Consider the following 130,353-nt stretch of genomic DNA (forward strand, 5'->3'; position numbering starts at 1 on the left):
TATCGGTATATCATGCGACTACCAGGATGGTAGAAGGCGAACTAGATGGGCCTTAGTCATTTTTCATCTAGCAATTCCTATATTCTAGTCTGTGCGTGTTGAAGCATCATATCATCATGCTGTTGTCATTTGAAATTATTTGTGTTGACGATTAGTGTTTTATTTGATATCGTGACTCAATGTAACTTGTTCATATGCAACTGAACAGAAATGATTATTAATTGGATGTTAAGCACATATCTGTTCTTTAATGAGTACACAGAGAACACTTGGAATTATCAGAGATAGCACAAAAGCCACAGTTTGTTGCACAAAGCTCTATCCGTATAGAAAAAGAAAACCTGAATTAGGCCTGATAAGTCAAAGAAGTCATCTGCTGCTGTTGCCTGATATTGTTGCTGGGAGTTATTTCATCTTTCCTATGAAGACAGAGAACTTGACATCAGAACCATTGAATCGCAACAAAATGGCACTACACCTCACAAGAGCAGGACAGCCCTAGTAGTTGTGGCTTCCATGTTCCCTAGACACTAGTTTCTTGCTTATTTACAGAGCATGTCTGACCTCCACGGTCACTAGGTCACAATGCCTGCCATTTCTTCCTGTAGCAATACCTTAAAGGGGAGAGTGCATAAGCTGAAAAAACACATACCTTGGAGTATTTCAACACCAGCCTCAATGTCATAATTGGAATTGCCTTGATCTCACAAGCTGAGGAAAACTTTAATGTTTGTGAAGCTGTCATCATCCAGCAATGTGGAAAGTGAATCAAGTAGTTATTAAACACTAACTGCATCTAATGTGTAATTAGATTTGGTTTAAGTTTATATATTGAAAATAAAAACGACAATTTTCTTTTTATAAAGGAGTTATTTAATGTCATTAATTAACAAAGACTGTTTAGTATTAATATCATAATGTATTTCCCTTGTACCCTGCCTTTTACAGTAGACATAACAATAACCTATGGTTACTATGTAAATGTGGACTGGATTATGTAACAGATGGTTATTTTACAATATATTAATAACATAAGAAATTACAAAAGGGAAAAAAAGACATGAAAGCCAAAAGGACTCTTCTTCCAACAGAACATGTACAATTTTTATTGTCATAGATTCATCCCCCATTTACTTCATTTCCTGAAGAAGTTGAATAATGATTGGTAAGGCTCCCAAAATGAAAAAAAAAACTCTTGACTACCAAAGGTAAGTGGTAAAAAACTCTAGGATGTCAGTATAACATCACAATCTACATTAGTCAGTCCTGATTTGTGACATTCTGTAGATGACATTTTCAAATTCTTATAGTTATAACAGTGTCTATAAAGTATTTGGTTTTGTTTGAAGATTTAAAATTCTTCTGTATGCTCTTTTTAGGGTACAGTTAACGTGTTCATCGTAAATTCCTGTTTGTGTTATATTAAAGGAGTAAACATACTTATTACAAAAATAGCACATAGCGGAGGTTAAATCCCCAAATGTCTAAAGGCACCATAAACTTCATATGTCCTCAATATCAGCTATATGTCCAGCAAAATCTCAAAGACTTTAATCAGTATAATATCAACTATTTTTGATGGGAATCTACTTTAAATATCTATATGTGTGTGTTGGATGAGGGGGTCATTTCTTCTAATCCTTAGTGTTTTTGTCTCTATGACCCAGCCTGGCAGATTATTCCAAAAATTCACCATTCTTCGAGTAAAGTTCTTTGTTTTAAATTTGATTTTCACCAATTTAATTTTATGTTCTTTAGTGCTACTCTCATGGGTTAATTTAATATTTGGTATTTATCTTATGCATACTATTTAATATTTCAGTGGGGTTCCCTCTTAACTGGCTTCTTTCCACATTGAGCTTCTGTAGTCTTTTATTGTATCTTATTCCGTTTACAGTTTGGATCAGTTTAGTTACTCTTCTCTGCATCATATCTAATGCCTATATATATTTTTGTCATATGGTAACCAGAATCAAACACAGTAGAGTCTAGTATGCTCTGCTCAATGCCACCACTTTGAATATCTGAAACGAATATTTTCTAGAGGTATTCACCAAGAGGATAATAGTAACTTGCTATCCAGTTTGAGGATTTTGATGTCAGTGTGGCTGAGGTACTTGATCAGTGAAAGGGTCTGCTCAATGCCACCACTTTGAGTTATGTTGCTATACGAGCGCTCTCTTTCTTATTTCTTAACCAACGTCTATCCCATCCAACATTCTACCTGGAATCTTGTGGCTTTTAGTTTAATTAAAAGTCTTTCATGTAGAATTTTATCAAAAGCTTTCTGGAAGTCTAAATAAACTATATCATACCGTGCATTTTATCTGTAGTGTCTTCAAAGAAGTTATCTAACCCAGGAGATGTGTTAATTTCAAGACCCTTTCACTCGTCAAGTACCTCAGTCACACTGACATCAAAATCCTCAAACTGGATAGCAAGTTACTATTATCCTCTTGGTGAATACCTCTAGAAAATATTCATTTCAGATATTAATAATTCATCTATTTTCAAATTCAACACCATGTTCATCTTTTTGAACTCTAACTTCTCTAACCTTTTATCTTCCTGAAGATTGTTTCAGGATTATGTTTAACATCCTGAACTCTTGGACCTTTTTTATACTTGTATCTTTCTTAACCTGTTTTAGCAATTTCCTATACTTTTTGTAGAGTTATCCCCCAACATTTTCTTTGATATCTTGGTATAACTTGTTTTTTTTTAATCTTCGGGGGGCGGCTACCTAGTATATATTTATTTTTTGTGGATATACTTTTATATTGGGTTGTTTGGTCATTCGTACCTTTAGCCCTGCAATCAGTTTGCATTCTAAAAGTCTTAATGATGTTACATTCCCAACGTTTTTCTCAAATGAGAACAAATTAGTCTATTCCCCCTAACTTTACTGCTTATAACAAGCATCCAATATTAGTGCATGTAACTGTGATTTGTAAATCACAATACGATTGATATTACATGCCATTCAATTAATTGACTGTTGTATTAATGGCTCACTCAGATTGAATAATAATTTAAAAGCTGTCAGGGTTTAAGACCTGAACTCACCCGTTCATCACCACAGGTTTCATCAGCTCTTCTTCACTGAAGACATTTGACAGACCAACATGGCCGAGATCAATGGCTCAGAGACCTCATCTGGAAGAACTCACAAAATGTCTATCATGCAAGCTCTACCATGGACTGAGCCCTGCTGAATGATTTACCGACTGAGTGCCTCGTCACTAATGAACTGTTATTTGATCTTTCCTCCTTCCTCCTAACATCAGCCACTTAACATCATCAGCATAGTTGCTTTGGCTCATAGTATCACAGTATTTTGAAAGGGATATGATTCTTAGCCATGGTTGTAGAATATTGCAGTAACTTGCACTGAATATAAGATAAAACTCAAATAAAAGTGTACTCGTACCATTCCAGTTTGATCTGTGTATTTAAAATTATGACATAAAAGCTTTTGCTTCGGCATTTTCAATGCAAAACTACTCTGGCTAGTAGTGGATTTCGATAAATTGTGTCCCCGCCAGCTGTGATTTTCCCAACATGCGCTCCCAGCAATTGTGATGCCGTGCCAGGCCTCCAAAGTAGATTAGAAGTTAGAGAGTTTTGCTTTATAACAGAATTGACTTAGATCACAATAAATTAATTTAATTTAAGAGCTTGACACTAAACCTAAATCACAATTTATTATTCCTTTGTTACTAGTTGATCCATAGCTGGGTACAGAAGAGTAAAGTGCTTCTGACTGTAAGAATGCAATGAAATCATTTTTTAAGCAAAGATATTTTTTGAAAACTGGCTGTGACATATTTCACTGGGAAAACCTTACATTGTTCTCCAAAAGAAGAGCAGGTTTGCACGTAAATTTGATAAATAATGGATTGTGAAATGATCCGACTCAGCCAGTGTTCATGGGCTCTGGGTTGGCTTAGACCCTCCTCAGACTTGGTCTAACTCCCAAAGCAACTCATGAGTTCGGGAGCTCACTGGTCACTAAATCTAATGGACTTCAGTTCCAAATTACAACTGCTTAAAACATGACAATTCCCCTTAGCCGTTTTTAGCATTTTTTTCACTGGCACAATGCTCATGTATGTGCACTGATTGTTTTTTAAACTTCAATTTTCTTTTCAATTCCGACATAAGTAAGAAAAATATTATTACATGGAAGATGCAAGCCTACTATGGTGGGGTTGTACACATGGAGAACCAATAAAGTAGGCTGGATATGATTGCACAATCATGCAAGCCGTCATACACAAAAATGTGAACGCCCATTCCATGCACACAAAATGTGAGCCCCCAAAAATGAGATCCCTGTAAATGCAAAAGGTGAGATCCCAAAAATGAGATCCCTGCATATATAAAATGTGAGGCCCCAAAAGCAGGACCCCATACACAAAAAATAAGACATCCCCTATACACAAAAATGTGAGACCCCCATTGAAAAATTATGGACTAGTTACTTTTAAGTTAGATTTAGCTGGAGGTCGCTTTAATTTATAATCATTTGAGTCCTTTAAACGGAAACTATCAGCTTCCAACTCAGATGTGGCAGAATAAAATTTGAACATATTGCTGACACAGTAATCAAAGAACATCGAGATTCTTTCTTGGATCACTTCCAGGTTATGTCATTGGGCAAGGAAAAAACCTGGTGAAACAGCAATTACATTTTTGGTTTTGCATTGAGTTTTCTGATTTAAATCCCCCCCCCCCACAAGAAAATCATAAATTATACAGGTGTTGCAAATAAACCTTTTCAGAATATGGCCCATGCTGGGGAAATCCCCACAGATTGTACATGTAGAGACACATTACATGAGTTATAAGAGATGCTCATTATATCTTTTAATATTATTATTCAGGTTCCTTTATCTCGCTTGAAAGTGGGGAATGCACTGTTTATTCAATTTGTGTGCATTTTTAGAAGTGGTTCTGTAACATGGCACAACCCTTAGAAGCAAAGCGTTGACAGCCTGGTAGTGACGCAGTTTAGTTCACTAATGGATTGTGGCATAGAGTGGTAGGCCATCGGTTGTACCTTAAAATATTTCATAAGTTGATCTCAGCTAGAGTATCCAAAGGAGATACAGTACTAAGGTTTTGGAGATCGACAAGAGGATATTCTGGGGTCCACGAGGTTCTTTCAATTTGGGCCAGGCATACAGCACACAGCAAGTAGGGTTTCAAAATTATAATATTCTACATTTTTCTATACTTGTTGACTTACTGTTGGGAGATATGGGGAAAAAAGTTAAAATGTAGAATGCTGACTCCAGTATCCTAAAGAGGCAGCACACAAATGTAGACAGATGGCTCAATTCTCTGTCTAATCAGCATTCTGAAAAGGCAGATTCCACCTGCATTCTGTGAACCTTGAAAGTGTCCATGTATGGTACTTGTACTAAAACTTAATAAAAGAATATCTGGTGACCTAGGGAAAAGGAAGATAAGAGAAACTTGCTTACTTTAGTTTGTAGGATGGTAGATAACAGGATGACTGAAGGCTGAGTCAGCTTCACTCATATCAAAGGACCATTGTATCATGTACACTGTAGCTCGGAAATGTATAGTTACATGTGAACCAGGAATGATTAGGTCATGCTGCTAGGCTGGACATGCCATATAAGGGCATTTTGATAAACGTGTAAGAAACTAAGATATTTAAAGCAGTATATTGTGACAAAAATTTGGATTATACCCGGGAAGACTGAGCTCAAGAATTGTAACTCAAAAGACATTGTTTCCCGGGGCAAGCTTGCTTGGTTGTAAGTTCTTAATTTTATTTGAATATTAACGCTTTAAATAAATGAACTTTGCTTGTTTTACCGTCATTGATTGAACTCGCATAACTCGTTAAACATTATTAGCACATTAATTCTGTTTCTGTACATTAATGAAAATGGTTTGGGTAGCTGGCACCCTCTTTTGGAAGGACAGGGATCCCTGGAAAAGTGTCACTATTTGCTCAGACATCCCAGGAATATGTCAATATTTGGACAGGGTCCCGAGGAATGATTCAATTTTTGATCTGGGTCCCTAATAATGTGCCAATTTTTGCATGGGATCCCCCAAGTTGAAAAGTTTGAAAACCACTCTTTTATGGGGATATCATTGTCAGTGTGATTCAATTGGTAGTTCTCTTGTCTCTGGGTTAGTAGATTGCTGTTTTGAGCACCATTCCAGTGTTTGAGCTCATGATCCAGGCTAATACAGAGGGGTGACGATCCTAGGCAGCGGAGGCACTCAGGTCAAGGCCTCCCTGTACATGGACGACGTCACCGTCTTTTGCTCGGATCAGCTGTCGATCCGCAGATTGATGAGCATCTGCGACCAGTTCGAACTGGCCTCAGGGGCCAGAGTAAATCGTATCAAGAGCGAGGCCATGTTCTTTGGGAAATGGACCGACCGATCCTTTGTCCCCTTCACTGTCAGGTCGGATTACCTGAAGGTGCTGGGGATCTGGTTCGGGGGGGCCGGGGCGTGCACCAAAAACTGGGAGGAGCGTATTGCCAAGGTCAAGCAGAAACTGGGACTGTGGGATCGACGATCCCTCTCGATCGTGGGCAAAAACGATCGAGAGGTGCGAGGTGCTCTCGGTGTTGCTATACGTGGCGCAGGTCTGGCCCATACCTCGCTCCTGCGCCGCGATAGTCACCCCAGCCGTTTTCCACTTTGTCTGGAGATCAAAAATGGACCGTGTCCGCAGGGACACGATGTACAAATCTCCAGAGAAAGGGGGGAAAGACGTGCCCAACGTGGCCCTCATCTTTGATTCAGTGGTTAAAGTAGATATTAAAGATCTTTTTATGGTACTAGTTGAAGCAGAAGAGAGCGTTCGCCCGGTGTTCTGGCCAACATTCCTCTCTCCATCATTATCAACAAAAAAACAAATTAACTGATTACTCATCTAATTGCTGGTGCTAGCAAGTTTGCCTTCATAATATTCTAGAAACAGAAGTGGAAGCAGGATCTATTATAGATAGTTAGTTGAAAAAGAAAAGTTTGAGAGGGAATAGGGAATGGGTTTGGGAATATGATTAAATTCATAACCTCTTTCAGAGAGCAACACAGGTGCGATGGGCCAAGAGGTCTCCTTCTATGCTGAGAGCTGTGGATACTTAGTCGTTGAGTATACTCAAGATTGAGATTGATAGATTTTTGGACACTAAGGGAATCAAGGGATATGGAGATAGGGCAGGAAAGTGGAGTTGAGGTAGAAGATCAGCCATGATCTTATTGAATGGCAGAGCAAGCTCGAGGGGCCATATGGCCTACTCCTGCTCTTATTATGTTCTTATGTAAAGTTTGATGATTCTATTGTTCTAAATGCTTTGATACATTTCAGCATCGCAATATAAATGCAAGTATTAATTAATTGAAAATAATTCTACTGCAGTAAGCTATTTTGCAGATATTCCTAAAATTCATTTTTGAATTGTGAAACTTACCTTTGTCAACCCTTTCTCAAGTTAGCCCCACACTATCCTCTTCAGGCAGGGGGTGGAATAGTTCAGCATGCAGAAATCTTTACATACACTATAAATGTTACTCCTTGTGAGGAGGAGGTATAGTTGAGAAGTGCTGAAAGTGACCTCTCCCTGGCCTCTCTCCATCTTGCAACCAAACAGTTAGATCAGTTAATATTGCACCCTGGCATTCTATGGACGTACCAAAGTGCTTTGCAACCAATTAAGTACTTTTGAACTGTAGTCATTGCTGTAATGTAAGGAAACGCAGCAACTAATTTTCGCACAGCAAGGTCACACAAAAAGCAATGAGGAGATTTATGAGGATGTTGCCAGGGCCGAAGAATTTTAGCAATGAGAAAAGATTGGATAGGCTGGGGCTGTTCTCTCTGGAACAAAGGAGGCTGAGGGGAGATTTAATTGAGGTGTATAAAATTATGACAGGACTAGATAGAGTGGATAGGGAGGACCTATTTCCCTTAGCAGAGGGGTCAGTGACCAGGGGGCATAGATTTAAAGTAATTGGTAGAAGGATTAGAGGGGAGCTGAGGAGAATCTTTTTCACCCAGAGGGTGGTAGGGGTTTGGAACTCACTGTCTGAAAGGGTGGTAGAGGCAGAAACCCTCAACCCTCATTTAAAAAGTACTTATAGAATCATTGAATCATAGAAAGGTTACAGCACAGAAGGGAGCCATTCAGCCCATTGAGTCCGCGCCAGCTGTATGCAAGAGCAATCCAGCTAGTCCCACTCCCCCACTCTATCCCCGTAGCACTGCAAATGTTTTACTTTCAAGTACTTATCCAGTTCCCTTTTGAAGGCCATGATTGAATCTGCCTCCACCACCCCCTCGGGCAGTGCATGCCAGATCCTAACCACTCGCTGTGTAAAAATGTTTTTCCTCATGTCACCTTTGGTTCTTTTGCCAATCTCCTTAAATCTATGTCCTCTGGTTCTTGACCCTTCCGCCAAGGGGAACAGTTTCTCTTTATCTACTCTGTCTAGACCCTTCATGATTTTGAATACCTCCATCAAATCTCCTCGCAACCTTCTCTGTTCCAAGGAGAACAACCCCAGCTTCTCCAGTCTATCCACGTAACTGAAGTTGGATGTGCACTTGAAGTGCCACAACCTACAAGGCTACGGACCAAGTACTGGAAAGTGGGATTAAGCTGGATAACTCTTTTTCGGCCGGCACGGACATGATGGGCCGAATGGCCTCCTTCTGTGCCGTAATCTTCTATGATTCTGTGACAAATAGAGTACTGTAATTTAAAAAAATGTTTTCACTTAACTTTTACAATTTTTCTGTCTTACCAGTTCCAATCAAAATTTAGCGCCTAACCCAAACTTCTGTACTAGCCTGTAATCATTATCACAAAAACAATGAATGTTATTCCTCTGTTAGAAGCATGCTTGAGCAATGCAGGAACGGGGCTGTTAATGCTTTTCCCCCCACTCCGAACAACTTGTCTGAGTCTGGAAGTGACAAGCTCGCCCCCTGGTGGAAGATGAAGCAAATAAAAACTGGGTTTGGACTCAGGTTTCCAAGCCAAGAGCTCCATGTCCTGGTGTTACAATTGCCAAGTGACCCAGGAGTCATTGGGACTATTAGTATACCATACGGATTACCTTCAAAGATGGTGCCTTTATAATGCAAAGTATTTTGAAATGGCTGGGGCAGCTCAACAAAGTGAGATATGAGACCTGAAAATATTTAGTTTTTCAATGTTCGTTTCATTTGCAAACATTGTTGCAAGATAATTTTATCAAATGACTACTGTGTCATACTTCAAAACTTTATCTGTGCCAAAAATGCAATAAACTAGTTATTCCCATTTCAAATCTGCATTAAAAAAGGTAACTGGTAGTATACATTCATGCATTTACAAGCATTGGTGCATTATTTGCATAATTACTATAATTTGGTTACAAATCATGATAGTTATGCATCATTAGCACTAGTATTAGTATGCACAAAACATTTTCAGTATATATTGTATTTGAAAATTGTGTCTTTCAGACATACAGCGACTCCCATTACTTAAAAATAAATGTATGCTTGTACTACTTCAAAACAATTTAATGACCAATTGTCATACTAAGGCAGCATTCTTGTCTTGATAAATGCTTTACTAAAGCATTACCTGAACTATGGCTCTCAATTCTTAATGAAATGACTTACTAAATTCACACCACAAGTGGTTTCTAGAGAAATATGTCCCTGGTAGTTGCATCTTATAATGTAAGTAGATATTTCAATTACTGAAAGAGCTTGCATTTGTATATCATTTTTCATGTCCTTAGGATGTCCCAAAGCACTTTACAGCCAATGAATTATTTTTTAGTCACTGCACAGCACTAGGTCCCACAAACAGCAATGAGATGAATAAGCAGCTAATCGATTTTGGTAATGTTTATTGAGGGATAAGTGTTGGCCAGACACCAGGAGAACGACCCTACTTTTAGAGTAGTTCAATGGGATCTTTTATGTCCATCTGAGCAGGTAGATAGGGCCTTGGTTTAATGTCCTATCCAAAAGGCAGCCCTTCTGATAAACCAATACTTCCTCAGTACTGCACTGAAGTGTCAGCCTACATTAAGTACTCAAATTCAGGAGTAGAACTTGAACTCACAACCGTCTGGTTTAGAGGCAAGAGTGCTAGCACTGAGCCAAGGCTGACACTTACTAACAGCTAACGTTACTGTAGTTAATACCCAAAGCTACATTTAGCAGTTAAAATATACAGGTCTTTTCATTAGTTATTATAATGCTGTTACTGAAAACACAGGATTTTAATTCCTTTTCAAAATGAATATGCTAGGTCAAGACATAGATATTGTATTTTCTTTTCCATTTTTCCAGTTATTAATAGTAGCAAAACAAGTGTGGTATGAAGGTAAGATGGCAATCTCAGTTTGCTGCTGTAGTGAAGTGCCAAGTAGATGTTAGGTGTTTTCACTTAGCGAGGGAAGGAAAATTGAAGGGAAAGCAATGTATTGGCTTTGGAGGCGTCCTGGGATCTGGTCCTCTTGGGTAGGGACAGTGCTCAACACGAGAAGACCAAATAATTGTTGCTGTTATCAATCCTAATGTTCTGATGTAGACATTAACCATGACTTTGTGGCCTGACCTGAAATATATCAGTTATAAGAAGCATGTAAGAAGAGTGGTGAAATAAAGGCTTTTTTCCTGTTATTTTTGAAATGACAAGCTTCTAATCTTCAACTCCAAGATCTAGGAAAGTGCTGAACAGAGGCTAGTTCAGAGTGGCATTAGCAGATCTCTATTGCTTCATGGAGAACAAGGAGGAAAAAAATATATAAAGGGGAGGGGAGAAAATCATATGTAAAGGAAGAAGCCTATAATCATTTTATTTTGGGAATGAATTTCACAATTATCCCTCTCCCTTATGTATTATATTCATTCTGATTTACCAAGTTTACTAGCCTTTCTCCTACTGTGTTGTTGAGCTTGAGTCAACAGAAGGCCAATGGTCTGGTGTGTCATATTATCAGCAGCTGAGCTGCAAAACTCTCCAAACCTTCTTATGGTATGACGCAAGTGTTTGAATCCTGGATTCAAGGTACTTTTGTGATCTCAATATAAAGTCTGTTTGAAAACAGAGCATCCATGGTCTTTCTCAGAGAGTTTGGAGAGTAAATTCTGGGATAGCCGTTGGAGTTTCAAATCCAAATGTAGTTTCATAATCACGAACATAATAAGCCAATCCTAAAAACGTCAGCAAGATGTGCCTCTACACAGTGTCACCATTGTGGGAATCCAATGAAAATTCATCAAGAAAAAAAACTTTAATTTGGCAGTTTAGAACAGATCTGGGATTATTACTGTAGAAGTGAAATAATTTTGAGGTTTCCTGAGAAACACATTTCTATATTGGTCCACAAGTGGAGAAAGATGTCTCAACGTACTTTACAACAGGAAAAACAATGGATGTTGAGTGGGAGGGAAGAAAGGAAAATAGAAATGTTGGGGTGGAGGGAACCGAAGGCACGGTCAAAGAGAAGAGCTTTGAGGAGACTTTTGAAAGCAGGTAGGAAGTTGGCAAGGCAAAGGAATTTAAGAGGGGAGTTCCAGAGGGCAGGCATAGTGGCTGAAAGAGCAGCCACCAATGGTGGAGTGGAGGGAATGGGAACAAGTAGCAAACCAGTGTCAGAGGGGCAAAGGGTGCTTGTAGGACACACAGCTTGAAATCACTTAGCTAGGGCAGGGCGAGACTATTGAGGGAATTAAAAGGGAGGACAATTCGCTGGGGTGCTAGTAAAGCTTAGAAAGGACAGAGATGATGAGAGGTCAGGACTGGTGTGGATGAAGATGCAGGCTACGGCATTCTGAATGGCTAGAAAAGGGAGATAGTCAGAGAAAAGACGACTAAGCAATTAATTATTTCAACATATTTATAAAAGCTCCTTCTCATGGGACTATTTTTGACAGCCGTATAGTGTACCATGTAACCAGGCACTCCAACTGTTTGTCTTTTCCATTCAGATTTCATTAAAAAGGTAATTAAAACTCCACTAAGCTTAGAAAAACACTATACCAACCTTGAAATACTTAAATGTAAACAGATGAAACTGTTATTTAAAAAAATCATGTAGGCAAATTAAAAATAATCCTTTCTTGAGCCATTCAAACATACAACCTCCAATCCTCAACACTACAAATCTGCATTAAAATATTTACATGCAAAACAAGAACAGCTGAAACATATAGGAAAGGGCACAGAATGAAATGCCACTGATGCTCTGTAATTAGATATCACCAATAGTGCCACCAGCAGCAACAACTTGACCTTTACTTTCCTCAATCTATTATTAACAGTCCCAGGCTTACATACATATATACAACACTTTGGCATGACAGGTGTCACTGAACAGTACCAAATTAAATGGGGAGATGTCACAATGCACTCTGAAGCACAAGTTAACAATATTTTATTGAATGATAGAAAAAAAGCAAAAAGCAGACACAAATCTTAGAGGTATCAAAAAAGTAAAACTAAATGCAGACAAGGCAATGGACCCAGTTACAATGTATAAAATGTAAGGACAACACAGGGCCAAGACAAATGCAGGTAATAAAACATTCTACTTCAGGAACATCAGAAAAGTATTTTATTGTAAACAAAGTCTTCAAGTATGATTATTTTAAAATATAATTAAAATTGATTAAATGTTGGAACTGCAATTATGATAATGATATAACAGGATGCAGTGGGGTCGATGTTCCTTGGAAATTCCACCACAAATGGCAGTAATTGAAGGAAAATGGAGCAGCAAACAGTTTTGCTGAACCTACTCCCCAAGAAGAGCACACCAAAATTTTTCTCTGGGGAACTCGGCAGTCAGTGAGGCCGCCTATCCTCAGCCTGTCCGATGCAAATAAATGGGAACAGGTGGGCGTGGCTTGCTTGATCTCATTATTTTCCTTGATTACCTCCTCCAGGAAATAACACCACTATAAAGATGGCATTGTGAAGTTAAGTCTGGTGTTCAGTCAGTAGAGTGCTATTTTAGTGGTGCCATTAACCCATTTAAAATAATTGAGTTAAACCCTTTGTTAAAATAGCAGAACTCAAGTCAGAACGCTGCTTGGTTGTTATTCTATCAAATTTTTCCCTCTATAATAAAAGTAACCCAAATTAAATTGAAAGAGGGAAAAAAAACTGATCAGTAGCAGTTTCATATCTGTCTTGCCATCAAACTTAAAGAAGAATGCATTTTAAATTATGCCGGCACTGATATTACTCAACCTGTGCTGTGGACTATTTCACAACTTGGGGGGCAAGGGGCATGCTTGACCATCCCCTTGGAGTCTACATCAGTTGGTTTTGAGCCAACTGTTAAGTGTTTAAAAGCTCAGGATGATTCCTTTTTCATATTTCCAAACTCCTCCTGGCACTCCTTCCTGATTGCCCTAAGATCAGTAAGAATCATTATATCATTCATTAAGCTATTGCATTGGTTGATAGGGACAAATGCTGCTCGTGTTCACCTTAGATAGCACTGATGACTGAAGAGTTCAATCCTTCCTGCTTTTGTTTAGATCCTTCATAATTGTCCTCTTCTTTCCCAAGTTGGTCTTCTATGAGGACACTGCTGTATCCTAGGATACTTCTCCCACAAGTCACCTGGCAGAACTAGATTTTTTTCCCCCCAGTAATAACACTATTATGAAGTGCCAAGGAAGCATCATTATTCATGTTAGGGGACCTGAAATCTGTAGCTTGTAGAAAGTAGCATCATTTACATCTTGGTGGTTTCTTCCAATGATTAGAATTGGCATTTAACATTGATGTGCTAATAGTCATCATCAATGGTCCTTAGTTTTTTCTACCCTGAAAAGACTGTTGGCATTTAATAATTAACAGGATATAATGTTACATACAGGCATTTGGCAAAATCAATTAGTTTCACTTTGGCAAGTTCAACATTTAGTTACATTGAGAAAAGTACAAATCTTTCATATTTCCTTTTATTTATTATTCAACATACAAATATATACCAATAGAAATATTGTTTCAGAAATGTTAAATTTTTGTGCTAAACCACAAAGGTGAGTTTTGAATAATTGTTTTTCATCTCCAACTGCTTAGAACAACATTCATGGAATTACAGGTTTATGAAACAGACTTGGAAATAAACTTTTCCTTCTCCTCCAAATCCATCCATCCAAGATGATTCATGTTTATTCCCTTAACCTTCCACTGCATAAACCTTTCTAGGATCACTTGGGCATCCATTGACTTAAAAGATAATATAATGAATTCTTCCTTATTTACTCATCTTCCAAATACAAGGAATAGACTATCATGCAAATGGGAAAAAGCCATGGCATGATGTCCCTTTAAGCAAACTTGCAAGCCAGTTTCCCAAACCCATATGGTATAAAACGCCTCACCCAAGACCCTCAACTCAGTTCTTTTTTTCACATCAGCAAAGGACCATAATGTTGCCACACTAGGAAAAAGTTGTTAAAAACTCACCACCACGGCACTTAGAAAATCATAATACAATTAAGCAGAATCAACACTGAAAGGGAAATTGTTTTTGACAAATCTATTAAGAGTTTTTTGAGGATGTAACTAGGAGGGAAGAGAGGGGGAAAACCAGTGGATGTAGTATATTTAGATGATCAAAAGGCATTCGATAAGGTGCCACACAAGAGGTTGTTATACAAGATTAGGGCTCATGGAATTGGGGGTAATATATTAGCATGGATAGAGGATTGGTTAACGGACAGAAAACAGAGAGTAGGAATAAAGGGATCATTTTTGGGTTGGTACAAAGATCATCTGTTTACAATGACATAGATAAGGGGACAGAGTGTAATGTATCCAAGTTTGCTGTCGATACAAAGCTACGTGGGAAAGTAAGCTGTGAGGATTCAAAGATGCTGCAAAGGGATATAGACAGGTTAAGTGAGTAGGTGAGAAGGTGGTAGATGGAGTATAATGTGGGGAAATGTGAAATTACCCACTTTGGTAAGAAAAATAGAAAAGCAGAATATTTTTTAAAAGGTGAGAGACTAAGAAATGTTGGTATTCAGAGGGGTTTTGGTGTCCTTGTACACAAATCACAAAAAGTTAACATGCAGCTCTAGCAAGCAATTAGGAAGGCAAATGGTATGTTAGCCTTTATTGCAAGGGGATTGGAGTAAAGTAAGGAGGTCTTGCTGCAATTATATAGGGCTTTGGTGAGACCACATCAGGAGTACTATGTACAATTTTGGTCTCCTTACATAAGGAAGGATATACTTGCCTTAGATACGGTGCAATGAAGGTTCACTAGATTCTAATCACTAGACTGATTCCTGAGATGAGAGGGTTCCCCAATGAGGAGAGATTGAGTAGAATGGGCTTTGGAATTCTCTAGTCCACAGGGCTGTGGATGCTCAGTTGTTGAGCATATTCAAGACTAAGATCGATATATTTTTGGACACTAAGGGAACCAAGGGATATGGGGATCGGGCGGGAAAGTGGAGTTGAGGTAGATGATCAGCCATGATCTTACTGAATGGCAGAGCGGCCATATGACTTACTCCTGCTCCTATTTCTCATGTTCACCCAGGGTTTGATTATGGTCAATGGCTTTTCTGTATACCTAAAAATTCCCCCCATCCCTAAAATGTTTTGCTAACTGCTTGACCATTAATGTGTTTCCTTTGTTGTTTATGTGGAAAACCATATTCCAGACTAGAAATTAAAGCTTTCAATCAAGACCTGTCAATTACTTTCACTGCTCCAGTGGATGCCTTCCCTAGTTAATTTTGTCAGTAAATACAGTTGACGCTCCAGGAGGGCTGGGATGTCTGAGGACAGTGTGGCACTTCAAGATCAATCTTAGCTCAGCCTAGTGTTTTTGGAGAATTTTTCTTGCCAGTATGTCAGGTAATTGTTTTCTTGAAGCAAATATGCCTGCTTACTAATGTGTAGAAAATTTCTGACGTCCCTACTATTCATGTTGGAGTAAACTTTTCACTTTTACACCTTTGCATCGAATTGTGTATCCAACAACTTGTATTTATATAGCACCTTCAATGCAGTAAAAAAATTCTCAAGGTGCTTCACAAGAATGTAATCAAGACAAAATTTGATACCGAGCCAAAGGCGACAATATGACAGGTGACCAACAGCTTGGTCACAGAGGAAGGTTTTAAGGAGCATCTTAACACAGAGCTGAAGAAACAGCCGGCACTTTATAATAATACATTTGGAAATTCTTGTACTGAGTTTGATACAAATTAAATTGCATTTTCTTAGCTCTTCAGCTGTATGACAACAATTGAAAGAGATGTAACTCTTCCAAAATGACCTATTAATATCTGTGAACATTAGAGATAGCTGGTTTTTGTACCCATGTACTGGAGTGTTGACAAATTTATTAAACACCCAAGCGGCTATTTTCTTTCTCTTAAAATAACATGCTGCAAGGGGCAATATGCTGGTGAATTTGCAAAATTCCACTGTTACGTTATGATAATAATGACTGGGTGTCTGGTCAGTAGCATCAGTATTCCTTGTTTTAGCAGTATGTTTCATAAAAAAAATACAGCAAGACAAAACTTGTGAAAGTTGCTTTATTTTGACCAAATTAACATTTTTCCCCAAATACATTTCAATTTTCTTTAACCCAAAACTTACAACAATCTTCAAATACATTGTCATATTAGTGACTATTTCACTACACAGTTTTGAAACAAATGTATAAATAACTTGAAGTCACAAAGAAAACAATTTTCAAAAGATCTGGCCTTCAAAAGTCACTGAAAGATGAATCACAGATTGAGTCTGCGCAATGCAGCTCTTCATGCAAATACATACTTAGTGAAATTCAGGACATCAGCGACGTTCCCTAACAAACTCATCCAACTCAACATATCTCAACTTCCTCTCTCGCTAATAAAGCCATTCAATAGCAGTATCCTCTAATCTTACAAAAATAGACATTAACTATATATTAAAGGAAAGTCAACACTACTAAAGCTTTCATCCAAAGTACCTTGACAACTCATCATCAAAAGTATGACATTCTAACTTTCTTACTACGAAGACAAATATTGGGCAGTACCTATTGTATAAAAAGTGCAATGTTTAAAGGCTATGATTGCTGTGAATTTCCATAATAAAACATGTACGTCACTGACTTTATACAAATGAGTTTCCATTTCTCAGTTATGCAGACATCTGCAACACCCATGGTTCAAATTCACTTACATAGCAGCTGTTCTTAGATAAGTTTGTAATCAACTCCTGAAGTAGAAAACAGATACGCTATCCATTTATGCTTTGTATTTATGAAATTATCTAGGTACACAATCCATCTTGCTTTACTTTCAAAAATATAATCTTCAATTGTGAAAACTGATTGATATCAGAATCCTTCTGGAAACTTTGAAGAATTTCTGATTAAAGCTCACCTGCTGAAATATAAACGTTCTATTTGTCGGTAGTTTTCTATCTACAACTATTAAAAAAACATATTTTAGGACATAGAACCACATGAGTCATGCCTAATTTAAGAAAATATGTCCCCCTCCCCACACGGACAGTTCCCTATCTTTTGCCTCGCTTGTTTCCAGCTGGAGGTTTCTTCAGTTGCAGAAGCTGTCCCCCTAGATTACTGCCAAAGCCTGATGTTGAAGGATTGGACACACCAAAGGTCAGGCCAGCAGACGCTGTGATCCCAGGATTATTGAAGTTAAATCCAGATGTAGTTGAGCTGCCAAAGCCTTGCACAGGAAAATAAAAATAAAAACTACTCATGATGTGTTAGACAGACTGACATACATTCAAGTAAATATTAATAGGATAGGTATGGTAAATTTCACGTATCCATTCTCAGTTTTGCCAAACTGCAGCATTAAAGTACCAAAAATGAGATCACAGCACTGAATAGGCTTTTGTCTTGCGATTACAAAATGGTGTTTTTAAAAAAAAAATTACAAGTATGTTGTAAAAAGCACACACATATATTGTCTTTCAGTGTTCTATGGATCTGATTTCATCATTTCAAAGTTTCGAATACGTAAGATAATGATCCGAAGGCAAGTTAAATAGATACTGTATATGTCAACATGATAAACACTGCTCAACGTAAGAATTTGAATGACCAACATGATAGATTTCTTTTTGAACTGCAACTTAATTACAGTTCATAAACCAATTTAGTTTTGAAACCACCAATACTAAATAGCTTCTGTAACTTTCAACAGTTCTGACTAGTCCAGTTTTAAACACAACCATTTGAAACAAATATTCAGTGCAAGATCTAGACTTGCCTACTTCCATCATTTCTGCTTTTGCATTACTGTTCATTCTAAATACTAAGATATTACACAGCAACTCTAATCATTTACTTATCACTTAAAGGCCCTGAAATTATATGGTGAAATACTAGCAGAGAAACACTTAATGCTTTCATCCAAAATTCTTCTCTGCTATTTTTGTGTCAGTGTTAACCCGCTCAAAATAAATGGGTTAAAACTTCTGTTAAAACAGCAAGGAGAGGAATCTCCACTAGTAAAATACTTTGGTCTGAAATTGTAACAGATGCAACAGCCTAAAACTTCAGGCAAACTGTGCATGCACTAATGATCAATCCTTAATTCTTGATGTAATTGTTAATTACATCAACAATTAATCTCAACTGCACCAGAATATTCACAAATGTAATTACAGAGACTTTGGTACAAAAGTAGCATTCTACAATGTTATCTACTAGTGTCTATGATAAAAGGGCTGAGTAGATGATAAAGCTTAGGAGGCAGCTTGTATTATTGTGGATGGAAGTTAACCACCAAAAGAAAAACCATTATACATCATTGCAGGAAAAGGAATGCTATAAGAAAAGCCATCTTATTAGAAAATCCAAATTAACTGTATGCACAAGAATTATGGTTTCCTTAATGAAAATGGTTGAATAATTGTAGTAAAAATAGGAAAGTAGAACTAAAACTTGCAAATAATCAATGTGATATTTGTAAAAATGGCCTACACATACTTAGCAACTGTTACTAATTAGGCATGATACTCGGGTTGAAAAATGTGACCTATCTGGGTGTGTATCATTCTTACAAAATAAACACAGCTCCATATGTTTAAATGGATTTGTAATTTCCATCACGCATGCTGATCATATAGGTTTCCTCAATGCGGACAGTGATATGCACAGGTGACCAAAAAACAAAAATGCAAAAACTTATACTAAAGGCCCTATTTTTAAAAAAAAAACCATATTAAGAATTGTGGTTAAGCTCTGCTGATGGCTCAATGAGCTTATCCAGTGAACAGCTAAGCCACACAGACCTGTTCTCTTCCGCAGATGCTGACTAAACTGCTGCGTCTTTCCAGCATTTTCGGTTTTGTTTCTTTTTTTTTTGCTTTTTATTCAGACCAGGAAGGTGCCAGCTTGGTTAGCTGGATTGTGCTGAGTCAGTTGATCTTAGCTAAGGGGGTGGCAGATGTGCTACAATTGGCCTGAGCATCCATAGATTAGGGAGGTGAAAATCAGCCAAGTTTCCTCTCCAGTTCCAGTGATCCCTGTTGAAACTGCACATATGTGGATCTCAGGCAAGGACAGTTGACGTTCACTGACTGGGCTCACACATAAATAGAAGTCATTTGGGTGAAAATAGCACCCAAAGCCCATGGAACTGTATACCAGGAATGAATTAATGCCTTCAGAAAGGGCAGGGGAGAGTAAATTTGTGAAAAAAGGACTTAAAAATGATTAAGCTTGCCTCCTTTGGTTTTTGTCTATTTGTAGAAAGTGATGTCATCAGCACCCACTGGAGTAGTGGTTCAAAAGTCACTCGGCTCAACTGTGCAAATGATATGAATTAACATATAGAGTTGATGATGAACCACCATTAGGTTAATGGGTGTATCTCCATGAATGTGAATTCAGATTCCTGGCACTGTTGGTCTTAGAACTTGTTCACACCAGTACCTTCAATAATGTCATCAACATTTGCTGTTTAAACCAAAAGTCAACCAAAACCAGAAAAAAATTCAATGTCAATCATAATTTCTTGAATCTCAAAAAGGGCCCTGATGTTAAGACTGTTTTAAATATATTAATCTATTGATTTTTGGAGTATAACCTTATGAAACCATGCTTAATTTTATCACAGTGTACAAGTTGCATAGAAACGTGTTTTCCATGGAAAGTGCTTGGTCCTAACAATGAAGAAAATATGTAAAATTGTCATGGTATGGAGGCACAAAAAGTACTGTTTTAAGATAAATTCTGTTCATTGAAAGATGGTCCATAAACCTCTGAAGTACTATAGTAAACTGTCCAGTTTAACATAACAAAAGTGTTCTGCATATCATGAGAACATTTTCCAGAACCAGAAATGGATTAAGCTGTACAATTAGTAACTTTTAACTGAAGAAGAATGGACTAAACAACTTTCAGAAAGGTGCCAATGTGTTTCTAGGGACTATAATCCAGAATGAATATACTGTATGAAAAAGCAGAGCCTGGAAATTCATGAGTGATGTTTTATGGGCGCTTAATATGCTTGTACAAAATTCCCCTCTCTACAATTTTAATGGAGATGTTTATTTGAAATGGTTTAACAACTCTGGAGAGAGGAATTAACTCCAGTAAAGGAGACAGAGGAATCAACTCTGGTAAAATAGGAGCCACAGAAATTTGGTACAAATACGATAAGCATTCATATAACATTGTTCACAATAATTTTCAGACATGAGTCTTCTGCCTCACTTCCTTCTCCACCACACACCCTGCCTCTCACCATTAGCTCTTAGTATGCTGCAGATGACTTTACTTATCCTGGCTTGCTTTTGCTTCACGTGTTGTCAATGAGTTTGGTTGTCTGTTGGCAACTACTACTTGTTTTCACATATAAAAGCAGATTTGATCTGTTCTGTGACACGTCATTGTCATGCATCAATATTTTGGCTTTTGATCGGCTAAAAGCTGCTATATATGCAGATTTCAAGCCAATCAAAGTCAAATTTTTGAAAGTTACTCTCACTCTTAAATGGAAGGAAACAAATCAGGATAAAACAGGTGATATGTAAAAAAAATTTAAAGAGCAGAATTTAAGATTTATTAGCAGTATAGGATATAGGAACATAGGATCAGGAGTAGGCCTTTTAGCTCCTCGAGCCTGTTCCGCCATTCAATGAGATCACGGCTGATCTGTGACCTAACTCCATGTATCCGCCGTAGCCCCATATCCCTCAATACCTTTGGTTAACAAAAATCTATCAATCTCAATTAATAATCGAGCTAGCATCAACTGCCACTTGCGGAAGAGAGTTCCAAACTTCTACCACCCTTTGCATGTAGACGTGTTTCCTAACTTCACTCCTGGAAGTCCAGGCTCTAATTTTTAGGCTACATCCCCTAGTCCTATACTCCCCAACCAGCGGAAATAGTTTCTCTCTATCTACCCCATCAGTTCCCCTTAATATCTTGAAAACTTCAATCAAATCACCCCTTAATCTTCTAAATTCCAGGGAATACAACCCTAGTTTGTGTAATCTCTCTTCGTAATTTAACCCTTGGAGTCCAGGTACCATTCTACTAAATCTATGCTGCACTCCCTCCAAGGCCAATATATCCTTCCTAAGTTGCGGTACTCAGAACTGTACAAAGTACTCCAGGTGTGGTCTAAACAGGGTTTTGTATAACAATAGCATAACTTCTACCCCCTAGTATTCTAGTCCTCTAGATATAAAGGCCAGCATTCCATTAACCTTTTTGATTATTTTCTGTACCCATCCATGTCAAGTTAATGATCTGTGTACATGGACTCCTTAGTCTCTTTGGACCTCCACTTTTTCGAGCTTTTCACCATTTAGAAAGTACTCTGATCTATCCTTTTTAGATCCAAAGTGGATGACCTCAAACTTGCCTACATTGAAATCCATTTGTCACGGTTTTGCCCATTCACTTAATCTATTACTCTCTCTCTCTTATTTTATGCTTCCATCTACACTGCTTACAATGCTGCCTATCTTTGTGCTATGTGCAAACTTGGACATGTGGCTCTCTATCCTGTCATCTAAGTTGTTAACAAATACAGTGAATAGTTGAGGTCCCAGCACAGATCCCTGTGGGACGTCACTAGTCACATCCTGCCAATTTGGGTACCTGCCCATTATCCCTACTCTCTGTCTCCAGCTGCTCAGCCAATTTCCTAACCAGGTCAATAATTTGTCCTCAATTCCATGAGCTTCAAATTTAGCTAACAATCTCTTATGAGGGACTTTATCGAATGCCTCTGGAAGTCCATATAAACAACATCCATAGCCATTCCCCTGTCCACTACTTTAGTCACCTCTTCAAAAGATTTAATCAGGTTCGTCAGGCATGACCTACCTTTTACAAATCCATGCAGGCTGACTCTGATCAGCTGAAAATTTTCAAGGTGTTCAGTCACTCTATCCTTAATTATAGACTCTAGTAATTTCCCAACAGATGTTAGGCTAACTGGTCTATAATTTCCTGATTTCCCTCTCGACCTTTCCTAAATAGCGGAGTGACATGCAATTTTCCAATCTAAAGGAATGGTTCCTGAATCGAGAGAACTTTGGAAGATTATACTTAGGGCATCTGCAATGTGCTCACCTACTTCCTTTAAAACCCTGGGATGGAAACCATCTGGTCTCTTAGTGCCATTATTTTCTTCATTACAGTTAATTTGCTTATGTTAATTATGGTGAGTCCCTGATTCAAAATTAGTTTCCTTGGGACGTCCGGCATGCTATCCTCTTCCTCGATTGTAAATACTGATGCAAAGTAATTATTTAACATGTCCGCTCTTTCCTTATTTTCATTTACAATATCACTATCATCAGTTTTTAAGGGGCCCACATTGCTCTTGACCATCCTCTTCTTCCTAATATAATTGTAAAACATTTTTGTGTCGATTTTGATATCCCTTGCAAGTTTCTTTTCATACTCCTTTTTTGTAGTTCTTACTATCTGTTTTGTCACCCTTTGCTGTTCTTTGTCTCTCTCCCAGTTGCTAGGATCTGTGCTATTTTTTGGATTTTTGTATGTTTTTTCTTTTAGTTTTATGTTGTTCCTTACCTCTTTTGTTGTCCATGGTTGTTTTTTCTGGCAAGTAGAGCTCTTGCCCCTCAGGGGTATAAACTGGTTCTTTATCACGTTAAATTCTTTTTTGAACACCTCCCACTGATCTTCTGTTGTTTTACCCATTAACAGATTTGCCCAGTTTACTGTGGACAGTCTCTGTCTCATCCCGTTAAAGTCGGCCTTACCTAAATTTAGAATCTTAATAGCTGATACGGGTTTCTCCCTTTCAAACATAATGTTGAACTTGATCATAATATGATCGCTATTAGATAAATGTTCATGCACCATTAGGCTATTAACTAAATCTGGCTCATTACTCATTATTAAATCTAATATTGCCTGCCCCCTTGTTGGTTCTCGGACATATTGCTGAAGAAAGCTGTCCTGAACACACCAGAAATTCATTATCTTTCTGACATGAGCTCGACTGCTTATCCCAATCTATATGAAAGTTAAAATCCCCCATTAAAACCACTCTGCCTTTGCTACATGCTTGTCTAATCTCTGCATTTATATATTCTGCCACTTCACAGCTATCACCAGGGGGCCTATACACAACTCTCACTACAGTCTTAAATCCTTTTCTATTTCTTAATTCCACCCATAAAGTCAAAACTGACATCCCTAACCGGGAGGCTAGACATAAGGTGATGTGTATTAAATTCTAAATAGGTGCACAATGAGCAGAATGAAGGAGTATATGAAGTGCAAAAAGACAAAGCAACAGCACTCTTTGGAAGCAGTTAGAATGGCACTCTCAGTGTTCTTGTTACTAATCTTTGCACTAAATGGAGTGTAACACTTGAATGCTTCTATAAATCAGAGCACCAGCACTAAAAATACCACTAACCACAAGAAAAGGCAAGAGTAAAACTCTGGTTAGGTGCTCAAACAATTTTTAGGAATTTTTTCCAACCATTTAAAATGTCCACATTTCACAAATATTAATGAAGAGGAAAATATACTCTTTAGTATTTACTCTTTAGGATTCTACTGGTCAGCTGGGTGCCCGGCACCCATACAAACCCATCACCATGCTTAATTATGTCAAATTACATAGAAATTATAACATAGAAATAGGCTCTTTGGCCCAACCAGCCCGTGTTGGTGATTATTCGCCAAAGGAGTAGTAGTCCTAATCCCATGTACATACATCGTTCCCATATCCCTTTATTTACCCGTAAGAGTCTCCAAATCAAACTAAGACATCCACATAAATAAGGCTCTTGCTTGACTGACATGGAGTATATGCTCTGCCCTCGTGAGTAAATACCCCATTTACCTAAGCCCAGAGAACTTAGGCGCAGACAGCAAAAGCCAAGGCTTAGGGATCTTCAAGAGTGCAAAGAAGTACTGGTGGAGTTCAACTGACTAAAGCCCCAGCATCTTACCAGAAGAGTTCTGGGAAGGTGATCATTGCTTGTCCAGCCAGGATCACCTTGCCAATTATGACACTGGCTTGCAGGGTCACCTGGAGCCAAGCAAGAAGAATCCCAGTCCCCAATAGCAGGTTCTATCCATGAGTCAGGCTGGCTGGTCAATCAACAGGTTCTGAAATACTGGAATGTCATCTTTGAGGCAACTTACCACAAAGAGTAAGCAGTTTTTTTATATGGCAATGCCCAAATAGTCTCAGGATAGGGCAAATCTACAAGGGAGAAAATCTGTATTTTTAGCATCACTGCAATGCAATTTTGGTAACATGCAAAATGTATAGTACAACTGCAGCTGAACCACATTAGATCGGGATCTAGGATTTGTATTTCTATGTCTTTCATCAATACATTTGAAAACTCAAATGCTTTCTGCTATACCATGTAGGAATGAGTTACTTGGGGCATGATTTCAACTCGGAAAAACTGATGGGTTTGGGGCTGGGGGGGGGGGCAGTAAAAATGTTTAAAAATCTAAAACCCGCCCCCAACCCGCCCATTTCCGGTTTTAACGAAGGCGGGATGAGAGTCGGGAAACCAACCTGCTCTCAGGAGGCGGGTCAGTCACTAAAAGCTTTCAAAGAGACTGCGGGGCTCCATTTTAACAGCTTTTTTGTTTTTAACCGCTGGGGGCCAGGATAGCCAGGCCTTCTAGTCTCCTTTCACATGGTGTGAAGTAGAAGGCCCGAAACTGCAGTTAAGTGCCTTTATAGCACAGCCCGTGGGCCCAGAGGAGCAGCAGTGCTTCCCCAAGGCACAACAAGCCTACCTGCAGCAAACCACCCCCCCCCCCCACAACTGAGCCCCCCCCCCCCCCACACACACAGACGACTGAGCCCCCCCCCCCACACACACACACAGACGACTGAGCCCCCCCCCCCCACACACACACAGACGACTGAGCCCCCCCCCCCACACACACACAGACGACTGAGCCCCCCCCCCCCCACACACACACAGACGACTGAGCCCCCCCCACACACACACAGACGACTGAGCCCCCCCCCCACACACAGACGACTGAGCCCCCCCCCCACACAGACAGATGACTGAGCCCCCCCCACACACACACACTACTGAGCCCCCCCACACACACACAGATGACTGAGCCTCCCCCCCACACACACAGACGACTGAGCCCCCCATCCCGACGACTGAGCTCCCCACCCCCAAACCGAAGACTGAGCCCCCCACCCCCCCACAAGACTGAGCCCCCCACACACGCACCGAAGACCGAGCCCACCCTCCCACATCGATGATCCCCAACGACTGACCCCCCATCTCAATCTAATGCTTAGCTGTTCAAGTCCTCTTCCTTCCTCTTCTCCTGTCCGACCGATGCCAGCCTGTCAATCAGGCTGGCCTGTCGGGTGGGAAACAGTAAAAAAAAAGATGTCCTTACGTCAAAATCGTAAGGACGTCCAGGAAACCTGGACCCCCCACCCCACCCTTCCCGGCTCCATCCCTTGAAGTCACTTCCTGACCATCATAACCACGGTTGAGCATTGACAGATACAAAATTACAAACAAACCTGCACTGAGGCTTCCTGAGGGTTTAGTGGCTGATCCAAATCCAAATGAGGTGGTGCCTGAAGTGTTACTTCCAAAGCCAGAAGTACATCCAAATCCTACAAGAATAAGTACTGCACACTTAATATATTGTGTGCTAAAAGTTATAACATGAAAGAAAATCTAACATGTAACCAAATGGGAAACTACTAATTTTACTTTACAAAATTCCATTAAGAACTGCAGCTGAAACAAATAACTCACAGCAATACCCTTTCATCTGGAGTGTTTCCCAGTAAAATCAAAATTTTGAGAAGAGGCTTTAAAAAAAGTCTCCTAGGACTTGATAAAATACACAGCAAATATGCTACAGCACAATATTTATTGAAAAGTAGACAAAAACATAAATGAGGAACTTGGTTGTCTTTACTGAAGCATTTGTACCCTCAATTGCTACAATGATTCCAATGTGTTGGTACAAAAAGGAGGAAAAAGTTAAGTCTGAATTTGAGAGAGAAAAAAATTCTAAATTCTGGAACTGTTAACATTTAAAAAAATACAAGCATGAAATTTTGATAATGCTACAAGGCAGGAATTCCAGACTGGGAGAGTTTGCATCCCAATCACAACTGATAAACACTTTAAAAAAACTTACCAGCTCTTCTTCTGTCTGCTCTCAACTCAGCACCTCACTTTCCATTGATATCAGGAGAACAGAAATAAATTTAACTATTTCTTTCCCTTTTCTCGATCACAGATTTGGATGGACACTCTAGTATTTTGTTCCTTAAGTTCCTGTTTTAGAACTGAGGGTACAATGACATCTAACAGTTCTTTCTTTAAAGTCAAGGGCTCAACCCGTTGCAAAAAAACCCCGAGTTTTCTCTATCTCCTGTCTCTCAATTTCAGTTTTAAATTTTCTCACTTCCGGTTCCACTACACTTGTACTGGAATCAGGGAAATTTTGTTCTTTACCAGATACTTTAAATAATCATGTAATTGGTCACCAATGAATACTACCAATAAGAGAGGCGGAGAGCGCGGACCCGAGCGACCAATAAGAGAGGTGGAGAGCGCGGACCCGAGCGACCAATAAGAGAGGCGGAGAGCGCGGACCCGAGCGACCAATAAGAGAGGCGGAGAGCGCGGACCCGAGCGGTGCAATCAAAAAAAAAATCAAGACAAAAAGTGACCGCACATTGGAGCGTCGAGGGTAAGTCAGTTGAAGTACTTAGTTTATTGGTAAGTATTTTTAGTGGTTATTGTGTTTAGTGGTTAGTGACTTTAGTGGTGGTTAGTGTTTTTAGTGGTTAGTCTGTTAGGATTAGTTAAAAAGCCTTAAAGCTAAACAAAGTTTAAAAGAGCGGGAAACCAGAGCAGTTAAACACAGGGAAAAGAAACTCAAATGGTGACATGATAGTCAGCACAGAGGGGGGAGCGGCAGAAATTAAACCATGTCTTTAATTTACTATACGTACGCTAACTTTAACTATAAATGGTTAAATAAATCAATATTCAGAATAATTAATTACTAATTAATTCAAAATCAAGCTAAAATCCATCTACTAAATATAATCTAAACCCTAAGTGTTTCTATTAGTTGTAGAATTAAATTAATACCAATAAATAAATAAATACATACATACTAGAAATGGCCGTGCAGGTTGTGTGTCGGGACTGTGATTATGAGAGTTTATGGACAGTGACACTGTCCCGGATTGCTACATCTGCAGGAAATGTCTCTGCCCGGAGTCACTCCAGCTCAGAGTCCTTGAGCCAGAGTGTGAGTTAGAGACGCTCCGACACATAGCTCAGCAGGGTAGGGGTAACCAAGTGAGGTAGAGAAGGAGGTCCCTCAGACACTGGGCCTATCCAACAAGTACAATGTACTTTTTTCCTGTGATAAGGATGTAGGCTGCGGGGTGGACAGCCAGAATGCTAACCATGGCACCGTGGAGCAGGAGGCAGTCCAAGGTGGGGGAGGCGGGGGGGGGGGGGAAAGGAAAGAGAGAAAGGAGCAGAATGGAAAAGTTGTAGTTATCGGGGATTCTATAATTAGGGGGACAGATAGTGTCCTCTGCAGTCGCGATCAAGAATCCCGGAGGGTGTGAAGCCTTCTTGCTGCAAGGGTAAAGCATATCTCGGAGCAATGGGAAAGGAATTTGGAAAGGGAAGGGGAAGATCCAGTTGTCGTGGTCCATGATGGGACCAATGACATAGGGAAGAAAAGGGCGGAGGTCCTGCTAAGAGAATATCAGAAGTTAGGAACTAAATTAAAAAGCAGGACCTCATGGCTGGTAATCTTGGGATTACTATCCGAGCTACGTGCTAATTGGCATAGGGATAGATATATCAGGAAGGTGAATGCGTGGCTGAAAAATTGGTGTGGGAAGGAAGGGTTCCATTTCATGGGACACTGGCACCAGTACTGGGACAGGACGGAGCTGTACCTCTGGGACAGACTCCATGTGAACCGGAATGGGATCAGTGTCCTGCCGGAGAGGATAAATAGGGCTATTAATAGGACTTTAAACTAGTAAGACGGGGGAGGTATCTGGGGAAGAGAATATAAGTCTGAAGAAAAAATAAATAGGAAATGAGGGTGAAGGTCAGACCAAGTTAAGGAATAAGGGTAACATAAACAGTCAGGGAACAAATACTGTTATAGAACATAAGTGCAAAATGACTATTAAAAACAAAGGGAGAGGAACAATTACTAAAAGCAAATTGCCTATATAGCAACATGCACAGCATCCAAAACAAAACGGGGGAACTGGAGGCAATAATTCATAGTGAGAAGCCAGATGTAGGGATAACTGAAACATGGTTACATAACGAACAGGATTGGCAGTTAAATATTGCAGGATATAATGTATTTAGAAAGAATAGGGAAGAATGGGGTGGGTAGTTGTACTAATTAGAGACAACATAATGACAATAGAAAAAAGGGACATAAGTAACATTAAGATAGCAACTGAATCCATATGGATTGAGACAAAGGATAAGAAGTGATCAATCACGTTAATAGGTATATTCTACAGACTATCTAATAGTGGAAGGGAAGTGGAGGAAGAGTTATGTAGGCAAATCTATGAAATGACTAAAAAAAAAAATCGAATAATAATTATGAGAGATTACAACTACCCCCAAATAAACTGGCAAGAGGTAGGGAAAGGAGGAAAGGGAATGGAGTTTTTAAAACAGTGTGTACATGACTCCCTTCTTACCCAGTATGTGAGAAGCTAAGAGAGGAATCACTGCTGGATTTAGGAATGGGAAATGAACCAGAACGGATAAGAGAAGTAAGCACAGGGGAACATCTAAGCAATAACAATCATCACATAATAAGGTTTAAAGTAATGATTTGAGAAGGACATAAGTAAGACAAAAACCAAAGTAATAGATTGGAAAAAAACTAATTTTGAGGGGATGAGAATGGAACTAGGCAAAGTAAACTGGAAAAAAAATTTGACAGACAAAGAAATAGAACAGCAGTGGGTAATATTCAAAAGGGTGATCGAGTTCAGGAGAAGTATATTCCTCTAAAAAGCAAGAACAAACTAGCCAATAATGAAATACTGTGAATGAATAAAGAGAGAAGGGTAAAATTGAAATTAATGAAAAAGACATACTCTAAGTACATAGACAATAGAGAGGATGACAAAAGGGAATAAGAGGCGGTTTGGAAAGAAGTGAAAAGAAATTAGGAAGGCAAAGAGGAACTATGAGATTAAATTATCAAGGAATATAAAAAGAAATAGTAAAGTATTCTACAAACACAAAAAATAACAAAATAAAAATCTGAATAAGGATAGGCCCACTAAGGGATGCACAAGATAAACTCACAGGTGACGACAGAGAAACAACAGTAACATAGTACTTTGCCTCCGTATTTACCAGGGAGGCCAACAAGGTGGGCAAGACATTAGAAGAGGCCAAATAAGACATTAAAATATTTAAGATACAAAAGAGGGAGATAATTGATAAACTAATCAAACCAAGGGAGCATAAGACCCCTGGTCCGGATGGATTGCATCCACGAATATTAAAAGTAGTTAGGGGGGAGATAGCAGAGGCAATATTACATATATATAATAATTCACTAGAAAAGGGGAAAGTGTCAGAGGACTGGCAGACAGCTAATGTTATTCCTATATTTAAAAAAGGAGACAGAACAAGTCCAGGGAAGTATAGACCAGTTAGCTTAATGTCGGTGGTAGGAAAGATAATGGAGTCTTTATTCAAAGATGTAACAGAAAGACATCTAGTGAACAAAAATATAATAGTCAGCACGGATTTCAGAAGGGCAAGTCATGCTTGACCAACCTTATTGAATTCTTTGAAGTAGTAACAGAAAGAGTAGGCAAGGGTAATGCAATAGATGTAATATATTTGGATTTTCAAAAGACCTTCGATAAAGTACCGCAATGTAGACTCATGGCTAAGGTCAGAGCATGTGGAGTCAGGTAACTGGTAGTAGAATGGATGGCAAGCTGGCTACAAAACAGAAAACAGAGAGTAGGGGCTAAGGGTAGCTACTCAGACACAGGCAAAAGGTGGGAAGTAGTGTACCACAGGGATCGGTGCTAGGACCGCTGTTATTCACAATTTATATTAACGATTTGGATTCGGAAATCGTAAGTACAATTTCAAAATGTGCGGACAACACCAAATTGGGGGATGTAGCTAATACAAAGGAAGAATGTGTCAAAATGCAAGAGGACATTAATTAAACTTGCAGAATCGGCATGTAATTGGCATTGAATTTCAATATAGATAAACGTGAGGTGATGCATTTTGGTAGGAAGAATAAGGAGGCCACATACAGCTTGGATATTAAGAGTCTAAACGGGATAGAGGAGCAAAGGGATCTAGGGGTACAGACACACAAATCACGTGTGCAGGTTAATAAGGCCATAAAAAAGGCAAATCAAGCACTGGGATTTCATTTCTAGAGTTGATAGAATTGAAAAGCGAAGAAGTTGTGTTAAACTTGTATAGAACCTTGGTTAGACCACACTTGGAGTACTGTGCACAGTTCTGGTCTCCATATTATAGAAAGGATGTAGAGGATGCAAAAAAGATTCACAAGGATGATACCAGAACTGAGAGGATATCCTTATCAGGAAAGGCTGGGGCTCTTTTCTCTAGAAAAGAGAAGGCTGAGGGGTGACCTGATAGAGGTCTTTAAGATAATGATAGGGTAGACAGAAAAAATGTTTCCACTTGTGGGGAGTCCAAAACTATTAGACATAAATATAAAATGGTCGCTAATAAATCCAATAGGGAATTCAGGAGAAACTTCTTTACCCAAAGACTGGTAAGAAAGTGGAACGCATTACAAGGAGTAGTTGAGGCAAATAGCATAGATGCATTTAAGGGGAAGTTAGGTAAGTCCATGAGGGAGAAAGAAATAGACGGGTATCCTGATAGGGTTAGATGAAGTAGGGAGGGAGGGAGGCTTGTGTGGAGCACAAACGCCGGCATTGACCAGTTGGGCCAAATGACCTGTTTTTATGTTGTAGTTTCGATGTAACTACCACTGAATACTACAAATAACTCGTACCAAAAATTGTTCCATATACTGATTGAACGATAACTCATTCTGATATAGCTGAAGAAATTGCACCTATTTAGTAAATAGTCAACCAATAACTATACTAGCACTTTCCAGAGAGTTCTATTAAATAAAGTGTTTTTAGGAGATTCAATTGTTTATTTATTTGATTAATTACAATTTTGGGCAAATAAAATCTTAGAAAGGTCATTCAAGCTTTTTTTCCTGAACAGCAACTAGCATACATCTTGGGCTCAGAAAGTGAACTGAAGCAGAGAATGGCCTGGATTTTCTGATCGGCTGGTGTTAATCTTAAATTCATTTAAAGTCAATTGGTTGACCTTGATGTTAAGAGAGTCAATTTTTTTATATTTGTTCATGGGATGTGGGCGTCGTTGGCGAGGCCAGCATTTATTGCCCATCCCTAATTGCCCTTGAGAAGGTGGTGGTGAGCTTCAATCAAATATAAATTGGGATAACCCAAGTCGTCTAGAGTCAGAGTTGACAAACGTAATGCATGACTGCTTCATGATCTAGTGCACCACACGAAGCAGTGCTCACCTTGACTTGGCATTTTCAAGTGACCCTGACAATCTACAGAAAATGGAAATTGTGGCATCCTTGGAGGACAGCAGCCACAGAATGACTAAGTTCAACACTGTCTGCGATTCAGAAATACTAACGACCAGAAGCCAGGTATATAACTTTAAAAAGGGCTAACTTCAAAGAAATAAGGGAACAAGTTATGCAAATGGTTTGGGAGAGGTTGTTCAACAACACTTCAGTCGAGGCAAAATGAAAAACCTTCAAAGGCTTAGGGGTGAATTTCTGCAGGGCATCTGCAACCATAACTTCGGCGGAAACCCATTTTACCTGCAGGGTTTCCGCCAAAGTTCTGATGGTGGAGTGGGAGAAGCTCGAGGAAATTTACCCTCAAACGTTCACCCCAGGGACCAGCAAACCAAAATGAAACATGCATGACGTTAAATGGATTCATAATTAAATCAAAAATGAAATAAAGCAGAAAAGTTACCTCTACAAATCCTGTAATAAGAGGAAAGGATTTAGTGAGATGAACGCAGGAGCATGCAAAAGGGTGGTAAACGGGGAAAAGGGACCTACAGAAAAGCACTGCTGCAGAAGCAAAACATAACACTAAGAAATTCTCTCAGTGCTTCAACAGTAAGAAGGCAGTAAGGGAAGAGATGAGAATTGCAAGAAAAATGCAAATGGGCTTCAAACAAAAGTTGAGCACAAGACAGTTAACATTCTGAATGCTTACTTCCAAGTCTTCACAAGGGAAGACATGAGCAACATGCCTTCTAAAAACAGATAACCTAAGCAAAATTAATGACTGATACAGAGGGGGTGAAAGTCCATAAACAGGTTAAAAGGGCTGAAAACGAATAAATCTCCAGGCATAGTTGGTATCTTTTCCTGAGTGCTGAGAGAGATTCGGTTATTGATTTGTGAAGCATTGATAATCATTATGCAGGACATGGGGAGGTGCCAGTCAATTGGAATTAGGCAAACGTGGTGCCTATATTTAAAAAGGGAGACGAAACAGATCGAGGCTACTAGATACCTATTAGTCTAACTTCAATCTGGTGTAAAATAATGGAATCTATTGTCAGGAGTAAATTTGACGATTATCTGTACAATAATAACCTAGTAAAAAGCAGTCAACTTGCATTCAGAAGGGGAAGATCCTGTCTGACCAACCTGCTTTGAGGAAGTGACATCCTAAGTGGATTGTGGAAAGCCCTATTACTTGTTGCACCTCGACTTCCAAGGTTCCAAACGAAAGGCTATTTCGAACATACAAAAATGTCGGACAGGAAAAGACCAACTGCTTCATTCTAGCCTGTCTCATACAATCATGATGCCTTATGCACACGATACAGATATTAGTTAAGATTAAAGTTGTGGAAATTCCGTGGAAATCTTGGAAATGGTTGAAGCGTAGAAAACAACACATACGTTAGCAGAATTATGTTGGGGTAGGAGGGGCGAAAGAGCACTAAGTGCGGTGCCCTGGGATCAGCGTTGGGACCATTACTGTTCCTAACATACATCGGTGATTTGGATTCTGAAACTCAACACAAATTGGTCAAATTTGCACATTATACCAAATTTCAAGGGGTAGTGGAATCAAAGGAGGCAGCTCAGAAATTACAAAATGAGTTGAACAAAATATGTAAGTGGGCTGAACAATGACAGATGAAATTTAATGCAGACAAATGTAAAGTACTACACATAGGAAGAAAAAAAAATGGGTGACACACTTACTCCATGAATGGTGCTGAAATCGACAATTGTGAATTTGAAAGAGTCTTAATAGACAACGTGACCAACCAATGCAGAGCAGCAATCAACAAAGCCAGAAGGAGTTTTTCACACAAAGAATGATTAAAACATGGAATGAACTTCCAGATAGAGTAGAAGTGAAAACCCTGGAGTTATTTAAAAACCAATTGTCTGCTGCAATGTAGGGACTGTAAGGTTTTTCTGAATGGATGAACTAAGATGAGCTGATTGGCTTTCTACATCTGTAATTATCTCTATAATCAACAAATCTGGATTTATATTTTTGAGTTGCCAGCAAAATGTTTAAATATTCTTCTGTATAAAATTTAACTTGTAATTTAATAATGGTGATTTAAGAGCTGGATTGTAATACATTGGGCTCGATTTTCGCACCCACAATCTGGTGCGTTCGTGGCGGGGAGGTTGTGAAAATCCGGGATTCTCGGGGCGGGTCTGGAGCCCGGCTCCAACCCGCCCACTTCCGGGTTCCCCAGTGACGCGCTGACATGCGCGCGCAGCCCCGGCATGTGAGACTCCCGCCGGCAATTAAAGCCGGCGGGGTGCCACTTAAAGTACTTAAACAGGTACTTCAGGTTGTTTACAGACCTGATATTTTATGAGGGCTGGGATTTTGAAATTAATCGAGACTGTTTCCCGTACTGGGGGAAACACTCCCAAGTTCAAATGGACGTGTTGCAGCCATCAGCCTGTGGCAGCTGCAAAGGTCCATTTGACAGGTTGGGGCGGGGGGGGCGAGACCCTCACTCATTGCAGGAGGCCACTCTGTCACTTTGGACAAAGTTTGGCCTCCACCACCCTCCTCCGAACAATAAAATTCACCAACTTGCATACTTACCCCGGTGTCCACACATTTACCTACCTTGCGGATCCCCTCAAACGTACATCTTCCGAATGGGGGCCGCCATAGCTGCAGTCATGGCCTTCTCGGAAGGCGAACAGCATCACCAGCCTCACCGTCTACCTATGACACGTGGAGCTCCACAACACAGTGCTGTGACACATCCACCTGCACAGCAGGAGGGAGGGCAACCGCAGAGAGAGATGCGTCGCAGAGGGCACTACCCTCGCCACAGGGTCTACAGACCGAGGCTCAGCTTCCTGGACCTCTCTAAGCAGCAGTGCACATGGAGGCTCAGAGTCGCTTGACATGTAGTCGTGGACATCTGCAGCCTCTTTCATGCCGAGCTGCTCCCGGCTGGCCCGAGCACCATCTTCTTACCTGTCGCTATCAAAGTCACCACTGCCCTCAACAACTTCTCCTTTGCATCCTTCCAGGGTGCCACCGGGGACATCGCCGACGTCTCTCAGTCATCTGCACAAAAGAGCCCTGCAAATACACTACACCCACTCTGCAGTGACACAATGGGTGGCATCAGTTGTGGGTCTTCATTGTGATCCTCAGGAAAGGGCATCATTGCACAAACCAGACAAGATTCGCAAAGACGTGGCAGTTGTGGTGACAATATAATATGTAATGTGAGTTGATCAGAAATTAAATATAGGTAAACACCATGACAAACCCTCTAACACCCTTGTGCACCCCCTTCATGCTCACGACACGTTTGCCATACGCTTCCTACTGCACATATGTGATGCATGCCCTGTGGCTGCAGCACAGGTAGTGGCAGGTTGAGTGAGGCTGACCGTGAAAGAGAGCATGAGAGGGTGAGTATGAGATAGAGCCATGAGATTGTATAAGGATTGGGTTGAGTGGTAGTGGTGGGATGAGTACTGGCGAGGTGAGTAAGTGCAGGGAAGATGAGGATGATCTTTGAGTGGGTGTGAGGGGGTGATGTGATACAGTAGTGTTGGCAGTGCAGAAGGAGATGTGGGGTGGGGGCGGTGATGTGGCAGACGGAGTGTAGGGGAATAAGTAAGTGTACTCACTTTGGCTGACCTACTTAGGTGATTGAAGCGCCTCCAGCACTGTATGCAGGTACGCGATATGTTGGTGGTGCTGGTGGCCTCCTCTGCCACCTCGAGCCAGGCCTTCTTGGTGGCAGAGGCAGGCCGCTTCCTCCCGCCCACCAGGGGGGGGGGGGGAAATCTCTGTCCTCCCCCTCCTCCTCACCCCATCCAATGATACCTGGAGTGAGGCATCATTAAACCTGGGAGCAGTCTTCCCCCTGGGCTGCTCCATACTGTAATTTTTACTATTTTCTGCAGCGTCAATGGAGGACTGCCCCTTTAAATAGGGCGCCTCCAGCTGACAGACCTTGCTGTGCATGCAAAGTCCGCCCGCCGCGCAGCTTACCAGCGGGAAACCCGGAAACACAGGTAAGTGGTTCCAATTAGCCTGCGATTCCGTGCGGAGCACACTGATTTCACCGGGCGCAGTCGACCCCCCGCTGAGAACCCACCGCCCTGCTAATATGGAGCCCATTATGTCAGGATAAAGGAACAAATGGGGAATGGAAAAAATTGGTAACAGCATTTATTGCACAGCCCAGAATTTCAAGGCTTATACACTGAAGTGAAAAAAAAATCAAAATGTCCCAAAATTGATTAGCTGACCCAAGTCCAGCACACATCGTCAGGAACTAATGGAATGAACGGAAACTGAAAGTGACTACCTGCTCTCAACTTCACAAGCATAAATCTGACAATGCACAGAGAGTACTTATGGTCAGGGTTAGTGGAAATCTGAAGAGAATATTGGTGAATCCTGTGGAGATTTTGTAATTAAGATGAGGGGCAACCCTCCAACACCTAAATAAATTTTCATATCAATAATACTGACATAACAGTCCGGCTAGTAATACAAAGCACATGGAAGCATTAAAACAGACTAACTAACTACACAACTTCACAAATCATATTTGTGGTAGTTAGTTCATTAGATGGTTCCGACTGCGAACTTGCGAAATGTGGAGGACATTTTATATGATACACTAATGCAGACAACACAGCCTAGTCTTAGCAGCTCATAATTCCCCATGAAGCATGTTCCTGATCTCTGCCATGACATGTATAAACCAAACATTTCCCATATGAAAGGAGGAAAGAAAAAAAGGGAAGGGCATAATGTCTAGTCAACTGAACTGTACTTTATAGTGGCTGGTTACAAAATGACAGACACGGGATCAAAATGTCTGCCCATTCTTCTAGCAAGGTTCAGGTAAGAGAAAAAGTTTTTTTTTTAAAAAAATTAAAACTTGAGGATCTGGAAGAAGTTAAAAAGTAAGCCATTTCATCTGTAGCATCAACCACAGAACACATTACTTTTTTGTGCACTATATACTAATTATAAACTATTGCCTAATAAACATCAGCAATTTTAGATTTGGTGGGGCAATGTAAAAACTAGTAGTTATCTAATCAGACGAAAGCTTTTTTTAAAAAAAGCTTAGGACTTGGACATTTGACTTTTGATGTGAATCTGTTAAAACACTCCTTCCTATGACAGCCAGGTACTTTTTATAAAATGCAGTTTACTCCTGATAATTCAAAGTTGTTTTGTTAACTAAAAATGTTAGTTATCCAGTAGCTTGAATTAAGTAACATAACTAACAGCAATGTAGAAATTGAGTGCTAAAATTGCAAATTATTAGATAATTTGAATTAAAAGGCTTTGAATTCTGAGTAGTCTGTAGATCAACTTATTATTTAACTAAATAGGAAATCTGACACAAAAAGATTGTGTCTTCTTCTGCCAACATTTCAGTTAGTAACCTTACAGGTTAGGAAATTCTGTTCAAGCTATAATTAGCAGTTTATTTATCCATTTCCTAGGTAATGGTTTATGACTTATCAGGCCCAGGTTTATGATTAATCTGAACATATGAATGATATTTTGCATGGTATTGCAAATATTTAGTTTACTTACAGGAGGATGCTATCACACAAACATAAATTCCAAGATTTTTAAGGTGGGGGGGGGGGGGGGGGAAGAGAGGGAATCAGGAAAGAGGGAGGGAAAATGTGTTGAAACCTATGAACTATTTTAAATTGCATCACTTCTAGACTGTTATAAATCACATGGATACAATTAACATTTACATCAATTAGTGTTAATTGTATTCAAGTGGTATCAATTAGGGGTCTCGTATCCATATATAAAGAGCTTATCTAGGGTGTGGTGTGTTGAATGTGAAGCTCTGTGAATAAAGACTTGGAAGCAACTGAAGAAAAGGCTCTAGTATTCTATCCTTCAACAGGCTATCCAGCTTACAACAGTAAATGGAGATTGTGTATGGAACAATCAACATCATGGAAGGTCTTTCCATGAAGATATTAAGACCTTTGCCACAGATGGATCTAACATTGGTAGAAAAACAGAAAATGCTAGAAATACACTGCAGATCCATCAGCAACTGAAAAGAGAAAAGACAAGTTGATGTTTCAAGCTGTTCTCATGAGGTGTCCACACTCAAATGTTAAGCTGTCTTTTCCCCTTTCAGATGCTAACAGACCTGTTGTGTATTTCTATAGTTCTCTGCTTTTACTTCAGTTTTCCTTTTTATCAGATCTAACATTGGTGTTATTTGTAATTAATTCCACAAATTACACCCCTCAAAAACCATCTCTATCGGGGGGCGCGGAGAGGGAGATGAAATGTGGTCGCAATTGGTTTGCAGAGTTAGAAAGCAGCTGTAAACTGCTTTAATAAAAAGGCAACTCCACCATGCTAGATTTCTTAAATAAATTCTGCATCTACTGAAAGTACTTTATAAGATCTGTTTAAAATCAAATGATGTTTGATTAATGAGATCACAAGTCTGTAATGAGTATACAAACTGATGCAAGTAGTTTCCAAATTGCCTAATAACCTAGAAACGGAGGACAGAGACGATGTGAAAATCCCTAAAAGTTTTTCTAAATTGAGGTGACAAGTTAGTGTTCAAATATGGAAGGTTTACAAATACAAAGCCTAAGACACTGACAGTTCTTATTGACTTATGCACAATACTAAGAGGAGATTACTAGTCAAATTTGGTGAAAACCTCAAAAATAATTAAGTTATTAAAATGACACCACTTTCTTGCCCAAATTCTAGATTTAGGGGTTCAATGTCTGAGCAGTGCAAGATACTTGCTAAATATCAAACAAGTTTTAACATTTTTAAGTCACTAGTGACAATTCACTGCTCAGACCAAAAATAACACACATCTCCTTTAAAGAAGGAAAGTATTTTAAAAATATAAGAAATGTTATGTGGAAGGAAATTTTGATTAGCGAAATAGTTCGCATTTTTTGATCTATATTATTATAGTCACTTTAATTGATTTAGTGCATTTGAAAATAAACATTTACAAAGCATTAAAATGGAAACTTGGACATTAAAAAGGTTTAAAAATGGTACCTCCAAGGTTTGAAGAACCTAAGCCACTTGACTGCAAGCCTGTGCCAATACCTGAGACGAATGGTGCTCCAAAATTAACTCCCAGAGTTGGCTGCGGTCCTAGTACAGAAAAATCAGAAAATTTGCCTTACTCTTAGAAGTAGTTTTATTGAATATATATAAAACTCTCCAATATGAGAACTGTTTACTTCTGCTATTCTTGAAACAATGGACAAGAGCATCCAAACAGAAGTGTTCAGACTTAAAATGCGATAAAAAAAATAGCATTTAGAATCTAGACCAAATTTTTTTTAATACACATCAAAAGTAGATTGATCCATATTCATGCTATTTAAATTTTAACTTAACTCACTTTTTTTCTAGGCCAATTCACCCACTCTAAGTAGTTAGAACACTACTTTAAAAGTATGCAGACTGAATCATATAAAATCCTTTCTCTAATACAGCTATTCTAACATCTATTTTCTCCCTACATTTTCATAAAATGTGCTAGTACTATATATGTATGATCAGCACAAGCTAATGGTATGTTCCAAATGTTGCTTTTTAAATCAACAAAAAGCTTAGATCCTGTGAAGCAAACCCCAATTTTATGTATATTGATAGGCTTTACACATGCATTACACTCAACTGTGAATCAATTTAGTAATAATTTTTAATGAACAAAAATACATAAAGAAGCAAGACAATAAGATCTTTCACATCTCAATTTATTGTTTAGTTTTGAAACATCTCAATTACATGGCAACATAACAATGCAATTTTCATTTTTTTTAAAAAGTCATAACTATATTCTTGATTTTAGTGCACTACAGTTTGAAATTAGGCAACCTTTTATAAACTGAGGGAATAAATCGTCCATGTTCTAAAGGCAGTTACAAACCAGAAGTAAATTTCCTTTTGTGTGCAGTTTGAAAAAGGCACCACTGAATTTACACTCCAAATGTAGGTTTAACACATCCATACTTTCACAGTTCAAACACACTATTTATTTTGCCCTGCTTAAAGTTAGAACATAATATTGCTTTTGTACTCTAATATTCTAGAAGACTTTTAAGTGGCAAAAGGGAATTTGGAAGGTGTAGAGAACTAGAAAACTGTAAATTAAGCCAAAAGAAAAGCCAGAAAACATTAAGCAAATTATGGATCAAATCCTTAAGTAAAGAGACAGTATCATTTTGTGTGCCTACTTAGGCTTTATTTCAAAACTTTCCACAATTCTTACACAACTATATATATATTTTTTAATTGCTATCAATAAATACATTACTTAAAAATTGAGTACATACACAGAAAATAACTTTTCAATACTCATAAGGAATACTAGTACATATCATTTTTAAATTTATGTAAAATCAGATGGTACATGTGGAAGAATTTTAAGCAAATTTGATCTTTCACATTATTCAAAAATTTAGCCCTTTTAGGTCAAGTAAATTGACACTGCCTCTTTGTATCATATAAAGATTTCGAAGAACAACGATAAGAGCCAGATGCACAAATGATTTTAACATGACAATTTTACAGAAAATGCAGTATTATATAATATATATAGTTTACAAAGACTGATTTCAGAATCAAACTAATGTCATAATCTAGTGTTATACGGAAGGCAACTGTGGCACTGCGTGTTTGTATATACTAAAAGAAATGGTATCGCATAGTGTCTGTAATATTACAATACTGGGTAGAAGTGAATTTTTTTTGGCCAAGACGATATTTCACTTTTCCATAGAACAATATTTTTATTACTGCTTCATCAGAAAGCAAAGTTATAAAAATTGTATTTTACTGATAAAATATAGCACATGAAAAGTGCACCAACTTACCTGCACATATATTCAAGCAGCCTAATTTTGTAAATATCTTACCAACTTCCATTAACTTAAATGTTTATACTGCTAGTAACTTTGGCTAATAATAAATAGCAAATACTCTAGCATTTTTTTCAAAATTTGTTTAAAAGATCCTTAATTTTGATTTATCACACATACTAACCAGCCAGTTGTACTGGTGGGGGAAGTCATCAAGTTAATAAATATTTAACACTGTACAAAACTGAAACATGTGGTTGAGATTGGCAAATTCAGTCACTTGCATTTTAAATGCTGCTCTGGATTATGTTAAACAAGGCAGAATCTTATTCATTATGGTGCAAGTACAAGAACATTGCAGCATGTTAATACTGAGCAATTACTCCTTTACCTCCTTTCTTTTGTAAACATAATTTACTTTCTGTTGTGTCTAATTACTTTTTTTTTTAAGACCAACACGTATTAACAGTACTACCGTAGAATTTGCTAGGTGTAAACTTTAATGTTACACCATCACAATAAATATAGATATATATGGTACTTTTATTCACTGTATTTTCTTAAAATTATATCCCTGAAACTTCAATTTTTAAAAAATGCCAATTTAATTTTGTACCTCTGGCACCCTGTCTCTTCTTGGAATAGCACCTGTGATGGAAAACAGCTATTTTTTAAAAAAATATATAGTGAGGAGTATTTCATTCAAACATAAAGCCGGCCATTTTAAAATTCCCTGTCAAACTAGTGTGCCACTGACAGTAAAGAAGATAGGCATCTGATCTGGTCACGGCCTGTGACAAATTTGTCAATGACGTAAGAAGGGTTGCAAGAGCAGCTAGCTTGGAATGAGTCACTCCTCAAATTATATCCTTGTTGAAAAGTGTCTAGCCTCTGCTTGTCACCTTCCACCTGGAATCAGGAACGCATCACATGGTGTGTAAGCGTAAATCCACATCTTGCACTTCATTGCACTGTACACTGTTATACCAATGTATTATACAACACTGTTTTCCATGATGAAAATGAAGGGAAAATAATACCTCATTGTGCAAAAAAAAAGGATACAGTATGTATGGGGTCCTTCAGTAGTATCAATCCTGTATGTTAATCAAAGTAAAATCTAACCCAAAACAACTCCGGGCTATATATATATATAAGCATGAAATTCACCCATTAGCCATCCCGTAAGTTTATATTTTGATCAAGTTTTTTTGAAAAACATATCAATCCTAATAAATATTTAACATTTTCTGAAATTTATCAGAATTTAGTGACTCAACAATTCAACACTCAAAAGCCTCACAGGTCACTTCTGTCACAAACTAAATTCTCCTTAGTCACCGTTACAGTATAAAAAGTCACTTCACATTTTCTAAATTACTGTAGTAATGATCTTTGAAAACACCAATTTAAGAGATTAGGTACTTTGCAGCTTTAGGATTATTGCTTTGTATACCCTGCATAACCATGAATTAGTAGTTTTATATGCAGGTTATCAGTAATTAATTTGATCTCTATCATTTTTTTTAAATTCAAAAAAGTACAAGAAAGTCTTAGTTGCTTTCTAATACAGCAGTAAGACCACGGAGATGTATTCAGGAAGACAAAAAAAAAACAGCAATATATTTGTTTGCTATATGGTTTCATGGTATGACCCATTGTAACCAGATATTTGTCTCAACACTATTCATCTATAACTTGAAGACATTCAGACCTGTAGCAGGCTGTTGCTGCTGTGTTAATGTTGCAGCCATGGCAACTGCCGCTGCATTTGGTATGCTGAAGGGAGTTGGCCCGGTTGTGACACGTGGAGCGTTTTGCCATTTCTTAGTTTCAGCACGCCTTGCTTCAAAGACATCAGTAGCATCTCCAAGGAAAGTTTTCCGATAGCCAAGATACTGTTCTCTTAGAATCTGAAGAAAAAAATCTCAAGTTTCACCACTGCATAACCTCAAATAACACTACACAAATTTTTTTTAAAAGATAGATATATTTGGTTGTTCAGCTTAATAGAACGAAAGCAACATAGGTTATTTATTCCAGAGCTAACAAATAAAAGGATATTACAATATTTATGAAAATTGTTATAGATTTATTCCAGGAGTGAAAACAACTACACAAATCACCATCGAGTCTTAAGCACATCTAGAAGATAAACAATTTTCTGTACAGTATCATTTTTTTTACAACACCTATGTTAAAGTTCCATGTTATTTTGTTCAATATTAAATAAACTAACCTTTTAGTGTCGTTCTATGCAAATTTTGTGCAAACAGAGCACAATAGGTGAGTTAATAGGCAAAAGTAACTAGAGTTATAGTCAATGCTATACACCAGCATATATGTGCTTGAACTTTTTTTCCCCAGACTGCCAGTGGATTGTGGCAAAATATATATGGTTGGGTTTTCATCTCATATAGATTAATTCACTATCACATGCACATGAGATAATTTACCTTAGCAATCAACTTGCTCCTAGGACTCCACTATTCCTGCGAATCAGTTATCAGAAAACTTTCAAGAGTCTGAGGATTAACTTTCCATCTCTGTGGATAGGCACCAGTCTTTTGAATGGCACTCCCCTACAATGTAACAGAGACTGGGAATTCAGTGCGCGAAGGAAGAAATTGAATCTGCATACAACCAATCCACACTGCACCACCATTGATAATCATAACTAGTCGATCTTCCGTGGGATTGCACATGGCTAGTCAAGGCCAAAGGCTGTCTTCGGGTCAAGCAGAATTAAGGGTGCGGGTGAGGGAAACTTGAGTAAAAGAGGAACAAGGAGGGTGGGAGAAAGGGCGAAGGAGTGGAAGAGAGCAGAGAGGAAGGAGTGAAGGGGAAGTGGAGAGGGATGGGGCAAGTGAGAGACTCAGTAGGGATGGGGTTTGGAAATGTACTACAGCAAAGGGGGTAAGGGAGGTACCTCAAATGGGTGAAGAGCAGTTGGAAAAATGGGAGTGTTGGAGAAATACCTCAATGGGTGGGGACTGGGCAGTTTCATGCAAAGTGAAGATATCCCAATTTTAAATGAAAACTGTTGGTCTCTAATTATAATCAAACTAAGGATCATGATTTTGTCACTTTAAGAAGAGTTTCCTTTCCTTTCCCTCTCCCCTTCACTCCCCTTTTTCTCTTGCTCCTTCCCAACCCCCTACCACGCTCCTTTATCCCCCCTATAGTCCAATTTCTCCACATCCCCACTCCACCCCGTAACTCTGCTTGACCTGAAGACAGCACTTAGCCTTGACTAACCACGTGCAATACCACGGAAGATCGACTAGTTATGATTATGAATTGTGGTGGTGTGGATTGGTTGTATGCAGATTCAGTTTCTTTCTTCCCACTCTGAATTCACAGTCTCAACTACCTTGTAGGGAAGTGCCATTCAAAAGGCTGGAGCCTATCCACAGAGATGGAAAGTAAAATCCTCAGATTCTTGAAAGTTTTCTGATAGCTAGTTAAGTTTCCAAAAAGCATCTATGATTTTAGGGGCATCACAAATCACAACTGTAGTACGTTAATGAGGTCTTGCATAGTTCAGTGCTGAGGAAGGCCCGATTGTTCAAACTCTAAGTAGGCCCCGGTTTTCCCAAAACTTAAGAGGTCCCCATCTTTAATGGCGCATAAGGCCAGGATCTTTTAAATAATGAAACATCCCGAATTTAATTAAAAAACTGGAGGCCATGTAACTCTAAATAATAAAAATTCTAAAATAACGTACACATCACCTGATACTCAAGACATAGAGTACGAGCAAATATTTGCTGCAGAGCTGCTCGGTAGCAAGGATGTGGAAATGCTTCAGACTGAGACCAGCCGCATACCATGGCTGCTATTACGTTAGCAGCTCATGTTACATGACATTGAAAACTGCCATCACAGCGCCACCTGCAGGCATTACTAGTTATTGGTGGACACTTAAAAAGTAGTTGACATAGGGGTTTTTAAATGTTTTTTGAAATGAAATACGGTGACCTACCTACTCATTTTAATTTATATAAATATATCACAATATTAAACAAACCTCAGCAACATTTTCTTCAGAGGTGACATTCTCATAACTTCTTGGTATAATTTTTCTACAAGTGTTTGTTGTGTTCATGAATATACACAAACAGAAGTTAGCATACTGTTCATTTCTATGGTATCAAACATTATAGGCACTTTCAAATATATTGCTATTCTTCGAAAGTATTTACCATTACCTTAATAAACACCATCCCTGCACTAAATTTAAGGATTTTTAGAACTTAAGCAAATACGGAAGTTCAAGCCCATACCTTTGCACTTTCGTGTATTGACTGGAGTTGAGCAGCCAAGGCTACAAATGTCTGGTATACTTTCTGCATTGCAAGAGATAAGTCTGTAAGAAAGGCAAAAATGATTAAACAGCAAAAAACAAAAAAAAAATCCTTTACTTATCTAATATTTAATACTATATGTTCTCCCTTCTTCTCCTAAAAGGTGCTGATTTCTTGCTGAGGTATGGTTCCATGGGCACCCTCCAATAACTCAGCAAAGTGACCACTATTCACGTGATCCTGGATAGCAAGCATTGGCTAGCTATTTTGTCACGGGGGAAAATGACAGCCAAGTGCAATCCTATTGCACCAACATCTACACATTTCATTGTCTGGTTATTATACTGATGTTTTTTTGTTCAAGGGGAAGGTGACTTACTAGTAAGTAGGCAGCTACCTACCACCTATAGAGTTTCTCTCATCTCAAAACTTCTCTCCAGTACACAATATTTAATAATATTTGATTACATAGCTCCTTTGTGAAGCTAAGCCATTAAGCGCGATTCTCCTGTTCAATGAGTTTGCCCCATCTCCGTTGCCAGTTTCCTAGCAAATAACAGTAAATTTTGTTATTCCCTCTCAGTTCCTGACAAAATTGACTATCAAATATTCTCACTGATGCAAAAAGGGGTGTTTGTTTGAGGTCAGCATTAAAGCACATTGTTGGGGAAATGGAAGCTTTGCTCTTCTAATCATAGTCCTATCCCTGACCTGACAATGCCCGATGCTGACAATGGATGAAAAAAATGGGGAGAAAGTGCACAATAACTCAGCATTGATGTCCCTCACAAATTCAGCAAAATGTGTATATATTTTGTTTTTAAATTGCAAAATTTGTTTGACCTCTACAAAACCAATACACAATTCTCCATTCGAACATCCGCCCTAAAGAAATCCTCCATCCAGCAAATGCTCTCCACAAGTTGCTACCCGAAATATTTTCAGAACTTTATAAAGGAGTACTCTGAACAATTTTTTTTAAATCTCGAAAAAATGAGATGGGAGAAAAACCGCAGGCATGTACCTGGAACACAGGAACAGGATTAAGAAATTCAGTCCCTCGAGCCTGTTCTGCTATTCAATTAGATCATGACTTATCTGTACCTCAACTCCATTTAACTGCCATTGTTCCATATCCCTTGTTACCCTTACCTAACAAAAATCCTAACAAAAATAAATCTATCGATCTCAGTCTTGAAAATTTCAATTGAGCATTCACAGCCTTTTGGGGGTGTGAATTCCAAATTTCCATTACCCTTTCTGTAGAAAAGTGCTTCCCGATTACACTCCTAAATGGCTCAGATCTAATTTTAAAAAGAGTATGCCCTCTTGTTCTCGAATCCCCCACCAGAGCAAATAGTTTCTCTGTATCGACCCTTATTCATTTTCAACACATCAACTACATCATGCTTCAACTTTCTAAACGCAAGAGAATACAAGCCAAGTTTATGCAACCAGTCCTCATTATTCAACCTTTTAAGCCCCGGTATCGTTCTGGTGAATCTGCACTGTATCCCTTCCAAGGCCTGAGGTTCAGTGCCTAAAAGTAGCACTCCAGGCAGGGTCTGACCAAGGCTCTGTACAACTGCAGCGTCACTTCCTCACTTTTGAATTCCAACCCCCTTGAGATAAAGGCCAACATTCCATTAGTCTTTTTTGATTACTTTTTGTACCTGTGCACGAGCTTTGAGTGATGTGTATATGGACACCTAAATCCCTTTGTTCCTCTATGGACCCTAGTCTCACCATTAAGAAAATATTCCAATGTGTCTGTCTCAGATTCAAAATGGATAATCTCACACTTCCTCCACATTGAACTCCATGTGCCATAGTTTGCTCACTCACTTAGTCTGACTACGTCCCTTTGCAACTTCCTGCTCCCATCCACACAACATACTGTGCCTCCTAACTTAGTGTCATCTGCAAACTTGGATGTACAACTCTCTATAGCTTCATTAGCTTCATTCAAGTCATTAATATATGGTGAAAATCTGAGGCCCCACTTGTCACATCCTGCCAATCAGAGATAGATTGAATGGCTTCCTTCTATGTTGAAAAAGTCAATGCTTTCAAAGAGCATATTGCACTACTGACAAGAAGCTACCCATAAATATACAAATGCTGCACTATAAAAACATTGTGTGTTATTTTCTGCTCCCTATCACCAAAACCTCAACTGAAAAAGAGCATTTGATTAAAAATTTGAATGGAAGCTTTGGACTTAAGATTTAAAATAACAGATTGCCCAAAACAGAAATTGTTTTCATTAGGAGAAAATACTGAGAGACAGCAAGATCTAGGCCTTAAAAGTGATGGACATGATCAATGCAAATAGGTTTTTCAACTTCAACTATGGCTGAAAGATAAGACGACAGATACAAAACTGTCAATCGTTACCCAAGGCTAGAATTTTTTTCTAGAGTGGTTGTGTGTCCTTGGACAATTAGCTAGAAATGGAACTGAAGCTTATAAGGATATACTTGGGTGCAGATGATTAAAAACCTGAAATGTTAACCCTAATTTCCTCTCTCCACAGATGCTGCCTGACTGGCTGAGTATTTCATATTTCCAGCAACTGTCAGTAGTGCAATATGCTCTTTATGGGAGCATAGACATTTTCTACACAGAAGGAATCCAGTCAATCTATCTCTGATTGGCAGGATGTGACAAGAGGGGCCTCAGATTATCATCATATATTAATGACTTGAATGAAGCTATAGAGTTGTACATCCAAGTTTGCAGATGGCACTAAGTTAGGAGGCACAGTATGTTGTGTAGATGGGAGCAGGAAGTTGCTTTTTTATGATTAAATAGTTTTTGGAGCATTATGTGGTGTATTATTCAGGATTTGACAATATAATCTGGAGCAAGTTTGTGGTATGGCTTTTTGGAAATTTTATCTGTATAGTCTCCCTCCGGAAATTGAAAAAACTTACGAGGAGTCCATGCCAATGCAAATTGTATATGGTACATTTGGGGAGGGGAGGGGGGGGGTCAAGGTGCTGAATGACCTTTTCCCATTCTACTTTTTGTCCTTAAGTAAACCCAATTCCAGGCTTTTGGCAATGCCCAACTGCAACTTGCAGTGTGCAAGCTGACTTGCTGTCAAATTTTACCCTCGATTTGGGCAGGGGGGGGTGGGGAAAGGGAGGAGAAGCAGTATCTCACTCCACTACCCCAAACATGCCTGGTATCATATGGATCTATCCTTTGGGGAAGTCAGCCAACCTGCTGCAAAATGGTAAAACACATTTCTCCATTCACCACCGTGCTACCCTGTACTGTAAAACACTTGAACTTCTCTTTTAATAATACAAACCTTGTGGAGTCATATGGGAACTGTTAGCCTGAGTAGCGAGGTGATTTTCCAATTCCTCTATTTGCTGTCGGTACTGCTGTAACTGCACCTCAAACTGTTCAACCAGCTGTCTGAAATAGCTGTCGAATATAATTCATAATTAGCTGAGCAAGTTTGTTAATATTCACTATAGCATACGAATAGCATTATTAAAAGAAAAGACGACAAATTGGGGGGAAAAAACAAGATGAGGGAGGAACTCTGCAGGAAACAATTGAGGGCACTTACTCAAAGATTTACTTCTAAAAGTTTACTCTTCTTTTAATTTGTTCGTGGGATGTGGATGACGTGGCAACGCCATACTTAATGTCCTCATGGAAATTAGGGATGGGCAATAAGAATCAACTACACAATGTGGACTGAAGGTCATTAGTGAACCAGCAGCTTTCTAGCCCACGAATGACCAGATTTAATGTAATTCCAAAATCTGCTAGTCCAAACCTCAACCACTATGCTATGTCTAAAATAAAGATATAAACAAAATAGAAATTCAAATAATTACATATTTCACAATAATGCATTATTCAATTTATCCATTGGATTGCCTTGTCTGTCTTTTAATAGTCATTAAAGTTTTTGCTTTCATGCGCTGATGCCAGTGCGCAAATTACCAGAATTATTAAATTCAATTTCACAACATTCCATGGTGGGATTTGAACTCACAAGCTCTTGGTTGCTAGTCCGGTACTGTACCTGTTAAAACTTTAATAGAATCAGTGGCTGATTAAAAGCTATCCTTAAATATACAAGAACTGTGTTTTAAAATATTCATTTTTGGGCTTTATTCTGCTCCCTACCACCAATCTCCAACTAAAAGAGCAAGTAAGTGACCATTTCAAAGTCTGCCAATGGCCCCCTGTAACTGGCAGCTAGGGATGTGCAAGCTGACTTGGTCTCAGATTTTAGCTCTCTAGAGAGAAAAAGAGTACACAGTATAGATTAAATCACTGGTGATTGTACATTAATTCTCTGCAAACATGATTAACTACACAATACAAATGGTCAAATAGTGTATTTTGATTAAATTAAATGGGTTAATCATCTAGTAAGTTGTACTGAACTTCATGTTGGAAAGTTCTTCAAAAATTATCAAATGGGAAACTGAATGGGAAAATGTGACTTAAGTGATAATCAGATTTATGTTCTTGCAGGCAAGTTCAACTAGCAAACCTTTATTAAGGATTAAGCCAGAGAGAGGGGATGTCCTGAAGGGGTCAAGGATAGAATCCATTTGGCTAGAGTTAAGGAACAATAGAGGTGCCAATACACTACTCAGTGTATTCTATAGGCCACCAACTAGTGGGAAGGATACAGAGAAGCAAATTTGCAGGGAAATTACTGAGAGTGCAAAAGCCATAGAGTGGTGATAACGGGGGATTTCAACTATCCTAATATAGACTGGGATAACAATATAAGGGGCAATGAAGGAGAGGAATTTTTGAAATGTGTTCAGGATATATGTTCAGTATGTTTCCAGCCCAACAGGGTGGGACGCATTGCCGGACTTGGTTCTAGGGAATGAGATGGGCTAAGTGGAGCAAGTGTCAGTGGGGGAGCATTTAGGGAACAGCGATCATAGTATCATAAGGTTTAGAATAGCTATGGAAAAGGACATGGGCCAATTTCAGTGGGATGCGAACAGATTTGGCCCGGGTAAATTGGAATCACAGATTGGCAGGCAAAACTGTAATTGAACAGTGGGTGGCCTTTAAAGAGGAGATGATTCAGGTACAGACAAGGTACATTCCAATGAGGGAGAAAGGTAGGGCAACTAAAGCCAGAACTCCCTGGATAACAAAGGAGATAGAGAATAAGATGAAGTGGAAAAAAGCGGCATATGACAGATAACACAAGTGAGAACCAGGCAGAAAAAAGAAAGTTCAGAGGGGAAGTGAAAAAGGAAATAAGAGGGGCAAAGAGAGAGTATGAAAGTAGACTAGCGATCAACATAAAAGGGAATCCAAAAGTTTTCTACAGACATGTTAATAGTAAACGGGTAGTAAGAGGAGGGGTGGGGCTAATTAGGGACCATAAAGGAGATCTGCTCATGGAGGAAGTGGACATGGCTGAGGTATTAAACGAGAACTTTGCATTTGTCTTTACCAAGGATGAAGATGCTGCCAGAGTCTCGGTAAAGGAAGATATATTTAAGATACTGGATGGGCTAAAAATTGAGACAGAAGAGTTACTAGAAAGGCTAGCTATACTTAAAATAGATAAGTCATCTGGTCCAGATGGGATGCACCCTATATCAAATCTCCTCTCAACCTTCTCTGTTCCAAGGAGAACAATCCCAGCTTCTCCAGTCTATCCCCGTAATTTAAGTCCCTCATCCCTGAAATCATTCTAGTAAATCTCCTCTGCACCCTCTTTAAGGCCTTTACATCCTTCCTAAAGTGCGGTGCCCAGAACTGGACGCAATACACCAGCTGTGGCTGAACCAGTGTTTTATAAAGGTTCATCATGACTTCCTTGCTTTTGTACTCTTTGCCTCTATTTATAAAGCCCAGGACCCCTAATGCGGACTCAATGGGTCGAATGGCCTCCTTCCGTGCTGTAACCTTCTATGATTCTATGAGCCGCAACATTTAAATTGCATTAGCTATGCCATCATTGTGCTGCTGACCTCTAATCGTTAAGAAAGATAGATTGTCCACAGAATCATAGAAAATTTTCATTTCAGAAGGAGGCCATTTGGCCCATCACGTCCACGCCGGCCGAAAATGAGCCACCCAGTCTAATCCCACTTTCCAGCACTTGGTCCGTAGCTTTGTAGGTCACAGCACTTCAGGTGTACATCCAGGTACTTTTGAAATGAATTGAGGGTTTCTGCCTCTACCACCCTTTCAGGCACTGAGTTCCAGACCCCTACCACCCTCTGGGTGAAAAACAATTTCCTCAGTTCCCCTCTAATCCTTCTGCCAATCACTTTAAATCTATGCCCCCGATTATTGACCTCTTTGCTAAGGGAAATAGGTCCTTCCTAGCCACTCTATCTAGGCCCCTCATAATTTTATACACCTCAATTAAATTACCCCCCAGCCTCCTCTGTTCCAAAGAGAATAACCCCAGCCTGTCCAATCTTTTCTCATAGCTAAAATTTTCCAGTCCTGGCAACATCCTCGTAAATCTCCTCTGTACCCTCTCTAGTGCAATTACATCCTTCCTGTAATGTGGTGACCAGAACTGTACACAGTATTCTAGCTGTGGCCTAATCAGTGTTTTATACAGTTCCAGCATAACTTCCCTGCTCTTATATTCTATGCCTCAGCTAATAAAGGAAAGCATTCCATATGCCTTTTTAACCACCTTATGTACCTGTCCTGCTACCTTCAGGGATCTGTGGACATGCACTCTAAGGTCCCTCATTTCCTCTACACCTTTCAGTATCCTCCCATTTATTGTGTACTCCCTTGCCTTGTCTGCCCTCCCCAAATGCATTACCTCACAATTCTTTGGATTGAATTCAATTTGCCACTTTTCTGCCCACATGACCGGTTCATTGATATCTTCCTGCAGTCTACAGCTTTCCTCCTCACTATCAACCACATGGCCAATTTTTGGAAGATCTGCAAACATCTTAATCATGCCCCCTACATTTAAGTCCAAATCATTAATATAAATCATAAAAAGCAAGGGACCTAGTACTGAGCTCTGCGGAACCCCACTGGAAACGGCCTTCCAGTCACAAAACCCTCATCGAACATTACCCTTTGCTTCCTGCCACTGAGCCAATTTTGGATCCAACTTGCCACTCTCCCTTGGATCCATTGGGCTTGTACTTTTTTGACCGGTCTGCCATGTGGGGCCTTTTCAAAAGCCTTGCTAAAATCCATGTAGACTACATAAAATGCACTACCCTCATTGAATTTTTTGAGGAGGTAACAAGGCTGGTCAATCAAGTTAGTCAGACATGACCTTCCCTCAACAAATCCACGCTGACTGTCCTTGGTTACTCCGTGCCTTTCTAAATGACGGTTTATCCTGTCCCTCAGAATTGATTCCAATAATTTGCCCACCACCAAGGTTAGACTGACTGGCCTGTAATTACTCGGTCTATCCCTCGCTCCCTTTTTAAACAATGGTACAACGTTAGCAGTCCTCTAATCCTCTGGCACCATGCCTGGTGAAAACTACTGGATTCCAAGCCCAATATCTGAGAATATATGAGATTTCTTTTCTCTTTAGTTCCATCACAATATATTCAGAACAATATTCCACTACTACTTCATGAAGTCATTACTATCGATTCACCTCTTTGGGCCTCACAGTGCCCAATAAATGGTATAGAAGTTGTCTTAATGAAGGGGTCAAGATTTTATTTTGTTGGGCTAGGCCAGGTTTCAGCAAATAAAATTATTAGCTCCCTCAAACTCACTCATAAACCTGATATCTAAATGAGTCCATTAATTAACCAATGCTGTTGTATTGTTTTTAAGTGAAGTGTTTATCAAAATGAGATTTAAAACAGTGACAAAAATAGAACAAAATAAGGGCAAAATTATTCCACTAAAGTTGACATAACTTACTATGTTATTAATTATCTACATAGTTGGATAGATTTATTGTGATAGTAAAATTGTTGTCTAATAGAAACACTTTGTTTTAACCATTGCTTGGGATCCATGTCTGTCCAGTATATTTAGTCATAAATTGATGTTTTCCACATGTTTGGAGAGTCTGCTCTGAGAAATGCAGTTTATACACAACCGACTCCACTTTTCCAAAAACATGATTTTTTCCCCCCAAAATCTATAACTTTAGAGTATAACATATTCAAATGCTATACGAGTTCTGAAGTGCATTTTTTATTGAAGTTTCCCTTAAGCAGCAGCTACATATGTAATTTTAAAAAGCAAAACACACAGGCCTAGGCTCGTTCACCCTCTCCTGACAGTTTTCCAATGGATCTGGGGTGGACAGGGCCAGAAAAGAGCTCAGGGACACATTGCGCCATGTTGCTCACATCGCAATCTGATTTGTTCACATGCTTTGTTTCCTGCCATTTGCCATATTTGAATGCAGAACATCAGAGCGGCCTGCAAGGCCCCAGATCCAGATTTCAAAGATCGGCAGAAAGGGCCATAGTTTTTATCCGCAAAGAGGCCTGTGCAATCCTTCAGAGTACATGGCTATGCTCAGGCTCCAGGAGCAGCATCCTTCCCCCTGCAAGTTTATTTCGTTTAAAATGTGTCAGAATCATAATATTAGCAATATGTCATTAAGCATCCTTTACCATAAACATCATTTCAGTTTAAAAACTGTTCAACCATATCCGATTAGACTTCACATTTGCTAATAGATTTGAAGAGAAATTCACGAACTTACTCTGCTGGTGCTGTATTTTCATGCTGCAGTCCTGGTGGTGTTTTCTGTGTTCTTAGTGATATTTCAGCATTTTTAAGCTCCTAAGAGTAAATTCAAAGTATTGACAAATTTAAAGTGGCTTTTTCTGTCATTACTTAGGCACTAGTTCCAATTTTATGCCAGTTTCAGCAGCTTTTTCCCCCAACCATTTGGCACTTCAGGAAATATGGGCTGAGATTTTTGTGTTTGGTGGTTAGGCCACCATATGCGGGAGGATACTTCCACCCATCCAAAAAATGTGCTGCTGACTCTGGTGAATTTCATAGGGTCAAGGTAATTTAGGTTTTTTTGGTGGATTACTGGCAGGGTTTCCACCCTCATACTGCAGCTTAAATGGGCTGTTTTTCTCCAGGCCAGGAAAAAGCATCTGACCTCTTCAAAAAAGGGGAGAGGGATAAACCCGGCAACCACAAGCCAGTCAGTCTAACGTCGGTGGTGGAAGAAACTGTGAGACAATAATCCGGGACAAAATTAATTGGCACTTGGAAAAGTATGGATTAATAAATGAAAGCCAACACGGATTTATTAAAGGCAAATCGTGTTTGACTAACTTGATTGAATTCTTTTATGAAGTAACAGAAAGGGTTGATGAGGTGTATATGAATTGTCAAAAGGCGTTTGATAAAGTACCACATAATGGACTTGCTAGCAAAATTGAAGCCTATTGGATTAAAGGGACAGTGGCAACGTGGATATGAAATTGGCTAACAGGCAGAAAGCAGAGAGTAATGGTAAATGGTTGTTTTTCAGACTGGAGGGAGGTATTCGGTGGTGGTCCCCAGGCCCAGGAGTCAGTATTAGGACCACCGCTCATATAAGACCTGGACTTGGGTATACAAGGCATAATTTCAAAATCTGCCGATGACATGAAACTCATAAATGTAGTAAACGATGAGGAGAATAGTAAGATTTCAGGAGGACAAAGACAGATTGGTGAAATGGGCAGACACATGGCAGATGAAATTTATTGCAGAGAAGTGTGAAGTGATGCATTTTAGTAGGAAAAATGAGAAGAGGCAATATAAGCTAAATGGTGCAATTTTAAAGGGGGTGCAAGAACAAAGAAACCCAAGAGGTGTACATACACAAATCTTTGAAGATGGCAGGACAAGTTGAGAAGGCTATGAAAAAAGCATACTGAATCCCTGGCTTTATAAATAGAGGTATAGAGTACAAAAGCAAGGAAGTTATGCTAAACCTTTATAAAACACTAGTTAGGTCCCAGCTGCCATCTGGAGCAGTGTGTCCAATTCTGGGCACCACACTTTAGGAAGGAGCTTAAGGCCTTCGAGTGGGTGTGAAAGAGATTTACTAGAATGGTACCAGGGATGAGGGACTTCAGTTATGTGGAGACTGGAAAAGCTGGGATCAATCATCTTAAGAGCAGAGAAGGTTAAAAGATTTGATAGAGGTGTTCAAAATCATGAAGGGTTTTCATAGAGTAAATAAGGAGAAACTGTTTCTAGTGGCAGAACGGCACAGATTTAAACTAATTGGCAAAAGAACCAGAGACGACATGAGGGAAAAAAAATTTACGCGAGTTATGATGATCTGGAATGCACTGCCTGAAAGGGTGGTGGAAGCAGATTCAATAGCAACCTTCAAAAGGGAATTGGATAAATACTTGAAGGGGAAACATTTGCAGGGCCATGGGGAAAGAGCAGGGGAGTGGAACTAATGGGATAGCTCTTTCAAAGAGCCGGCACAGGCACAGTGGGCCAAATGGCCTCCTTCTGTGCTGTAAGATTCTATGATATCCCATGCAAAGGAGACTGCAAATTGTTCATCTTGCAATCAATTGCTCTCCTGGGGTGAGCCTTTTTATTTTCAAAAGGCCTCCAGTGTCCTTAGCAACACTGGATAGCTGCTGTAAACAGGTATTTTTACATCACATGTTGTTATAACAGAAAATACGGCACAGGATATCACTCCATCATGATCAACCTTATTTGGTTACAGAGTAACACCAGAAGATCATTATGGGGAAGAAATGAATGGAGACTCTGTGGAACAGGTGCCCATATAAGTTTCCACCAATGCCTAAGTCACAACAGATAACTGAAGAGGAAAATCCTCCCTCTGGTACTTCTAAATATTGTCAGGAGAAGTCAACCCCTACATTCTTGTGAATACATACAAAAAGATGTTTAGTGTTTAGAGAATAAAGGGTACTGACTTCAATGTTAGTATACCAAATTCCTTTCTCTATTACTTTAATGGAAGCATTACTCTTTGATAATAATGTCTCCATTAAAATAATGGAGAAAAATTTGGAGAGCTCAATAATCAATTGTAAAATAACATCACTGACTGTAATCACTATCCTTGAAGTCCCAAATGCATCAGATTTCACCTTAGTCAGCTGGAATGACAGACATGATAGTGAGTCTATTTTCTTCTTTTAAACTGGCCTTAATACATGCCTACATGATAAATTTCTGGCAATGTTAATTTACCTGTGCAGATTCTATCTTGAGTTTGTCGATGGCAAGTGAATCTCTCTGAAGTCCGCTGGCAACTACCGTTAACAATTGTTTTAGTGCTTTAATATCCTCTTGTACTTTCAGCATAGCTTTAAAGGACATTCGACTGATCTCTTCTTGTACCTGCTTTTGTTCTTTTACAAATTTCCTGCAGATGCGTAAAGAGAATACAGGACTTTAAATGCTGATACTTTGTAAAATGGTGAGTCAATGATTGCTTGCATGTCAAACCAGGCAAACTCACTGAAAGTTTTCCACATCTTGACAGATAACAGGTGGTAGATTTTCATCCTTAAGAGCCTTGCTATCACTGTAAAACAAAAGGGACTAAAATGTTAACACAGCTAGAAGAATTCCTTTGTAAAGATTGCTACACGTGAATATGTTTGTATATATTTGAACATTGTGAATATATTCAGGGAAGGATGACATCACTGTCACCCTACACTCTAGTTATACTAGAAAATTCAATAGCTATGCTATAAAATAATGAAAAGAATCCTTGCTCACAATAAAAACAAAATGTTTCCAGGAAAATTCTCTGTAAAATTTCATAGCCTAGTGAAATAATATAGGTTGGCTATGTGAATCAGTGAGTACTTAAGCAGGCATAGCACTAAATTAACTTATGGGTTTCCACTTTTAGTTTCTTCAAATATTTTTTGCATTAAGAATTTATAGTTCTGAGCCAGACTCACAAGCCCAATGTTAGAAACTGTAGCTAGATGGTGCGTGGTGTACATTTCCCACAAAAGACCCTTTCCATTTTCATAATTTTATATCATGCGTCAATGTGACTTTTGCACCATATTACAACCACAAAGATTATTAACCTGGTATTGCAAATAGTATCATAGTAGGTACAGCACAGGAGGAGGCTAACAGGCCCATCGTGCCTGTTCTGGCTCTTTAAAAAACCTATCCCATTAGTCCCATTCCCCTGCTCTTTCCCCACAGCCCTGTAAATTTTTTCCCTTCAAGTATTTATCCAATTCCCTTTTGAAAGTTACTATTGAATCTGCTTCCACCACCCTTTCAGGCAGTGCATTCCAGATCATTACAACTCGCTGCGTTAAAAAAAAAATCAAACCCAGGCCATCCCCACTGGGCTCGACACACACAGCCCCATTCCACCAGGTCAATCTAAACATACCGTATAATTATTTGATTTTTTTTTTTAAAAAAAACTGCTTGGGAAGAACTCTGTGCTGGTCAGATTGAGTGCGTGAATACCAAGTGGTGTATAGATAAACACAAAGCTCTCCATGCACTGGACTTTGGTCCCAAACAAACACAACTATAACATTTTATTTCCCATGCCTGCACCCCTCTCCCTAAATCGGTCATCTTGGTCACTTCTCAGAGTAAGAGTGTCAAATAAGAACATAAGAAATAGGAGCAGGAGTAGGCCAATCGGCCCCTCGAGCCTGCTCCGCCATTCAATAAGATCATGGCTGATCTGATCCTAACCTCAAATCTAAATTCATGTCCAATTTCCTGCCCGCTCCCTGTAACCCCTAATTCCCTTTACTTCTAGGAAACTGTCGATTTCCGTTTTAAGTTTATTTAATGATGTAGCTTCCACAGCTTCCTGGGGCAGCAAATTCCACAGACCTACTACCCTCTGAGTGAAGAAGTTTCTCCTCATCTCAGTTTTGAAAGAGCAGCTTTTTATTCTAAGATTATGGCCCCTATTTCTAGTTTCACCCATCCTTGGGAACATCCTTACCGCATCCACTCGATCAAGCCCCTTCACAATCTTATATGTTTCAATAAGATCGCCTCTCATTCTTCTGAACTCCAATGAGTAGAGTCCCAATCTACTCAACCTCTCCTCATATGTCCGCCCCCTCATCCCCGGGATTAACCGAGTGAACCTTCTTTGTACTGCCTCGAGAGCAAGTATGTCTTTTCTTAAATATGGACACCAAAACTGTATGCAGTATTCCAGGTGCGGTCTCACCAATACCTTATATAACTGCAGCAATACCTCCCTGTTTTTATATTCTATCCCCCTAGCAATAAAAGCCAACATTCCGTTGGCCTTCTTGATCACCTGCTGCACCTGCATACTAACTTTTTGATCATCTTGCACTAGGACCCCCAGATCCCTTTGTACTGCAGTACTTTCCAGTTTCTCGCCTTTAAGATAATAACTTGCTCTCTGATTTTTCCTGCCAAAGTACATAACCTCACATTTTCCAATATTATATTGCATCTGCCAAATCTCCGCCCACTCACCCAGCCTGTCTATATCCCCCTGTAGGTTTTTTATGTCCTCCTCACTCTCCACTTTCCCTCCCATCTTTGTATCATCTGCAAACTTTGAAATGTTACACTTGGTCCCCTCCTCCAAATCGTTAATATAGATTGTAAAGAGTTGGGGACCCAGCACCGACCCCTGCGGAACACCACTGGCTACTGGTTGCCAGTCCGAGAATGAACCGTTTATCCCAACTCTCTGCTTCCTGTTAGATAACCAATCCTCCACCCATGCCAGAATATTACCCCCAATCCAGTGATTCTTTATCTTGAGCAATAATCTTTTATGTGGCACCTTGTCGAATGCCTTCTGGAAGTCTAAATACACTACGTCCACTGGTTCCCCTTTATCCACTCTGTACGTTATATCCTCAAAGAACTCAAGCAAATTTGTCAGACATGACTTCCCCTTCGTAAAGCCATGCTGACTTTGTCCTATTAAATTATGTTTATCCAAATGTTCCGCAACTGTCTCCTTAATAATAGATTCCAAAATTTTACCCACCACAGATGTTAGGCTAGCTGGTCTATAATTTCCAGCCTTCTGCCTACTACCCTTTTTAAATAAGGGTGTTACAATGGTATTGAATTAGGCCAAGTTTTAGCTGTGTGCCCAAGACTACTAGGAAGTGGGCTCAGGTGACACAAGCTCATTTCAAATAAGACCCTTCCAGCCAGTGGAGAGGAGACTTTCATCCCATCATTCTGAGCAAGATTCAATCTCAAGCCCCAGAAGTGAAATTCATTTCTCCAGATGGTGCCTGTTTTACAGAAAGATAAAATGTATAATCATTAAAATTCTTCAGCATCTTTTGCTAATCACCCTGATTCAGGTCAGAAAATCGCCACGTCTTTCCCAGTATCTGCAAAAACATGCAATTATTCAGTATGTACAACCAACATAAAATGGAGAAACATGAATGCTAGGAATCCGAAATAAAAGCAGAAAATGCTGGAAGTACATATCACATTAGGCAGCATCTTTAAAAATAAATTTGTTCACAGGATACGGGTAATGCTAGCAAGGCCGCATTTATTGGCCATCCCTAGATGCCCCGAAAAGATGGTTGCAGGCCTCTTGCTTGAAGCATTGCCTTCCTCATGCCAACGGGCACTCGTTAGGGACTTGCAGGATATCAAACCAATGTCGAAGGAACAACAATATATTGCCAAGTCATAATGGTATGATTTGGAGAGAAACTTAGATGATATCCTTCGCCATGGGAGAAGTCACAGAGATGGGAACAACCATGGCAGGGAGGGGGAAGGCGGGGAGGTCTGGTTCAGTCTGAGACAATGTGGGGTGGAATCAGTGGTGTGGGAACGGAGGCCAAAGTTATCACTTCTTATTGCCCTTTTAATACACTTGGCTTTCTCGTTTATGAAAATTCCATAGCAAGATACCTCATAACCTCATAACTTGTGCAAATGTTATTATCTCTGGTGTTTCCCTTTGATTTTACTGCTTACTAGTGTCAGTTTGATTTTTTACTTCCTTCAGGTATCTTTTTTTTTTAATATTGGCTTGCCTCAGTGGACTCCTTTAATAGTTTTATTTATAGGTGCTAGCCTACAGCTTCGAGCCTACAGCTTCGCACCTGTACCCAAATAATTTACTTTTTAGTTCCATGAAATATATTTTTGTAACATTGGTATCCTACAATAAGAGAAACAAAACATTTTAATCACATAGCTTTTCTAAAAATAACAAGATCAAAACAACTAATGAGCCTTACAAGTTAATTAGCTGCACAATTTTACAGGCTGTCTAAGTTTATTTTAAAAAAAAATATATATATATAAATATACTTACTCAGGTCTAACTCCAGTTGAACCTTTATCATCTGTAAAGGATGAATACACAATCTATAAATGCCTCAATGCAATTTTTAAAAAGGAATATAATATTGGACACTAACATGTAGAACAAATATCATAGAGAATACAGCAACCCATTTCTCTTCCAAAGAAATCAAAAACACCCAAGCAATTCCTTTTAATACTAGGAGAGCGCAGTCAATGGAATGCAAAACGACTAGCTGGCTGTTACTTGTGCCTGATAGAAAGTTGAAGTGTAGAAATTACACAACAATGTTCTTATATTTACCTATCTCCCACACACAAGATAATCTCTCATTTATGTATTTGCAGGAATTAACTGCACACCTTCCAGTTGTCCATATAACCACTTTTTAAAATGGAGGTCGTATGCATTTTTAAAATGTCTCCCATCCACAGTTATTTCTCCTGTACCTTTTCATTCTTGTTACCTAGAAACATAGAAAATAGGAGCAGGAGTAGGCCATTCGGCCCTTCGAGCCTGCTCCGCCATTCAATATGATCATGGCTGATCCTCTATCTCAAAACCATATTCCCGCTTTCTCCCCATACCCCTTGATGTCTTTTGTGTCTAGAAATCTATCTAGGTCCTTCTTAAATATATTCAGTGACTTGGCCTCCACAGCCTTCTGTGGTAGAGAATTCCACAGGTTCACCACCCTCTGAGTGAAGAAACTTCTCCTCATCTCAGTCCTAAATGTCCTACTCCGTATCCTGAGATTGTGACCCCTTGTTCTGGACCCCCCCAGCCAGGGGAAACATCCTCCCTGCATCCAGTCTGTCTAGCCCTGTCAGAATTTTATATGTTTCAATGAGATCTCCTCTCATTCTTCTAAACTCGAGTGAATACAGGCCGAGTCGACCCAATCTCTCCTCATATGACAGTCCTGCCATCCCAGGGATCAGTCTGGTGAACCTTCGTTGCACTGTCTCCATGTCAAGTATATCCTTTCTTGGGTAAGGAGACCAAAACTGCACACAATACTCCAGGTGTGGTCTCGCCAAGGCCCTGTATAACTTCAGTAAGACATCCTTGCTCTTGTACTCAAATCCTCTTGCAATGAAGGCCAACATACCATTTGCCTTCCTAACTGCTTGCTGCACCTGCATGTTTACTTTCAGTGACTGGTGTACAAGGACACCGAGGTCCCTTTGTACATCAGTATTTCCCAATCTATCACCATTTAAATAATACTCTGCCTTTCTGTTTTTCCTTCCGAAGTGGATAACTTCACATTTATCTGCCATGTATTTGCCCACTCACTCAACTTGTCCAAATCGCCTTGAAGCCTCTTTGCATCCTCTTCACAACTCACGATCCCACCTAGTGCTGTGATGTCAGCAAACTTGGAAATATTACATTTGGTTCCCTCATCCAAATCATTGATATACATTGTGAACAGCTGGGGCCTAAGCACTGATCCCTGCGGTACCCCACTAGTCATTGCCTGCCACCCCGAAAAAGACCCATTTATTCCTACTCTCGGTTTCCTGTCTGTTAACCAATTTTCAATCCATGCCAGTATATTCCCCCCAATCCCATGTGCTTTAATTTTGCACACTAACCTCTTTTGTGGGACTTTATCAAAGGCCTTCTGAAAATCCAAATAAACCACATCCACTGGTTCTCCCTTATCTATTCTACCAGTTACATCCTCAAAAAACTCCTGTAGGTTTGTCAAACATGATTTCCCTTTCATAAATCCATGCTGACTTTGTCTAATCCCATTGATATAAGTGTCCTGTTCATCCCTTTAAAATCTTAGTTACAAGAGCATGGACAGCAAAGAGATTTGAAACACTTGTAATTCTCCACCCACCAAAATGGTTTTTGAATAGTCTTGTACCTATGCTGAGAGGGGGAATATAGTTGTTGCTATGATGTAACCCAACCTCAAGAACACTGAAAAAACCTTATCTGCAGCAGACAAATTCCTCCTCTTTTTCCTGAGGTGTTTGCTCGAGAGGCACTTAAAATATAATTTTGGATAGGCATCCTGTTGCAAATTCACAATTTTTTTTGCTGTTGCAAGTTTGCAGCTTTAAGATGCAAATTTATGATATGGTGAGTGGCTTTTTAAAACTAAGCAAATTAAATTTGAATTATGTTAATACTGGGAGTGGGAGTAACTTGGCTCTTTCCAAATGGCCAGAATTCAAATCAGTCACGGCAAGTCCCTGCCCACATATGCTTGGTGTCTTCCTGTGTCATTGTGAACTTTGGTTGGGGCCAGGTACCCACTGCTGTTGCAACAGCCCCGGAACCCATTCTGCTCCCACTATTACTACAATGAACTCAGACCCAGCCTGCTCCCTCCCAGTCCATGAGGGCGGCTCAATCTGGCTCCCATCAGATCTTTTCATAGTTTAGGAGTTTGCTTTCTCCCCACAAAAATGAATAAAAGTGAGAGATTCAAGAAATGGGGAATGGGGGGGGGGGGGGGGGGGGGAGATTAAATGAAGGTTGGGAGAGGGGGGAGAAAAGAGAAACTGCAAATTAACAAAAAAAAGCAAGACGGAACCAGAGAAGGAGACAGATCGATCAAACCAGAAAAGGACAGGAAGGAGAGTGGGGAGAGAGAGAGAGGGAAGAAGGGAGGGGGAAGAGGAAGAAAGCAATTTGCCACAGACACAGTGGACTGAATGGCCTCCTTCTGTGCTGTGAACTTCAGTGCTAAGTAGAAATGCAGAACGGAAGGAGTCTCTTTTCTCCCCCCAGACTTACCACTAGCAGTATCCTTACTTACAGGAGTGTGAGGCTGGGTGTTTTGGTGGAACCAGTTGTCAAAAATTTTTTTTTTTTTTTTTTTTTTTTTTTTTTTTTGAGTACTATTGATTTCAATTTTTTTAGGCTTATGTTTATCTTTTGTATGAGTGAACCTCAAGGAAACAGGGGCTTAAAATGAAATAAGATAGATTTTTGCTCTAACAAAATTAAGTGCCTTTAAACATTTACAACATAATAATGGTGCAAGCCCACAGCCAGACAAAGAATTGCAATATGGGGAACAGCATTTTCTGACCTTGCAAGGTCATTAATAAGGCGAAATAAAGGCAAGGACAAATAAATCAGTAAAGTTCTATTCTATGACAAAACACACAGCTCTATTTAGTGTTTTACTATGTTGTACTTAATTTCTTTTGATAGAAATTGTCAGCAAGCCATGGATGGTCCTTCCCATCAAAATTCACCTCTGAGCAATAAGTTACTGTCCTAATCTGCATTAAAATCCAAGTGATATAAAGGATTCTGTCTGATGTCCAAAAAACAAACATCTCAAATTCTTATCCCAGATTAGGTATTTAGACTTTTCACCCTTTATCATCTTCAATTGCACAGCAGTTAAATTCATAGGACGAAGCTCAGTGAAGACTGCTCACTTTTCTTATCAGAAGACCCGCTGAAGTCTACTCCACCAAGTCCTTCACTAGCTACAGTGGTTGGGGCAACTGTGGGTACTCCAAGATTCAAACCCAGCGATTGTCCAAGTCCTAAAATTGAGAAAATCACTGAATTATTGCTGTCAATGTTTATAACCATTCATCTTAATTGTGAACATTTCAAAAACTGTGAAATGCATCTAAAAACACAAATTGAAACATGCTATCAGGATCTGATCAGTTTGCTTTCCATTATTCCAACAACCCACAGCCACTAGAGGATATTGATCACCATGTGGAAATAAATCTAGTTACGATACTTCTGCAGCTGTTGATCTGCTCAATCATACGCTCAGCTTTGCCTTTGATGCCCTTGTCCCTAGCAAAACTCTTACTCTCTCTCCCACCCTGGTCCTTCCCGCTGGTACAGCTCCCATCTTCACTCCATTAAGTCTGAGGGGCACAAACTTCAATGTATATGGCGCACAACTGGTTTACCCATTCATCTCTGCCAAAACTGCTCACTACTCCAGGATCATCCTGGAATGCAAAAATAACTCCCGGCTTCTTTACTCCACTACGAATCATTTCCTTAAACCTCTCTTCCCTACCCTTCCACCCTCACCTCAAACAACGAGGAGCTCATGGACGACTTTGTCATTAAAATTGAAACCATCCAGTTGGCTGCCTCTGCTGCACCTCTCCCTTCTCCTTGCCCACCAAACCAAGGCTCCCCCCTGCCCTAGCCCTGATCTTGCATCTTTCTCTAGTTACTCTCCTATCTCCCCTCATGCCCTCTCCAAACTCATCTTATCCATCAGACCCATCTCCTGTTCTCTTGACCCTCCCTTCACAGGGGACACCAGCTCTCTGGTATCTCACCCAAGTGACCATTCTTCACCGGGTGTTTCTACACTGTGATTGCCAATGAATTATTTTTTCTGAGAGGGCCACAATAGCTAAACCTAACCCCACCTTTCACTAACATGGACGTAGGCACACTTTCAGAAGAACCACTGGATAGGTATCAGCAGAAAATGCATAAGCAGCAGCATGACCTAACTAGTAGATCTAGTTCAGTGACATAACACCCCTTACATTCATCCACTAAGCCACAGGAGATTGGCCTATGACATTCTACTTTAATATTACATTTTAAGAATGAAAGAACAAGCTTGCATTTATATCGTACCCTATTGAACTACTTTTGAATTGCAGTCACTTGATATGCAGACAAACTTGGCAGCCAATTCTCACAAGGTCCCATAAACAGTAAATGAGACGAATGACTGGTTAATCTGTTTTTGATTGTGTTGGTTGAGGGAAGACTGTTGGCTAGGACATTGGGAAAACTACCTGCTCCTCTTCAAATAGTGCCATGTGATCTTTCACATCCATCAGAACAGGCAAACGGGACCTCAGTTTAACATCTCATATGAAAGACAGCACCGTGGGAAATGCAGCACTCCCTCATTATACTGGACCACCAGCCCAGATTATGTGCTCAAGTCCTGGAATGGAGCTTCTATTAATAACCATGTGACTTAAAAGGTGAGAGTGGGACCAATTGAACCATGTGAAACGTGAACAAATTCCAGTGAGATATGAGCAATTACCATGTAACATGAAATCTTTATTAACTAGAAAAATGTGGCAGTAACAGTTAAACCACAAAATAATGAAAGCTCCGTCAATCTATAATAGCATACTGACCTGTGGTGGAGGTGCTTGTACCCTGAAAAAGGGTGCCACCTAAACCAGTCAAAGCTCCTCCCAAAGTTAGGCCTATTGGTGCTGATGTAGAGGCTGTGGGTACTCCGCCTAAATTTAATGCAAATCCTGTAGAACCTGATCAGAGAATCATGTATTAATAAATTCTGAGGGAAACTGTTTCAAAATAACCAAATTGGTTTTCACAATGTTTATTCTTCAATGTCAAATATTTCTGAACATTTTTCATCATGTTAATTTTTAACTTTTCCACAATCTATATTTTCATAGATTTACATAATATGTTACAGCACAGAAGGCCATTCAACCCATCGTGCCTGTGTTCAATTTAAATTTACAATGCAGCGTGTATATTAATTACTCTTGCCTCTATCCTACATCAAGTGGCAATTATTATACTCTTCGTGCTTAGTGTAGGAATAGACCATGTGGAACAGTTACGCCAACTCAACATTTTGTGCTATGCCATACAAAAAATTGAAGAGGCGACAGAAAATTATGGCAACACATCCTACATATGGAATTACATTACAATTGAGACGCCTGCATTCTAACTATAATGTGTACTTCCATGATGATAGCCATTGATAAAGTTGTTCCAGTTGCCAAGCCTAATAGGTCACCAATTGCAACAGATGTTTAGTTAGGACTGTTTGCAAACAGATCAGCTGAGCAATCATTATTAAAATCACAAAAGCATCAAAAATCATATTACTTTATGCACTGTGCATCTGCAATGTTGAAGGTGACCTAGTACCATCTCCACCTGAAACTGGTGAAAGAACCTGTAATGTGAATACATTGATGCCAAGGGGATCAGTTGAAGCAAGTGGAATTGCTTGCCTTTAAGCATTTTACAAGTTACACCCATCCCCCAACAAAGATTCACCCTATAAAGTTAGAGCTATAAGACACATTAAGCAGTCTATTATTTCTGGTACACAGTGCTTGTTGTACCTGTTGGTATTTTATCTTACTTTATAAAAGTTCAAACTTTGGCTAACTGTTATAAACTGAATGAAACCTCCCACCAATAAGAGCTCCAATAAATTGGTCAAAATTTGTCCAAATTGCACAACAAAAAATTGTATAGACTCCATTTTATATGAAAAGCCAAGTTTATGGTATTTATGCACTTTTAGTTTTATATAATTAACATTATGTATTTTTTTTAAATAAATGTCTTATTTCAAACATTTTAACACCCAAGATAAAATTAGTGCAAAATATGTATCCTAGATGGCCTGACATCTTTCCAAAAATATAGAGCCTGTGGGTTCGGTACAACATGTACTAGTATAGATTGTCTACGGAAAGGCACCAATTTTTTGATTTTTTTTTTAAAAAAGCACTCAGTCTGGGAAAGTACAGGAGGAATAAGAGACATATTACAAACCCGTTGGGAATCTAAGTGTGAACATGATACCCTCACATAGAACCACAATGATGAGGAAGAACTAAATTCAAAGTCTGCAAACCTTTTACCTGCTGTAGATGTTGGCAGTGCAGATGAAAGGCACAGTCCTCCAGTTGAAGAAGGTGCAATAGGCATTGCAAACGGTGTTGCTGAACCAGCTGGTTTGTTGAATCCTAAAGCAAAACCAGTTGAAGTTGTAGTTGCAGGTGCTCCTAGAAAAGAAATTGAATAAAGTCCTAACTCAAGTGCAGTAAATGATACAGCCAAGGAATGTATATTACAATACATCAACTTATTAGGATGTCCAGATTACACTACAAATGAACTGTCATATTTCATGAAAGAAACGTACTGAAGACATTTACCAAAATTATTTTCTTAACACAACCTCCTGACTAACTTATCAAAGATCCTTGCCACTTGTTTAGACCTACCCAAAGTTAGTCCTGCAGGTGCCACCGTTGTAGTCCCTGTAATTTAAAAAAAACTGTTAAACAGCAGAAGCAATCAGGAGCAGGAAACTTTTGTTAGCTTCTCTCCCTAATCTGGGGTCGCAATCTGTAGCTTTTCAGAAGGTAAATAACAGAAGACTATTTCCACTGGTCAATGAATTGGTAAATTTAGGATTAGTACTAAAGCATATTCTCAAACAAATTTCAGGTTGGGGTTTGAGTGAGAGTAGATAGTGGTTAAAGGCAGAGCATGGACAGAGCAGTAGGATTATTACAATCACCACAGTCAGCACCATCACCAAAGATTCCCCGACTGGTCAGTCTACATGTTCTGAACAATACTGTACTGCTGTAGTATGTATTTGCTGCATTAGCGGCAACTTTGTTAGTCCTTTCTCTGTGGTAAAAACAGTTACTTCAGCAATACAGATGAACATAATTTGGGGACTTAATAAAATCTACAATAAGAATTTGAGTCTACCTGTTGAGGTAGGTCCAAACGAGAATCCAGTAGCTTGCTTCTGCCCAAACAGTCCACCCCCAAGGCCCCCAAATGTTGATGCAGTTGTGGTTGTGGTTGCAGCTGTGGTCCCAAGATTTCCAAAACTAAATCCTCCTGTACCACCAGGATTGCTGTAATAAAATGGAGGGTAAACAGTTAGTGATCAGAAGGCTAACCATTTTTATGACCAGCCAATACATTTGTCTCCATCCATCTTGTACTTGTATGTTTTAAACAACCGACTGAAGGTAAGCATTTTTTCAGTCAGCTGCAAATGCACCAAAGTAAATTAAATATAAAACACAGACTACTACGCTATTTAATTCAATTCAGTTCATTTCAAATCTTGTGCTAGCAAATTATATTTGCAGTATGGAGAAGAAAAAAATCTCCATTTCCTTGTATTAGATATTCAGACCAAATTTTGAGAATCAAGTGGAATAAATGTATCCCAGGTTGTTAAGAGAAGCAAGGGAGCAAATAGCAGAGGCTCCGACCATCAGTTTCCAATCTTCTCTGGCTACAGGCATAATGCCAGAGAAATGGAGGGCTGCTAATGTTGTACCATTGTTTAAAAAGGATAGACCGAGTAATGACAGGCCAATCAGCCTTACCTCGGAGGTGGGCAAATTATCGGGAACAATTCTGAGGGACGGTATAAATCGTCATTTAGAAAGGCACAGATTAATCAAAGATAGTCAGCATGGATTTGTTAAAAGGAGGGCCGTGTCTGACTAACTTGATCGAATTTTTTGAGGAGGTAACAAGGAGCGTTGATGAGGGTAGCGTGTTTGATGTAGTCTACGTAGATTTTAGCAAGGCTTTCGACAAGGTCCCAAATGGCAGACTGGTCAGAAAAGTAAAAGCCCATGTGATCCAAGGGAAAGTGGCAAGTTGGATCCAAAATTGGCTTAGTGGCAGGAAGCAAAGGGTAATGGTCGATGGTTGTTTTTGTGACTGGAAGGCTGTTTCCAGTGGGGTTCCACAGGGTCCCTTGCTTTTTGTGGTATTTATTAATGATTCAGACCTAAATGCAAGGGGCAGATGATACAAAAATTGGCCATGTGGTAGATAATGAGGAGGAAAGCTGTAGGAAGATATCAATGGACTGGTCAGGTGGGCAGAAAAGTGGGAAATGGAATTCAATCCGGAGAAGTGCAAGAATGCATTTGGGAAGGGCAAACAAGGCAAGGGAATACGCAATAAATGGGAGGATACTGAGAGGCGTAGAGGGACCTTGGAGTGCATGTCCGGAGATCCCTGAAGGTAGCAGGACAGGTAGATAAGGTGGTTAAAAAGGCATAAGGATACTTTCCTTTATTAGCCAAGGCACAGAATATAAGAGCGGGGAGGTTATGCTAGAACTGCTTAAAACACTAATTAGGCTACAGCTTGAGTACTCTGTACAGTTCTGGTCACCACATTACAGGGAAGATGTAATTGCACTAGATAGGGTACAGAGGAGATTTACGAGGATGGTGCCAGGACTGGAGAAATTTAGCTATGAGGGAAGATTGGATAGGCTGGGGTTGTTTTCATTGGAAAAGAGAATGAGGGGTTATTTAATTGAGGTGTATAAAACTATGAGGGGCCTAGACAGAGTGGATAGGAAGGGCCTATTTCCCTTAGCAGAGGGGTCAGATTTAAAGTAATTGGTAGAAGGATTAGAGGGGAGCTGAGGAGAATTTTTTTCACCCAGAGGACGGTAGGGGTCTGGTACTCACTGCCTGAAAAAGTGGTAGTGGCAGAAACCCTCAACTCATTTAAAAAGTACTTGGATGTGCACTTGAAGTGCCATAACCTACAGGACTATGGACCAAGTGCTGGAAAGCGGGATTAAGCTGGATAGCTCTTTTTCGGCTGGCATGGACACATTGGGCTGAATAGCCTCCTTCTGTGCCATAACTTTCTATGATTCTATGAAATATTTTTAGTTGGCCCTACTGTCAACCCTTGAATTCCAAACCGACAGAAGACAAGTATTAATGGATATTCTGTAGCCCCACCCCCATCAGCATTTGATGACATAACCTTATATAGATCAAAGAAAAATATCATGCTAACAAAAAGCAAAGCGCTACAAATGCTGGGAATCTGAAGCAAAAAACGCTGGAAATGCACAGCAGGTCAGTAAGCATCTATAGTGAGAAAAGACATATTATCGTTTCAGGAAGAACCCTTTCGCAGAAATGAAAAATCAAAGATAAACAAGCATCAGAAAGAAAGGAGGGTAGAAACCAGCCAATACTCCATTCAAATGAAATTAATGACCTGCGTGACCTGCAACCTGCTTAAAAGAAAAGCAAGGGATTGTTAAATGATATAAAAGATCACCTCAGACAGGAAGACATAAAGGAAACAAAAGAACATGCAAATAGCTAAGACAATGTGACCCCGGCCCAAGGGAGGGGGAACACAAGAAGAAAGAAATGAAAACTGAAATGTTGGAAATGCAATGAATCCAACTATGTATCTTGTAAAATTCATCTCCTCAAATTGTTTCTACCATCAGAGACAATCTGCAAGTACCTTGTATTACTCAGCTCCAAAAGCTTTCTCTAGATACAATATGTGATAGAGAAACAAAATCTACAGTACTGCTGGGGTGGGGACAATTCAGATAAGACACCATACAAAAAAATCAACGCAAGCATGTGCCCACCATTATGCTTTACTGAAATCGGAGTGATGATATTGCATTCCTTCCAAAATCATTGTTACATCTGAGACGATAGCCCTGCAATTGCGACAATCTGCTTCCAGCACAAAGTAATACTCAATGGGAGCACAGATCAGAGCATTGGGCACAGATGTCAATTTTAAAAACTTGCAACCAATGGGAGAGAAGAGTTAGACACCAGATTTATAGATATGCTTCAACCATTTAGTTCATGAAAAGAGCAATTCCCTCCACCCTAATCATAATTCAGGTAATATTCGAAGTGTTTTACAATAGCTGATCAAGCTCTCCACATTACCAATCGGTAATACCCAAATTATTACAAACAATTGTGCTGTGGATCCATTAGATCCTTTTTAAATTATTTATTTGTTCTTGGGATGTGGGCAATTCTGGTAAAGCCACATTTATTGCTCATTCCTGAATGCCTAAGGAGAGGTGACAGTAGCTGCCCTTGACATCAAGCCAGCGTTTGACAGAGTATGGCACCATAGAGCCCTAGTAAAACAGTCAATCAGGGTTAACAGGAAAATCTTCCAGTGGCTAGTCATACGTAACACACAGGAAGATGGCCATGGTTGTCAGAGGTCTATCATTGCAGCCCAAGTCATGCTGCAGGACTTCCTCAAGACGACGTCCGCAGTCCAAAAATCATCAGCTGCTTCATCTATGACCTGCCCTCCGACACAAGGTCAGGAATGGGGCTGTTTGTAAATGTTTTTTTTAAAATTAATTCATAGGTTGCGGGCGTCGCTGGCATGGCCAGCATTTACTGCCCATCCCTAACTGCCCTTGAGAAGGTTCGACAGTGTTCATTGCCATTCACAATTCCTCCAATAACGAAGCATACTATGCTGGTCTTCTGCAGGACCTGAAGAGCATCCAATCCAGAGATGGCAAGTGACAGGTAGCATTTGTGCCGCACAAGTGGCAGGCCATCTCCAAAAAGCTAATGACCAGCCATCTTCCTCTGACTTTCAGTATCATCGTATCATCCTACACCAACCCCCCCCCCCCCCCCCCCCCCGCTCCCACCACCATCAGTATCCTGCAGGTCACCATTAACCAAAAGCTTAAGCAGGGTAGCCATATCAACACATGGCTGTAGGAGCAGGACAGAGGCTAGTTACTCTGCAACGAGTAGCTCACCTCCTAACACCTCGAAGCACCTCCACCATCTACAAGGCTCAAGTCAGGAGTGTGATGAAATACTCACTACTCGCCTGGATGGATGCAACCAAAACACTCAAGAAGCTCGACACCATCCAGGACCAAAGCAGTTCGCTAGGTCAACACCTCTGCCACTGGAATCAATATCCACCTCCTCCACCACCAATAGGCTGTGGCTACAGTATGTACTATCTACTGGATGCACTGCAGCAATTCATCAAGATTACTTCAAAAGCACCTTCCAGCCCCCTAACCTGTACCAGCCAGGAGGATCAGAGCAGGAAGATTATGGGTACACCATCAAGTCACAAGTCACCCTGACTTGTACATCTACCACCGTTCCTTCATCGTCACTGGGTCAAATTTCTGAAATTCCCAACACACCATTGTGGAGGCACAATCAAAACAAGGACTGCAGCGGTTCAAGGAGATCGTCCACCATCTTCTCAGGACAACCAGGAATGAACAATAAATGTGGATTTGCCAGCATTGTCCAGATCCCAAGAACAATAATATAAATAACATAGAAAATAGGAGCAGGAGTAAGTTATTCGGCCCTTCAAGCCTGCTCTGCCATTCAATATGATCATGGCTGATCCTCTATCTCAATACCAAATTCCTGCTCTCTCCCCATACCCCTTGATGCCACTGGAATCAGCCGAATGGTTCGTATGGCTTTGAGATTTTCAAGAATGTTGACAATCCTAGAAAGAAATGGATTATTTCATTTGCTTTTGGTGACCCTTTTCTTAGAAAGTTAAGTGTAATGTCCTAAATAAACAAAATTTATATTCCATTGGATTGTAAAGCTAATTAGGAGATTTATCTGATTTATGAACTTCAACTAAAATAAAGAATATAGTGGGACTTTCTTGTCTAACTGCAATGGACTAATATTACAAAATTGGAAAATTGATTCCATCATGCCAATTGCTAGATTATGGGACAAAAAGGCCCACAAAGGTGGTTGAGGAGCTTATCTGCTAGATTACATTTATTAATGTTGGAGCTTAGTTATATCTTGCTGTTTCCCCATGAGTTTTGGCCTGACATTCATCCCAATTATTTTTTTTTCTAGCCAGATGTGCAACTGCCACTTATTCTATTTTAGTCCAACCACAGCATCCATTCATTCAGTTGTCAATGCATTGCTCCGGGTCACAATCACCTCGAAGGACGGCAACTTTTGTTTTTTTCTCCCACAACTCAATCGCCCTGATGGCCTCCAGAGTCAGACGTGCTGCTACAGAACGAGAGGATTTTTTTTTTTTTAAAAAGAGGACGCATAGGCTTCTTCAACATCATGAATAGATTGTCTGATGTCTTGAATAGGTCAGTGCTCGAAAAATTAACTGATCTGCAAATTCATAGTTCTGAGACTGAGCAAGCCTGTACGGATGCTCAATAACTCCACTTCTGCTCTGAAGCAATAGCCACAATGTGGCCCATGCTTAGATGCCAGAAACACTCCATTGGTTCCTGATGTCAGGACGTGGCTAGAGCCGAGACAGGCCTATATAGTTGGATGGTGCACGAAGAGCCACGGGACAGCAAAGTGAGAAAGACTGGTAGAGGAAACACTGAGCAATCTGTGCTCAGAGACCAGAAATCTGAGTGAGAGAGGAAGAATATCAGCAAATGGAGCCAGGAGAGTGGGATTTGATTAACAGGAACCTTGAGAGCTGGAATATGAGCAAATGGAGTTAGGACAATAGGGAGAAAAACTAGGTGAACAAAATAAAACAGCTGAGGGAGCAAATCTTCATTACCATATAAACACAAACGTGGCAAATCACTACATTTACCAGCATTGATCCAGAGTCCTGCACAGTCACAATCTTACCTGCAGCCAATGAGATTGCTTGAAAAACAAAGCCGCATGATGCATACTGACCAACAATACTGTTTAAAACCGTTGCTAACATTTGAGACAGTACATGACCACTGTTGGCCACCGGTATCTGGAAAGGTCAGAATTCAAAAGGATCACATGATCACTATTGGCCAATAAGATTGCTCAAACAAAACACCAGTTTTATTATATATTTTCCTACAAATTTTAAGATTGAGGGCCATTACTAATTTGGAAGAGACAGTATTATAAAGTTGGTGGTACTCACCAATATTCATAATTTCTGCTTGTGTAAGTTACTTACATTGATCTTGCTGTTGCATTTTATCTAAAAATCTTTATTTAAACTACCTTCATATCCCAAAGCTGGGAAGTATTGTTTATACAACCTGTAAAAGCCTAGTTTGGCAGTGAACAACTTTTATTTTAGATTTACAACACTTCAATCTGATTTTAATTCTGCCCAACTCACACAACTACTGTAATGGTTACACTGCTATAGGGATTGTGCTAAAATGCAAAGGATTCAAAAATGTTATTTCCACACCATTCACCTGAGGAAGGAGGAAGCCTCCAAAAACTTGTGGGATTAAAAATAAAATTGTTGGACTAGTACTTGGTGTTGTAAAATTGTTTAAAATATTGTAGCAAGACACATGCCTTGCAACACTGATTTCTTGTAAAGAGCTGATAATATTAAACAATACACTTAGGTGAAAGTGAATGAGGCAGTAGATTAGAACTGTTCTTTGACTTCTGGAATCCAGCCTGGACTAATGGGATGAAAGACTTTTCTTTATGTCTTTTTGCTGGATTTTAAGATTCCCAAGTAAAATTACTGACAGTTTTAACCTATTTCCCACTGATCATGAAACCCTAGCACAAAGGTGACCATAACTTGAGACTAAAAGGGCAGTGTCAATATTATATAACAATTTGCATAAAGCACCAATAATGGAAAGTGCTTCACAAAGGCATAAGACAGACACTGAGCCAAAGAAGGAAAGATTAAGTGGGATAACCAAAAGCTTAGTCAAAGCAGTGTTTTTAAGGAGCATCTTAAAAGGAGAGAGAGGTGGGGAGGTTTAGGGAGATTGGACTATTGAAATACTCTCCTGGCTGGCCTCCCATCTTCTACCTTCCATAAACTTGAGCTCATCCAAAACTCTGCTGCCCGTATCCTGTCCCGCTCACCAATCACCCCTGTATTGGGTCCCATGCTTCCAATGCCTTGATTTTAAAATTCTCATCCTGGTGTTCAAATCCCTTCATAGCCTCACCCCTCCCTAGCTCTGTAACCCACCTCCAACTCTGCATTACACCAACTCCGGCCTCTCTTGCATCCCATACTCCCTTCGCCCCACCATTGGTGGCCATGCCTTCAGCTTTCGCCCCACCATTGGTGGCTATGCCTTCAGCTTTCGCCCCACCATTGGTGGCTATGCCTTCAGCCCTAAGCTCTGCAATTCCATCCCTAAACCTCTCCACCGCCTTCACCAAGATTTCAGTCACCCATCCTAATATCTACTTCTTGGTTCCGTGTCAATTTTTGTCTGACTACACTACTGTGAAGTGCCTTGGGATATTTTCCTATGTTAAAGGCAATAAATACATGTTTAAATGACAAATCTATACATATTTTGAAAATCATCTTTTCTCCATCTGCCCCCATTAGAAAAGTTTGACTCAATTTAATGCGCAGGAGCAAGTCTGGTGTATTAGTTCTAAAGATCAGGAACGTGGGGTTAAAATGCAGCCAAAAGTAGAGGAGCAGCCCGTTCAAATAGCTGAACAGGGGCTGCAACCTCTCACATTGTATATATACACATGAAATACAGACTCCTCTAGGGCTTCCGTTTCCGTTCTCAATCGCGCACATTGGCATTTCCTGCAGGTATTGCTCACGATTTGATATGTTGATAGGGTTAGATGAAGTAGAGTGGGAGGCGCTCCTGTGGCGCATAAACACCGGCATAGTTGCGGAATGGCCTGTTTCTGTGCTGTAAACTCTATGTAAGGTCACAAAAGTTTAAACAAAAACAAAACAATCAGTAACAATGGTGAGATTATAAGATGACTTTCAAACCGACTATCAATACCTAACGTGTGTTTTACTTATTAGAATAAGTCGTGGCGTTTATTACACTGTCAAATGCACGCGTTAGATACTCAGATAAACCACAAGTTTGCTCACAGCCTCAAGCCGCCCATCCCGAAAGAACAGCAATGAACGGAAGGAGGTCCCGGTTAAAATGAAATAAACGAAAGGCCTGCACCAGATGGGAGGGCCGCACCAAGCCCGAGTCGTGATCGTTTACCTGGAAGCTGCGAGGGTGAAACCGCCCGCGGTACCGAACCCAAATCCCGTTGTCATTTTGTATTTACTGACGAATTAGAGCTGAAACGTTGCCTTGATTTCCCCCTTCGCCGGACCACGGACAGGTCTCGAGAGCCGCAGGCCTCGCACCGACAAATGGGGAATAAAATCCAACAACCAAAGTCGCTTAAAGGACAAAATATCGGCAAACTGACGCCCAGTTAGTGCCTGGCATCAAATCGGGCGAAATTAATCTGTTACAGAAGCTCCCGCCTCGCTGTTTTGAAATGAATCATTGATTCCGCGGGTTTCCTGCAGCCCGCCTCACGTCGACTGTTGAGCTTCGCGGAAGTTGCCGATCTTACTAATGGGGCATGCCGGGATACTGGAGGACCTATTGGGCCTGAGGGACCTGTCTGAGTATCATTTTTTTAAATAATCCAGGAGAGTGACACAAACGGGAAAAAAAGTGCCCCCCTTTTAAAAGGGCACAGCTAATAAATAAACTAAACCACAAAACCAAGGGAAACTTATAAACTTAAATAATAATGTTATTACTATTATCCACTATGCACTCCAATCCCCACCAAGTGTACCGGCGGAGAGTGCGTGCTCCCTCTCCAGGGCCACCCCCTACCTGAGTACGTTCTCCACACAAAAAAAATAAATGCAAAGAATTACAGGATTTCACTCAAGCACCAACCTCTCCCACCTCCATCCCACTTTGCTCGCACTTCCAGCCTCATAGTTTAACTTTGGAACAATTCATATTGTCTACTCCCTGTCCTCCGTTTATGACCACCATTTGTCTCTCCTAATCTGCCAAAACTATGTAACCCTAATTGCTTCTGTGTCAATTCGCAAGCACATTTAGGCTGTTGCTCCAGACCCAAGCCCATTGCTTCCATCTCTATTTTTTCTTTCTCTTGGGCACTTCTCTTTCATCCTTTTCCCGTCATTTGGCCATGCCACCTTTCATTTCTCCTCCCCAATCTCTACCCCAACCCACCACTCACACCTCTGCCTTTCTACTCTCGTACCACTATCCTAGGCTTGAATCCCCCTTGAATAAGCCCACTGCAACTCTCTGTACTTTTGGCGTTCTCAGAAGGACCCATCAAAACATCCATTGTTGCCTCCTTACATGCAGAGACCCCAACTGCCTCAGCCTCCTCTCTTACCTACCATCCTGCCCAGCGTGCCTACTAGGGGCTAACCTCACCAACCTCCTTCCCGTAGAATATTTTAATATTCTAATTAATGACACCTGTAAGACACAGAGAGTACAAAGTCTGTGGGTCCTGACAGTTGTGGCTGTTGTGTTGAAGACCTGCACATCAGTACTAGCTGAGAGTTGTAGAATCAAAGACAGAGGAGAAAGAGACAGCATGACTTTTCTCATCGTTCAAGTACATAATACCCTAAATTGTGGGTGCAGATTGATTAAGCCATAAAAAGGTCAATAGGATTTCAGGGTTTTTAAATAGGGGCATTAAATGAAAAAGTAAAGAAGTAATGAGAAATTTATACAAAACATTTATTAGGCCACAGTTATAGTACTCTCTGTAGTTTTGGGTGCCACATTAAGAAAATACATTAAAGCCATAGTGTTCAGTGTAGACTTACCAGGATGATACCAGGAATTGGCTATATGAGGAGAGAATTGAGGCACTGGGACAATTTCTACTAGAGCAGAGAAGACAAAGAGGAGATTTAATAAAAATGTTTAAAATTATGAAGTGTTTTGATAGAGTGTATAGAGCGTGAAAGACTATTTCCGCTAATTGGAGAGTAGGTGACGAGGGGTCATTAATTTAAAATTCTGACTAAGAGAATGAGGAGAGGGATTAGGAGAAATGTCTTTATACAGAGTGTTGGAGCATAGAAGTTTTGCCATGGAGAGTGGTTGAGGATAAATTGGATAAATATTTGAAGCAGAGAAAGATACCACGCCCAGGGTGGGAGAACAAGGCAATGGGATTAGTTTTGGAATGCTAGCAAAGAGCCGGCAGAGACATAATGGGCCAAATGGCTTCCTTCTATGTTGTAAACTTCTATGGTTCCATAGTTCTACCTTAATTGATTTTTTGTTGCAAATTAAAGAAGCAAATGAGTTGAATTTTGAAAGATCCAATTATTACATGTTTTGTTAATAGTTATTAATAAGAATGTTTAAATTTTCTTAGAGCTGTGTAAGAGAGACTAACAGGAAGAGACAGACAGATACAGCATCTACTGCCAAAGGTCCTCCCTCTACTGCCAAAGGTCCTCCCAAGGTACCCTCCATTCTAGATGTGAGTCTCCAGCCAATTTGGTTCACTTCGTGAGAAGCAGCTGAGTGCATTGGACACAACAAAGTCTGTGGGCCCTGACCGCAGGGGAATCAAGGGATATGAGGATTGGACGGAAAAGTGGAGTTGAGGTCGAAGATCAGCCATGATCTTATTAAATGGCACAGCAGGTTCGAGAGGCCGTATGGCCTACTCCTGCTCCAATTTCTTATGTTCTTATGTTTACATCTCGACTGTGCTTTGCATTGATGCTGAAGATGCACACTAGCACTAGCTACCCCTCTAACCAACATGTTCCAGTGCAGCTAGGATACTGACATTTACCAGACAATGTGGAAAATTGCATAGGTATGTCCTTTCACAAAAAAAGGTCAAATCTAACCCAGCCAATTACTGCTCTATCAGCCTTCACCTAATTATCAGCAAAGTGATGGAAGAAGTCATTAATAGTGCCATCAAGCTGCACATACTCATCAGTAACCAGATCACCTATGCTTAGTTCAGTTTCCATCAGAACCACAGGATTCCAGCCCTCATCAAAGCCTTGATCCAGATATGGTCATAAGAACTGAATGCCAGATAAGAGGTGAGAGTAACTGCCCATCACATCAAGGTAGCATTTGACAGACTATGACACCAAGAGCCCTAGTAAAACCGAGGTCAATATCGGTCATAGGAAAACCCTCCAGTGGCTGGAATCATACCCAACATAAAGGAAGACAGTTGTGGTTATTGGAGGCGAATCATCATTGTAGAAGTTCCTCAGTACACTGTCCTAAGCCCAACAATGTTCAGCTCTATCATAATACTTCCCTTCATCATAAGATCAGTAGTTGGGCTATTCGCTGACAATTCTATGGTCTTCAGCTCCATTTACAACTCCTCTGATAAGGAAGCAGCCCACGCCAGTTTACAATAAGACCAGGACAACATTCAGGCTTAGGCTAACAAGTGGCAAGTGACATTTGCACTACACAATTGCCAGGCAACGACCATCTCCATCATGAAAGGGCCCAACTACCTCACGCAGACCTTAATTAACACCACCATCATCACTGACTCCCCCACAACCAACATCCCGGGGGATGGGTGTCACCATTGACCAGAAGCTTAATTTGACCAGCCATATCGACAACATGGCTGCAAGGGAAGGTCAGAGGCTGGGTACTCTGTGATGAGTGGGTCACCTCCTTCCCCCTCAAAGCTTCTCCACCATTCACAAGTCAAGTGTTATGGAATACTCACCACTTGCCTAGATGGATGTTTATTGCAACAACACTCAAAAAACTCATCACTATCCAGTCTGCTTGATTGCTACCAATTGTAGGGAATTGTTACTAAGAATACATCTTTTCTTGACTGCTATTCTCAGTATGTCTAGAGATAAACAGAATTCTGTTTCCCCTCACCCATCTGCAAGAACTACTGTGTTCTCAAATTTGTGAACTGAGATAAAGATTCCATAATAGTACAAGGTGTGTTGAATATTTCAGTGAATCAGATGAGAACGTATGATGCTTGCACATCGGAGGGCAAGCCAAAGTTTTCTTTCTTTGTAATAGATAGTACATTTTTTGGAATGAAAGGAACAAAAAAAACTATAGTGAACAGAATACAAACCCACTTTTATCCACTGTATCTTCCTATCTCTAACAATAATATTTTCTCTATACAGCATTATGTTGAAAACAAGGTAGCTATGGACTAGAAAAACCATTCAACCTGTTCCTAGCTCATCCATCCAGAAACAGCCTAAAATTCCCTGCATAACAGTATCTGCTTCTTAAATGATGTGAAGGTTTTTGCTTCCATTACCCTATCAAGATATCCATTGTTTGTCAATCACTTTTTGTGTCACATGTCTGTTAATAGCTTTAGATTTCTTTCAACTTCACCTTTAGCTATTTTGACATTTTTTGTTATGTATGTCACTCATTTTTTTCTTCCTAAGTGTAATATTTTACACACATTTATCTGCATTAAATTTCATCTGTACTGGTCATCCCACTTACATAAAATGTGCGTTCAAACGTCTTATATTCAGAGCTATTATTAAGTTCAGCTTTTTTTTGCAACTATTGGTCAGCTTTTGTTAGGTTGGCATGTATGCTATTGTTAGTATGCTTCAAGGTTTTTTTTTCCAACACAGGGACAGTGCAAACACAGAGCGCCTGGTGCAAGTGGATTCGAGAGTAGTCCTCCGATTTAGGGGGCGCTGTGGGAGCAGCACCGGCCGGAAGCCGGAAGCGAGTGAGTGAAGTTGCTGGGATTGGGAAGACGGTGGAGACTGTGAGCGGTGGGTGTTCGGTACCAGGGAGGAGGGAAGATATCCATTCCCTGGCTTGCGGAAGTCGCCGGGCTTCTGGCAGAAAATAAACGTCCATCTCTTTCTGTTTGCGATTTTCCCTCAATTAAAATGGAGCATATCAGGACCCCGAAGGTGGGTGGTTGACGCAGTTTTTAATCATATTGTATTTTGCAGAAATATATTCTCAATAATTGTTTATTTTGGGCCCTGTCAGAGCTGCTGAATGCCATGGCATTGGTGAATGACGCGGGTAATGGTGCACGGTTGGGAGATGTTGCACTAATTTAGGAGGCAGTGAAGAAAAATATACAGTCAGTATAAAACTCTGCTCTTCGGTTTATTTATTACAATGATGCAAGTTTTATCAGCTTCATTTGCTTTACCAAGCACTCAGCTGCCCGTGCAGCTTCACTTCATGTAACGTAAGGACATAGTAGGGGCACATTTTGTGTAGCGTATGTTGAGCTCCAGGTCTGTGTTGTCTGATGTGTTACATATGTATAAACGTATTCACCCCAATGTTACAGAGCACGCAAATCTATTCTGTAGCTGTCATGCTACCCATCTGAGATTTAAAAAGTTTGTAATCTTTTTGCGACTTGAGTTAGGCTGGTTTTCTGTTTTAAGGAGGGAGGAGGTGCTAAACAAAATTTGCGAAGAAGCTTGTTCCTTTGAAAATGGGAACTGTCCATGTCTTTTTTTGTACTTTTTATCACTTGTCCTGTTCCAATTCTTCTATTAGTACTTTTCAACTTGGCTTTTACTATTTGATGTTGAACTAAAGTTGGGAGTGACCTGTCAAACCAGCCTATTTTGAGAATGATTAGGCAAGGAATTGCCATCTTCAATAAATAGTGACACATTTCCTTTAACTTCATAAATCTTCTAGTGACTATCTCTTGTCAAACAGTGAATTATTTTTGAACAACTCTATCTTACTCTCCTGCATTGATGCTGTAAATGCTCAATCTGTAAATTATAACTTAATCACTTCAGTAACCACAATGCTTTATTAATTGGGTGCCAAACTTGATAAGTGATTTCTTCTGAATAGCATCTTGGTTCATTTTTGAAATGGACATAGCACAAAAAGTCAATTTGGCCAACAAGTCTTTTTCCACACTAGCCACATTCCCCTCAATTCCACATATCTTTGCTGTAAGTCTCTTTTTGGCACCTTATCACATTCTGAAAACTATAAATGCTGCTTGCCAACTTGTTTTTTTTAAAAGGCTGTGGCATTTTGCAGAAAAAAAGAACAACCCTGTTTGTAATCATAAAGTACATGATATGATTGGGTGTGTATAGTTAAATGTGCTATTTTTGGATTTGATTGATGTGATGTTGAAATTGCACAAACCTCTTTTTAGACAGTAAGCAGACAGAGAAATCAGTCTAGGCTGAATTTGAATTCAACGACCAGAGCTGAAAGAAGATTATAGATATTTAATCAGTGACAGCACTATGTCAGTATTCAGGAACCAAATAGCATCACAGTTGCCCACTGCGCAGCAAATATATCTGTGGCAGTAGAACTAAGCCTGCCTGAGAACTCACCAGAGGGCGTCATTCACACTTTGAACCACAATTTTATGGTGTGTCCTGATTTATTATCTTCCCTTGGGCAGAACAATGTTGGATGGAGGAGGATGAAAAGGGTTGGTTCTCCATTACTATTAGAATGTAAAGTTGCTATTTCTGAACATATTTCTCTAATTGTATTGAGTATTACCAACAAATAATCAACTGAAATAATGCCTGACTGTGTTACTAGGTTTGGAATATAATATAAAGGTTCTGTCTTGCAATTCTTAAATCCCCATTAGGCAAGTTACCTCCACCTAGGGCCTCTGCTTTTCTGTAACATACAAGATGCATGAGATTTGTTTGGGGTTATTCAAAATTCTTTATTTACACGGTCTCCTTTTGTGAGTATATGTGGCCCTGATCACCAAAGATGGAGGAGAGTGGGTTCTGATAACCATGTGAGTGAAACTTGAGTAATTTATGTAACATTACAACTTTTGGTTTATGTTAACACCTTGTAACATTCTTAAGGCATTATTAAAATAACATTTTTGTATTTTTCTTTTTGAGGCTTTTCTGTTAGAATCCGTATCTCATTTTAGAATTACAGATGTCTTGGTTTGTTCAAAATCTCAAAGCAACAGGAAGAGATATTTTACGTGGTTTTTTTTATAGAAGAATTGCTAAGCTTTACATAACTGTATTTTCATTGTTATGCTATTGACTTGGCACTGGTGCTTTTTTTTGCCCATTAGTGAGTGTTTTTAGAATTCTGATGTAGCCATTACACTGCCATAAGTTGAGATGTCGTGTTTGTTCAGTGAAATGAGTTTTTTTATATACACACATTTCCTGTACTTCTAAGAAGTAGCACTTAATTTCTTCCTCCTGTCAAGCTATTTTTGTTATGTCTGCCTGTCGTTTTTAAATGATAACCCATATATTTATCCTCTATCTCTCTCTCTGGCTGAGTCCTGCCAGCTCCGAGGTAGGTGGCGCTGTGTTTGTCAGTCCTTCTACTTCCTATTTACACAGTAGATGATGCTGTGCTCTCAGTACTGCCACACCTGAGGCCCATTAAATTTCGACCTCTTGACGCTTTAATTCTGATGCCATGTTCCTTTCTTTGAGTGGGATCGGGATTAAGTTTCTTCAATGCTTTGGGTGCTTTTGACAATATTAAGTTATTTATATTCTTTGAAATGCTTAACAGAGGAACCTGGCTTTTCAGACTGCAGAGGCAGGATTCCCTATAGTGGGTTCTAATGCTTTTATATAAACCCTGCTGCTTTCTGCCTACAGCCCACCCCTCACCCGTCTGAATGTTGTGACCCCTGTCACGACCCTGGATCCTACCCCCCCCCACTTTCCCATTGATACTTTTGGAAGTGTTTAAGAAATAAAACTGGTTCTCACAAATTGGATTTTGATATTGCATGAATGGGGTTCCCTAAAGAGGATTCCCACACAAATGGAACTGTTTGCTATTTAAATAAAACAGGGCTTTCCAGCATAGAATGGGAAAGAACTGGAGAATTTTTACTAAGTCTGGGAGTCGGAGAGGAAGATATCTCCTTCACTGCTCTCCACACCAAGTGGCTGTGCCCTCCACACCTCTCTGTTCTCTCCTATTGCCTCTCCCTAGCTCCAACCTGAATGCCTAATTCTCTCCCCACTCCCTTGTGATGTTACAGAAAGTTCCTGAGGCCCATTTATTTCTTCCCCTTTGCTATTCCATGCAACATTGTTGTCACCTAGCAAAGCATCATAGAATTTTACAGCACAGGAAAAGGCCATTCAGCCCATTATGCCTATGCTGCCTCATACTTTGACAATCCCTCCAGTCCTCACTTCCTGGTACTCCCTTCACAAGTGCTACCAAATCCCGCATCATCCCAACAAGTTCTCCCAGAATCTCGCATCGGCTCTGTGTCCCAGATACCAGGACATTCCCCAATGCTTCCAGATCCAAACACCACTCTTCCAGCACTGCTACCCCCGATGCACTATTCCCAGACCTTGGAACCGCTACCATCCCAGAACTCCCATCCCAGATGCTGCCAGGTAAAATATTGTCTTAACATCCAGTAGCACTCTTATGTATGCTTTTGTTACTTACAACTCTAGGGTACAACCTGTGTACTAGCACAATTGCAACTTTGCTGATGTACAAGTTGTAGGTGTGAGTTTTACACTGGTGCACAGGATTTTATGATGGTTAATTTTTAAAAATTTAGCTGAAAGTGCAATAAGTATAGTGAGGATGTTATGCAGTATTTAAAAACAAAGTTAATAACTTGAGTAATTTGGTCCTGTCTGTACTATGAGTTATGGGGCATCCACACCTGTAAAGCCTATTACTTAACTCTATTCCCTTACTGCGTTCTTCATTTGTCATAATTGTTTCTAAAATCTTTCTTGCAGGTGGAGCAGGTGAAGTTATTAGATCGCTTCAGAAGTAACAAGTCAATTACTGGAACCTTGTATCTGACTGCAACCCATTTAATTTATAGGGAGCTGACTACAGTCAATCCAAAGGAAATTTGGGTATGTGCTTAATGATGCTTGAAGTTTGCTCCTTTTGTATAAAGAAAATTTCCAATACTGAAAATCATGAAGTAAAGTTACAACAATGGAGTAAGGCACCCGAGAATTTATTTACTAACTCACAAAATAAGTATAACTTTTCAGCATTTTAGTTAGAAAACCAAGCTGATGAAATATGTTTTGTAAAATCATGTTATTGTAATAAGAGTATTATAATTAATTTTCTTTGAACTAGGTGTTTTGCTCTTTTTTCCCAAATATTTCACTCCCTTAGGTCTCCAAGCTATAGACCATTTCCTGGCTGCAAATGTAGACAGGTGACTACTACCAGGCCCTCTCCTCTCTAGCCAGCTGTTAGTAAATGTGCGAGAGAGGCTAAGTTGATCAACTTAGTTTTTTTTCTCTTTTTGGGGAAGCAACTGAATTTAGCACTCTCCCCACTAATTGTACAGTCAAAATTAAGTATGTACCTTGTAAGAACTTCCAGGTGCAAATGTGCTCGTCTGGAATAGTGTGTTGGAGCTCTCATTTCATGGCAGTATGCTGTGCCCATTTTGATCCTCTTTACTGTTATAGCTTTGTCTCGAGTCTATTACTTTGAATCATTTTGATGCATAAAATACAACTGCAATAAATAAGGTGACGTGAGGTTCATAATATTACTTTGATTTTAGGATTAGATGCAGACTGCAGCACTTATGGTAAACATCATTGTAGTTTTAAGACATTGGAGTATTCAAGTGGTAATATATTTTCCCACTGGTGTCAAATTGAAATCCATGCCCCACAGAGTTAGCAATGCCAAGAGTTGTGCCAGTGTAACTTTGGCTGTTGAAAAATGTGAATCTAGGTTGCCTTTCTTTCCCATTTTATCCTTCTCTTACCATACAATTGTCTTGTTGCTTGTCACTCTTGCCATCTCCATGGCCTTGATTATGTGAGAATCTCATTATTTTGTAATTATGTTTTACCAATACAATACAATAGAAAATATAAAGCTATGTCCATTGAATAAATTGTTTGGATTTCATCTCCAAAACAAAGTACAAGGCAGACGGTTTCTTGACTTTTTTTGGTGACTTCTTAGTCTCCAAGTGCTAAAACTTTAAATACAACAAAATCTTGACTAGTCAGGTTTGATCACATTTCAAATTTGTTGTGGCCTAAGGCAATCTCTTTCCATCTCAGAAATGTACATTTTTATAGCAACTTGCAACATAAAATGTTCCAAAGTACTTCACAGTATTTCAAGTACTGGATGCTGCACTATCTTGGGAGAAAGGATAGAGGAGGTGACTGAACACATTGTCAAAGAAGTAGGTTCTAAGGAGGCCTTTGAAGGAGGGGAGGGAGGTAGGTTCTAAGGAGGCCTTTTGAAGGAGGGGAGGGAGGGAGGTAGGTTCTAAGGAGGTGAGGGAGGTAGGTTCGGAGGAGGCTTGTGAGGGAGGTAGGTTCTAAGGAGGCTTTTGAAGGAGGAAGCAAAGCAGAATGCTTTAGGGAGAATGTCCAGGGTGTAGGGCCAAAACTGTTGAAAGCTTTGAGATTGAAGATGGTGCAGAGAAGAGGGGTTGGGGGGTGCAAAGAGGGGCCAGTATTGGAAGAGCAAAGGACACATACTGGAACATACGGCCTGACCATGTTGCAAGTTGGGGATGGGCAAAGCCATGGAGCAGCTTGTAGATAAGGACAGCATTTGAGTTTGAAGCTCAAATTGGGATCATTGAGCTGTTGTTGAGGTGGGAGGAGATTAGAATTGGGGGCTTGGGTGTGGAGGTTTTGGCAAGGGCTAAACTGAATGGTTTCAGTCTTACTGTTAAGTTGAAGAAAGTTCTTGCTAACCCTTGACTTGATGTCAGATAAGCTTTCGGATATCTGTGACAGTCACGCAGTGGAGCTGTTTGATGTCAGCATACATGTGAAAGCTGACCCCGTGCTTACTGAAGAGCAATATATGGACATGGAAAAGAAGGAGGCTAAGGAAGAAACCTTGGTACACTCAATGTGACCATGTGGGCAGAGAAGAAGCCATTGCAGGAGATATGCTTGCTATATTGGGACAGGTAAGAGTGGAACCAAGCAAGGGCCATGCCACAGAGGTGGATGAGAGAGTGGAGGCAGTGAAGGGGGACTGAGTGGTCGATCATGTTGAACACCTTGGAGGTCAGAGGTTGGAGATAAGGTACTAGTGGGAGAGGACAGTGGATTTGAGAGTGCACTTCTCAGCATTTAATCTTTGTTGCAAACCATGTCATTAGAAAATAGGTAGGATATTGGCTTCAGCTGCCATAATATTAGGTTATGGCTACATGAGAATAAAAGTGAACAATAAGCCTGTGTGGTCATCTGTTAATTTGAGACGTGGCTTGTCTCTTAAGCGACCCTCTGGAGAATTTTGCCTGTTGTAATGGTCCCACTATGTCTTCCTAAGGTGCTCTTTTGTAAGCTTCTTCTCATTTCCTTTAAGAATCCTCAGTGCCATTGCAATCTAGTATTATCAAGTAAGTTCTGGTGTTTAGTGTGGCAGGTGGCACCTAGTGAATTATGAAGCTGCGAAACAAGCTATCAGGCTACTTTGTTTGCTAACTGCTTGCTTTATGGTTGCTCTCAACCAAAGTCCTGAATTTTCCACTAGAATTATGACAGATGACTTATGTAACTGTAGCAGATGGCAGAAGAAAATTTCTCGAGCTACTTCGCTGGCTTTCCTCTTGTCCTGCCACAGGGGGCACAAAATATGTCAGAAATAAATCATACAACAAAGCTTCCTTTATTTGCAGCATAGCACTGCGGGATGCAGGGGATACGAATTTGTCTCTGGCATTCAAGGTAGCACAGAAACCGCCTGCCACTATACTGTGCCAGGTCTCTGAAGCCTGTTGCAATCAAACTGCTCCTGCTAACCTCTCCTCTCCATTCCACTGGACTGCCTGGCAGAGGCCAGAAAATTGCCTGGCATCGAGGTACATTGTTGTGTTAGGTGAAGTCCCACCCTGCTGCACTTCCACTGACATAACATTTGAACAGAAGTTCTAGGCCAAAATGTTTCCAAGCAGCTGTTTGAAATTCAGATTTAGTTTCCACCTCACTTAAATTCCTAATAAATACAAATTATTACGGCTTGTTTAGAAACGCTCTTCAAGTTCCTTTGTGTTAGTTTAATGTTTATAAATTATGGTGCTTAATATCATAAGTTGCTAAATTAACTATCGATGGTCAGCATAGTGGATGATGTAACTACTCCATGCAGTGTCGATTGCTGAGAAGGTGGCCAACCTGCTCTCAAACCTTTGATGTGCTGCTCAGCAACTAGTCATAAGGAAGTAGACAAATATGGCCTGTAGATGACTCTCCCTTTATTACATTTTTATCCTCTGTAGAGAAGTGCTTGATCTCTACAACGATTCATCACAATGTTGCGGCTGGCACTGACCTTGGCACGTTCCACTGCTCCATGTCAGAACACATCTGTGCTGCCTGTAATAAACATTTTTGAGAACTATAACCATATAGTCCTGTGAATATCTTAAACGCACATTTTAGACAAGCCTGGCTGCATTTAAACAGAAGGACAGCTGTGATGGCAAACATTGGGGGAGTGCTGTAATTTTTTTCTTCCCTGGAAGCAACATTGTGTTTACTCCTTAAAGGTATTTGTTAGGTCATTCTCAGGGTCATGACAGGAATGTAATCTATATCCTGAACTGCGCTAATGGTCTTCTCCACAAATGTAAGTGCTTGAAATGTTACCTAGTCCAAAATCTTGTGTGACCTGGACTTTGAATTTCTATTGTCATTCTGATTTAATGAGCGATCTCATTCGCTAGTTTTTAGTTGGTTGACTTCACTGTTTGGATGTGTGCAGCCCTTCCCATCACGTGAGAAATTCATTCTTGGACCACTGTTGCAGAGTTTCAACACCAATTTTAAAGCTGTCTTTTGCTAGATTCTGTTCTCGATTCTAGTCACAGCAAATGAATTTGGCACTCTTAACTGCTTTCACAGATGACATCACCCAATTGAACAAATATTAGAATACATTTTATAATTTTGAGTTTGTTGTAACAATGGTGGGCTGTTGGGATACAGATGTCATCACATAATCTATGTATTGTTTACACCGTGATGCCTCCAAACTCAGCCTGGCATGAATCTATCCTGAAGGCATACTGAAGCTGCATAGAATTTGGCACCATTTGCACATATAGTTAAAATAGATTCCAGTAGATCCTGTATTTGTTCTGGTGTTTTACTGGGGCCATACTGAAATTCATCCAGTCCAATGCCTAACCCTCTATTGAGGGAATAGCTGGTTCAACACACATTTGCAGACAGATCCTGATGTGCAAGGTAAACTTTCTGTACAGATGTTTGTACCTGTCCCACATTCAGGGTCTGTACTGGCAGAAAGTGACTCAGTTCAAATTCAGATAGTTATTATTTCAAAGCACAGAGACTTGTGAGCAATTTCTATATTGTCTCATTTGATTCATTTAGGAACAGGAGTAGGCCATTCATCTCCAAGTCTGTTACGCCATTTTATTAGATCATGGCTGATCTGTACCTCAACTCCATATCCCTTTATACCCTTGCCTAACAAAAATCAAGCAATCTCAGTCTTAAAAATTTCAATTGACCCAGCATCCACAGCCTTTTTGGGGGGAGGAAGTTTCAAATTTCCACTACCCTTTGTGTGAAAAAGTGCTTCCTGATAACACTCCTAAATGGCCTAATTTTAATTTTAAGATTGTGCCCCCTTGTTCTGGATTCCCCCACCAGAGGAAATAGTTTCTCTGTATCTATCAAATCGAATCCTTTTACCATTTTAATCACCCCGATTAGATTACCCCACAGCATTCTAAATTCAGAGGAACACAAACCAAGTTTATGCAACCAGGCCTCACATTTAACCCTTTAAACCCCAGTATCATTCTGGTGAATCTGGGCTGCACCCTCTCCAAGACCAATATATCTTTCCTGAGATTTGGTGCCCAAAACTGAATGCAGTACTCCAGATGGGATCTTACCAAGGCTCTATACAACTGAAGCATAACTTTCTGCCTATGTATTCTAGTCCCTTGAGATAAAGGCCAACATTCTATTAGCCCTTTTGATTACTTTTTGTACCTGCACTAGCTTTTAGTGATTTGTGTACCTGAACACACTCATCTCTTTGCTCCTCCACAGTTTCTAGTCTCTTGCCATTAAGAAAATATTGTGATTTGTCTTTCTTGGAACCAAAGTGGATGACCCTACACTTCCCAACATTAAACTCCATCTGCCACAGTTTTGCCCACTCACTTAGTCTGTCTGTCCTTTTGTAACTGCTCCTAACTTAGTGTAATCTGCAAACATATATATACAACTCTCTATTCCTTCATCCAAGTCATTGATATATATGGTGAAAAGCTGAGGCCCTAGTACAGATCCCTGGGGAACACCACTTGACACATCCTGCCAATCAGTGTACATTCTCGTTATCCCTACTCTCTGTCTCCTGCCCCCCCAATGAATTATATTTTTCCTTTTCAAATTTGTCTGATATTTCCATATCATGAGCGCTTCTCATGATGGCTGGTTGAGAGGCATTCTGAACATTTCAAATGGTAAGATTTTTCCTTGACACAAAAATCCAAAGCAATCTCATTTGTATCTTTCTCCCATACTATTGCTGTAGCTACATAGAGGGCTTGTCAGTTAAGTGCTGTGTAGGTTGTAGCTTCTGATGTGCTTTTTTATCTTGTGAAAAAAATTGATTAAAACTTACAGGTATTAAATGTGCACATGACTTCCTTTAATATTTGGGAAAATTATTTTTAATTGTTTCTTGTTACAAAAAGAATATTTTGGGATGGGGTAACTTAGAGAATTAAAAGATATTTATATCACACTGCTAAACTGAATGCCGTTAGTTTGCACAAATCAGTAACTTAGATGTGAGCAAAAGCTTTGCAAAGGGTACTGCCTATTGGTGCAATCTTTTGTAAGCTTAAATCACAGGAATTAAGGGCAAAAGGAGGTCCATCCTATTTATGTGGGTGTTAATTCTTTAACTGGAGCTATCTATGGCAATTCCATTTCCCTGCCCTTTCACTGTATCCTATCATAGTTTTTCTTTTGAAATGTGTCCTGTTGTAATGACATTGGTTAAACATCAGAAGTGGACGCTTTAGCTACTTTAATCTTTTTTTCCTCTTTCCGTCTCCACCCCCAAATAGTGGGACAAAGGAAATGATTAATTGCATGTTACAGTATTTGAACATTTATGAACATTTTTACATTTCTATATTTAATCACTATTCTTTAGATAATGCATCATCACATTTCCGTCGTAGAAAAACTTTCTCTGACAACAGTTGGATGTCCACTAGCAATTCAGTGCAAGAATTTTCGAGTCATTCACTTCATCATTCCAAGAGAAAGGGACTGTCATGACATTTACAACTCTCTGCTCAAGCTCTCGCGACCAGGTATGTATGTTAGTTGATAAGGTGGTTAATGTAACCAGTTTTCATTCATTTCCTAGTGAGGCAAAATTTATATTGTAGCTTTGTTGTTAATTTGGGACATAAGATTTCAGGAAGCATTCCCAGTTATGAAACATAACTTTCCACAGTTTTTACCACTTATTAGACATCCTTATCTTAGAAAAAAATGAGGTGCGTACTTATTTATCATACCCTGTTTAGTACATACTGCATATAAGATTCACAAGCTAATTCTGTTAAGTTGGACAGTTATTGGGAATAGTTACCTCAGGCAGTTTGCAATTAGAATGTGGCCACTGCCTCTTCTGACTGCTTCTACTCTTCTATAGCTAACTCACACCAAGTCGTGGGTAATTAATGGGAAAGACTACTACAAGGGATCCAGCTAAAGACATGTTGGGAGAAGATTTACTCTGAACTGCAATAAATTCCTAAACTTGTTTGTAAAAAAAACAGATTTACAATTTTGCAATACATAGTGCACAGAGAAAATCTTCCCCTCTGCTTACTTTTAATAACTGTTTTTGTGGATGGGGTAGAAAGTCACTCGTATTTGGAAACACTTTGGGAGGACGCTTGCTTTTTTTTGAAATAGGCCCGCACACTAGCCAATAAGGAGAAAACTGCTGCCCAGTGGCATGAAGTGGTTATGGGAGTTAGGAGCACCCCCCCCCCCCCCACCCAAAAGGTGCCAGTTCTACCTGGGTGGTGAAGTAGATTAACTCGTTGCCCTTTCATATCTGGGACCAATTATTTAACCCAGGCCAGACTGATTCAGTAGATGACTCTTCTATGTGAAATGAATTTGGGTAGTCTCAACTGAGTCCCTAGAGGCTATGGACCCATATTACAGAACTATTCATAATTCTGAATCGCACAGATAGCTGCCATGGGAAATTGGAGCATTCATGCTGGTATAGTAATGGGTGCTATTTTGAGATTTGAATGGAGGGAGTTTTATTGTGCAACTAACTTGTACTAAACCTGACTTGGTTGTACTTGCTGAACACTCAATTTGAGCTCATACAAAATATTTTTTTTTGTTAAGTCACATGAATGCCTTTATGCACTTCATTTCGTCTCCCTCAGGCATTAATCAAGTGGTCAGCTGGGTTAACAGCTCCTGTTCATCTGCCAATGTTACTCTTGAGTCAACCACTGGATGGTGTGCAAGAGCAACCCATAGTTTCTGGGTCATTGTCTCCGATCTCTCATTACTTCTCTGTACTTATCTGTAGGAGAAACACTTGTCTTCATTTCTGCCTCTTGCAATAGCATAACTGGCATTTTGAACTCATCATGTGCGAAAGGGTATAATGCAAATTCCAAATTCTATCACTGTATGGCATAATGCCTTCCTGATACTGCTGCTAAGATTTTTGCATGCAACTTTAGTTATTATGATCATTGTCTCTAGTTACAATATCTGTTCTGCAGAGTTGTAATCTTGTAATTATGAGCAATGTATATAATTTTTCCAATTATTTTAAATATACGATTTAATTGTCTTTAAACATGATCAATACTTTATATTCTGCCAAATTAAGGTTTTATCTCTTAGACTAAGTGTATGGGAGTGTAGAACAGATGTTAATTTCTGTCATCTATTCCTAACAAGTGCTTGAAGACAATATAAGCATTTAAATATATCCTTTAATTTCAGTAAAGTACGATGACCTGTATGCATTCTCATACAATCCTAAGACGACTGAATATGAGAGGGCAATGGGCTGGAAGGTCATTAATTTAAATGATGAATATCGACGTATGGGAATCCCAAATGATATCTGGCAATTAACTGATGTAAACCGGGGTTACAAGGTAAGAGGGCATTGGAAAGTGATGGAGTGTATAACATTTATTGGAACTACTAATTTAAAGAGGAACATAATTAACTTTCTGTGCTATTACTGCCTTAATATGAACATTTAGATAAAAGGAGCACTCTGGGGTGTAGCAGGTTAGCAGCAACACATCTGAACAAAAGTTGTGTACACACACTTGCTTCATTGTGTTCTGATTGGTAGTTCATATAATCTCTGCCCCAAGTATCCACCTATGCTGATCACCAACCAAGAGGATGGTGAGATAATGTACCCAGTTCTCTGGCAGTGCTGGTCTTGAGTTGACCACCGGGGAGTGCACCACCACCACAACAACAACTTGCATTTATATAGCACCTTTTAACATAGTCAAACGTCCCAAGGCTTCACAGGAGCGATTATCAAACAAAATTTGACACCGAGCCACGACAGGTGACAAGAAGCTTGGTCAAAGAGGTAGGTTTTAAGGCGCGTCTTAGAGGTAAAGAGGTGGAGAGGTTTAGGAAGGGAATTCCAGAGCTTAGAGTCTAGGCAGCTAAAGGCACGGCCGCCAGTGATGGGGCGATTAAAATCAGGGATGCGCAAGAGGCAACAGTTGGTGGAGCACAGAGATCTTGGAGGGTTGTAGGGCTGGTGGAGGTGACAGAGATAGGGTGAGGCGAGGCCACGGAAGGATTTGAAAACAAGGATGAGAATTTTAAAATCAAGGCATTCCCGGAACCAGGGCCAATGTAGGTCAGCGAGTGCAGGGGTGATGGGTGAACGGGACTTGGTGCGAGTTAGGATACGGCCAGCAGAGTTTTGTATGAGCTCAAGTTTATGAAGGGTGGAAGATGGGAGGTTGGCCAGGAGAACATTGGAATAGTTGAGTGTAGCAGTAACAAAGGCATGGATGAGGGTTTCAGCAGCAGATGAGCTGAGGCAGGGGTGGAGATGGGCAATATTAGAGGTGGAAGTATGTGGTCTTGGTATTGGAGCGGATATATGGTTGGAAGCTCATCTCGGTCAGCTAGCATGCCAAGGTTGCGAATGGTCTGGTTCAGCCTCAGACAGTGGCCAGGGGGAGGGATAGAGTCAGTGGCTAGGGAATGGAGTTTGTGGCGGGGACCAAAGACAACAGCTTTGGTCTTCCCAATATTTTGTTGGAGGAAATTTTTGCTCATCCAGTCAGACAAGCAGTGTGACAAATGAGAGACAGTAGAGGGGTCGAGAGAGGTGGTGGTGAGGTCGAGCTATGTGTCGTCAGCGTACATGTGGAATCTGATGTTGTGGTTTTGGATGATGTCGCCAAGGGGCAGCATGTAGATGTGAAATAAGAGGCGACCAAGGATAGACCCTTGGGGGACTCCAGAGGTAATGGTGAGGGAGTGGGAAGAGAAGCCATTGCAGGTGATTCTCTGATAATGACTGGATAGATAAGAATGGAACCAGGTGAGCCCAGTCTCTCACAGCTGGACAATGGAGGAGAGGCATTGGAGAAGGATGGTGTGGTCAACCATGCCAAAGGCTGCAGATAGGTCGAGAAGGATGAGGAGGGATAGTTTTCCATGGTCACAGTGACATCGGATGTCATTTCTGATTTTGATAAGGGCTGTTTCAGGGATGGAAACCTGACAACAACTTGGATGCGACACTCTTCTTCCTTCTTTATTGCTTGCTCGCATTTATTTTCTATCTTTCCTTCCTGTAGGAGCTGCTTATTCTTTGTTCTGCTCCTCCTTCCCCACCACCATAGTGCAGCCATGACTGGAAAATTGTTCTGTAGGGAATCACGGACACATACTCCAGGATTTGTTGCCTTGTCACTTAAACATTTAAAAAATACTGTGATCCTCCTTCATTTTGCATAATATGGAATTGTTTGTTTAAGAGGCGGCTAATGTATTTGATACTCAAAGGTTCAATAAAAACACTTTTTTCCTAATTAAGAACCCGCATAGTCATTTCCCACTTAGAAGACAAGACTAAAATGTTAACAGTTCATTGTAACTCTTTTGTAATGTTTTCATTTTTAAAACCAATCTGATATTGGAACTCACTTTAAAATATCTTTTATTTCAAATAGCTGTAAAATGGCATTCCTACTTGTTTAAATTTGTAATCTCTGTAAATTGATCAAATTAAATTTTATGTTGCAACATAAAGCCAGTGTTTGCAAATCTTTATTTAAAAAAAAACAACTGTGGATAGTGAGTATTTCTTTACTCTGGGATCTTTAGCTATTTTATTTCATAAATATCCTTGTTCTTTTTCCACCAATAGGTTTGTGATACATACCCAACAGACTTATATGTTCCCAGATGTGTCAGTAAGCCCATTATAGTTGGGAGTTCCAAGTTCAGGAGCAAAGGAAGATTCCCTACATTGTCCTATTTTTTCCACCAAAAGCAGGTATGATTAAGTGATGATGCATAGAGGAGTGTATTCATGTTGGTTGTAGTCATGCCACTAGCATGCATACTAGAGTAGCCTAATAAGTTCCCACAGTTACCTTTTTCTCTCGAAGTGACTGACTCTTCATGGATTATCAAAACAATACAAGAAAGAAAAGCATATTCTACAAATGTGTGGAGAGAGTATTGAAAGAAACTACAGGGAAGGATACAGGAATCTTTCATTAAAAAAAATCAAAGAGGCAGAAGAACAAAGAGAAAACCAGAAATAGAAACTAGAAGCCAAATGCAGCAGTCAGAATTTTAAAAAAATAACAGCAGGAGGGCTTTCAAAGAATAATTGTGATCACTTAAGGATGCAGTCAGGAGCAAAATTGAAGATCAACTAAAATTAAACAAACTAAATGAATTCTTCCTCTGCTGTCAAACTGCTTGCCTGACATCCAGTCTTTGATGAGCTGCAATTTCCTCCACTGCCTCTGTGCTGTCAGACAATTGATGTCCAGCCAGATCTGGTGATGGGTGGTTAAATCAGTTGTGTGCCCGATAAGCTCAAGTCTGTGCCTGTTGGATTTGAGGGAGTGAAGATGGCGGCAATACCATGAGGAACAACCAGGATGGGTGGGGGTAAAGGTTTTACTGGGGAGAAGGCTATCAAAGATTAAGGATGCGCTAAATGGTAAAATAGCTCTACTTATCTTTGTGTTCAACAGCTCCCCATAGATATATGAATGAGATCAGACACTCGGGAAAGTTAAGATTGAAGCTGCCTGATACAGTGCCCTACATTAAACAAACCTTAGTTGCTTCACTAACCATTAGCTTTTTGTTCTCATTCCAGGCAGCCATATGCAGATGCAGTCAGCCATTATCCGGCTTTAGTGCCAGGTGTCTAGAAGATGAGCACATGCTGCAAGCTATAAGTAAAGCCAATCCCAACAGCCACTTCATGTATGTAATGGATACAAGGCCAAAAGTACGTGTAAATCTTAGCTTTAATAATTTGTCAATTCCCATTTATTCCAAGGTATAATTTACCAGTGATCTTTAACAACGAAATACTGCACTACTACTGGTTTTATATGAATTATCACAATAGATTTATTTTTATATTTTTCAGTTGAATGCAATGGCAAATCGAGCTGCAGGTAAAGGATATGAAAATGAAGACAACTATTCCAATATTAGGTTCCAGTTTGTTGGGATTGAAAACATTCATGTAATGAGAGCGAGCTTGCAGAAAGTCAATGAAGGTATGTTCTGTAATGCTGTTTCTACAGGGTGGTACGGAACCCATCCCGGACCTCGGGCTTAATCCCTTCCTGCGTTCTCCCTGCTTTCTTCCTTTTGAAGACGATGAAGCATGCTGGGCTATATTTCCATTCGCAATGAAGCTCATTTGAACCGTACCAAGGTGTAGATTCTTTGTGCGTGAGCCAAGATGGTAAGATTCAGCAGGCTATTTGAGTCCAATCCTGTCCTTGCCTGCCATCTGCATGTGAGCTGGGATCACTGGACATCAGTCAGGAGATGGAACTTTGGCTAATAATCTGTTCATTATTTCAAATCCCCTGATCCAGCCCAGGGATTCTGAGACCAATTATAATTTCCACATTGTTGTCTTCGCTGAGCTCAGCTACTCAACATAGGTCAGGGATGGAAGCTGGGACATAGCTGGTCTTTGTGGCTAAGTATCGCACCATCTTGTAATTTAGGTAATTTTTTTTAATTCTGTGGAATTTTTCCATCAGTAAGGAATGCTCTATTCTTTAGTCTTCCTAAAGTTATGGCTCTGCTGCTAAGAGAGGTAGATATTCTACCCTGCCTTCCACCAGTGACATATTTGGTTATTCAAGGTGGAGTAGGGAGGCACACGATATTTCCCAGATAGGACCTTTTCATTCGGTTTTCTTTCCTGCAGCTACTGCTTGGCTTCCCACAGCTTGGTGTGACTTTGACTGGGGACTGAATGGAATGAGGCATTGAATCTGTGTCTTCTCACTCTGTGGTACTGAGTGTTAGTGCTTCAGTGCCATGGAGCCTCTTGGGCCTAGAGGATTATTGCACACGATGGAGAAAAAAACTAATGTTCTAGGTGTGGACCTTTTGAGTTTTAACGTGGGGTCCATTTTCAAAATGTCAACTCCTCTGTTCTCTCCACAGATGCTGCCTGACCTGTTGATTGTTTCCAGTATTTTCTGTTTTTGTTTGTTTTTTTGGCAGCTGGTTTATTTTTGCTTTTTTTACATATAAAAAAATTAGCCACATGTCTATTCCTGCTCCTACAGAAGTCCAGCAAGGAAAATGAGATACTGTAATGGAGTTCTTCAACTTGATATATAAATGAGACTATCTTTTAAGGGTTACTGCTTCTGCAGTGTTCACCTTGTGTATTAATTTATTTCGGGCAGATTCAAGTATAAAATAAAACAGATGTTGAGAAAAATCCCTTTTTGCTCCTTTCTGTGTAACAGATGAAGAGAAACTTGTTCACTTAATTGTAGTTGAAGAAGCAAGAAATATGTTACTTTTACCAAGTGTGCAACGAAAAAGATAATTTGAATTGAGCTGAATATGTATTTTCCTGTTTTTAGTGTGTGGAACCAAAGCTTTGGCTCTGAACGACTTCTTATGTGGTTTGGAGAGTTCTGGATGGCTTCGCCACATAAAAGCTGTGTTGGATGCTGCTGCACTTCTTGCTAAAGTACATGTGGTTTCATAATATATATTTTTAAACTTAAGTAACTTTTATAGACAGAAAGGAAATGGTTTACCTAATAATTTAGCATGTAAAGGAAGAATATAGCTTCATGAACAAGTAAACAAGCATAAGGCACAAGTTCAGTGTGTATTACAAAGCTGGGATGGACTTCACTAGACTCAAAGCTTTTTTTCTCCTTTGCTGGTTATTTTCTTCTCTCCCTTCCCTCTGTCCTGAAATAATTGCCTACTTGTTGGGATATGGTTCTGCTGGCACTAGTCACCTTCCAGTACCTTACCTACGGCCATGTTTTATGTTTGAGCCCAGGCCATAAATGTTGGTAGACTATTCCACCACAAGGAGCATCACACCAAACTTGATAGTGCCCTAATCCGACATCTGTATATGTATACTAGCAAGATAAAAATCACGAGCAAGAGCTCATGTTGTCCTCCTTTACCACCTCCCCACCCCACACACACACACACCCTAGGGGCACTGAATCAATTATATCTTTATTTCTGCCTTGAATAACGTCAACTGACCCAGCACAAATTGGAGATCGAATCTTAGATCTTCCTGGCTGAACTCCTTATTTCCCTAATCAGCTGACCTTTGGAGAGCATAAAGCTGTTTAGAGTCTAACCCTAAACCATGGTGTAGGTGATGAGCAGTCAGTTTTGTAATTCATTTTTTTTTAGAAAACTCTGAAAGGTACATTTTAGCACAGACGTAAGATTTCGTCTCTGACCAATAGTATTTCTACCAAAGAAAGATAGATGTTACAAGAACTTACTGATCAGTTCACGTTTTATTTAGTATCCGCTGTGTATAGGCACGGTGCCGTACTGTTGTGTTTGAAGAATTTAAATAACGCAAATGGAATAGTGAGCCTCAAGAAGTAGGAGAATGTTTTTTCTCCACGTAGTGGTGGATGTGGAATAAACCCATAATTCAGACTCTCCAGATAGTACCTTACTCACGCTCACGGCAAAAGTCTACTTTCTTAGACAAAACCTCAGTCCCTATGAACCAAAATGTGAACTTATTACGCAGAATCTAGTATATGCACAGCAAACCATGAACCGTTTTTACTCTTGGCTTGTACACTGAAACATTAAGAGTTACCTCTAAGTACTGACCTCTCCAAATTTAACAGAATAAAAAATTGAAAGATTGCATAACTCAGGCTGAAAATTACTAATCAGTTTTTATTGAAACAAATCGGAAACCAGATGAATCAATCATCAGGAAGTAATAAGTACTTGCTTTCACACCAGTACTTTAAAATGGTTCCAAAATCATAAAATCCAAGAATTATTAGCAATTCTCAACAGTAACAAGTAACTTGGACCATATAGCCTTGATGAAATCTTTGCGTGAGAAAAACACATAATAGAATTCTTCATTAGTCTCTGGTTTGTATAACAGTTCAGTAAGAAGGGAACTGGCCAGCAATGACTCCAGCCCCAGTTTTTTATATATATATATCTCCTCTTGATCCAAGCGAGTACAAAAGAAGACAGCTATCATTTTTTTCAAAATTAAAGATAACCCATTATAGAGCACTTCTTGCAGTGAAAAACCTGCCAAGTCAGGCTTTTGCAAATAACAGAATGGCCCTCAGCACACCAGAATAACAGCTCTTCACCTGCAAGTCTGGTAAGCAGGACCACCCTGTTGAAACGCAAACAAACATATCACACAAACAGAAAATGCTGGAAATACCCAGGAGGTCAGGCAGCATCTGTGGAGCGAACAGCCAAGTTAACGTTTCATCCACACCTCAATCGTTAACTTGTCTGTTCTCCTCAATGATGCTTCCTAACCTGCTGAGTATTTCCAATATTTTTTGTTTTTGTTACAGATTTCCAACATCTGCAGCATTTTTCTTTTGTTCACACTATATATGGGCTCTGACTCTCTCACAGTAACCGACTCACACGAGAAAAGGATCAATCTATTGTCCTGACAGGAAACTGCCTACAAACAATTAACATAGTCAGGAATGTGAATTTCCCCACCTTCTGCAATACAAAGAAATAAAGACACCAAGCTCTCTCAAAATGTAATTACAGAAGTTATTTTAAAGTTATTACAAGAAGTCAAAGATTGTTTTCGCTCCACATAGTAGTGTTTGATATTCTTATTATCTGAAACAAGATAAATCCTTTAGGTCCATAACTCTGGTCAAAAGCAGTTAATCAACATAGTGTCCATTACTGTTAATGAACAGAATGGAGAACTGAAGGTTATAGGTGGATGAGCATGTTTTGAAGATAAGAACCTGAAAATAGAGTATTATTATTTAACCTCCAGTAAACTTTATGGGGTTGGTGGTTTACAGTCATTTATGCTTTTGATCCACTACAGCTTAAAAAAAGCTGATAGCACTGAATGGACATTTAGTCTTGGTTTATTTAATGAATCTACTTGCATCAAACTACAAGCATACTTCCATGGAAAAGCCTGTTTTTAAAGAAATATTTAAGTTGTGGTTGCTGACATCAAAGCCATTATAAAGTTTTAAGTACCAAAAATATATGAAACTCCAGTTTCTTTTAGGAACTGTAGATTGTGCTTTACTATCCTAAAGAAATAAGTTTGTTTGAACGGTTCTGTGACATACTTTCTCTTCTATATTTTGAACAGGCAGTGGGACAGGAAGGTGCCAGTGTTTTAGTCCATTGCTCTGATGGTTGGGATCGTACAGCACAGGTCTGTTCCTTGGGTTCTCTGCTGTTGGATCCGTATTATAGAACTATAAAAGGGTTTATGGTAAGAAAAGCTTTTTTTAAAAAAATATTTCCAGTATTCCTTTTTAGTTATGTGTAGATCAAATTCAATTTGGTAAATAGCAATTCAGAATGTGTTATTGTACTAGACCAGAATTGGTAATAAATTTTACCAATTTTGATTAATCATGCAAATCTGCCCTGTGTAGGTGGCCAAAATATGGAGATTCAAATTAACTATTGTTGCCTGGCTGCTATTGACTGAATGGTATGCATTAAATCATGTTGCAGTTTGTGGAGGAAGGTGGAGAGGCAGAGAGGTTCAGGGAAGGAATTTCAGATCGTAGGGCCTAGATGACTGAATGCATGGCTGCCATTGGTGGGTGAAGGGAGTTGAAGGAACAGTGTGCTCTGGTGGAATTGTACGGCTGGAGCTGGTTACATAAGAACATAAGAAATAGGAGCAGGAGTAGGCCACACGGCCCCTTGACCCTGCTCCGCCATTCAATAAGATCATGGCTGACCTTCTACCTCAACCCCACTTTCCCATCCTATCCCCATATCTCTTGATTCCATTAGTGTCTAAAACTCTATCAATCTTAGTCTTGAATATACTCAACGACTGATCATACACAGCTCTCTGGGGTAGAGAATTCCAAAGATTCACAATCGTCTGAGTGAAGACATTTTTCCTCATCTCGGGCCTAAATGACCGACCCCTTCTCTTGAGACTATGGGCTCGATTTTACTACCCGCTATCGGGTGCGTTCTCGGCGGGGTGGCCCCGAAAATCGCGAAATCCAGGAGCGGGACCGGATCCCGCCCACTTCCGGGTTCCCCGCTGATGCGCCGGCGTGCGCGCGCAGCCCCCGCTGGTGGGAATCCCGCAGGCAATTAAAGCCAGCGGGATGCCACTTGACAATATTTAGTTAGGTATTTCAGGTCATTAACTGACCTGATTAAGGGACTATGTGGGATTTTTGAATAACATGGGACTGTTTCCCACACTGGGGGAAACACTCCCAGCTCAAATGGACGTGTTGCAGCCGTCAGCCTGTGGCAGCTGCAAAGGTCCGTTTGACAGGTAGGTGGGGGGAGACTCTCACCCATTGCAGGAGGCCACTCTGTCACTTGGGACAAAGTTTGGCCTCCACCACCCTCCTCCTGACAATCAAAGTCACCAACTTGCACACTTACCCCGGGGTCCGGAGACATGTACCTACCTTGCGGACCCCCTCAGATGTACATCTTCCGGATGGGGGCCGCCGTAGCTGCAGTCATGACCTCCTCAGAGGGCGAACAGCATCACCAGCCTCGCCATCCACGCCGTCCACCTCTGATACGTGGAGCTCCACAACAGAGTGCTGTGACACATCCACCTGCACAGCAGGAGGGAGGGCTACCGCAGAGAGAGATGCGTCGCAGAGGGCACTACCCTCGCCACAGGGTCCACAGACAGAGGCTCAGCTTCCTGGACCTCTCTGAGCAGCAGTGCACACGGAGGCTCAGAGTCACTCGACATGTAGTCGTGGACATCTGCAGCCTCCTTCATGCCAAGCTACTCCTGGCTGGCCCGAGCACCACCTTCTTACCTGTCGCTGTCAAAGTCACCACTGCCCTCAACAACCTCTCCTCCGCATTCTTCCAGGGTGCAACCGGGGACATCGCCGACGTCTCTCAGCCGTCTGCACCAAAGAGCCCTGCAAATACACCTACACCCACTCTGCAGTGACACAATAGGTGGCATCAGTTGTGGGTCTTCATAGTGATCCTCAGGAAAGGGCATTATTGCACAGACCAGACAAGATTCGCGAAGACATGGCAGTAGTGGTGCCAATATATGTAATGTGAGTTGGTCAGAAATTCAATATAAGTAACAACCATGACAAACCCTCAAACACCTTTGTGCATCCCCTTCATGCTCACGACACGTTTACCTTACGCTGCCTACTGCACATGTGATGCATGCCCTGTGGCTGCGGCACAGGTAGTGGCAGATTGAGTGAGGCTGGCCGTAAAAGAGATGCACGAGAGGGTGAGTACGAGATAGAGCCATGAGATTGTATGAGGATTGGGTTGAGTGGTAGTGGCGGGATGAGTACTGGCGAGGTGAGTAGGTGCAGGTACGATGAGGATGGGGTTTGAGTGGGTATGAGGGGTGATGTGACAGAGTAGTGTTGGCAGTGCCGAAGGAGATGTGGGGTGGGGGCAGTGATGTGGCAGACTGAGTGTGGGGGAAAGACTACGTGTACTCACTGTGGTTGACCTACTGAGGTCATTGGACCGCCTCCTGCACTGTGTGCAGGTGGGCGATATGTTGGTGGCGCAGGTGACCCCCTCTGCCACCTCGAGCCAGGCCTTCCTGGTGGCGGAGGCGGGCCGCTTCCTCCCGCCCGCCGGGTGGAAGATCTCTGTCCTCCCCCTCCTCCTCACCCCATGTATTGATACCTGGGGTGAGGCATCATTAAACTGGGAGCAGCCTTCCCCCTGGGCTGCTCCATGCAGTCATCTTTGCTATTGGTTGCAGCATTTGTCAGTGGAGGACTGCCCCTTTAAATAGAGCGCCTCCAGCTGACACATCTTACTGCGCATGCGCAGCCCGCCCGACGCGCAGATCAGCAGCGGGGAACCCGGAGGAGCAGGTAAGTGAATCCAATTAGTGGGTTGCCTGCTACGATCGCGCGGGAAACCCACTAATTTCACCGGGCGCGTTACCCACGTGCCCGCTAGCCCATCCGCCGAGAACCCGCAGCCCTGCTAAAATCGGGCCCTATGACTCTAGAATTCAAATTCATTATGATCTTATTGCCTAGTAGGATATTGAAATTCATGAAACCATTCAACTGAAGAAGAAATTTAGTACCTATCCTTCCAGAATAGATAATACAGATCTTTCTGGAGGGTGGAATTGTTCCATTTCCCACCACTGACATCCCACACTTCGAACACAAAATTCAAGGACCAGTGGCACAAACTGGAACATGATTTAATGTATAACATTCAGTCAATAAGACTGAATAAGCAGGAGCCTGGCAGCTATAATTAATATGAACCCTGCACACTGGCTCCCTACATGGGGGAGATTTGCATGATTGATCAAGATTGGTAGAATTTTTTTTAGCAATCTCGATCAAGTAGAACAACAGATTCTGCATTTTAAAAAACGGTGGCTCCTCTGACAGCTCAGGGGTCAAATAAGAAAGAAAGAACTTACATTTATATAGCGCCTTTCACGACCTCAGGACATCCCAAATGCACTGAGTCATACAGACCAAGAAGCTACCAGTTTTGATTCCTAATCTTTGTTGAGTTGACCATGGTAGCAATGAGGGCACTACAATCATCTTCCGTACCTTTGGTCTAGGGAAGGGAAAACAGCCTGGATTCCCACTTTTTATCATTATCTGCTGACCCCTGCCAAAAAATACAAGTGTAGTTGGAGATGTATCAAATTCAATTTTAATTTCCTCTTGCAGATGAATAGCTTGCCGACACGCACTGGCGCTAGGTTCATCGTGAGAAATAATCACGGGTGAGACATGGGAGAGCCACCAGTGCATGGAATTGTACTCCGTGAATTGCTGCCTTCAGGATAGGAGAGGGAAAAAAGCAAAGAAAATTGTGATTGGAAAGATTAGCAATGTCTCTCTAAATTAAACATGTTAGTTTATTTAAGAAGCTTGGTGGAAAAACAGGGACCTTGAAAAAAAAAACACAAACAGAACGCAAGTTCAGTCTCTTGGAAAAAAAAGTAGTGGAGCAGGTTTAATAATTACTTTAGAGAATGAATCCTGTTGATTTATATGTGATTATAGTATACTATAATGTTAGACAGTAGGCTGCTGAACTGGTTTTAAGGTGTTTTTACCTTTTGCATTTATTCTGAAGGCCTGTTTTGGAAGTACAACTTCTATGAGCCACTGTAACCCCTTCCAGGCTGAGAGTCAGCAGCTGGGCTGTGTAGCTTTGCTGTGTAATGCACAGACCCAGAGTGAAAACATTGGGACTGTTGCTTGTGTTTACATTATAGAAACTGGTTCCTTTAATCAGGCACAGCATTCGTAGACCCCCATTTTTGTGAGTCTACAATTCTGTTGGCTCCTTTAGAAAAAAAAAACTTGCATTTATATAGTGCCTTTCATGACCTCAGGACATCCCAAAACGCTTTACAGCCAATGAAGTACTTTTGAAGTAATATGGAATGCAGCTGATTGAGGGATAACGAGGCGTCTGTCTCTGCCTGCACTCCTATAATTTAAAAGTGCCTTTAGGAGCCAGTTGACTAATGCCTTAATGATCATAATATTATCCACACTTTAAATGATGAGACTTTTAGCATTTAATTTAATCTTTAGGGTTGGGATTTGGAGCCTAAAATGAAGGCATAAGTGGCTTTTAGGTAGGTGTGACAACAGATAGACCATTGTTACAAGGTAACGTATAGGCAAGGGAAAGTGTTATCAGCATAATCATCAGTTAATTCAAACACCGTAATTCCTATCTTCATGAAACTTGAAGAGGATCATTTGTTTCAGAAGAAGTATACTGATAAAACCTAATTTGTGTGAGGAAACTGGATTAATTAAACCTAACTCTTCCCAATGATTAATCTGTTGGTTGTGATCTGCTAAACCATTACATTTGCCCAGTATAGATATCTCACTTCAGTGAGTAGCACAATGTAATACACTGACATAAAAAAAACCTCAAACACTACCCCTAATTGAGTAAGTTATAGTTTTGGATGTTGCTTTGTCAAACACAAATATATTGCATATGCTAAGTACATAATAAGTATTTTTGTATTTCTTTGTTGTAACTAATGTTTTCTCTATTGCAAGGTTTTGATAGAAAAAGACTGGATTTCATTTGGCCACAAGTTTGCTGACAGGTAATGTAAATACTGCTTTGTGTGGGAAAGTTATATTTTATAAACTAGATACTTGAAAGGAGCATAATAGTTAAGCTTCTGCTAAGGCAATGTTTTAGATTTATGGTTCAGGTTCAGTTAATTGAAGTCTTGTGTGTCCAGCTTATACTAAAATGTTTCATCTGTACCTCTTGAGTTAAAATCAATTGTCATTTTTTCAGTAAGATTAATAAAAATTGGAACCATGATATAATATGTTTAAACTGATCCTAATTTCAGGTTCATATTTGATTTTAATTTGAATTCTTTCATTTTTAAAAAAAAAAGTCCACTAAATATTCCACTGGGGAAAAATGTTGATGTTACATTTTTCCATCCCAATTTTACAATAGGTCCACCCTGTTGCTTATCTAGGATATCTCTCCAACAATTGTGAAAATTTGATGACCCTATATTTTGCACACAAACCCAAAGAAAGAGCTTGCATTTACATTGCACCATATCATGTCCTCAGGACTTCCCGCACTGCTTCACAACTAATTAATTAATTTTAAAGTGCAATTACTGTTATGGAGGCAAACACGACAGTCATTTAGCGCACTATAAGGTCCCGTGAACAGCAAATCAGATGAATCATCAGATAATTAGTTTTTGGTGGTGTTGGTTGAGGAACAAACGTTGGCTAGGACACTGGGATAATTTCCTGCTCTTCTTTGAATAGTGCCTTGGGATCTTTTACGTCCAGCTGAACAGGCAGACAGTTTGACATTTTGTCTGAAAACGGCACCTTTGACAACACAGCACTTCCTCAGTGCTGCATTGAAGTGTCAAAATAGGAATTGTATATTGCATAATGCACATTTATAAGTTCCCAAAATGGAGCCCAATTTGGCAGCACATGACCACTTGAGAGTTGTTCCATACATCCTACTTAATAATTGTGCAGTCTTTATTCCAATTATTACTAACTGTATATTTCTACTCCACCTCCCTTCACTCTTCCACTCAAAAGCTGAAACCCATTTTTTCCCCAATTTGTCCTTTTACCCTCCTCTCCTTCAACTAGTGACTCAGGTTGGAATATGGTTCCATGGATGGTACCAGCCCTCCAGTACCTGGTTCTAGCTATTTAAGTGAATCTGGGCACTGAATGTTGGAATGTGCATGAATGATGGTTCAATGAGTTGAAGTTTTAATTTTCATACTTGAAGAAGAAATATATTGTGTGAGTTCGATGCTGCCCTTGCGCCACGATTGTTTACATGGATTTCCGCCCATTTTATATTTGGGTACGTTCTAATGAGATTTGCAGGATATTTGAGTGTAACTTGACATCGCAGGAATGGGCACGTTTTTGGGTCTAACTTCCGGTTTGCGCCTAGGGAGGAAATTCCGGATCCATATATAGATTTTACAGCAACGGTTGCTGGATAGTGAGCAGGAGCAAACTTTGGCTTTTATTTATCTTCCCTGGCCTACCCCAAGGACACTGAGGCTAAATATAGCATCCCCACTGTTGACTGGCTAAAAGCTCACAACAGAAACCTGGGATGGTTTCTTTGTCTGAATACCATGTAGTGCATTTACTCACTAAGTCATATTGAAAACTTGTGCTGCAGTAGATAGTGTGCATCCTCCAATACCATTGCATCCAACATATTAGCTGTGGAGTCAGTTGTAAGGGCAGACTGTTCCAGGAACTGAGCCTGTTGTAATGTATTCATACCACCGCTTTTACTACTTAATTTTTCTTAAGATTTCCTAGTTATAAAAATCATGTCCCATTTATGTTTTGAATTAATGATTTTTTGGTCCTGTACATTCCTATATTTCAGATTCATTTAAGATTTACAAGCTTCTACTTTATATACTCCCTTTATTATTTCAAAATCCTGAATCATGGCTCCTCTTAAATCTAATTTTTCTAAAGGAAATAATCTTAGTTCCTAGTGCCTAATGTCATAACAGGATCTGCAAATCATCATTGTTGCTCTCCTTTGCTCCCTTTGCAATGCATCAGTGTTCTATGCAAGGTATGGTAACCCAAACTAGATAGTCAAAAGAGCTCTGTGTATTAAATTGTGCTAAAACCTAGTTAGCTCCTATTGCAAAACTGTGTACCTTCAGAAACCTAACTAACTGTATGCAGCTAGCTAAGTGAATTCAGTGTTGCCTTTATATTGTCTTTCTGGTGTATCATTACAAATACATATCTGTCTGTATGAATAATTTTGATGTGCTTTCTAAATTAATTGAGCTACCTGTATTTGATATCTTAATGCACAATAGGGTATATATTGCCTTGAACTGCATCGTTGTGGCACTCCACCTACCAGTGTACTTGTCTTGAAGTTATGGAATGTGGATTTGCACCCATGGTTTCTTGAGCGATGAGTTCCTGGTCTCTTCAGTCTGTCAGAGGCACAGCAGAAACATGGTACCTCCCCAGAGGAAGGAAGGGAAATTGGAAGAAGCCTCTATATTTCCAAGTTGCTGGTTATAGAACAGTAGCGATAGTTGTCTCCTGCTTCTCTTTTTCCCTCTTACCTTGGACCAGTGGAATGGTCTGCTTTCTTAATGAGAAAATAAGAGTATATAAAGAAATTGGGGAATAAAAGATTTATTTTAATGCTGCTTTCCCCCTTCCCCCTTTCTATTGTGCAGATGTGGCCAGCTAGATGGGGACCCCAAAGAAATATCTCCAGTATTCATACAGTTCATCGAGTGTGTTTGGCACCTGACTGAACAGTTTCCTCGTGCTTTTGAATACAGTGAAACTTACTTACTTGAGATCCATGAACATGTTCATTCCTGCCAGTTTGGGAACTTCATTGGAAACTGCCAAAAAGAACGGGAGGATATGAAGTAAGAATTATTACACAATAGTAGGGTAGATTCGGTAAAGTAGAAGAAGCATTAGGTTGTCTGTCTATATCTTGGAGAGCACATGGAACATGTGGATCACTCCCTACTCAAAAAGAATAATTGCTTGAGGTTGCAGTAGATTTGAGGTTAGGAGGTAATGTATGTTTTGCAAAGCTCATTCTTGCTTACATCCTGCTGAACAGTAGTGTAGTCTGATCATGCATTATAGTGAGTAACCGCTACTGGTTGAATTGTACATGATGCAAATCATTTTATTATTGATAGAATTAGGGAATTCTATTTTAAAACCTGAACTAAAATGTAACATTTGAAAATTAATATTTACAGCTATTTACAATCATTTTAGTTGACCTAAGGTATAAATAGAATACATGAGTTGTGAATTCTCATGTATATTCTGCTTGCTCTGACAACTTGCTCATTACCGTATAAAATGTTATGTTAATAGTAAGAATTGCTTTAGAAAGTTGTGGAAGGGAAATGTTATTGCATATGGTAGCAGGTAATAATAGGAGGTGGGGTGATAAACAACACACATGATCTTAATTATTTATGTGAATGTTACCATTAAATGCAATATGGCTACCATAGAATTATCTCAGTGATCCAATCCTGAATAATCAATATCCTGCATCATTTCGAATTTAATTGGAAATTGAGAATCTGTGGTGGTTGCGTTAGAACTGTTGAATTTGAGAAAATAATTTGCCATCTTGAGTGTGTGAAAATGTGCTTTTTTTACACAAACATTCTTGCAATAATTTCAACAAAATCTTTTCTTGACAGAATTCAACAGAAGACCCATTCCTTGTGGCCATTCCTTTTGGAAAATCAACACAAGTATTTGAACCCTCTCCATGATCCTAATCTTCCCTGCACACGTGAAGTGCTTGAGCCAAACACTGTCTCCTTCAACTTCAAGTAAGTTTGTTATTCTTCAAATTTTTTATTATAATATGCAGCTTATTTTGTTTCTCTAATTCCCAACTCTTAATTGCGACTTCAGGTTTTGGCACTGTATGTATCATCAATTTGATAAAATAATGCATCCCAGGCAATCACGACTTGGACTAGTTCTGTCTCTCAGTGAACAGAATAAACAACTGGAGGTAGAAGCCAAAAAACTGGAGGAGGTGAGTTATATATTAACCGTATTAGACAGACATGAAGTATCACTCCGTGCTTTGCATAATACACTAACGCTTATTTTACTCAGTAACTTGGAATAAATTGCCCAGTACTTTGCTCTAGAAACAGTAACATAAAGATGGCCCAGGACATTGGTGCAACAACACTGTGCCATAAAACGGTAGGATATCAGCTGTACCTGTGATTTTGCACATAGTCTGTTCCAATCTCCCCCCGCCACCCCCCCACGCCTTGGAGCAGAGGCTAATCATCTAGAGCTGAGTCATCCTTGGCTGTCTCCACAGACCTCATACCAGTTGTCTGAAGTGAATCATTGGCAGTAATCTACGAATAAATAAATTAATACAGATCTTGTAAACTATTCACTTATTCAATATATAAAGTTTATGTATGGTTATATACTTCATTTGTTAAATTAGTTCACTGAAGAGTGAAGGAACAAAAGCATGTGTTCGTGTTATGAGTCTACTTATTAGGGTTGCCAACTCTGGTTGGATGTATTCTTGAAGGTTTCATCACATGACCTCCCACCCAGTCAAACAGCCGTTTTTTCCCATCTCCAAAATTTTTATAACTAATAAATGAAAGTGTTCAAAGAAAATGAAAAAACCCACTTTTTTTAATGCCCCTGTGATTTTACTCCTGGGTTGCTTACTGCAGTGTCCAGGAGATTAATCTTCAATTTTTAGAGACTCCAAGACAATCCTGGAGGATTGGCAACCTACTACATGTTAATTAAATTAGATCTTAAAAGTTGTGAACTTTGACCTTAGTGTTTTGACTGTAGTCTTTTGTTCAAACCAAAAACTTTCTTGTTAATTTCGGATTTCTTGTAGTTAATTTTGTCTTTCTGTTACAGAAAATAATAAAACTGGGACAAAAACCACGTACAGTCCACAATAAGGAATCTTTTCATCCAGTTAGTCGATTGTCACAGATGCTTAAGGCATCAGAAAATGTGTATAAAGAAGAACAGCAAACAACTGTGGAAAATAACCCGATTAGAACCGTGGAAGGTGGCAACATTCCTGGAGATGGATGCAAAGAACTCAAATCTGCTTTTTCTAAAGCTGAGCCTACATTGGTTAATTTGGAGCTTGGAATGGCAAAGATGACCTGCTAGGTCAGCTTGGGACAAAGTCTTCACAGTGCAGAGTTCTTTTTACACCTGGAGAAGTTTGTGGGGATCACAGAGGCCTCTAATCAAGTATTCAGTAATATAGAAAAAGATGCATGGCTTACAACTAGCCCAATCAGATTGATGGTTAATGGCATGGTGAGGCACTTCACTATTTGATTTTGTTCTCATTACTGAAGTATTAATTCAAGTAGCCATCAGATATGTAATAGCTGAATGTAACAATTCAGATATTTCAATCTAAATATGTAATATCCCTGATCAGTAAGATTTGCACTATGCAATAATTGCTTATATTACAGTAATTGTCCCACTTAATTAGATGATGCACAATAATCCAAAACATAAGGACCTGAGAATACAGTTGTTGAACAGGGATCCTTTGACTCAGCCGACTTAGTTTTAACATTCAGCTGTGTGTTGTAAATTGCATTTTGCAGATAAAACAGCCACAACAGGTGTTGGCATTAGGGAATGCACTTGATGGTGTTGGTTCTTTTGAAATTACAGATATTCATGAAACAATGACATTGCTGTAACTTTAACAGGAAAATACCTACTTATGGCTGGCTTACAGTAGAATTTTGTCTGCAAATTTTATGCCGTTAACACAGTAAATTCAGCAGAAAAATCCTGCTATGTAGCAGCTACCTCATACTTGAGTTCCATTGTTCAGTTACCTACGTATGTAGTCTGCTGCTGGACCATTATGTTGGCCAGTGTAATAGATATAGCAGGCACAGCACTATAGTCCTGCAAACCAATGCTTATCATGTTTCCCATTGAAACTATCCACTGGCGACTTAATAGAAACAGTCTGAATTTCTCTCCTCTTTCTCCCCCACCCACCCCCCCCACCAAAAAAAAAAGCTTGTGTTGAAATGCAGGAATTAAAAAGTGAAGTTGCTTACACACGCTCTACTTCATGATTTCCCTAATATTTGGAGCAATGCTATACATGTGTAGGTACGTTTGACATGCTTTCAGAGGAAACTGGGCAGTGTACCCTTGCTGATGTGATTGAGGCAGCATTGTTTAATGCACATCACTTGCATTGGAGCCCTTAGTATAGTAAGGATGTTAGTCATGAGTATAAGATCAGTTGGTATTGTCATACTCTTGTGTTCATTTTATAGCACGTAGTTCCTGAAATTGAGTAGGTTCAAGTCAATTGTTAAAGACTGTAATTTAGTAGAAAGTGTCTGCAGACGATTTAGGCAAAAAAAGTGCTTTTTAAAACTGTATTTTATGTTTTGTCACGTTGTACCCATAGAAAAGGTGGAGCTGAACTGATCTTTTGTTTCTGGGACAGAACTGAAGTAACAGAACTTGAGAGCAATTGTAATCGGATTCTTATCACTGTTTTAAAAACCTAAATTTTAAAAATTATCACCCGTGTTTTGCCCTCACTGCATGTTCACTGGCTGATGGGAGAAGTGAGGCATCATATTCCCAGTGTTGCTCTGTGACTGCCTTCTAGGAGATATGAGAGGAGGAAAGGCATTTCCACTGAGCACCTCTCTGGGATGAGTGAAATGGCTAACTCTACCAAGTGTGGAATTGTGTGGAATGAATTTATCACCGTACACAATGCAGTAAAGCAAGCAAATACACATATGCTGCACTACCTGGTCACTTAAATACAATGTAGTTCTTGATGCCTATATCTAGAAGTAGTAACAAACTCAAATTGGTTTCGTCTTGAGTTCTCGTGGTATGTTAATAGACCGGTCTATAGATGTAGCTGTAACAGAATTATTACCCTCTCCCTTTGTTCTCTATTTCTGTCATATGGATTGAGTGTATTTAATATTTTTCCGAAAGAAAGTGAACTGTAGTGACTAACTTGGTTGATTGTGGGTGAATGAAGTATTTTAGGGGCAGTTTGGTTACTTGTCCTTGCCTCCTAACCAACCTGAGGCTGGTGTGCATTATTGAAGAAATTATTTATATATGTTCGTGCTCCAGTCGAGGATGGATTGCAAGAAATTTGTACCCAGGTGGTTTGCCTGTAGCTTGCAAATAAGCTTTGGTGGATGGAGTAATTTTGTCCTGTTTTAAAGAACTAATCTATTCTGTTATGTCGAGCTCAAGCATGTTCTTTATTGGCTAGAAATGTACTGAATCGTTGGGAATAGTCTAATTTTGGCACATCCGTAACTCCAAACATTATAATCAGCATTGAAATACCTGAAACATCTTCTGATGCTTCACATTTGTCAAAATGTATGATACATTTGCCAGTAATGCTCTGCATGGTTTTGTTTTACAGTATGTTGCATTCCAGAGGTCTAGCACTTTCTTTTACAGCTATAGCAAAGCATGTAAAAGGAAAAAATAGAACATTAATTCAAAAGTATGAAATGTACAGACCATTTCTAGAAATCACTTCCATATTGGAAGCTCTTCATGTTTCTCTGGTTTGTTCCCCTTCTCTTGCACTATTGATACTGAGCTTGATATGTTTAAGATTAGACACCCCATGCAAATAGTTTTAATGAGAAGTAACTGATTCAGAATGATCAAAAAGCTATTAAAATTGCTATATTGTGTGTAATCACTGCTAGCTGTGCAAATACTAAACCCACTGACCACTAACCTTGCATAAGGCTTTAAAAGCCACTTTTTTAACATCTTGAGAGCTCCAGAAGTCATTCTGCCAGCATTTCAGAACAGTGCAAATAACTGTGCAAAGTAAAGCAAGGCTACAGAGGCTTTGTGTTACATATAGATACGGCATGATATCTGGTAGTTCTAAGTGACCTATAGGAAGTTGGAGACGGGTGTAGGAAGTTCTGTAGTGTATGTTTTCAGTTAATGAGGTATTTGCTCTTTAGTGTAGCAAAAGTTTTTTTTCAATAGATTTCATAATCAGTTGAAAATTGCGTGTTTAGAATATTCACAATTCACGGTACAGGAGACATATATTGGAGTACTTTACTAGCGGTGACATGTTAGGTCAGATTTTATAAATGCATGTTGCAGGCATGGATCTCACCTACTCGGAGCACAAATCAGGAGATCACAGATGGCACCATACAATTTTCCATCCATTAATTTTAATGAGCAGAAAATCGTGGGGGTCGTGCCTGTAATTTCCCGATCTGTGCTTCCAGCAGGCAAGGCTTCATGCCAGAAGCGAACATTTGGAAAATCGGCCCTATTATGACTGTCTTCTGAAGCATGAAAGGCCAGGGACTCCTGACCATCTCTAACAAACAAAATACCAGTAATGTGCTGTTAATGGGTAGCATCCTATGGATTTACTTCAAATATTCTAAATCTTGTAAGGCTTGGGACTTTTAAGCAGTGATTATTGTTACTTTGTTTATGAAGCCACTCAGAATTCTTAAAACGGACACACATTTAAGGTACTTATTTTAGCATTCTATATAAATACAAGTTCTTTCTATCTACCTTTCTTTCATTACAGAATACAAACAGACTTTCAGAAAAGTAGCTAGTTCGTGTCAAAATACAAAGCTACATACACTTAAGCTGGAGTGCTCTCTGTATCTCTGCAATATCAGTGGTTACCCGAGGAAAGTCATCTATGGTTTAAAAATTAATGGGAGGGAAAATATTTTTTTAAACTGGTACTGCGGTAGGAAAAGGAATGTGAGAAGATTGAAATGAGAGAAGACATTTAGATCATCTAAATCGACCCCTCCTTTCCTTCTGAAGAAGGGAAATTCCATGTTATTTCACACGTTGTGCCAAATGATTAAGAGTGCATAGATGGAGACCAGTAAATGGATGTTTGATTGGCAGAGTAATGGTGTATTACATGGGGGGGGGGGGAGATTTAAAAATAGCAATGGGCAAGTGTGAAGTTTGCACTGTGAGTAAGAAACTAAGCTTCAAGGTTCCACATTTTTTTAAAAAGTGCTAGTTCACAGACTGATATTCAACTAGCCATACAACATTCAACTATATTAATTAATGTATGATTTATAAACTCATATTTTCTGTTTTACCAAATTGCAATGCAGGAAGAATATCTAGGAAAATGGTTTTTTTTCAGCCTCTCTACAAGCTGAATTCCTTTATCTGCAGTTTTGAAGCATTTTGCATAGCAGTCATCTTTGGATATTAAGATATTGGTAGCATCCCAACTTGCCAGTGTTGCAGATGGGATGGATTCACATCATTAGCCACTACATCAACTTACATACAAACTGTTTTTGTATTTTAAAAAATCTACCCAAAACAGTTTATGTTCAAATATTGCCCACCAAGCTGTATACTTTCCTCCATTTGCTATTTTTGGTGAAAAAAATCACTGAGTTAGGTTTCATGCCATCTCTTTGCTAACATTAGTAAAAAGAGGAAAGAAACTATATGCACATGGCTATATCGGTATAAATTTTTCTCCATCCATCCTCTAGCCAGTGCACTTATTGGTGACGTTACACAAATGTTGCATATTCACAAGTGCACTATAATGCACTATTTATTGTTACCCTTTGTAATTTTGTATCAGGACTAGTGTGGGTTATTAGCTATTTGTTTTGTACTTTTGATCTGTATTTGAAAGAATTTGTACTTGGAGATGTAAATTATGTACTGTTGGTATAAACTTGCTATACTTTTTAAGTTCAAATCTAGAATGGAAACTACAGTAGGCTACACTGCAGAATTTATTTTGTGTGATATTTGCCGGGTTGACCGTTTATCATAGTGAGCTTTGGGCCAGTAAATTAGGAGTTTGTCAGTTGCCATTGAATTTTGTAGTTGACATCTCCCACTTAGATAAGCAATGTTGCTACTGTATTTCAAAATAAACCCAAATAATTATTGTAGACCAGGCATTTACTGTGTACAGAAACATTAGTTATGCTGATTGATTTATGCTGTACAATTTGTACTTTCCTCCCATGAATACTAATATTGTGTGGTTATGTATGCAGTTAGCAGAATTTTATATATTTGGATGAAACAGGGAGTTATTGAAAATGTAAAGTTTTTGTTACATTTTTCAAAAAGTCACAACTTGTATTTACTTGATATGATTAACAGGTTTTTTGTATGCAGTTTTTGTGTTTAATTATGTACATGCTACGCATTTGCACACACATACACCCCTCCACCAGTGTTTCACTTTGCCATTCCAGCTAACCTTGTGGCCTCTGATTGTGATCTCTGGAGTAGATTTATACTGTGGGTGGCTCCAAACTTTTTTTTCCATTACGATCTTTAACAGCCTTTAGTGAGAACAGGTGTTTTATTCTAGGCAGAATTTGAATCTTAACTCCTGTGGGTGAAAGGTCTGTGTATCTGATATGGTGTGCTACATGAGCCCTTCAAATGTATTTATATTAATAAAGAAAAGTTGATGCAAGGCACCATTTACTACAGTCTAGTGGAGGTTGATTGTTGTATTACATTAGCTGTGTTCCATAATCAGACATTTGGTTACACAGATGGCATGCATTTTTAGCTGTAGGGAACCTTTGAATTAAAAAAAATTGGTTGTTAAAGACAAAAATGTTTGGGATTTTAAAGTTAATGGCTACAGTAAATTAGTAATAGATAATCCACAGCAGTGATCCATTGGTTAGTTCATAAATTATAAATGAATTATATAAAAGTTTAGTACTTATTTATTAGAAATATCTTTAATGTTGTTTCTTGCCTGTGTTTTGGATACATGATGTAAATTCCAAGAACTTTTAAGGGACCATGCAGTGAAAAGTACTACAGAAAATATAAGCAGCAAATAAATATATCACAGAAGACATGATTAAGTGATATCTTCTCAGACTGCTTCAAGTTCAATGCCTAGTTTTGATATGCAACAAAGTTTTTTGTGTAGGTAAAAGATGGACTAGGTGGATTAGTGGAGCAGATTATTCCACTATTGCTAAATAACAGAATGGAGATATTCTGGAAACAATGTTACACAGACCTTCAAGCTAGGAATAGAGTAAGAATTTTTTTTTAAGTTTCTTGTCACACTCTAAGGAATAATCCTACCTCTTCTATTTAGATGTTTCTTATTTCTCTGTTTTTGTTTTGCTCCATGGACCCAGTAAATAGAATGTCCCCAATTTGCAGTTCTGGAGCAATGTAATACAATTATGTGCATTTGTAATGCTGTACAGAGTTTTGCTGATTAAATGTGCTGCAAAACATTCTGGGAAATACTTGAGAGATGGTGGTGGGAAGAAGTCCTGTAATTCTTGTTGAAACAATTATTCAGAAACTCTTGTAGGAATAGTTGGCAGCCTTTTGTACGATTTAAAAAGAAAACCCATGCGCTAAAAATTTCAACATTCAGCTTTGATGTTTTGCTATCAACCCTCTTGGGATTAATCCTAAAGTGTAGTCCTGCTGAGAGTTCATTGCTTAATCATGGGTAGGGCAGAATCTGTTGTGATTAGTGCATTGAACTGTTCAATGTGAGGTGGTCTGAATTTTAAACTCGGCTAAAGAATGTCTAGGAAGATCTTTACATTTTACAGATGATTTGGACACAATGTTGCCTTATTGTAAATCTAAAAATGGAATAAAAATATACATGTAATGTTCTTTTGTGTAAATATGTTCTGTAAAATAAAGCCTTTTTTTAAGTTTGAGCATATACAGTAATATCCATCACTTACCCTATCTTGCTTGTATCCCCAGATTTGTATATTCCAAAACTGAATAAAAAGATTAACTTGTGTACCAAGGTTTATGATAAATAAATATGACCACAGCTTTAAAGACAGGTTGTGAAGAATCTGCCTATCTGTAGTGAGCTGCTGAAGCCCATAGATCACCCTCTCCTCCTCCACCCCCCCCCCCCTCCAAATCCTAGGGGGGAAAAATACAAATCTATTATCACAATGTTTAAAATTGTTTGAATGATCAGACTGCAAACAATTTCTTTAGTGAAATTTCCCCATCATGGGTGATGTGGGCAACTCAGGGAAAGGATTAATCCTTACTCCTCCCCAACACACACACTTGTATTACTGTACATCAAATGGCTTGTTCATACAGATGAATTGCAGGGTAGATAGAGGGGAGAGAAAATCAAGCACACTTGCAATGTACAGATTACATGTTTGACTTGTAGATACATTTAATTTGATTCACAAAAGGTTCGCCACATCTACTTTGTCTATTCAAGAAATTCTCTAGATGGCATTGCTTTGTTGCATTAATGCTAAAGTCATTAATGATGCAGAATGTATTTTATGCAGTGGTATTTGGACAAAGGAAGGTGAGCACAACTTATTCACTTATAATATGGGAGTAGTGCCAGAGGACTGGAGGATTGAAAATGTTACATAAGAATATAAGAAATAGGAGCAGGAGTAGCCCATACAGCCCCTCGAGCCTGCTCTGACATTCACTCAGATCATGGCTGATCTTCGACCTCAACTCCACTTTCCTTTGATTCCCATAGAGTCCAAAAATCTATCTATCTCACCCTTGAATATATTCAATAACTCAGCATCCACAGTCCTCTGGGGTAGAGAATTCCAAAGATTCACAACCCTCTGTGTGAAGAAATTACGCCTCATTTCAGTCTTCAATTGCCGACCCCTTATCCTGCGACAATGCCCCCCAGTTCTAGACTCTCCGGCCAGGGGCAACAATCTCTCAGCCATCTACCCTGTCAAGCCCCCTCATAATCTTATGTTTCAATGAGACCACCTTTCATTCTTCTAAACTCGAGAATATAGGCCCAGTCTATTCAACCTCTCTTCATAGGACAACCCTCTCATCCCAGGAATTAATCCCAGGAGCCTTCGTTGCACCGCCTCCAAGGCAACTATATCCTTCCTTAGATAAGGAGACCAAAACTGTACACAGTACTCCAGGTGAGGTCTCACTAAAGCCCTGTACAGACCTCCTTACTCTTGTACTCCAACCCTCTTGCAATAAAGGCCAACATGCCATTTGCTTTCCTAATTGCCTGCTGTACCTGCATATTAAGTTTTTGTGTTTCTTGTACAAGGACACCCAAGTCTCTCTGGACACCAACATTTAATAATTTCTCACCGTTTAAAAAATATTCTAACCTCACATTTCCCCATATTCTACTCCATCTGTCACCTCTTGCCCACTCACTTAACCTGTCTAAATCCCTTTGAGAGTGTTATTGTTTCCACGGTGATCATATGGGCAATGGTAAACCATCATGGCTCTCTACTCCCGGTACCACGTGCTAGTGAGTATAGAAATAGGAGGATAGAGCAGATGAATGTGTGGCTAGAGAGATGGTGCAGGAGGGAGGGCTTTAGATTCCTGGGGCGTTGAGACCAGTTCTGGGGAAGGTAGGACCTGTACAGGCCGGACGGGTTGTACCTCAATGGAGGTGGGACCAATGTCCTCGCGGGGAGGTTTGCTAGTGCTGTGGTGAGGGGGGGTTTAAACTAATTTGGCAGGAGGATGGGCACCAGCGTTATAGCATTGGAAAGGAGAAACAAGGGTCACAAAAGATCCAGAGAGAAAGATAGCACTAGTGCAGTATCAGTGGGACCAGACTAAGAGAGTGTACAAGAAAGTCTAAGACTGGTTTGCAGTGCATTTGTGTAAACGCATAAAGCATGGAAAACAAGGTTGGTGAGCTACATGCGCAAATAGCCACATGGAAATACAATGTCATGGCGATAATGGAGACCTGGCTCAAAAAAGGGCAGGACTGGGTACTAAATATTCCTGGATATAAGGTGTTCAGGAAAGATAGGGAAGGAGTGAGAGGCGGGGGGGGGGGAGACGGTGGCAGTAATGATTAAGGAGAATATTGCAGTGCTGGAGAGAGAGGATGTCCTGGAGGGGTCAAGGACAGAATCTATTTGGTTAGAGTTGAGAAATAAAAGAGATGCCATTACACTACTGGGTGTATACTATAGGCCACCAGCTAGTGGGAAGGATATAGAGGAGCAAATTTGCAGGGAAATTACAGAGAGGTGCAAAAGCGATAGAGTAGTGATAACTGGGGACGTCAACTAACCTAATATAGACTGGGATAACAATAATATAAGGGGCAAAGAAGGGGAGGAATTTTTGAAATGTGTTCAGGATAACTTTCTTAACCAGTATGTATCCGGCCCAACAGGAAGGAAGCATTGCTGGACTTGGTTTTAGGCGGGCCACGTTGAGTAAGTGTCAGTAGGGGAGCATTTAGGGAGCAGCGATCATAGTATCATAAAGTTTAGAATAGCTATGGAAAAGGACATGGACCACTCTAAAGTAAAAATACTCAATTGGAGGAGGGGCAATTTCAATAGGATGTGAACAGATCTGGCCTGGATAAATTGGAGTCAAAGATTGGCACGCAAAACTGTAATTGAACTGTAGGCAGCTTTTAAAGAGGAGATAGTTCGAGTATAGTCTAGGCACATTCCCACGAGGCAGAAAGGTAGGGCAACTAAAGCCAGAGCTCCCTGGATGACAAAAGAGATAGTGAATAAGATGAAATGGAAAAAAGGGGCATATGACAGATTTCAGGTTGATAACACAAGTGAGAACCAGGCAGAATATAGTAAGTTCAGAGGAGAAGTGAAAAAGGAAATAAGAGGGGCAAAGAGAGAGTATGAGAATAGACTGGCAGCCAAAATAAAAGGGAATCCAAAAGTCTTGTACAGGCATTAAACAGTAAACGGGTATTAAGCGGAGAGGTGGGTCTGATTAGGGACCATAAAGGAGATCAACTCATGGAGGCAGAGGGGATGGCCGAGGTACTAAATGAGTACTTTGCATCTGTCTTTACCAAGGAAAAAGATGCTGCTGGAGTCAGTGAAGAAAGATATAGTTGAGATACTGGATGGGCTAAAAATTGATAAAGAAGAGGTAATAGAAAGGCTAGCTGTACTTAAAGTAGATAAGTCATCCATTCTGGATGGGATGCATCCTAGGATGCTGAGGGAAGTAAGGGTGGAAATTGCGGAGGTACTGGCCGTGATCTTCCAAACATCCGTAGATATGGGGGTGGTGCCAGAGGACTGGAGAATTGCAAATGTTACACCCTTGTTCAAAAAAAGGTGCAAGGATAAACCCAGCAACTATAGACCAGTCTGTTTATCCTCAGTGGTGGGGAAACTTTTAGAAACGATAATCCGGGACAGAATTAACAGTCACTTGGACGAGTGTGGATTGATTAGAGAAAGCCAGCACGGAATTGTTAAAGGCAAATCGTGTTTAACTAACCTGATAGAGTTTTTTGATGAGGTAACAGAGAGTGTAGATGAGGGCAATGCAGTTGATGTGGTGTATATGGACTTTCAAAAGGTGTTTGATAAAGTGCCACATAGTAGGGTTATCATCAAGATTGCGGCCCATGGAATAAAGGGGGCAGTAGCAACATGGATACGGAATTGGCTAAGTGACAGGAAACAGAGCAGTAGTGGTGAATGGTTGTTTTTCGGACTGGAGGGAGGTGTACAGTGGTGTTCCCCAGGGGTCGGTGCTGTGACCACTGCTTTTCTTGATATATATATTAATGACTTGGACTTGGGTGTACAGGGCACAATTTCAAAATTTGCAGCTGACACAAAACTTGGATGGGTAGTAAACAGTGAGGAGGATAGTGATAGACTTCAAGAGAATATAGGCAGGTTGGTGGCATAGGCGGACACATGGAAGATGAAATTTAACGCAGAAAAATGCAAAGTGATACATTTCGGTAGGAAGAATGAGGCAAGGCAATATAAACTAGAGGGCACAACTCTAAAAAGCGTACAGGAACAGAGAGATCTGGGGGTGTATGTGCACAAATCGATGAAGGTGGCAGAGCAGGTTGAGAAAGCAGTTAAAAAAGCATACGGGATCCTGGGCTTTATAAATCGAGGCATTGAGTACAAAAGTATGGAAGTCATGATGAACCTTAATAAAACACTGGTTCGGCCACAACTGGAGTATTGTGTCCAGTTCTGGACACTGCACTTTAGGAAAGATGTGAAGGCCTTAGAGAGGGTGCAGAAGAGATTTATTAGAATGATTCCAGGGATGAGGGTCTTTAGTTCCGTGGCTGGACTGGAAAAGCTGGGGCTGGAGAGAAAAGGTGTTCAAAATCATGAAGGGTCCAGACAGAGTAGATAGAGAGAAACTGTTCCCATTGGTGGAAGTGTCATGAACCTGAGGACATAGATTTAAGGTGATTGGCAAAAGAACCAAAGGTGACATGAGGAAAAACTTTTTTACACAGCGAGTGGTTAGGATCTGGAATGCACTGCCCGAGGGGGTGGTGGAGGCAGATTCAATCATAGCCTTCAAAAGGGAACTGGATAAGTTCGTGAAAGGAAAAAATCTGCAGGATTACGGGAATAGGGCGGGGGAGTGGGATTAGCTAAATTGCTCTTGCATAGAGCCGGTGCAGACTCGTTGGGCCGAATGGCCTCCTTCCGTGCTGCAACCTTTCTATGATTCTATAAGATTACAGTGATGAAATTGGAAAGTGGATCAACGCTGATAAGTGTTCTCAGCTGTATGGGTCTTTCTGTTTGCTGGGTTATATTTCAACAACCAGATACAGCAGTTAGGCAGCCCTAGCCAAAGCAACAACTCCATTTGTTTTATTTTTTCAAGTCATGGCTATTTAGGGAAATACTTTGATGGGAATGCAGATTTAAAGAAATTCCAGTATGATGGGGATCAGTACAGGGCATTGCTTTTGTGACCTTAATGTTGTGTGGCTGGTGGACCATGTGCAAGTAGCTCGTTAGAGTAGAATAAATGACATACAGCTGAATAGGTTGTTTTTCTTTAATGCGGAGATTCTTCTATACACAAAACAGAGGTGTCTTATGTAGTTTCTGGTGCGTTAATTGGGAATGTTCGAAATAGAAACCTTCAACAATTATTTGTAACAAAAAGAGGGAATTGATGATAAATTTAGAAGCTAAATCAGACCCTCCCCCTCTGCTTTGTAATTCTGTGTGCATGCTTATCTAGTGTGAACTTTGTTCTTTTCTAGTTATTGGAGTGTATATGAACAGCTGATGCTAATTGGGACAGACTAATATCTTTTAGCATGAGTACCACATTATCCACTTTGTCAGCAGATTATATATATTCTTGGTCAGTTCTTTAATCTGTGTTTCTGCCATTTATGCTCATGGGTAGTTCAAAAGGGGGAAACAACTAAAAGCTAGAAATTTATCAGCAATTTTTAAGGAGTTTCTGATAATCTCAAACAATCAGCATTGAAATTTTCAATCTGAGTTTTATAAGTATATTGTCAGGATGCTTGCTACAAGATATTGGGATACTTATCCAATTAAAAGAACATTCCCATCCAGTACATGTAGGTGCTGCATGCCTAAGGCTTAATCCTTATTGACTCAAAGAATATTAAGGTGTTATATTGAGTCTACAGTACAGAAACAGTCCATTCGGCCCAACTGGTCTATGCTGGCGTTTATCCTCCCTCCTTACTTCAGCTAACTCGATCAACATACCCTTCGATTCTTTTCTCCTTCATGTACTTATCTAGCTTCTCCTTAAACGCATTTATGCTATTTTCTTCAACTACTGCTTGTGGTAGCGCGTTCTACATTCTTATCATTCTTTGGGTAAAGAAGTTTCTCCTGAATTCCCTATTGGATTTATTAGTGACTATCTTACGTTGATGACCTCAGATTTTCATAGAATCATAGAATTATAGAAAGGTTACAGCAGGGAAGGAGGCCATTTGGCCCACTGAGCCTGTGCCGGCTCTATGCAAGAGCAATCCAGCTAGGGAGTTTTGGACTCCCCCATAAGTGGAAACATTTTCTCTATGTCTACCTTATCAAATCCTTTCATTATCTTAAAGACTTCTATCAGGTCATCCTTCAGCCTTCTCTTTCAAGAGAAAAAAGTCCCAGACTGTTTAGTCTTTCCTGGTAAGTATATCCCCTCAGTTCTGGTATCATCCTTGTGAATCTTTTTTGCACCTTCTCCAATGCCTCTATATCTTTTTTATAATACGGAGACCAGAATTGTGCACAATACTCCAAGTGTGGTCTAACCAAGGTTCTATACAAGTTTAACATAACTTCTCAGCTTTTCAATTCTATCCCTCTAGAAATTAACACCAGAACTTGGTTTGCCATTTTTATGGCCTTATTAACCTGCGACGCTACTTTTAATGATTTGTGTGTCTGTACCCCAAGATCCCTTTGTTTCTCTACCCCATTTAGACTCTTATTATCCAAGCAATAAGTGGCCTCCTTATTCTTCCTACCAAAATGCATCACCTCACACTTATCTCCATTGAAATTCATGTGCCAATTACACGTCCATTCTGCAAATTTATTAATGACTTCTTGCATTCTAACGCATTCTCCCTTTGTATTAATTGCACCCCCCAATTTCGGGTCATCCCCAAATTTGAAATTGTACTTCCGATTCTCGAATCCATATCGTTGATGTAAATTGTGAACAACAGTGGTCCCAGCACCGATCCCTACGTAACACCACTTCCCACCTTTTGCCAGTCTGAATAGTTACCCTTAACCCCTACTCTCTGTTTTTTGTTTTGTAGCCAGCTTGCTATCCATTCTGCTACCTGTCCCCTGACTCCACATGCTCTGACCTTCGTCATGAGTCTACGATGTGGTACCTTGTCAAAGGCCTTTTGAAAATCTACATATATTATATCTACTGCATTACCCTTGTCTACTCTTTCTGTTACTTCTTCAAAGAATTCAATAAGGTTGGTCAAGCATGATTTTCCCTTCTGAAATACGTGCTGACTACTCTTTATTATAATTTTGTTTTCTAGATGTTTTCCTGTTACATCTTTGAGGAAAGATTCCATTATCTTTCCTACCAGTGATGTTGAGCTAACTGGTCTATAGTTCCCTGGACTTGTTCTATCTCCCATTTTAAATATAGGAATAACATTAGCTGTCTGCCAGTCCTCTGGCACTATTCCCTTTTCTAATGAATTTTTATATATATGTAATAGTGCCTCTGCCACTTCTTTCCTAACTTCTTTTAATATGCACAGAAGCAATTCACCCAGACCAGGGGTTTTATCCTCTCTAAGTTTGATTAGTTTATCAATTATCTCCCCCCTTTCCATCTTAAATGTCTTTATACCTTTTTTTATGATCTCTTCTAATATCCTGCCCACCTTGTTAGTCTCCCTGGTAAATACTGAGGCAAAGTAACTATTTCTGCCATTTCGCTGTCGTTACCTGTGAGTTTATCTTGTGCATCCCTTAGTGTCCTTATCCCTATCCTAATTTTTCTTTTTTATTTATGTGTCTGTAGAATACTTCACTATTTCTTTTTATATTCCTTGATAATTTAATTTCATAGTTCCTCTTTGCTTTCCTAATTGTTTTTTTGACATCCTTCCTAACCTCTTCATATTCCCTTTTGTCATCCTCTCCTTTATTGTCTATGCCTTTTTTTTTAGTTTCAACTTTACCCTTATCTTTTTATTCATCCATGGTATTTCATTATTGGCTAGTTTGTTCTTGTTTTTTAGAGGAATATATTTCTCCTGATCTCTATTGATCACCGTTTTAAATATTTCCCACTGCTCTTCTTTCTCTTCGTCTGTCAAAATTTTTTCCCAGTTTACCTTCCCGAGTTCTACTCTCATCCCCTCAAAATTAGCTTTCTTCCAATCTATTACTTTGGTCTTTGTTTTACTTATGTCTTTCTCAATCATTATTTTAATGTTATTATATTATGATTGCTATTGCCTAGATGTTCCCCTACGCTTACTTCTCTTAACTGCTCCGGTTCATTTCCCATTACTAGATCCAGCAGTGATTCCTCTCTTGTTGAGCACATACTGGGTAAGAAGGGAGTCATGTACACACTGTAAAAACTCCATTCCCCTTTCTCCTTTCCCTACCTCTTCTTGCCAGTTTATTTTGGGGTAGTTGAAATCTTCCATGATTATTATTTGATTTTTTTTACTCATTTCTTAGATTTGTCTACATATTTCATCCTCCACTTCCCTTCCACTATTAGGTGGTCTGTAGAATATACGTATTAACGTGATCGATCCCTTCTTATCCTTTGTCTCAATCCATATGGATTCTGTTTCTATCTTAATGTTACTAATGTCTCTTTTTTCTATTGTCATTATGTTGTCTCTAATTATTACAACTACCCCACCCCCCTTCTTTCTTCCCTATTCTTTCTAAATACATTATATCCTGTAATATTTAACTGCCAGTCCAGTTCGTTATGAAACCATGTTTCAGTTGTTCCTACCACATCTGGCTCCTCGCTATGAATTATTGCCTCCAGTTCCCCCGTTTTATTTCGGATGCTGTGCACATTGCTGTACAGGAAATTTAATTTGCTTTTAGTAATTGTTCCCTTCCCTTTGTTTTTAACAGTCATTTTGTATTCATGTTTTATAACTGTATTTGTTCCTTGACTGTTTATGTTACCCTTATTCCTTAACTCGGTCTTACCTTTACTCTCATCTCCTATATCTTTTATCTTCAGTCTTATGTTATTTTCATCAGATCCCTTCCCCCATCTTACTAGTTTAAAGTCCTATCTTCAAAGAAGTTCAATTCAATATGGACCCGTAATTAGCAAATCCTTTGTGTACAAGTTCTCTCTGAGAGGAACACAAGGAATGAAAGGCGAAGAGCTATTGAAGTGTGTTCTATACAAGTGCTGGGATGTGAACTGTAATAGAAAACTAATTGCTAATGCCCGATTTAGCTTTCCTACAGCTAGAAGAGCGGCATTAGATAGGTGGACTTGTGATAATTATGATAAATTGGTCTGTTCTTTAGCTGCAGTTGATAACATTTTTGTGCAGATTATAATTCTGCACAAGCAAGATTGAGACTATTATTTACAGGTGCAAACATGATGAGAGAGTATAATTAATATTCACAATTATACTGATTTAAAGAATTTACTGGTAAATTAAAAGCAAAAATCATAATTTGTGTGACTGTACATATTTATATACGTTTAATCTGGGCTTGTGAGAGGCTTCTTGAAATGATATTCATTGAATATTTGATTAAGTGTAATATATGTAATGCCCTATTACAGCATAATCATTTATTGAGGGAAAAAATGCATGGAACTACATGAATCTCAGTTAATATATTCTTGGTGCAATAATGAGGAGAAAAATTAGAAAAGTTCTGTCTAGTGCTGGATGTCAGCTTCAGAATATCACACAGAAGAAAGGGGCAGACTATGGCAGGTTTTATAAAGTTAAGCACACAAATTAAATCCTTATGAAGTCCTTTCTATGTAGAGCAGTCTCTAATTGGAGGGTATTTTATTATTCTTTTTTATTATTTAAAGGTGCTAGCATAGTACAATGTTTTGAAAAATCCACCTAATACCAACCAAAAACTGACATGGAAATTTGTGTCTATCTCCCAACTTAGCATTTTTAGAGATTTTTTTTGTTACTCACATTTTGGTTTCTCAGCTAATAACACTGCGAATGTAGTTTTAGTCTGCTTGTTCTGTACTGAGTGTCTGGCATCTGTAGAGCAACTTGGAATTTTTTTGACTGAGGGTACCAAAGTAATTCAGGGTAATTGGAATCCCACAGACATTGGGGCATTCATTCGTTTCTGAGCACAGGACAAGTCTTTCACTTGCTATTGTAAACCATACTCATGAAAGTCTTTCTAGAAGCCATGATAGCCTCTGCAGGTGGTAGACCTTGTGCCCTCAACTTGTCCCACTTAATAGCCAGCCTGGCATTTGGAGGCTGATTAGATGAAGAAACACCAGCTGATGGCCCCTTTTCATAAACAATGTGACAGCAGGTCATCCCCGTCTGACAGGAAAATGGGAAGGGCCCTCATTCAAGTGAAAATTCAGTCCTCTCCTTCCCCCCCTCTTCCCTGATATTGGTGCTGATAGAATGCATCTCCATGGTAACAAGTAGCAGTTTGCAAGACAAGCTGTACCAAGAAATGGAACAAGAACTCAGAAGGGTATGAATTAGATAACAGTTATGAGCAATATTAGATTTTTGAATGCTTTATGCTTAAAAAAAACCTGCTGATATTGGTCAGACATGTTAGAAGGTACCTGCTGCTGATCAGAATTTGTTTGTGTTGGCTTTTAGGGGAATTTAACAGAATCCTAGAGGTCATGTCAGATTTCTGGATGCATGGAGTGGGGTTATACGTTCCTAGCCCTCCAGATCCCAGATCCAACTTGTGCTTAGTTGTGGTGTATTACCAAGCCTTCCACAGCTTACAAGCTTGCTTAGTTTTCACTCCTTGCAGGAAGAAGGTGCATCACTCATGGATGTAGCACAACCTAACACCAACCCTCCATCCACCCACCCCCCACCACAACACATGCACACATAAACACATCAAAAATGGATGAGGTGCCTCTTGTACACATTCCAGTATGAATTTATGGTTCACAAGCTGAGCATAGAGTTGGGGATCTGCCACAAGGTGTGGCTCCTTTCCTGCAGCCCCACCCCACTGTCATCCTCCTTGCATCCTCCTGACTCCCCTACTCCCCGAGTCAAAAGCACACCAGCCTCATTGAATGACTGAGAAGATCCAAGCTTCTTACTGCCCAAATTCACACACCAGAGACTATACCTAGCTGAACCTCACCTTTGCTCAGTAACCATACCTGACCCTTCCACTGCAGCTTGACCAGTGTTTTGCTATTGAGAAAGACCATGGTTTTGTTAATCTTAAGTATTTAGTCTGCAAAATGTAATGTTTAATGTACCATAACTCAAGAAAGGGTGACAATTTTGCTAAATTCAATTTGAAAAATCTGATTTATTTCCTCTTTTATTTGGTCATGCTGCAATTTTGTTTTCTGCCAATTTGATGGATTTAAAAATTGGTGACAATGTATTCTGAATTCTGGTTATTTCATGTGCACTGCAGATAAGCAATAATACATGGATGCCAAATTTTAGTGATCCCATGTAAGCAGCAAAAATATAAATGCAAATGAAAATTTTAGGCTAATACTATCCGGAGGGTATATGGTTGAAATCTAAATAAAATTTGAGCCAGCAAAAAGGTTCAACTTGCATGATTAATAGTTCTAGCCATACGACCATGTAATTTGGACAGATGGAACATTCCACAGTCATAGGCTGTTTATCACATACAACTTGGAAATCCTTTGCAATATTTATGCTCAGACAGATGTGCTTAGACGAGATATAAAGACATAAGTAAGCCAAGAGTATGGTGAAGGAGATTTGATTATCCCGTTATACCATATTTTTAAAAAACCCTCTCCAGAGCAAAAAATCCATTTGTCTGATTGGGAGATTCCCTGTAGAAATAATTGATGTTAGTCATTTTATTCCAGAGCCCTTTAAGTGAAATTATATACCATATATGGGCTTCTAGACAATATAGATTTCCAGCTTGCCGCTGCAATGTGGAACTAAATGATTAAATCACATGAGCTGTTGAGCTAACCAAATGCTTCTCTGTTAAGAGGCCTTCAAGTATACAGCTATCAAAGCTAGCAATAAAGACACACTGAAACACCTTGTTCAGGTCTTTAATACCCATTTAATTCCTTGATAAGGCAAAGTTGGATTAGATCTGGAGGTGGTTCACTGACCTGCAGAATAAAATATTTGGCAGTCCCACAACTCCAGAATCTTGGGTGAGAGAACTTCTTATACAGTTACAGTTCAAAATCACCAATAAATAATTAAAACCATTAAAGAAAAAAACACAGACCTTTGAAAAGATATACCATTAGATTTGTTATAGTTGAAAGCTTAATGAGGCTTCAAACCAGGTGGCTTGACTGCATATTCCAAGCCATAGAAAAAATAGCTTACACTGGGAATTGCACTTTAAAGGACATTTTAAAATCCCAGGATACATTTCCTCTTGTACCATAAGCCTGAATTTTTGTAATAAGCTCCCATGAGACACCTTATCAAATGCATTCTGAAATCCATATATACATCTACTGCATTCCCTTTATCCATAGTCACTTCTTCAAAAAGCTCTATTGAATTTATCAAACATGACTTGCCTTTAACAAATCCATGGCTGTCCTTGATTATTCTATAAATTTCTAAATGCTCACTAATTTGATTCCAAGTTATGGATTCTAAGAGTTTGTCCACTATTAACATGAGACTAACTCATCTAGTTACCTGGTTTATCTCTCCTTTCTTGAATAGAGGTATTACGTTGGCTTTAGTCTCCAGCATAATTTGCTAGGGAGGATTGAAAAATTGTGGTCAGAAGCTTTGCTACCTCCTCTCTGACATGCATCAACAGGCTAGGGTGCATGCCATCTGGGCATGATGACTTTTGCACCTCGAATTCTGCGAATGTTTTCAAAATCAATTTATTTTCTACAATTATCCAACAATGTTTCCACATTCTTCTCTGGTACACCTACATACTCACTTCTACCATCATTTTAAAAAACTGATGTCAAATATTTATTTGAT

General features: G+C 39.7%; 2 protein-coding genes across 9 annotated transcripts; one reads left to right on the forward strand and one right to left on the reverse strand.

Annotated features, from left to right (window-relative positions):
* Nucleotides 1–266: 266 nt before the first annotated feature.
* nup58 (nucleoporin 58) lies at nucleotides 267–76,500 on the reverse strand. 7 transcript variants are annotated; one of them, XM_067986034.1, is made up of 16 exons: nucleotides 76,151–76,500; nucleotides 68,110–68,261; nucleotides 67,611–67,646; nucleotides 67,245–67,388; nucleotides 65,742–65,876; nucleotides 64,029–64,139; nucleotides 60,622–60,652; nucleotides 56,791–56,856; nucleotides 56,520–56,694; nucleotides 54,025–54,104; nucleotides 48,658–48,776; nucleotides 45,318–45,400; nucleotides 42,746–42,944; nucleotides 39,218–39,316; nucleotides 26,054–26,149; nucleotides 267–419 (listed from the first exon to the last, which is right to left on the reverse strand). In XM_067986034.1, the coding sequence occupies exons 1-16, from the start codon at nucleotides 76,204–76,206 to the stop codon at nucleotides 406–408; spliced, it is 1,596 nt and encodes a 531-aa protein (XP_067842135.1). In that variant the 5' UTR covers nucleotides 76,207–76,500; the 3' UTR covers nucleotides 267–405. The 7 variants fall into 7 exon arrangements, with proteins under 7 accessions (XP_067842135.1, XP_067842136.1, XP_067842132.1 ...); XM_067986031.1 differs by lacking the exon at nucleotides 267–419 and adding an exon at nucleotides 16,575–17,740 and having other exon boundaries at nucleotides 39,269–39,316; XM_067986029.1 differs by lacking the exon at nucleotides 267–419 and adding an exon at nucleotides 16,575–17,740.
* Nucleotides 76,501–80,707: 4,207 nt separating this feature from the next.
* Nucleotides 80,708–117,671, forward strand: mtmr6 (myotubularin related protein 6). 2 transcript variants are annotated; one of them, XM_067986037.1, is made up of 14 exons: nucleotides 80,708–80,880; nucleotides 84,700–84,822; nucleotides 91,127–91,289; nucleotides 92,971–93,128; nucleotides 95,393–95,521; nucleotides 96,365–96,499; nucleotides 96,644–96,776; nucleotides 98,118–98,227; nucleotides 100,877–101,002; nucleotides 105,801–105,850; nucleotides 108,494–108,694; nucleotides 109,502–109,636; nucleotides 109,722–109,848; nucleotides 110,724–117,671. In XM_067986037.1, exons 1-14 carry the CDS (start codon nucleotides 80,857–80,859, stop codon nucleotides 110,985–110,987), a joined length of 1,878 nt encoding a protein of 625 aa, XP_067842138.1. In that variant the 5' UTR covers nucleotides 80,708–80,856; the 3' UTR covers nucleotides 110,988–117,671. The 2 variants fall into 2 exon arrangements, with proteins under 2 accessions (XP_067842138.1, XP_067842139.1); XM_067986038.1 differs by lacking the exon at nucleotides 108,494–108,694.
* Nucleotides 117,672–130,353: the final 12,682 nt, after the last annotated feature.

This window comes from Heptranchias perlo, chromosome 6 (genome assembly GCF_035084215.1).
Source record: "Heptranchias perlo isolate sHepPer1 chromosome 6, sHepPer1.hap1, whole genome shotgun sequence".
Lineage (NCBI taxonomy): Eukaryota > Metazoa > Chordata > Chondrichthyes > Hexanchiformes > Hexanchidae > Heptranchias > Heptranchias perlo.

Excerpts from the sequence above, each read along its gene's own strand:
- nup58 (XM_067986029.1), bottom strand. The coding sequence starts at position 76,206 with ATGACAACGGGATTTGGGTTCGGTACCGCGGGCGGTTTCACCCTCGCA. Across the intron at positions 56,857-60,621 it reads TCAACTGGAGTTAGACCTGA|TGATAGCAAGGCTCTTAAGG; the intron begins GTAAGTATATTT and ends TTTGTTTTACAG. Across the intron at positions 56,695-56,790 it reads CAAGATGTGGAAAACTTTCA|GAAATTTGTAAAAGAACAAA; the intron begins GTGAGTTTGCCT and ends ACGCATCTGCAG.
- mtmr6 (XM_067986037.1), top strand. The coding sequence starts at position 80,857 with ATGGAGCATATCAGGACCCCGAAG. Across the intron at positions 91,290-92,970 it reads GCTCAAGCTCTCGCGACCAG|TAAAGTACGATGACCTGTAT; the intron begins GTATGTATGTTA and ends CTTTAATTTCAG. Across the intron at positions 109,637-109,721 it reads ACTGTCTCCTTCAACTTCAA|GTTTTGGCACTGTATGTATC; the intron begins GTAAGTTTGTTA and ends TTGCGACTTCAG.